The sequence below is a fragment of the Amphibalanus amphitrite genome, unplaced genomic scaffold (genome assembly GCF_019059575.1).
Source record: "Amphibalanus amphitrite isolate SeventyFive unplaced genomic scaffold, NRLGWU_Aamphi_draft 000065F_arrow, whole genome shotgun sequence".
NCBI classification, from domain to species: Eukaryota; Metazoa; Arthropoda; class Thecostraca; order Balanomorpha; family Balanidae; genus Amphibalanus; species Amphibalanus amphitrite.
In genome coordinates this window covers 954555-1091531 of record NW_024881561.1, presented here as the reverse complement: position 1 = coordinate 1091531, position 136977 = coordinate 954555, and the positions used below count along the sequence as shown (strand labels likewise).

At 52.2% G+C, this 136977-nt stretch overlaps 5 protein-coding genes and 1 long non-coding RNA gene across 19 annotated transcripts; 5 read left to right on the top strand and 1 right to left on the bottom strand.

The window, feature by feature from the left end:
- The first annotated feature begins 3239 nt into the window (after positions 1-3239).
- On the top strand, positions 3240-11401 carry LOC122378785 (sulfite oxidase-like). Its single transcript, XM_043360271.1, has 9 exons — positions 3240-3438; positions 5029-5372; positions 5731-5841; positions 6248-6407; positions 6674-6837; positions 7519-7676; positions 8225-8417; positions 8873-9073; positions 9386-11401. The coding sequence occupies exons 1-9, from the start codon at positions 3389-3391 to the stop codon at positions 9688-9690; spliced, it is 1686 nt and encodes a 561-aa protein (XP_043216206.1). The 5' UTR covers positions 3240-3388; the 3' UTR covers positions 9691-11401.
- A 9227-nt stretch (positions 11402-20628) lies between these two features.
- On the top strand, positions 20629-29878 carry LOC122378783 (uracil phosphoribosyltransferase homolog). Of its 4 annotated transcripts, XM_043360269.1 has the most exons (4): positions 20632-20785; positions 21629-21773; positions 28329-28444; positions 28697-29878. In XM_043360269.1, exon 4 carries the CDS (start codon positions 28900-28902, stop codon positions 29605-29607), a length of 708 nt encoding a protein of 235 aa, XP_043216204.1. In that variant the 5' UTR covers positions 20632-20785; positions 21629-21773; positions 28329-28444; positions 28697-28899; the 3' UTR covers positions 29608-29878. The 4 variants fall into 4 exon arrangements, with proteins under 4 accessions (XP_043216202.1, XP_043216204.1, XP_043216205.1 ...); XM_043360267.1 differs by lacking the exon at positions 21629-21773 and having other exon boundaries at positions 20629-20785; XM_043360270.1 differs by lacking the exons at positions 20632-20785; positions 21629-21773 and adding an exon at positions 22945-23236.
- A 139-nt stretch (positions 29879-30017) lies between these two features.
- On the bottom strand, positions 30018-67951 carry LOC122378782 (eukaryotic translation initiation factor 4B-like). Of its 6 annotated transcripts, none has more exons than XM_043360260.1 (14): positions 67867-67951; positions 57544-57687; positions 56918-57087; positions 41004-41114; positions 40259-40529; positions 39811-39834; positions 35312-35398; positions 34812-34943; positions 34198-34290; positions 33844-33900; positions 33513-33525; positions 32553-33099; positions 32081-32142; positions 30018-31829 (listed from the first exon to the last, which is right to left on the bottom strand). In XM_043360260.1, the coding sequence occupies exons 1-14, from the start codon at positions 67874-67876 to the stop codon at positions 31727-31729; spliced, it is 1824 nt and encodes a 607-aa protein (XP_043216195.1). In that variant the 5' UTR covers positions 67877-67951; the 3' UTR covers positions 30018-31726. The 6 variants fall into 6 exon arrangements, with proteins under 6 accessions (XP_043216195.1, XP_043216197.1, XP_043216198.1 ...); XM_043360262.1 differs by having other exon boundaries at positions 32081-32139; XM_043360263.1 differs by lacking the exon at positions 34198-34290.
- A 402-nt stretch (positions 67952-68353) lies between these two features.
- LOC122378781 (peptidylprolyl isomerase domain and WD repeat-containing protein 1-like) lies at positions 68354-102387 on the top strand. Of its 6 annotated transcripts, none has more exons than XM_043360258.1 (14): positions 68354-68417; positions 69810-70087; positions 70337-70439; positions 70779-70975; positions 71260-71347; positions 72458-72563; positions 73084-73302; positions 75880-75998; positions 76908-77100; positions 78376-78515; positions 80027-80124; positions 81307-81495; positions 97508-97659; positions 101277-102387. In XM_043360258.1, exons 2-14 carry the CDS (start codon positions 69817-69819, stop codon positions 101418-101420), a joined length of 2019 nt encoding a protein of 672 aa, XP_043216193.1. In that variant the 5' UTR covers positions 68354-68417; positions 69810-69816; the 3' UTR covers positions 101421-102387. The 6 variants fall into 6 exon arrangements, with proteins under 6 accessions (XP_043216193.1, XP_043216191.1, XP_043216190.1 ...); XM_043360256.1 differs by lacking the exon at positions 68354-68417 and adding an exon at positions 68883-68916; XM_043360255.1 differs by lacking the exon at positions 68354-68417 and adding an exon at positions 68886-69073.
- An 8001-nt stretch (positions 102388-110388) lies between these two features.
- Positions 110389-112408, top strand: LOC122378777. Its single transcript, XR_006256074.1, has 3 exons — positions 110389-110771; positions 111011-111146; positions 111823-112408. It is a non-coding gene; the product is annotated as an uncharacterized LOC122378777 (long non-coding RNA).
- Positions 112409-117304: 4896 nt separating this feature from the next.
- Positions 117305-124082, top strand: LOC122378769. The gene is made up of 2 exons (XM_043360235.1): positions 117305-118480; positions 123042-124082. Exons 1-2 carry the CDS (start codon positions 117305-117307, stop codon positions 124080-124082), a joined length of 2217 nt encoding a protein of 738 aa, XP_043216170.1.
- Positions 124083-136977: the final 12895 nt, after the last annotated feature.

Genomic DNA, 136977 nt, shown 5'->3' with positions numbered 1-136977 from the left:
GAACTGAGGGGGTAAGCAGTCCATGGGCCCTGTTAGATAGGCCCACGAATAGCTTCATAGAGTCGCCAGTCGGTTTTGAGGGCGGTCTGAGGGCCCGTAGGTCGGATGAGGGTTCTTCAGACCGTCACAGGCCCCTACAGCGCATGAGAGCCTCGTAAGCCGTCTGAGGGTCATATAAGCCGCCTAAGGGCCACTAAGACCGACAAAAGCCCTCTTTGCACTTGCAGAGGCCCAGTCATGCCGACGGAGGGCTCTCTCAGACAAACTAAGGACCCGTTCAGGGCATTTGAGGGCTTCCTCAAACCGATAGGGGCCCCTCAGATCGACAGTGGATCCGATCCGAGCTCCCTCAAACCGATATAGGGTCAGACCAACAGTCGGAACGCATTGATTCTGTTTACACACCGTTGGACCCAAGTTGGACCCATCTCATCCAACTGGACCCCCTGGTTTCAATAGGGCCCCAAGGCTCTAAAATTGGGGCTCTCTTGGCCAAAGTATAACTACTCAGCTGTGTCAAAGGATCTGCCGAAGGGGCCTTTGCGTCGCCAAGGGCCCACTGTGTCAGCCAGGGGCCCCTATAGAATAAGGACCCCTGGCTTACAGGGGGGGGGGCATGGTCACTTTGGCCCCCTCCTTGGCTATGCCACTGCAGGTGACAAGCGTTCTTCCGGGCGACCAGGGAGCAGGGGCCAGGCGACCAGGCCCCCAGGCGACCAGGGGCCCCCATGCGACTAGCCTCCAAGCGACCGGGGCCCTCTAGGCGACCAGGGGCCCCAGGAAACCGGGGGTCATCGGATGAGTGCAGGGGCCCATTGGGTCATCAGAGGGACACAGAAATGAAACCTCGATATCAATTTTCTTCCGAGTAAAAGACGTTTTATCCAGTGTTTGAAAAAATATCCCGGGGCCTGAGGGGCTCCCCCATGGCGCGTTTTGCGCTCAAGGGAGGGGGCCATTGCCCCCGTGGCCCCTCCTCCTTGGCTACGCCCCTGCCGATATTGTTATTCATGGACAAAGCCAGCTAAATCTCTAAATACGGCTGAGCTAAACAAATAAGCAAGAATCATTACCGGTTCGGGTAGCCTTTACTACAATGTATTATGTTAGTTAGCCCTCGCCCGGTGAGGGGGTTGATGCACCCCCCTAAGGTTTTTCACAAATAACGTAAAAACGGCGGCGCTCAAATTTGGCATACCCTCTGGGGCAACCTTTTGGCACTTGTCCTGAAAATTTCAGATCTCTAGTCTTTTCAGGTCAGGTCACCAGGTCACAAACCCCGTACAAGGTCAGGGGAAAATTGGACTAGTTTAGCGGCAACCGAATGCCAGAGTTTTTCGTTGATAGCGTGAGTTCTATAGCACGTAGCGCTACCAAATTTAAGACACGACTTGGAGCATCTGTTTGTCACTTGGCCTTGGAGTTTTAGGTTCCAGTGACCTGAGGCCAGGTCACAAGTCACAAAAACTGGTATATTGTCAAAATAGCAAGAATACCGAATAAGAATACCTACCACGCAGTTTGCGGAGGGCTGTACATGTAACTCTGGAACGAATCGCTCGAGCATCGCTAACCATAAAACATACGACAAACGTTAACTTTGCAAACTATCATCTTATTTCCAATAACGGCACTGCTTATTTCGCCTCACCCCCGCCCCCCCCCCCCCGGTAACAGGTTTTGAAATTGGTTGAACCCCAAAACAGTGGCTGGATTCGCCCTTGGGCAGGGAAGTGGCGAAAATTCTGCCCACCCAGTGAAAAATCCTTAGAGGAGGCCCTGTTGAGGTTGGGAAATTATGTGCATGTGCTGAATGAACTTGCTTAAGCAGCTTGAACTATACTTATCTAATTGTTTTATGGTGTGCATGAAATATGAATTCAATTTGTTAGATTGAGATATGCTGCTCTCAAAGTAAAATATCATAATCAATCGCTGGTTCACACTTCATTTCGACCCAGTATGCTTTTGAAGCATAAAGAAAATTGCATGCTGTGACAACCAATTTAAAATATTTCAACAATTTGGTAGGTACTTACTATTAGAGCAAACAGCCACGCAGTGCTTGGGTGCTTCGTCATCACGTTTATTTACTTAAGTACCTACCTACATACAAAGTACGGAATTTGGATAGTCCAGACTCCAGAGGCCCTAAAAAACTTTCTAGTTGAGCTCCTCGTGCATCTGACTATTCATCTTCATGAGGGAATGTGCAAGGTTTGCCCAGTGAGCATCAGACCAGTTTTTTTAATTTGAATTGGTTTGGACTTTGGAGTGTTGGAGGCAATGACTGCTGGCTGTAGACTGTTCCAGTCATTGATGACACATGGTGGTAAAATGTTATCGGCCAACAAAATAGCAGCCTGAATAGGCCCATCTGAGTTGGAAACAGGGCTGCAGATTTTATGGATTTTCTTCTGATTCCAACTTTCATAAATTGACTGCCTCTGCTTTTCTTGCTGAAAAGGAGCATGGCCGAAGCTTTGACAATATCTGCCTTGGAATTATCAATGAGCATAGCCATAATCCATCCAAGCAAACAGGTGTAGCGCATAGCTAAGGCTCAGTATTCACTATTCAGTGATCAGTTTAAGTTATGTGATGTTGACTCCAACTCTTAAATCTGAGCCAGTAAAATTTTGGTGAACAAATTGTGACTCCAGGTAGAACTTCCAGCCTGATAACAAGCCCTGTTTCAAAATCTATCCCATTTCTGCGTATTATGTGGCTTTGAGGATTGAGAGGAACAAACACGACTAAGTTGGGTAAGACGGTGTTAGACAAGTCAAAGTAGGGTTGGTGAGGCGCCAAACTGCAATTTGGACTGGCTAGGCTGCATTAGATGATGACTGGGGGCAGCTCCAGATCGTGATTGGGTCCCGGCTGGCCTGGTGGGATGGCGCTTGACTGCGACTGGGACAGGTGCTGGCCGGTGGGCGGCCCCCATACAACGGATGGGACAGTCCGTGCCAGACCGTGAGGGGACGGGTGGGCGGCGCCAGGCCAGGTCTGACTGTCGGTAGGCGGCGCCAAACGTGACCCTCTGCTGTGTGTGTTTGTGGGTTTGGTGGTGGTCGGTGGCAGTGTCACTCAGTGACGGCGTGGCGCGGCGGCGGTCGGTGGCAGTGTGACGCGGACTGTGTGGCGCGCGGCGGTCGGTGACAGTGTGACGCGGACTGTGTGGCGCGGCGGCGGTCGGTGACAGTGTGACGCGGACTGTGTGGCGCGGCGGCGGTCGGTGACAGTGTGACTGGTCTCCCGGCAGGTGCTGCTGCGGGTGGTACCGGTCTCCCCGCGACCCGCCGCTCAGTGTGTCCCAGTCGCGGGTGGTACTGGTCTCCCCCGGACCCGCCGTTCAGTGACTCTCAGTCGGTCGGTCCGCTCAGCCATGCTGACCTCTCTACTGGCGACCGGTGGCTCCGTGCGCCACCTAACCAGGTCAGTGACCCAGCCGATTGCTGAACGCCACCTCCCGTCAGGCCGTAACCGGTAAACGTTCTGCCCCTGCTTGCTATGATATGTAAACTGCACAAGTGTGTATATACATACAGTCCCAAAACAATAGTAGATGTTAACTGTCCCCTCGACATTCATATAATCTCGAAAGTCTCCTAAAAGCGCTGTGTCATCGTCCCGACCGGCGCCGGTCCGAACCGAACGCTGATGCAACGTTCGACCCTCACTTCCCGACTGCACGCTATCAAAAACTGCTGAATCATGGTGCTGAGCAGAAGGGATACCGGCTGCACGGCTCATGCCCGAGCCCGGAAAGCTGGACCGGTTACAGATCGGCAGTTATCCGAGCTCGGTCCTCGCCCCGGGGCTCGGACGCTATTGATCACATATCATTGTCAGCGAATCGTCCTACGGCATTCTGGGCTCGGGACGTTGAGTGCTATCGATATCGTATTATCAGCTGTGAAGTGGCGCTCGTCGCTGACACTGGCTGGCATTAGATCAATGTTTACATGCACGATCTTAATTCACGTGTGCCCGAATAGGAAGATCTGTAGGAATCCCACATTTATTTTCTCGAGCACTGGCGGATCCAGGGAGCTTTGGGGCAAATGCCTTGCATGCATTCCCCACGTCGCTCGAATTTCACGAAAACTTATGTCTTTTTCGAGGGTAAAAGAAACTTGAACATCTTTATCAGGAAATGTTTATTTTAAACTGCACAAATGCACAGCAGTGTGTGAGAAATCGAAATCTGGTGAGTTTCTACTTTCTAGAAGTAGGAGAAACTGTTTTCGTGTAAGCCCCCGCATCGTTCAAGACCGCGTTTTTGGATTCGTCATTGTTCTCGGATCCAAGGGCTCATGTCTGCAGATGGCCCGCCAATGCTGCGGTTACAGTGCAGTCTCGGAACGTCTCAATAATGTGTAATTGTTTTCCAAATCCTGGGCGTTTCTAATATTATTTCATCGTAACGATTCGTACACATAAAACAGGTAAAACGAAAGTAGAATAATGAGCAATGAGAAGTTCAAAGATACCGTTCTTTTAGGACAATATAAATTGTCGAGGTACAACATAAAAACCGTGGTCTTTTCATGAATCTCTTAGAACTTAATTGAAATTGCTCTGTCTTATCAGTTCACTGATAAACGTTCACTGATAAATAAACGTTCACCCACTACCGATTCGCCACTTTATAGAATTGTGCACCGACCGTGTGCTACTTCCATCTGACTGCTAGCCATGATTCACTACTGGTGTAGTTTGTATTACTCTACAAAGGCATCCAAGTGATGAGCGAGTGATTCAACGTACAAAACCACAAGGTCGGGCAACGAATGAAGCCGACAAATGTCGACTCTTTTACGTCAACCTTGCGATCTTGGCTACCACATGTGATGCCGCCTGTTTTGCCAGCTGTTGTGTGAAATAGCTACACACTGAGTGTTTTGGTTCACCATCAGTGAGTGTGTCCGCGGGAGCAGCTGTGGCTGCGCCGGACAGCCCCCGGCCGCGCTGGGCCGGTTCCCAGTATCCCCGTCTGACAGTGTAGTGACCTGGTGCCGCCAGTGCCGCGCGCGCCGCGCCCTGCCTGGTGCGCCACCTGAGCTCCGGCTCCGGGCCCGGAGGTCCGGAGCCGGAGGACGGCCGCGGCCGGCGCGCCGCCCGGCTGGCCGCGCTGGCCGCCGGCGCCGCGCTGGCCGGCTCGGCGCTGTGGCTGGCGCAACAGCGGCGCGGCCGTCTGACGGCAGCTTCCAGCGCCGCCAGCAGCGGCCAGTACGGCCAGCGGCGCGCCGACCTGCCCACCTTCTCGATGGAGGAGGTGTCGCGGCACGCCGACGTCAAGGAGCGCGTCTGGATGACCTACCACGAGGGCGTGTATGACGTCACCGACTTTGTGCGCCAGCACCCCGGTACGCCGCCTCTCCCTTCCCCTCCGGTTCTCAATGACTCAACGCGAGCTGTTCTATGTAAAACACGGGCAGGATAACCAGCTGTGACAACTGAAATAGTGTCAAACACCATTATTTTGTATCGTCACCAGTAGCTTGTTATTGTTATCGAGAGAACGAAATGACGTTATGTATCAGTATTTTCCACCAACTCGTTTGTATTTACGGCAGCATGCCGAGTAATTAGCCATTATGAGTACTTAACCATCGCTCCCCTGCTGCCTCCGTCCGTAGCTGAAGTTTCATCTATTCTACGTCTGTTCTGCGCCTGATCAGCAGTCTGAGTATGACAACTGACGGCTGTCCCGGGTGCCCTCAGGCGGCGCGGCGATCATGATGGGCGCCGGCGGCTCTGCCGACCCGTTCTGGGACCTCTACGCCGTCCACAAGGAGGAGCATGTGCTCAAACTGCTCGAGCGCTACCGAATCGGTGAGTGGCGCGTCCCCTGCTGCTGAAGGAATCGGGCCTTAGCGGGAACGGAAATCCAAAGCGCCCCAAAAGAGCACTGGGACCCTTTGAAGCTAAATATTCTTTATTTTTAGCTGTTTAGCTAAAAGTTTAATTTCTATTGTTTTATTTAAACTTTGCTGTACCAGTGAGAGAACGGTTACTATGGATGGCGCCGATGGAGGGTTTTCGCGATGTTGATCAATTTCCAGTCTTTGAATTCCTCTTATAATACCACAACATTTAGCTGTCGCCAATTGAGTCGAATTATCGTGATTGCTGACGTGCCAGCTTTACATAAGGCGTTACCGGCATTCGGCAATGACTGTCTGGCACCATCAGCTGACGTCAGGCTACTCCGTCAGCTGACGTCAGCCGTCGCCGTCAGGTAACGTTCGTGAGGACGAGGTGGGCAGCCACCGGGATGGCACCGACGACCCGTGGGCGGCCGAGCCGCGCCGCCACCCGGCGCTCAAGCCCAGCTCCAAGACGCCGTTCAACGCCGAGCCGCCGCCAGCGCTGCTCGCCGACAACTTCCTCACGCCCAAGTACGAGCAGCGAGCCCGCGGCTGTACCATCTGTGGCACAGCTGTGTTATAATTGGCAAATGTCAACGACGCATACCAAGTTCATGGCTCTCGCTGACATGGACCTGACTGGTATTGTCGATATTGGTGCTTTTCTTTGTTTATTCATGTTAAGACGCTTTGGAGTCAGTCAGGAGGCTGCATATGTATTCCATTCAGTGTTCCTCACCGTCTGTCTATCCCCGACCCCTGCGGTTGACCCCGACCGTCCTCCGGTGCGCCGGCAGTGACCTGTTTTACGTGCGTAACCACCTGCCGGTGCCGGTGGTTGACCCGTCCGAGTACGAGTTGGAGGTGGACGGCGTGGGGGTGGACGGCCTCACGCTGAGCCTGGAGCAGCTGAAGAACGACTTTCCGGCCGTCACCGTCACCGCCACCGTCATGTGCGCAGGTCAGCCCGCTGCCGGTCAGCCCCGTGTGCGCAGGTCCGTCCCTCAGCTGCCGCCGGTCAGTCGGCGTGGGCAGGCCAGCCCTGTTCGACCGGTCAGTCACCCCCGGCCTGGCTGCGTGGGCTCGGCCCGGTGTATGTTTGTAGAACGGGCGTTTGTGTATGTTAATCGGCCAGGCCCCTGTTTCCAAGGTCTGCCGCTATATTGGGTCTCGTCGAAATTGATCTGTTTTAGTTTCATTTTTCTACGTGGGGACTGGGGAGGCCATTGACAGATTTGAAGATATGTGAGCAAGTAAATGCTCATTACAAACATGTTAATGCACATTTATTGCGTATTAACTGCAAAGTAGTTTGCAGCGCGCACGCATTAACTTTGTCTATAACTTTGTTTATCGCAGGTCATCTGAGATGTCATGGTATGCGTCGTTTGATTATGTCGGGAAAGTAACGTAAATATAACAAAGATCAGGTAGCTTAGCAGCATAGCAGCATAGCACAGATAGCGAGTATCAGCCGGGAACTTAGATGAAAGTGTCGGGCAGAGTGGAGGGATGTATGCTGTAACTGAGATATGCTAGGTACCTTGGTGACAAGTGTCAGGTAGCTGACAAGTACTGGGTAGCTAGTCAGTTGCCAGCTACCCGGTCTAGTCAGCTGACGCGCTGTCGCGCCGCCCGCCAGGTAACCGCCGCAGCGAGATGACCCAGGTGAAGCCGGTGCGGGGTCTGTTCTGGGGCGCCGCCGCCGTCGGTAACGCCACTTGGACTGGCGCCCGGCTGACCGACGTGCTGAAGGCAGCCGGCTACGACGTCAACAGCGGGCCCGGAAAACACGTCTGTGTGAGTGTTGGAGGGGGACTGTCAGTGGAGAGTGGCACTACGTGAGCGGAGAGCGGGACTGTGTGGGTAGGAGAACGGGCCTGTATCGGGAGCGGGATTGAGTGGAGAGTGGGACTGTGTGTGTGTGGGGAGCGGGACTGAGAAATGGGAACAGGATAAGGAACAGAACTCTGGGATTCCGTGTGAGTGGGGTAGAGCTACAGCTTGTTGACTTATTATTTTTCCAAAGATTTACTGGATCTAAACCAGCATTACGACAGACCGTTAGGGATTTTGCTGTATTTGTATCGTCATCGTCTGTGATAGAAAAAACAATGTTAAACGCTTCGAAGGAACTGAACTGCTTCATTTAGAATTATTGAGCACCATGCGCGTCCGGCCAGCACTCCTAACTGACCCTCCCGCCCCCCCCCCCCCCCTCCTCTCTGTGCAGTTTGAAGGTCTGTATACGGACCCGTCCAGCACCCCGTACTGACCCCCTTCCCCCCCCCCACCACCACCACCATTACCAGCACTCCGAACTGACCCCCCCCCCCCCGTCTCTGCAGTTTGAGGGCCTGGATACGGACCCGTCCAGCACGCCGTACGGCGCCTCGATCCCGCTGGAGACGGCCGTCGACCCGCGCCGCGACGTCATCCTGGCGTACGAGATGAACGGCCAGCCCCTGAGCCGGGACCACGGCGCGCCCGTCAGGGTCATCGTGCCGGGCGTGGTCGGCGCCAGGAACGTCAAATGGCTCGGTACGTGGCGGTGGTGTGTGTGTGGCAGGGACGGACACGTAAAGCGAAACTGGGAGGGGCACTGGGTGGAACTCGTGGGGAGCATGCGGCGGGACTCGGGAGGAGCACGCGATGTGAAGGCTGGAGATATTTGGAACACGCACATAGGATGTGTATGGTGGGCAGGCGGGAGAGCCACATTGCAAGCGTCTGAGATAGTATGGTCTAGATTGAAGAACGATCTTGAGTTTAGAATGAAGAAACCCGCTGCAGCTCTTATAAATGCATTTCAGTTCTCGTTCAGTATGCTTTGAGGATGAATGGCTGGGATGCTGTTCAATAATGGGAAGAACGAATTAGAATTGAAGTTAACACTGCAGTCACCCAATCACCCAACTATAAAGGTTTCCCTTATTGCCGGTGATATGTATAACCAAGTTGAGTGTAACCTGACCTGACCGCCGCGCGCCCGGCAGGTCGGATCACGGTCTCGGACACCGAGTCCGACTCGCACTGGCAGCACAGCGACTACAAGGGCTTCAACCCGTCCGTCGATTGGGACACGGTCGATTTCAGCAAGTCGCCCGCCATCCAGGAGCTGCCCGTCAACTCGGCCATCTGCTGGCCCGCGCCCGGACACGCCGTCAAGGTTAAGGACGGACACGTGCACGTCAAGGGTGAGTCCCGGCTGACATATTGGCAGACTGCCGGGAGTGGGAACGCAGGCATGGCATGTGAGTGTTTGTGTGTCAGTTGAACTAAACGGTATGCAGCATGCTTCTTTTGTGAAAGAAGATAACGGAGGTGTAACCTAATTACAACAAAGGCTCCTTACCAACCCAATGTTTAAGCGTGCGTACTTACATATTTTATTGTCGCCGGCGGTTTTATTATTCGTCTAAACGCCGGAACAAAAAGTTGAATTATTTGGACTCTGGTGGAATGCGTCGTCCTCGTCCCAGCGCTGACCCCTCCCCCCGTCCGGTCAGGCTACGCGTGGAGCGGCGGCGGCCAGCGGATCGTGCGCGTCGACGTGACGGCCGACGGCGGCGCCACGTGGCACGACATGGCGCTGACGGTGGAGGAGGCGGCGCCGGCCGGACGCTGCTGGTCCTGGTGTCTGTGGCAGGGCCGGGTGCCCGTGCCGGCCGGCGCCACATCAGCCCAGCTCTGGGTGAAAGCCACCGACGCCAGCTACAACACCCAGCCGGAGACGTTCAAAAACATCTGGAACCTGCGCGGCGTGCTCAGCAACGCCTACCACCGGGTCGACGTCAACCTGAAGAGGGTGTAGGACGCCCAACGCCTACCACCGGGTCGACTTCCACCTGAAGAGGGTGTAGGCCGCGCCGGGGCCGGAACGCGATGGAGAGAGCGCGGGAGACGCACAGGAGAGAGCACAGGAGCAGCGCGACGGAAAGAGGCCGCGGGTGAAGTAAAGGAGTGGCTTCGTCGGGACAGATCAGAGGACAGATCGCTGCAGCCGATGGTCAGTGTATAGGCCCGCGTGCAGTAACAGCTAAGGAGTAAGGGCTTATGTCGTCCGGGATAGTTGATACGATATCGGTTTCAACCATGACTTGAGTTTAATAGTTCTGTTCACAAGCCATGAAATTAGCTGATTGCGTGTAAGGTGATACATGCAGAAAGGAATCACTGAGTCCACACGGCTGGCTTAACAAGTAAGGTTTTCTCATGGTGTTAAAAAGGCTCTCCCACACTAGTCTCGATATAGACGGACCTCAAAGTTAGCGTCTTTAGTTGTTAAGGACGACCACTTGCCATTATTGTTCATGTAGAGTATCGCTCTAGAATGTGGCACTGCCAGAACCCACTTGGGCGGTGATTTAATGATTAAGGTAAATCGCTATTTTACTAATGTGAGTGCGGACGTCATAGGGATTCGCGATCATGTCATGACATATATTTCAGCGCGTTTGCATATAAAATAACGGAGCTGTGATTTGGGAACTTGGCGGGTGTGAAAGTCTCGCATATCAATGGGTCTAACCCGGAGCTGCTTGTTTTGCAAGAATCTGAGCCATCAAGAACTGAGAACTTAATATGAACACGTGTTGATATTTATGGAGACGCCAGAGTGGAGTTGCGCAGGGTCGGGTTTTCACTGTCGCTCCTGCTTTGCTTGCCGTAATGTCGGCGTTGGGCGCGGGGCAGTGCGGGCGGTGCGTTGGGTGTTAGGTCACCAGAGGATATAAGCTGTGTTATGTGTGCTGTATTGCCTGCTGCCCTACAGTCGCCGAGCTGTGCCGACTGGGGCGCAGCCAGTGGCGTACGCACATACAGGACATTCCGTGCATGCCCTGTCCCTTTGGCTCATCGTCCCCGGCGCCCTCAGTGACTGGCGCCCCTCTGTCCAGTGTTGGCGCTCCTCCAGTCGATAGCGGCGCGCTTCTAGTTGATGGCGAAGCCCCTCTGTCCAGTATTGGCGCTCCTCTGGTGACAGTGGCGCCCTCCTAGACGATATGGTGGGCCGGTGGCGCCCCTTTGTCCAGTATTGGCGCCCCTCCAATCGATAGCGTCGCGCTCCTAGATGATGGTGGGTGGCGCCCCTCTGTCCAGTATGTCAGTTATGTTCGTTCCGCACGTGTACGAACATAACTGACACATTCAAGTTTCAGATATGTGGCGCCCTCCTTGTTGTTGGCGCCCTCCTTGATTGGCGCCCTCTCGTCCAATGCCCTGGTCCTTCGCAAATTCCTGGGTACGCCACTGGGCGCAGCTGCGTTCGTGTCATTGCTGTTACTTGTCACTCCACTTGCCCATGGTGCGAGTTGTGCTCTGTGAAAGGTAGGTAGGGGGTTTGCTCCTGTTCCGCTGATACCTATTTCGAATTCGGCGTTGGATGTGTACGCGATGCATTCTAAATGTTGCTAAGTTATATTCCAATAATTGTCAGACTGACTTCATTGGCGAATCTACCTTTATGATGGATGTTCTCCGCTGTCTGCCGACGGTCTAAAATATATTTGTTTGTTCCGTGATTATGTATCGTTTAGGAAAAAGGTGTCAACTTGTAGGCTAGGGCAAGATTCCTGGAGGGCCAGGGCGCTGTGGTAAACAACAGAGAAAAAAGCTTCAGAAGCTTACGTGCCTTTCGTATACCGGACGGCCACTATATGGCCTTGGGACGGCCTGCCCGTGAACTGCGATTGCAGGTGAGCAGAGTTCAATAGCCAGGAGGCCTCCCACAAAAGGATCATAGGTTACGTAGGTGGGTTTCAGCCCCAGGCTCTGGTCTCGTGCCCAACTTCGTTTTACCAAGGGTCGCTCACAATGGTCATGTCACCGTGATGGATATGCATGGTGACGCAGCTATAAACATAATAACTCCATAACCAAGGCCCATAACCAAACGATAACCTCAACAGTCAACTGGGTTAGGGATAAGCGTTCTAGAAGGTACGCGTTCTTGTAAATCACTGATTCCAAACGATGGCAGTAAATTAACGCTGATGCTTTCTTCTGCTACAGTAATGGCGCACATAATACATTTCTTTCTTTGTAGCTTTCTGTGTGCAGCAAGACGTAGTTCAGTCCCACGCACAAGGGGGAAAACAAGGCCATATAACCAGGTATGGTCATCAGGCTTTTTTTTACCGTCCCCCTACCGGGCCCGAATGACGTCACTGGGATGGTAACTCGCCGGCCGCCGTCCGTAGCCATTATGGAGGACGGACGTTTAAATACGTTTTCAGCGGATTTTAGTGCAGTTTTGATGTCCGATGCAAGGCAGAACGGTGTGATGTTTCCTCAGTGAAGCAAATCAGGACCAGCTGTTACTCGAACCAAAGATTTGGCGACATTATTGGGATCGGACCGAGCCAACGTACGCCCCGCCGGTGATCTGGCCAGCACATCGGCGGCCCTCTCGCAGATGAAAATCGCCATAGTTTTGCGCGAGTCTTCGGAGTCAATGGATTTCTGGTGACTCTGACTCCAACCGCGACTTCCAAAAACCAACTCCGACTCCGACTCCGGGCTGGGTAATCAACTCCTACCGACTCTAACTCCGACTCCGCAGCCCTGCCAGATCTGCGGAGCGGCCAGGACTGCGGAGTCGGAGTCGGAGTCGATTTTAGAAACCCGAGCCGGAGTCGGAGTCGGAGTCACCGAAAATATGTCGACTCCGCAGCCCTGCTAGGTCTGCGGAGTCGGAGTCGGGAGTTGGAGTCGGTCGGAGTCGACAATTCTGCCCGGAGTCGGAGTCGGAGCTGGTTTTTTAAAGCCGGAGTCGGAGTCGGAGTCGGAGTCGCCGAAATCCATCGACTCCGCAGCCCTGGCGGAGCCGATGGATTTTCGGTGACCCCGACTCTGACTCGGTTTCCAAAATCGACTCCGAGTCCGGTCAGAACTGTCGACCCTGACTCCGACTCCGCAGCCCTGGTTTTGCGTCTATTTCGCCCCATAATCAAGAGAGGTTGTGTGAACTGCACAAACCGAAATTGTACCGTAACACAAGTATATGTACACATTCCAAACTTCTGACTGGAACGAACCAAATGCGTACACAATATACCGGTTTATGTCATACCATAAATCGTAGTTATAAAAAACCATATTGGACAGATTGGTAGAGGACAAATAAGGCACAAGCCTAATCTCTTGCGACTTGAGTAGGTACAATACAATGCTCCGAACTGTCGGAAAGTTGTACAAGATGTCGCCTCTCCAAACACAATGTGCCGATTGACTCCGCGACAGCCAGGAACCGGGCAACATAACACGTGAAACAGAGCGGTGGCACCTCAGCACAGGCTCCCCAAGCTCGTCAAGGCGGCGAGAAAGGTCCGGCAAGTCGGTAACAGGTTCACCACGGCAGCGACAGGTCAGGCAGGTCGGCAGCAGATTCACCAGGGCGGTGGCAAGTGCGATAGGTCGGCAGCAGGTTTACCAGGGCGGCGACAGGTCCGGCAGGGCGACGACGGACCTGTTTCACCAGGGCGGCAGCGTAGACGCGGCGGCAGGCCCGCTGGGGTGGCAGCAGGTCCCAGGGCGGTCGCAGGCTCACCAGGGCGGCGACAGGTCCGGCAGGGCGACGGCAGTTTCACCAGGGCGGAAGCGTAGACGTGGCGGCAGGTCCGCCGGGGTGGCAGCAGGTCCAGGGCGGCCGCAGGCTCACCAGGGCGGCGACAGGTCCGGCAGGGCGACGGCAGTTTCACCAGGGCGGAAGCGTAGACGCGGCGGCAGGTCCGCCGGGGTGGCAGCAGGTCCCAGGGCGGCCGCAGGCTCACCAGGGCGGCGACAGGTTCGGCAGGGCGACAGCAGTTTCACCAGGGCAGCAGCGTAGACGCGGCGGCAGGTCCCAGGGCGGCTCAGGCTCACCAGGGCGGCGACAGGTCCGGCAGGGCGACGGCAGTTTCACCAGGGCGGAAGCGTAGACGTGGCGGCAGGTCCGCTGGGGTGGCAGCAGGTCCCAGGGCGGTCGCAGGCTCACCAGGGCGGCGACAGGTCCGGCAGGGCGACGGCAGTTTCACCAGGGCGGAAGCGTAGACGTGGCGGCAGGTCCGCCGGGGTGGCAGCAGGTCCAGGGCGGCCGCAGGCTCACCAGGGCGGCGACAGGTCCGGCAGGGCGACGGCAGTTTCACCAGGGCGGAAGCGTAGACGTGGCGGCAGGTCCGCCGGGGTGGCAGCAGGTCCAGGGCGGCCGCAGGCTCACCAGGGCGGCGACAGGTCCGGCAGGGCGACGGCAGTTTCACCAGGGCGGAAGCGTAGACGCGGCGGCAGGTCCGCCGGGGTGGCAGCAGGTCCCAGGGCGGCCGCAGGCTCACCAGGGCGGCGACAGGTTCGGCAGGGCGACAGCAGTTTCACCAGGGCAGCAGCGTAGACGCGGCGGCAGGTCCCAGGGCGGCTCAGGCTCACCAGGGCGGCGACAGGTCCGGCGGGTCGGCCTCAGCAGCAGGCAGTCAGCACTAGCAGATTCTCGGGGCAGCCCTGGTTGAGGTGGGATGTCATCAGAAACTGCACGTCTGGGTGCCGGTGTCGGATGTCGTACAGACCACGCAGCGAGGCTTTACTGCGCGGCACGCCCTGCTGGCAGCGCAGGAGTGTCGGCAGCCCAGCGGGTGCTTTTGGGTCGCCTTCCTCAACTTCCTTTCGGAAACTGGCGCTCGCCACTCAGGGACTCGGGAGTCGGGCGACGTCTCCAAAGCTGGGAGACAGATGCTGAAGTCGATATGATGTGATTTTATACCCTCAGCTCGGTGCCAGTCATTGTGTTGTTATGTGCAGGTAGCCACTCCTCGCCGTCCTGCACGCCAGAGGACCAGCCCAGGACCTGCAAAACACATTACCAAGTTTATTAACACAATGCAACATGAAAAAATTGACTAGGCGATGGCAAGCAAAAATAATCAATGCCCAAAGGTGCCTTTTCTTTGATTGCCTTTTCTATGTGCTGATATGAAGCCTCAAAACATGTACCTATTTCATATTTATGTATTTGTGGTGGTGTGCATCCCCAGTCTGTACCTGGGGTTTGCATCTCTACGACCGTGTGTGCCCTCGGGGCACGGTCCGGCGGCGGCTCCCGGCCGGACCGTGCGGGGCCGCGGCAGTCTCTGCTGGGTCCGCGCCACGCTCGCTCGCTGTGAACAATACACCTGCACCGGTTCAGAGGCGTCTTCACATGGCGCAGCCGGCAGGGTCGTGAACGTGCGATTACCAGTGCAAGTGTGACAGGGCGACGTGCATAATTATTGTGCATTTTCGACCCAGCAATGGGGGACTCTGACGCCGACAGCGTAGCGGATGCGTCTCGGGAGCCGGATGCGTCTCGGGAGCCGGCCGCTTCCGTCGCGGTTCGGGCTGCCGCGCTGCGGCAGCGGGCCGGCCGCGGTCGTGCGTCCCGCAGCGCGCCGGCCCCGTGGGCGGGCCGAGTACGAGCACCGGACAGCCTGGACCTCTCCACGGACCGGGGTGAGTCTTTCCTGGTGTGGAGAGAAAGCTGGGAGGACTACGTGCTCCTGACCGGCTTGATAGACGCTGAACCTGACATTCAGCTGGCTGCCCTGAAAAATGTCATGACCCCGGAGAGTCGCCGCGTCCTGAGGAACCTGGAGCTGACCGAGGTCCAGCGTGCCGATCCCGAGGTTGTACTGGACGCGCTGGAGCGTTTCGCAGTGGGCCAAGTAAACGAGGTTATCGAAAGGAAGAGGTTTAACGAAAGGTTTCAGGCTGAAGGGGAGGTCTTTGATGATTTTCTAACCTCCCTGCGTGAATTGTCTCGTGCTTGCAAATTTTGTGACGCGTGTAATGATTCGCTAATCAGGGATAGAATTGTGATGGGTCTGAGATCAGCGGAGACCGTCAAACGTCTCTGCGCCGTCCAAAACCTCTCGCTGTCGCATGCCATCGCTGTTTGCAGGGCTGACGAGGCGGCCGCCAGAGACGCCGTGGAGCTGCGGGCAGGCGGACTCGCCCGGGCCGCCGCCCACCGAGTGGACGCCGCCGAGCGCCACCGAGCGCCGCCGAGCGCTGGACCGAGGCGGCGCGACGGCGGCTGGTGCGCTGCGTGCGGCCGGCGGCGTCACCGGATGGGAGACGCGTGTCCGGCCCGGGGTCAGCGCTGTCGCAGCTGCCGCCAGCTGGACCACTTCGCGGCAGTTTGCCCCGACGCATCCGGCGACTACGATGACCGCCGACCGACCACGTCGTACGAGCGCCGCCGGCTGGCCCCGTCTCGGCCGCGGAGCTCGCCACCTGGGCGGAGCTACAGGCCCGACCCGTACCGCTCGTCGTCGAGATCGCCGTCCCCGTCGCTGGACACACGGCGATCGCAACGGCGCCAGCCGTGGCGCGGCAACCGGGTCCGCTTCCAGTCGTCGGAGGGCAGCAGTGACCGGAGCCCGGACGGTGCGGCGCGGCGACCGGCCGCGTCGGCCATCATCGCGGTCGCTTCGGTGCAGAGCGCCCCCCGCGTGCGCCTGGATGTCACGGCGCAGCGCCGCGCCTCGGTACTCGCGCTGCCTGACACCGGGGCTGACATCTGCGTTGGAGGACTCGACTTCCTGAAGGAGATGGACGAGTACCCGGAGAACCTGCTCCCCCCGGAGCAGCATCCTCGGACAGCCAACGGCGAGACGGTCAAGTCGCTGGGAGTCCTGCCGGTCTCGCTGAATCTCGGCCGCGTCTCGGTGCAGGAGTCGGTGCACATCCTGGAGGGCGTCAGCGGCCTGCTGCTCTCCTGGAAGGCCGTGAAGGGACTTCACATCATTCCAGCCGGTTATCCGCAGCAGATAACCGCCGATCTACCGGAACCCGCATCTGGCTCTCGCACCAGGGACGCACCAGACCGCCCTCGGCCGGGGCCAGCGCGGCATCGGCACCGGTCTCGCGCCGCGCTGCCCGACGGTGGTACGTCATCGGACTGCGTGGCGGCGGTGTCGCGCGACGGCGCTGCTGGAGAGGCGACCGCGGCGACACCTGTCGAGCGGCCTGACAGCAGCCTTCCGACCGGTGCACCTGCATCTGAAGACGGGTCAGCAGAGCCGCCTGTGGACCAGGGAGGCTCCTTCCCGGACATCACGTCCGAGTTCCCCACCGTGTTCGACGGCCACATCAGAGTCATGCCGGGGGAGCAGTTCAAGATTAATAAGCTGCGCCACGTCTGTCGACAAAATCTGGTGCCAACTCAAGGTCACACGGAAAATGTGGTCACGTGACCAATGTCCGGCAGCTGGGAATAACGATCTAAGTCTAACCCTTTCCGGACTCACCGTGCATTGAAACTGAACTCAGTCCCACGCACAAGGGGGAAAAGCTCAAATTATTGAGCGCTCAAAATATTGAGCGTGTGACGTCAGAGGCTCCCATAGGCGTAATGCTGAGGGCTCAAAAAATTGAGCCGTTTCAGGAACACGTTTTGCAAAAGCAACTCGCAACACCTAGGGAGAAATGGCAACACCCTAGGAGAATCACTAATGATGCAAAACATATTTGGCTTTCATATTTTTCACTGCTCAATCTTCAATGATTGGGGGAACACCAATTTATAGGTCGAAATCTTACGGCATACCAGGATGACTTAAAAACAGGCCAATATTTATGTCGAAATAAAAGTTATTTTTTGTCCATCCACGTTTTTTACTAGGGTTCTGTTGGAAAGAGCATTTTTCATACTACCCAAAATGATTGCGACTCAATTTCACATTACTCATATCGGAGAATATTTTTCATTTGGCGGCGCCGTTTGTTTATTTCGTCGCGACGTCTCCGGTCGAGTGGTTGTTGTCGTCCTCGTGTTGAAGGTAAGTTTTTATCGTTTTAGTTATATTTAGATGTTAAAAGGTACACTGAAAAGTTTGAATATGCTGTGATTTTAAATTTGGAAACACGTAAACGTCAATCAATTCACGTTTTCCTCGATTTGCGTGCAGATAAGTAACTGTCGACGAAAGTGGCGCCATCCGATATGATGTTTTGAAGGAAGGAGACACAACATATTTACGTGAAAATTTTTGTTTTTTAGTGGTCTAAGTGCCTCAAAGAGGCTGTGAATGTTTTCTTCACACAATTTTTCATTAGGTATGATGAGGTAAAAGGTAGTTTCAGTCTTAACGTTCATATAATTGACATTAAAACATATGATAGTCCACTCCTATCAGTGATTGAGTACCTTGATATTTGGCATTTCTTATTAATTTGAATGTATTCTCTATCCATATGTCCTGATAGTAAGTGACAATACTCTGCCAATATGTTTCCATAGTTTTCACATTCATTTTCCAGTCCTTTACATAACATCACAATTTAAAATCAACAAAACTCAACTCCTTCGTTACTTCACAACACTGACAGCATGAGAGACTGACAGTCAACTATTGTGTGTGTGAATGCTGAAACAGGATAGCCACTTTGCTGACTGGCTCATATGAAATAAGATAAAAATGATCCTTTATATCATTTCCATCTGGGGGATCGGAGTCAATGGAAAAGGAAGGCCACTTTCAAGCCTCAAGGTCTAGGCCGCCAGTCGACAGTCACCACCAAATTTATAATAGATTAATTTATTATTATACTTTGAGACCCTTAGGTCACTGGATTGGCATCACATTTTCAGTTTCAATACAGTAAAGGTTTTTATTTGTATGATGTGAAATATTTCCCTGAATCAGAATTTAATTATCCCTAGGTACCTGGTAGAGGTTTCGGATTTAATGCTCATTGTTGGTGTGCAGTCAGGATTTTTTGACAGGTCCAGATAAGGAATCCTGAGCAATTTTATAGTAGAGTGGTCTCCTTATAATCACCACACATTTTATCAAAAGCATTTGCAGAATTCATTCAATGAAGAATTTTATCAATGTTGCACCCATTTCTTAGACGACCTATGCTGCATCTTTTTTTAGTTCCTGTTGTATGACATATTTTCAATTTTGTTCCACTGCATAAAGAAAAAATCGTTTGAGATCACCAAACAGCTTTTCTTTTTCTGGCAGGTCTGCACAACCAAGCGGTTGCTGGCGAGGACGTCGGCTGTCCCTGTGGGTAAGGTCATCTGCTCAGCCTTTGTGGAGATCAGCAACACGTCACCAAGATGAAGACTTCGCTGGAGCAGAAGCCGCTGACCCGTGTCCGATCGGGCAGGTCATGCTCAACGGCACAAGCCACAACTTGAATGACTCGGTGACATCAACAACATGGTGGAGCAGGTGAATGAGTTTGGCGACGTGTTGTGCGACTGCAAGAAGGGTTGTCTGCGTGTTCTGGCCGGCGGAGCGGCGACGCTACGCAGTCTGTGCTGGCGGTGAGCAGCTGGCCGTGGTGACCGCGCGCGCCCATATGCGCCGACAACCTGTGCGGCTTCGACGGCCCCGGGACAGCCCTATGCCGACCACTATGCGACGCCGACCGCGCACTGTCCGCACGGCCACATGGAGATGGAGGTGTGCCCGCGCCTTTTGCCCGCACGCCGCTACCTCGCAGCTGGTCTGCAACCACGCCGTCGCCGCCTGTAGCCCGATAACAAAACGGCTGTCTGATAATGCCGCGTGTTCTTTGTGATGTTGCTACTGTGATGGTTGCTACTGCTGGTCTGAGACTCGATGTTTCCATTCGTCCTTTACATGTTGAGGATTTGATAATGATTAGCTTAGTCCGAGCTTAGGTCGTTTATATCATTTGTTATATGGCATATTTTGGATCAAAGCAGTACGACACTGCCTCCTGCTTTTTGGATGTATGCTGGCAAGACGCAGGTTCCGGTCGCAGGTCACCCGGTTCCAATGTGGTCGGGCTGGCATGCGATAATGTGATGTTGTTTTGCTCGTCTCTGTGTTCCACACTTGATGATGTTTGTGAATCTAACCCACATTGTATAGTATTGTTGTTTGTTTGCGGCCGATGGCCTTGTAAGTTGTAACCGTGGCAATACAGTTTTTCCTGCTATAATTCTCCAATATTCAAGCGTGGGTGGATATCTTTCTGTATTCACGTATTCTCTTCTCCCAGTACAGTCAGAGAATATCAATACAGTATTCATACGGATTATTCAAGCCCTGTATAATTATTTGAGGTGTGCCGAATCCGAAAGGCGACCGATAAAACTACTAGCGGAAAATGTGACATGATGCCATGGGTTTGTGAAAAGTTTAGGTACCACGTAGCATTCAACTTCCTGCATTTCTGTTTCAACTCAGTTTAACGTATTTCAACGAACATAACATCAAAAATGGCAGCCAGTACCGGCTTCACCTGTCACGGAGAACGCTCAAAAAATTGAGTGTAGATGCTGGCCGGCACTCAATTTTTTTAGCGCCAGCTGACTGTCGTCTGTCGTGGCGCTCAATTTATTGAGTATCGCGGTCCCGAACGACAAGTGGCGCTCAAAAAGTTGAGCGTCTTTAGGGCATTTTCTTTCCAAAAACACCGATATAAATTATCACGGCGAGTGTTCGAGAAGAAACCTTGTTGCTCTCTCTTGCCATTGATACCTTATTTGGATACGATATTTGCCGTAGTGTGACGCTAAAGGCATTTTAAAATACCATCGTTTCGCCTATTCCTTCATAATGGGGCCCGCTCAATTTTTTGAGCGCTCAATTTTTTGAGCTTTTCCCCCAGGGGGGGTCCGTCCCTTTACCGGGCCATAGGAGGAAAATTGCTACCAAATGCTGCCAATGTGACGTCACTGGGATGGTCGAAAGCTGATTGGTCGCTGAGATTCAGGCGATGCTGTCAATTCTGGCGCACCGGCGCAGTGTTTTCCAGCCGTTGCGTGTATTGTTATACGGAGTTTGAATATTGTTTATTTGATAATAATATCACTTTTTATGTGTTTGAAGATCGGAAAAGCATGCACATAAGTGGCATTCACACACTTGTCGTCTCAGAGATCATGAAGAATGACCAGCTTCAGCAGTTCAGCTCAGGTATTCAATTTATTCAGCTGTATAAGCATGAGCATCATAGGCAGATCAGCCCCGTTTCAGTTCAACCCGGTTTAACCTTTTTTGTCATTTTTGGCTTTCAAAGGGAGCATGATAAACTCATATTAAGTTGTAAAATGCCTTAGCATTGTTGAAAACATAATGAGAAGGAGAATGGAGATGGATCATGGAATAGTTGTAAATTGTTTCGGAAGTGGCTAGCTTCTATAAATATTAATGCTTTGTGAAAATAACAACTTATTTGTCAAATTAAATAGTGTCAAATAACAAATCAATCTATGCTTACCTCCCAGACTGGAAAAAAATCACACACTGTCAGATGCGTCAGGGCCCAGGGGCTTTCGGGTCTCAAAATTCAGCGCAAGTGATTTCTCACTAAAATTTTGGCACATCTTTTGTGCAAAGTTGAAGCTCATTGTTACTTCTTTTCAATATTAGTTGTTGCCAGATTTTATAATTTGTATCTAAACTTTCAAATTTTGGATGCAAATTTTGAATTTAAAAGGATTTCTGACATGCTTATTGCTGAAAATCCCATTCTTGTTTATGTAAATGTTATGTAATTGACATTTGCTAACTAAACAAGTTCATCCTTGTCTAATGTCTATATATTGGTTTCTATTTATACCACCTGTGCTACTACTAATTTCTATTTGTTGAGACTATTTACCTAATGCATTTGCTTCATATGATTTTATACGCAGACGCACCTGTGCATGGAACAGTAATGCCAGACCCAAATTCAAAATATTAATGAAAAATTGTGTTATTTGCTTGTTTCACCTGAATTCTGAGTCAGGCCTGCAATCAACTTATTTGTTGCAGGCCTGACTCAGAACTCACTCCGCACGCCGCTGAAGGACGAGTTGCAAAAGCTGGTGTCCGAGGACATCATCGTGCCCGTCACGGAGCCGACTGAGTGGTGTGCACCGATCGTCGTTGAACCGAAGAAGGAGGGAGGAATCAGGCTGTGCGTGGACCTGTCTCGCCTGAACAAGTTCGTCCGCACCGAGCAGTACCAGGCACCCACCCCGCTGGAGGAAGTTGCCTCTATAGCGAGCTCTGAGGCGAAGTGGTTCACCGTCTTCGACGCGGCAAAGGGCTACCACCAGTGCCCTCTTCATCAGGCAAAGGGCTACCAAATTTATTATATTATAAATTTGGTGGTGACTGTCGACTGGCGGCCTAGACCTTGAGGCTTGAAAGTGGCCTTCCTTTTCCATTGACTCCGATCCCCCAGATGGAAATGATATAAAGGATCATTTTTATCTTATTTCATATGAGCCAGTCAGCAAAGTGGCTATCCTGTTTCAGCATTCACACACACAATAGTTGACTGTCAGTCTCTCATGCTGTCAGTGTTGTGAAGTAACGAAGGAGTTGAGTTTTGTTGATTTTAAATTGTGATGTTATGTAAAGGACTGGAAAATGAATGTGAAAACTATGGAAACATATTGGCAGAGTATTGTCACTTACTATCAGGACATATGGATAGAGAATACATTCAAATTAATAAGAAATGCCAAATATCAAGGTACTCAATCACTGATAGGAGTGGACTATCATATGTTTTAATGTCAATTATATGAACGTTAAGACTGAAACTACCTTTTACCTCATCATACCTAATGAAAAATTGTGTGAAGAAAACATTCACAGCCTCTTTGAGGCACTTAGACCACTAAAAAACAAAAATTTTCACGTAAATATGTTGTGTCTCCTTCCTTCAAAACATCATATCGGATGGCGCCACTTTCGTCGACAGTTACTTATCTGCACGCAAATCGAGGAAAACGTGAATTGATTGACGTTTACGTGTTTCCAAATTTAAAATCACAGCATATTCAAACTTTTCAGTGTACCTTTTAACATCTAAATATAACTAAAACGATAAAAACTTACCTTCAACACGAGGACGACAACAACCACTCGACCGGAGACGTCGCGACGAAATAAACAAACGGCGCCGCCAAATGAAAAATATTCTCCGATATGAGTAATGTGAAATTGAGTCGCAATCATTTTGGGTAGTATGAAAAATGCTCTTTCCAACAGAACCCTAGTAAAAAACGTGGATGGACAAAAAATAACTTTTATTTCGACATAAATATTGGCCTGTTTTTAAGTCATCCTGGTATGCCGTAAGATTTCGACCTATAAATTGGTGTTCCCCCAATCATTGAAGATTGAGCAGTGAAAAATATGAAAGCCAAATATGTTTTGCATCATTAGTGATTCTCCTAGGGTGTTGCCATTTCTCCCTAGGTGTTGCGAGTTGCTTTTGCAAAACGTGTTCCTGAAACGGCTCAATTTTTTGAGCCCTCAGCATTACGCCTATGGGAGCCTCTGACGTCACACGCTCAATATTTTGAGCGCTCAATAATTTGAGCTTTTCCCCCTTGTGCGTGGGACTGAGTTCAGTTTCAATGCACGGTGAGTCCGGAAAGGGTTAGACTTAGATCGTTATTCCCAGCTGCCGGACATTGGTCACGTGACCACATTTTCCGTGTGACCTTGAGTTGGCACCAGATTTTGTCGACAGACGTGGCGCAGCTTATTTTACTGCATTATTTTAGATACTAAATATTAAGACGCATGGTGGTAAATGATACCGTGCAAATAATATTGAATCATCGGTGACATAGTTACCATTGATACTTGAATAGCATCAATAAAATGCAATTAATCTATTATTACTCTTCCGTTGATTTTATTGTGTTTGCAGGCATAGTAGAAACTGAAGAGCTGAGCCTGCAGCTTACAGTTGTTCTATACAGTAGCGGCGGAACACCTTCAATAGGGGGGGGGGGGGGGCACTGCCGACTTTCGGTCCGATTCTTTCCATGCAGCGCCCATAGGGCTAATGTTTAAATGCCAAAATTATAGGGGGCACGGTGCCCCGGTGCCCTCCCCGTTCCGCCGCCTATGGTTTTATAACTCTTAATGCATAAATCAATGCTACTGAGGGCTGCAAATTTGTTTCATTTATCTTTAATAACTGATGCCCTACCCTCATCTACCATTATCTGTAAGAATCTTGCATCAATCATCACCACACTTCTTAGTTTTTTTTTTACATACCTACGCCCCCGCCGTGAGAGTGGGCGGGTACGACTCCCTCGCCCTAATTGAGCTAGCCTCGCGGGAAAAACAAGCATGTGTGCCGTTACGGGACCGGGGACGCAGCGATTGATGCACGGTTAAAAAGTCTCAGGTCAACTGGTGGCCTCTGAGGGTCAGGTCAAGTGCCCCGAGGGCCAAAATACGATTTTGGGTTTTGAAAAATAACTTTGCCGAAAAAAACGGCGCAGAGTCGCGATTTTAGTACCATCATGTTTGTCATGCTCCAGTGCGTCAAAATGGTACACTTTTGTTTGGGTGGGGTCAACATAAGGTGCTCACTGCTCACATCGGGTCAAAGCCAGGTCAGAGGCACTCAGGTCACGAACTTGGTCGGAGGAGGTCATATCGTATATCATTCGATTCGGTATGTCTTCCCGAGTCTATTGGCGACTTTTCCGACTTTGCCAGTTCAATTTTGTCAGGAGTTATTGACGAAAAAACTTGTGACCTTTGTGACGTCATGAATGACGTCACGCTAGGTTAAAGATGCAAAAGTGAAGCATTGGACATTGCAAGAATTGCATGAAATTGCGATTCCATGTGCTTGAGCTAGGTTTAGATCATTCTCGGCGTCAAAATTACAGTTTCCATATTTTCCCCATTGACTTGTAATGGTGACGTCACGCGATCGGCCTGACCTCATGTGACCTCTAGGAGAAATCCGAGATATACAAGTTTTGAGACTCCTAGAGGATACTAGGTCCTGTAAGTTTCATCTCGCTGTGACAGCTCCTCTGGCACCGAGGGCGTTGCGAAGTTTCGGTATTTTGGAACTATTGCAGAGGTTCACGTGTGACGTCATAAGTCAGTGATCTGACCTGAGACGGAAATGCAATTGGTTTCCAAAGATGCGTATGGAAGCAAAGATAAGGTGTGCCAAATAGCAGCCCTCTAGCTGTAGGGTGTTTTGAGCTATCGCCAAAAGTCGTGAGTGGAGCGCTACTGACTCTCCGGTCGGCCGCCGGGGGTTAGGAGGCGTGCAGGGTATCGGAAAACCAGCTGGTACTTTGCGAATTTTGCCGATAAAAATATGTTTCTTATGCCGACTTATAGCCAAAAGACTACTGAATCTCAAACCAGTCGCATCCTTGCACTAAATGGCTTGGTTTAGACACGATAGGTCTGAAAAGAAAAGGTCCCATGTATTCTCTATGGGCGCCGCGAGGCCGTTGGCACCAGAGTTTCGGGAAGTGCCCTCGCCACAACCGCACGTGCAGATTTGGTCACGTGATCAAGCGCATTTGCCGCCACTGTATTTATATACACCAGGGGGGCGACACGGCTATTCGCGCAATGTATTAATTTATGGGCCGCGCGGGGCCTCGCGATGACGCGGCTGGAGGCAACTGCTCAGCGCGCTAGGATACTTCTGGCGGGGCGGGGCGCTGAACGGTGTGCAATGAATGGGTTATGGTCGGGCCGACAGAGATGAGGTATTGAATTTGAATTGACATCAGCAATCGGGTGGGGAAGGAGAACGTTCCTAATCGAGCTTGGGTTGGGGAAAGCCGAAAATATCGCGATCGGCTCATAGCTCAGACAGGGCCGGGTGCCGTACCATGTGTTGTATACATATTTAGGCGGGCAGACAGAGATGAGTTATTGGATTTAAATTCACCTTACCATCGGTTTCTGGTGGGGTTTGAAAATGGTTTTAGTCAAGCTCGGAGTGGGGCAACCCACTGGCGGATCCAGGGGAAGGCATTTGGGGCAAATGTCTTCCCCCACATTGGCAGCGCCCGAAATCGCTTTTCGAGAATCAAAGAAAACTTCACAACTTTTCTGAGGAAATGTTGGTTAATCACACTGCACAGCAGTGCGCAAGGAATCGAAATCAGAGTTTTTTTTAATTAATTCCGAGAAATCTTTTTGGGGTAAGCCCCCGCAGTGTCCAAGACCGCTTCCTGGATCCGCCAGTTGTGAATAAGTCACGGTCGATACCGAGCTTCGGCGGGACCAGGCGCTGTATACGTTGTTCTTTCAATGAAGAGGTGGACAGACACCTAGCCCCACATCCTACTGCTATGCCCGTGCTTCTGTGGGTGAAGCACTAAAGCAGTGGTCGGCAGGTCCTCCGGGGTCGTGCCCCCTTTTTTGGCGCCAGGCAGCGCCATTACCCCCACCTGCCAGACCCCATTGGTGATATAACCATGGTTACTAAAATTCCATACTTTTCCGCGACTCTTTGGGTACCTACCATATCTGCGAGAAACCACAGGCTCCCCCCCCCTGCGGTTTCTCGCAAATATCTTAAAAAAAAAGTTGAGCGCCACCATTTTGTCACATTTTGTCATGTATTTTGTCTGCACATGTTGTGAAAATTTCAGATCAAAGTCGCTCAAAGTCAGGTCACCAGATCACGTCAAGTGATCCCTCACCTCAGTTATGACTGTAACGCCTGTTGTAGCTACACAGAGTAACAGATCTCTTTCAAACTTTCAGGAATTGACAAAGGCAACAAAACATGTAGGTACAAAATTTGTATCTCGGATATTTGATGTAGGTGACCAAAGGTCAGCTCACTTTCACGCCCTCTCTCGTTATCAATGGGAGAGGTCGCAAAATCAATGGTAGAAATTGAAAGACGCCTCTTTTGGATGAGTGTCATTCCTAGCACTGTGAAGCACTGAATCACAAGTAAACATGACCACTGAGCCAGAAAACTGCACCCGTAACCCCGCTGTATGTCCCTGAGGTCATTTCAGGTCGTGAACGGTATCTAATAGTTTTTCGCCAATAACTTTTGATAAAGGCATGCCAGAGCGATGAAAATACCTTAGATGTGTTTAGCTCGACGACACGGATCACCTGATGTGCAACAAGACCTCCGATGCTTCTCGAAGGGGGGAGCACGATGCTGATAAAAGTGAGCTCTTGCAAGTCCTGAGTGAAACGCTACTGAAGAAAAACTATCAGCAAACAATGTACATTTTATCAGCAAAGAACGTACATTTTAGCCATTTTTTCTCCGCAGGCTAAATCGTTATTCTTAGGTTAAATCTGAGGGCGTCATCAGAAAAAAAAACGTTAAGAGAGCTATCGAATGCGTTTTTCCGCAGCTCTGTAGCTCTATCCTTTCATGAGCTATAGGCCAGTTTGTCGAAAATTGTCAAAGGTTGACCTGGAAATTGGCGAAATTTTACGTTCGATGACCTCTGGTGAGCTGACCTTTGACTTGACCTAAAAAGTGGCCATAGTTTTCCTTAATCATGTCTTACTCTCTTTCGAACGCCGACTACGGCGTTTCGCTAGTGACCCAGGAGCCAAATTAGTAGGGGGGAGGGGGTTTAACTTCCACCTCCAGCAGGGCGTGGATACCCAGGAGCCCCATCAGGGCGCGGGTTAACCCCCATACGAATAGGGGTAGCGTGTATTTTTCGGGAATAGATCACGTTAAAATGGTCGGATCATAAAAACTGTACCCTCGAGCCGATCATTTTTATCTGTCCTGAAAATGGCATGACCTTAACCCGAATAACCGTTGATTTGTGAGATCTTTCTTGAGATCATGGCAGTCCACAAAATCTCACTTCAGGAAGTTACAGCAAGAGCCGATTTACTCGGGACTTGTCATTGACCTCTGGAAGGTCACCAAATGACCAAGGACCTTTAAATTGGGTAGCAGCGGCTGCCTATCTTCACGGGCAGCACGCTCAATTTTTCTGCAAAGCTCCAGCTCAGAGGCCGAGATGCACGGGTCAGGGTGCAATGGACAACTCCTCTCCCTTGCTTTAGTGACTGTGAAAACGCCAACAGGCGAGCGCCGGCTAATACATGACAGTTACTTTCCACGGCTGTACGGAATGGTGAGCAGCTATGTACATGAAAATTGGCATACGCCAGCTGATCAGTTCATGCTTTGTGCGTTTGCCCTCGACTAATTTTTGAATCCTGGGGCACAACAGTTGCGATGTCTGTCCCATGAAGCGAGCCATTAATTCTAAAAAAAAGATGAGGCTTTCTCAGAGGCCCTCATTACCCCCCGCCGAAGGGCGCCATTACCCCCAAAGGGGGCATGCCCCACCATTTGCCGACCCCTGTGTTAGAGCCATTAGCAAGGTTTTGCAGAATTAAGCTTCATTAAAATAATTATTTTATGGTATATCAGTGTAGGTCACCAGATGATATAAGCTGTGTTATGTGCGCTGTATTGCCTGCTGTATTGCCTGCTGTATTGCCTGTCTTGTCATCAGTCATTAGCTGCGAGGATCATTGACCAATGACCCGCTTCACCTTTGAGCTTTGCAGCTCAATCATGCTGCTAAATATATTAAAGCAGTAACATTGTTCATGTTGAAAACACATTAAGTTTAAATATTCTGGTGTATCATTTAATTTCCTAGAAGCTTGAACATGTTGATTTTGCTATAGGAATTGACACAGGTTTCTGTCTGTCTTGCAGAAGTAATGCAAATGATGGAATGCTATGTCCTTGGCATCTAAAATATTTCTAGCCGCATCGTGTGGAGTGTCTGCTGGCATCATTGGATACGTCCATATCAAACAGAATATTGACAGGTAATGATAAGCAAGTCTTCTTTTAGCAAGCCAATGTACCGTATTGTGCAGTTTTGAATGGCATTTGAAGGGAGCAATGTGCTGTCAGGGGTTCCTTATGATATATCGTTTGGTATAGGTGCTAGCTGGCTGACAATAAGACTGACTAGCCTTCAGTTAATTTCCCATTGTGACAACTAATGCTGTTTACATGACTGTGCCACGTCAGAGTGATGACTAAGGTACAACTTTAACTGTGTGGTGTGCCACCAGGGAGCGTCTGCACGAGGGTGTGATCAAGGACGTGGAGCGGCAGCAGCGGCGCAAGGTGGAGAACCTCGCCCTGCTCGGCAAGCAGCACGACCTCGAGAAGCTGCTGAAGCGGCAGCGGGACGCGGACGGCGCCGCCGTCCCCGCCGGCACGGAGCACGACTGAGCGGCCGCCGCCAGCCGCCGGGGTGTCCGCCGCTGCCGACATGACGCGGACGGACGGCGAGGATGGTAAGCCGGCGGCGGCGGCCACACCGCCGCGGCCGCCGCCGCCGGCGCCGCCGCTACCCGCGCCGCCCATCAGCGAGAACCTGACGGTGATCCCGCCCAAGAAGCACGTGCGCGAGCTGCAGACCATCATCCGCGACCGGAACACCACCCGCAGCGACTTCAAGTTTTACGCGGACCGTCTGATCCGGCTGGTGGTGGAGGAGGGCCTGAACCTGCTGCCGTACACGCCGGCCACCGTCACCACGCCCACCGGCCACCAGTACCCGGGCCTGCGCTACCAGCGCGGCAACTGCGGCGTCAGCATCGTGCGCAGCGGCGAGGCCATGGAGCAGGGCCTGCGCGACTGCTGCCGCTCCATCCGCATCGGAAAGATCCTGGTCTCGTCCGACCTGGACACGCACGAGGCGCGCGTCGTGTACGCCAAGTTCCCAGAGGACGTGGCCGAGCGCAAGGTGCTGCTCATGTACCCCATCATGAACACGGGCAACACGATCGTACGCGCGCTGCACGTGATGCGCGAGCACGGCATCCAGGAGCAGAACGTGATTCTGCTGACGCTGTTCTGCACGCCGGTGGCGGCGCGGCTGGTCACCAGCTCCTTCCCGCGCCTGCGCATCCTCACCTCGGAGATGAACGAGGTGACGCCCAACCACTTCGGCCAGCGCTACTTCGGCACAGACTGAGGGAGGGCCGGCGCGGCGGCGGCCGGGCTGTCATTCGGGCCGCGTGTCGGGACCGACCCCGTGCAATGACGCCCAGCTGCACCTGCTTAGTTATCTCGCTGGCTATGTGTGGTACCCCAAAGGCTTTCCTAGTTTTATACGCGCTTGGCGGCTTACTCCTATGCCGTGTTGTAGTGGCTCCTCGTATTGGCTCAAGGTCCAATCTAGCAACCGGCCCGCTTCAATGCAGTGAATGGTAATTGTTATGAAATAAACCGACGTGTGCATGGTAGCTCGCGTTTTGAAGATTCCACTGCTTAGCATTAACCATTGGACACTGACATCCCACACACCTAGGAACGACTCGTTCTTTCCGTCTTCACCCGAAGGGTTTCAAGAGCGAATTTAACACCTCCAAATAACACAAGTGCCACACGGTTGTTACATATATTTGCCAAATGACATAAGAATACAAAAGTACCCTTTATCCGACTACCAATTTGGATAATGATTGCGGCCCGGCGCCCGTGCGCCGGCGCACGGTCTTGCCGAATACCAGATTAGCGCGAATTTAATCAAAAACCCGACTTTCGATAAACTGTTATTTATACCTATCAGTGGGTAGGAAATTGTCTGAAGTTATCGGATAGAACCTTATTTTTAAGCCACTTTACCATTTGAGGACTTATATCCCTGCCGAAAGTAGACCCACGCTCCGGTTCCTAAAATCGGGCTATGGTACTGATAAATATGTCCAGTTTTCTACGTAAATTTTACGGAAGTTTCGAGAAGATATATGAGAAAATAGCATATCACCGGATAGCGCAGTTCATGATGAAGCTGTTTCTGCTATCATGGTAGCTTTTCAATGAATGGTTTTTGAGTTTAATGAGTTAGAACAAGAGCCCTGCATGTGTATCGTTCTCACGATAGTATTTAATAAAGAAGTTGAAAAATGTCAAAATGGATAAAAATGGATATGACGAATAGGGCATGGCTGAACTCTCCGCACCTTTCTGAACATAAGCGAGCAAGTTTCAGCTGCCAGTTTTTGCCTATTTGCCGTCAACTCAGCTTTGAACATGTCTAGTCGGCCGCCCTATGTGACCTGACCAAGGTAGGGGGCGGCGCGGCCGGACAGGCTCCAGCCTAATAAACTATCTCAAGCACACGAAATCGTGATTTCATGCACTCCTTGCAAGGTCCGATGCTTCACTTATGCATTGTTGGTCTTACGTGACGTCATTTATGACGTCACTAGGGTAATAAGAGTTTTTCGTCAATAACTCCCGATTAAATTGAGCTAGCGAGTCGAGAAAGCCACCAATGGACTCAGGAAGAATTTCCGAATCCAATGATATGCAACATGACCTCCTTCAACCAACTTCGTGATCTGGAGGACTCTGACCTGACCTTGACCCACGGTCAACACCTTAAGTTAACGTCAGCCGAACAAAAAGTATACCATTCGACGCGCCTGAGTGAGGCGAACATGATGATACCAAAATTACGGCTCTGCCGCATTTTTTCGCGAAGTTATTAATAAAAAATGAATCCGCGCCTGGGTCACTTGACCTGACCTCAGAGGTCACAGGTTGGCCTGAGACCTTAAAATCGGATACCAGTCGCTGCGTCTCGTAACGGCGCACACGCTCGTTTTTTTCCGCGGGGCTCTAGCTCCATCAGGGGCGAAACAGCGACGGGGGTCGTACCAACCCCCCCCCCCCTTCGGCCGGCGCGTATTTTGAAAACCAATAAGTCCGGCGAGGGGTAAGTGTCAGTTTTGGAACCAGAGAACCATTTTCAGTGGATCCGAGCGGCGCTGGGATTAAATTCGCGCTAAACTGGTGTTCGGCCACACTGTGCGGCGGTTTGTCGAGCCGCCGGCACTGGGCGGGCCCGGTCCTTCTCCCGCCGCTCCCTCCTTCGTCCCCTAGTGTTGCGTCGTCTTCCCGGCCGCCGCGCGCGGCTGCTCGGGCCGCCGCCGGGTGGCCCGGGGCCGGCTGTGGCCGCCGGGACCGGAATGGGCCGCCGTCCGGCTCCGTGTCGGGCTGGGCGGCCTGCCGCGGCCCGCCGGCCGGTCGTGTCGTGCGCGTACTGTGGCGCTCTGCTGGGGCGGCTATATGTGGTGCCGCCGCGTCTAAGCCTCCTCGTCCTCTGCCAGCGCGCTGAACCGGCTCTGCTCGACGAACACGGCCGGCTTATCCTCCACCGTCTTGGGAGGCCGCGGCGCCCGCTCCTTCCTGTGATGAACAGGGGCTGAGTGAGTGGGGCGGCATCACACGGGGAACGGGGCACGGCTGACTAGCGGGATAACATATGTTCTGTACCCGAATGTGCAAGGCACATTTGAGCTAACACAGGGACGCCATATGGCTTCAACAAAAACAGACGCGCGGTTGCGCAAAACAGTTGCTCATATGAGCTTTGAATGAAAACACACTGAATAATGTTCGTAAACGAAAAGCACGTCGTGACTGTATTCGGTACGTACTTTTCTGCGCCGTCGGCCGCCTTTCCATTTGTCTCCCTCGAGCCAGCACCGTCCGCCGGCTTCTGAAACAAAGATCAGATCACGTCAACTGTACGGGCACGGGACACGCGTGTACAGGACAGTCGGTCACAGGATACTCTCCCTTACAAGGGGGCCAGTCGCGTCGACAAGCTTCCATTCACAAGCAGAAATTTTACAGAACAAACATAACCCAATGCCGTTAACTAAACAATCAGTACTTCCAGCCCATCCACCCCAGCTCCGAGCCTGTCTGCCGCAAACGGCGTTACCCGGCTGCCCCTGCCGCAAACGGCGTTACCCGGCTGCCCCTGCCGCGGACGGCGTTACCTGGCTGTCCTTGCCGCAAACGGCGTTACCCGGCTGCCCCTGCCGCAAACGGCGTTACCCGGCTGCCCCTGCCGCGGGCGGCGTTACCCGGCTGTTACCCGTTTGTCTACCGCGGTGACGTTACCTGACTGTCCTTGCCGCGCGCCGGCTCGCTGAGCCGGATGTCTCGCGAGGCCTCGGCGCGCCGCTGGGAGCCCGAGGCCGGCTCCGACGGCCGCGCCGGACGGTCGTCGATCCGGGTCGCCTTGAGGCGCTCCTCGACCTCGCGCTCGCGCGCCGTCGTGTCCACCGGCTTGGCGCCGCCGAAGATGCTGCTGGAGGCGGCCGGCTTGCCGATGTCGTCCGAGGGCACCGAGCGCGGCTTCAGGTTCAGCTTCGGCCGCTCGGCCGGCGGCCGGTCAGACTCGGCCGGCGGCCGGTCGTCGTAACGCGGACCGTCCCGGGGGCCGTCTCTGGGGCCGTCCCGCGAGTCGTAGCGCGGTCCGTCCCGGGGACCATCGCGTGAGTCGTAACGTGGTCCATCCCTCGAGTCGTAACGCGGACCGTCTCGAGGTCCATCCCTCGAGTCGTAGCGCGGACCGTCTCGTGGTCCATCCCGCGAGTCGTAGCGCGGCCCGTCTCGTGAGTCGTAACGGGGACCGTCTCGTGAACCGAAGCGCGATCCGCCGTACCTAAAAGCAGGCAGGACGTATGTCAGAGAGCCTGACGCGGTACGCGAGACTCGGCGGACAACTGCGCAACGGTAGACACTGTGAAAGGCCTCTTATAAACAAAGATCAACCCCGCCGTACTAAGCTCCGGTAATATTCTAAACAGCTCGATACGAAATTAAAGCCAACATAAATTAGAGAAGTAAATTGTCTCATATTCAGCGAATTTTCAATGAATGAATCCCTGATACACGAAAGGCCAGCAAAAAAGGAAAGCACAGTATTTATTACAAACTAACACAAATTATAGGGTCTGTAAAAGACGGTTTGACGGCCTACTACGCATTGAAATGTAATGAATTATCAACTGCAAAAAGGTAAGGTACTGGCGACAAGTTCTTTTCTACCAGATGCAGCGAGGAATGTGAACTTACCTGTCGTCACGACCTGAAACGCAGAGAAAACAGATATCAGCCACGGCTCACAGGAACCCAACATCCACAACATTTTGCAGACCACCTCTGTATTTGACAAGAACGAAAACGGATTTAAGTCGCTGGCAACGATAACAAACAAAACAGATTTTTGCTCCTTTGTTTACGGGAGCCTCGGCAGTACGGTTTTCAAACGTCTGGAACGTAATATAAATTGCACCGAGAGAAAGGCGTGACCCCAAAGACAGAAATAACGAGTGAAATCACTATCAGTACCCCAGCCGGTAAGTGCCAGCGGTGTGACTCGCACTGCTCGGGTTGCCGTGCTCACCTCTGTCGCCGTACCGGTCGTCCCGCCTGTCGAATCCGCCGCCGCCTCCGCCACGGTCTGAGGCGACACAGAACACAGAACACAGGTCAGACACAGAACACAGGCGGGAGGTCAGACATACAGCAGACGACCACAAGTGCAGGCCAGCCGCGGCTGCAGCGGCCGCTAACCCGGACACGGTCAGAAACAGTTGAACGGCGCTGACTACTGAGCACCAACTCACTGACGAACTGCAACACAGCCGCCGGGGCCGTCTGATGTGACAGAGAGGCCACCGGCCGGACGGCCGCTGCTCTATCAGTACACAGCGGCGGCCACAGACCGCCTGTGGCTGTTCGGACTACCCGTGCATACCTCTGTCGCCATACCCACGGTCGTACCGGGAGTCATACCCCCGCTCGTCGCCGCGCCTGTCATACCCATAACCACCACCGCCATAGCCGCGACCTGCGCAACAGATTACGTTAAGCACCAGTCAGTGGCAAGACACGCCGGGCAGCCTCAGAGGTCGGCGCGCACTTACACCCGGCGCGCTGTCGGCCGCACGAGCGCTCACAATGATTCGCAGTGAATCGAGCGAATCTCCGATGAGGGAAGAACTGAAATGTGGACACAATCAACTACTGCTGACAAGGAGGGTATATCGTGCTGCCGATAGCGACACAAGGTAGCCGAAAATGGCACAGTGACTCGTGAAAGAGAATAGGTACGCTAACTAGGGCAATTATGTCGATTACAAAATGATGCGGTCTCCAAAAAAGTATAACCACCATTTGCAAGCAACTCGATGAGATTTGAAAGTATTTTCCATAACTTTAGGGGACTCTGCAGTCTGCGCCTACCCAACACAAGGATAATGTATTTCTGGGAAACTCTACGGCAGAGCCAATCACCGATAGCCGGCACCAATGGCCCCTTACACCAGTGATAACATGTATAGAGCACGTCACATCTGCTTATACACATACCTCTATCACCATACCGGTCGTCACGGCCGCCAAACCGATCGTCACGACCGCCGTACCGATCGTCACGGCCGCCGAACCGGTCGTCCCGGCCGCCGTACCGGTCGTCGCTTCTTCGGTCGGAGCCGTAGCCGCCTGGACAGGGAATGGAAGAGGATTGGCTAATTTTGCTCGGAAATACTTTACTCTAAGCGCAATGCATAATGCAATAATGCAACGCACTCTAAGCATGATCCAAAGTTATCGGCCGAAAATGTTGTATCGCAACCATAGAGAGGTAACAGAGATCCTACCAATAATACAGGAAGAAACGCTTCAAATATGCTATAATAGCCTTTGCGATCAGTCCTCAAACCTGACCAAAACTATCCTTTTCGATCACAAAGAATCCCAAGTAGAATCACTACGCAGCTTACAAATCAGCTACGTGGCTTACTCCGCCCGGTCAGTCCCCCAGCGACGTTTGTCGCCCATTGGCTCTCACACGGCAGCGTCTAACTCACCTCCGCCGCCCCGGTAGTCGTTGAAGGACGGCACCGCCTCGTACTTGCTGCCCGGCTTGCTGGCCATCGTCGGCTCACGCTCACGGTCTGGGGACGCCGAGCAGGGGTTAGACGGCGGGCGAACACGGCACGCGGGTGGCAGCCGAACACGGCACGCGGGTGGCAGTTTACAGCTTCACCAACGGCCAGCAAGGGTTAGACGACGGGCGAACACGCGTCGGCACGCGGGTGGCAGTTTACAGCTCCGCCCACGGCCAGTAGGGGTGAGACGGCGGGCGAACACGGCACGCGGGTAGCCAGCCCACAGCTTCACACAATGGTAGGCTGATGGTGAACAGCGTGAGACGCGCCAAGATGTGCAGTGAATGGCGTGTCCCACAGCGCTCAGACAAACTACAGCCGTACCTTGCATGTGTACGTGTAAGCATGAGAAAATGTCGAAACTGGGGCAGCTTCCTAGTCTCTCCAGGTGGTTTTTGCAGCTGGATTACCAAACATGAATTTCCATTGCAGCCATACTGCCGTCGGGAGGAAAAAAGCCGTAAGTCGCATTTTTATCGATTTTTCGTTTTTGATATCGTTGGAAAGCTCTTTTCATGATGCGTTTAATGGTACTGCTCAAACGTGTGTACACTCAAAAATGAAAATATTACATATAATATAAAAATTCAAAAACGGATTTGTTACATCAGGGATAGCAAAACACGCAGGAAAAAAGCCGTATCCTTAAATTCGGCAGATACGGCATTTATACAAAATTTCAAACAAAGAATGTGGAACTGATAAGTCAGGAAGAAAGCCGTATCTTGTAGATACGGCTTTTATTTGATGGTGGCCTGTGAAATATGAGCCGAATCGTTGGTCCAGGCAGTTTGGAAGAAAGCCGTATCTACTCATTTAGCATGGCTTCGGCATATCCTGGACGGAACAGTTGAACATTTACACAAACGACCATTTATAGGGGAATTTTAATTGAAATAAAATAGGGAGTGAACTTGAGAAGTTTGAAGCCAACAGAACTTTGCCAGCTCGGTGGTATCAGCAGGGTGCCGGGCATTCAGTAAATTTTGATGTGCTAACCAGCCGGCCGGAGCGCCAGTATAATCCGACCGTTCTTTTCCCAGCTTCGTTTAAAATTCCAATAAAAAATACCCGACCTAGCCTCCCCCATGATTAATTTGGCCTCCCTGTCCCCACCCCACCCCACAACCAAAATAGCATCACGTTAAGTTCGACCCGGTAATCATCATAGACAATAGACATGCAGCTCGTACTCGTAGCCGGCACGCTTAGTACGACGTCCTACAATCTTTGTCGTAAAACCGTTGAAGATATAGTTGAATACCGTGAAAGGTCGATTGCTATTGCCAACCTCGTCACATTCATTGTGATAACTGTGACCACGCCCATGTATCTTTGGGACCGTCATCCCCTGTCACTTCCATTCCTGGTCAATGACTTTACCGTCTTCTTTCCGGCTCCCTCATACCCATGATGCTCAATCATATTGGAAATTTAGGCTACCTTGTAGCACCCATACAAGCCCCTTGTAGCACCCACACATTGTCATATTCTACGGGCAGCTGCCCAGAGCCTACCAGCACAGCTGTGGCCGGTGGAGGATGCAGCAAGGCGTACTGAATAGCCCTCTGCTCTGTTGCAGTAGGCGCTATAATCAGAGCCCTGTGAATACGAGTGCACATTGGGGGGCCTTTTGAGGGTGCGCCCTCTAAAGGGCGTTCCCGCAGACGTGTGGAGCTCTCAGCACTCTAGCGATATCCGACAATGAGGCGGCATTTGCTTACACCCTCAGCCGCGGCACAGTGCTGTCGCCCTAGATGTTTCGCACAGGCTTTGTAGATGCAGTTTCTTTACGGGAATTCCTGAAGTTCTTACACCATCCTCTATTTTGGTTCAGGAGCCGGGCGGTTCCGTGCTTGTAGCCGCGCACCACGTGACTTAACAGCGTCCCTTTTCCGGGAACCTTGTGTCCAGCTAATCAGCAACATTCCCACTAATCGTCTCTTGCCCCCTTGAAGTGCTTTTAGGTCTGCAGATCGACGATGGGAGACTACACTATCTCGGTTCTCTCGACATTGTCGCCGTGGCTCCGGCGCAGCGGCAGACCGGCACACTCATCTCTCCGAATATATCGGTGGCTCAGAATTAACCCTCGCCGGACCTATTGGTTTTCTACATACGCGCCGGCCGAGGGGGGGGGGGCGGGTACGACCCCCCCTCGCCGTTTCGCCCCTGGTGGAGCTAGCGCGTCGCGGAAAAAACGAGCGTGTGCGCCGTTACGAGACGCAGAGATTGGTACCCGATTTTAAGGTCCTAGGTCAACCGGTGACCTCTGAGGTCAGGTCAAGTGCCCCAAGGTACGGTTCAGTTTTTGGTGAATAACTTCGCAAAAAACGGCCGCAGAGCGCCGATTTTGGCAGCATCGTGTTCGTCTCGCTCAGGCGCGTCGAATGATATACTTTTTGTCCGGGTCAGGTCAACTTGGGGTGTTGACCTCAGGTCAAGGTCAGGTCAGCACCCCCAGGTCACGAAGTTGGTCGAAAGAGGTCATGTCGCATATCATTCGATTCGCCAGGTCTTCCTGAGTCCATTGGTGGCTTTCCCGACTCGCTAGCTCAATTTGATCAAGAGTTATTGACGAAAAACTAATATGACCTTGATGACGTCATAAATGACGTCACGCAAGGTCAACATTGCAAAAGTGACGCATCTAACCTTGCAAGGAGTGCATCAAATCACGATTCTGTGTGCTTGAGATAGTTGGAGATCGTTCCCGGCGCCAGAATAACAGTTTTCATTTTTCCCCATTGACTTATAATGGTGAGGTCACGAAAATGACCTGACCTCATATGACCTTTAGGAAAAATCCGAGATATACAAGTTGTGGGACTCATAATGGATACTAGATCCTGCAAGTTTCATTTCCCTGTGACATCTCCTCTGGCAGTGACGGCGTTGCGAAGTTGCGACATCTGAAGACCGTGCAGAGGTTCACTTATGACGTCATAGGTCAGTGACCTGACCTGACCCAAAAATGCGGTTGGTGTCAAAAGATGCGGCTTGGATCAAAGGTCAGGTATGCCAAGTTTCAGCTCTCTATCGCCACCGTGCTCGGAGCTATCGCGAAAAAACCCTATGGGGGGGGGCGGCACCCGCCCCCCCCCCCTCGGCCGGCGAGGGTTAACTCTGGAGTCCAGTGTAATCGAAAATTGAAGCACCGTACAAAGACAGCATTCGTGATTCCCCTTGTCGGTTGCAGGCACGTAGCCAGGATTTTGCTCAGGGAGGGGCCACAGGTCGCGGCCTAGTGTCGTGCCCCTCCAGAAAAGGAAAACTCCTCGGATTTGGCCCACTATCTTTTGGGGTGTCCGGTGTGGTGCAGCTGTGGTTATTTTTTTGTTTTATTTTATTTTTCGCCTTTCGAGGGGGGGGCATGGCCCGTGCCCCCCCCCCCCTTGGCTACGTCCCTGGTCGGTTGGTCAAGCTGTCTTTTGATGACACCCTGCGCAAGCAGAATCCAAGAGCCTAAAGTTACGACAATAATGCGATTATGCATGGATGATTTAGTTTAAAATGGGTATCATGTTTGTTTTTGTATTGAACGTTCAATTAAATATCCATACTTGAGAGCTGAAGCAGTGGGATGGAACCAGCAGCGGAACTGCTTTAGTACTTTTATGAACCAATATGCAGTGTCAATACCATGCACCGATGATACTGCTTTTTGACGACAATATGATTAAACAAAAATGGCGATACGGCTTTATTCCCGATCGGTTAACCAATGTATCAGACATACGGCTTTTTTCATGACAGTATTGTTCAGGTGTCTCGTACGATGCGGCTTTCTTCCACGATACGGCTTTTTTCGTGAAAGAAAGATTCCGCAAACTTGGGGTTGAATTGGAAGCAAAAAAGTTTTTCGCCTTTTGCTTTTAGGTTAAAATAATTTCCCTTTTATAACCACTTTCATTGGATGTAAAATTTCTTTCCGATCACTGCAGTATGTTTTGTTTCGTTATTGAGCAAAGTTAACGAATTTTATAACAAAAAACGCGTTTTTGCCTCTCCTGAACAATTTTCAATTCGAAAAAGTGCCCCAGATACGGCTTTTTTCCTCCCGACGGCAGCATAGTACGTATACGTGATCAGGGTTCAAGACTGCAAAACTTTATCCTGCATTTCCATCAGACACGAGAACTTTATCAGAGCAAGAAAAAGAATGCATAATGCACTGAACAGTATGCAGATGCGTTAACATTGATACTAAGGTAGCTAGTTTGGGTGCAGAGCACGTATCATACGGACTGCACACATCCTGACACTAGCCGGGAGCCGCTCGCCTCACTACAAAAACATCCCTGTCCAGTGCCCAGTCTCCCGACCAGAGTCGGGTCAAAGTCCGGCCGTACCACGGTCCCAGGGCGGAACCACTGCCCCTCCCCTCACCCTCTCCCTTTGCAGAGCTCGGTACTCACCACGCCCGTAACCGCCGCCAAAGTCTGCAGAAGGAACGGAAGAAATACGGGTTAGATGGGACTACTCGCACAGCGTGCTTTCATACACAAATGTAAGCGCTATCACACAGACGGCTCGACAGGCAGCTGAATAATGGCCTGGGCACGTTGCTAAAGCCAAGGACACGGTCTAACTAGTGGTATGAACAAAAAATGAATGCATAGCTACTAGAAAGTGACCATACATTCTCAGGCTTGGCCAGCTGGGTAAATGAACTGGCGCGCTAACTGAACTCAAAATAAGACCAACCGTATCCCGAATGTTCTCTACCATTTATGCGTCTTAAATTACTAATGTCATATTCATTTTTTTTTTTTGCCACCTTTCCCGTCTCTCTTCAGCCAGCGCTACCTCCCCCCCCCCCCCACACACACACACTCCCGTGCCGCCCCTGTCCGCCGCACTGACCGGAGCCGCCGCCGCCGCCGCGCGGTCCTCCGCGCCAGTCGCTGTCGCCGCCGCTGCGGTCGGGCCGGTCGCCGCCGCCGGGCGGACCGGAGCGCCAGTCACTGTTGGTGCGCGCCGGCGCGGCGCGCGGTCCCGCCCGCCAGTCGCCGTCGTCCTCGGCGCGGTCGCGGTCCTCGTCGCGGCCGAACGACGAGTAGCCGCGCGACTGCTGCTGCTGGTCGCGCTCGCTGGGCGTCTTCAGGTCGATACGCAGCTTCCTGCCGGCCACCTCCTGCCAGCCGCGGCACAGCGGGCGCACAGGGACGTCAGTCGCACGGAGTAGACAGCATTCATGCTTGGAATGAAGGACTGGCCTGTCCATAGAAGGCTAAATGCCCAGTCGATTGGGGATCTAGCAGAGCTCCTCATATTAGCTTAAAATAGCGACGCATCTATCCGCAAGGTGAAACAAAACAATATGAGTGTCTTGAAAATAGAAAGCTCAAACAAGCCCTAACAGAACATTCAACAGATTACACTACCAAGCCAAGCATCGTCCTACGGATTAGCCGAATCTACAAATATCTTGTGTGATATATGTAAACTGAGGCTGGCCAATTCTTCAAAACCATTCCTGGTTATACTTCTGGAATGAGGCTCTGCTCCAGCATTCAAAGCTTGCGGCCTCTCCTATAATTACCCTCCATTACACTGACAGATGACCCCACAGCCCGCCCGTTTCCCACCCCGCTCTGGCGGCACGCACCAGGTCGTCCATGTGCAGCGCCTCGATCAGATCGTCACGGTTGCCGAACTCGACGTAGCCGAACCCCCTGAATCGGCCGCTGTCGTCGCACGGCAGACTCACGTTCCGCACCTGAAGACATGGCACGGGGAGGGTCAGAGAGCCGTGCAGGGACGGGGAGAGGGGTCAGAGAGCCGCGCAGGGACGGGGAGAGAGGTCAGAGAGCCGCGCGGGGACGGGGAGAGGGGTCAGGACCGCGCAGGGACGGGGAGAGGGTCAGAGGACCGCGCGGGGACGGGGAGAGGGGTCAGAGAGCCGTGCAGGGGACGGGGAGAGGGTCAGAGGACCGCGCGGGGACGGGGAGAGGGGTCAGAGAGCCGTGCAGGGGACGGGGAGAGGGTCAGAGGACCGGAGATGGGGAGAGGGTCAGAGGACCGCGCAGGGACGGGGAGAGCGGTCAGAGAGCCGAGGACGGGGAGAAGGGTCAGAGAGCCGTGCAGGGACGGGGAAAGGGGGTCAGAATATCCGCGCCGGAACGGGGAGAGGGGTCAGTTGGGCAAACTAGACTTTTGGAATCAAAATATGGAGGCATCAATAATTTGATTCTGGTGGGAGGAGCCATGACCAAATATGGGCATGGAATCATTTTTTATTTAAATATCCATTTGAGTAGGATTGCGGGTTTTTTGAAACGCTCAGTTTTTGCAGCGAGCTTTTTCTCTTAGGGCCTGCGAGATACCCGCGGAAACACATATCTCTTCAGCATTGCGCGCCACACAGGAATGCGGCTGATTCACGTGCTTTTGTGAGCGAGGTGCTTCCCTCCGGGAGAAATTCGCCGTCCCCATATGCTTAACACGGAGCCGAGCGGCGGCTGACAGGTGGCCGGCTCTCGGGAGATCGGCAGCCGACACTCGAAAAATCGACAAGCCGCCGCTGAATGCGCGTGCGAAGATGAGCGGGGTGCCGCCGTTCCGGAGAGACGGCTGGAAAATTCCACCGGCCGGCCCGGCGGCAGTGTGTTGGGCGGCGGGCGGCGGGGCGGGGTTTCCCCGTCCAGCGGCCGGCAGCGCTGAGCCGAGTCGTTCCCACGGTCTGGCGGCCAGCTGGGTGGGGGCGGGGTGGGGAGTGGGGCGGCCGATTGCCAGCCGCTTCTCCACGGGTAGGTGCTGCCACCTGCGCAGTAGTTCCACTGGCGGCCGCCAGGCCCGTGTGCGGGCCGTGCGCGGTAGTTCCGCCAGCGGCCGCCAGAGGTCACGCGCGTCGTGTCTAACCTGACGAAGCTACAAAAAGTTAGATAACTTTGATAAGAGGGACGGTAAAGCCACAATTCCAACGCTGAATGTTGGGCAAAAGCAAAGGGATCCAACACAGCCATCTGTATTTACTGTATTTACCCTTTTCTGTCAGCGATAAGCCCCAGCAATCGCACCGCTGTAAAACTCGCAAGCTGTTCACCGTGCAGGGTATTGCATTATAACCACCCACCGGCACTCTCTACGTATGTGTAATCGCTTAATAGGTAGGACGCTAAAACAAGTTAGAAATGATAGGTAGGTGAAACAAAATACAAATTGGGAACAAGTATAATTCAAATTACAAATAATTCATTGGAACAAATCAAAATTATCTGAGACCAAGGCAAATTCGCAAAGTCTTTGATCGACTAAAGACGTCTGATTTAAACGTCGGAAAGGAACAAGTTCTTTGCGGTATTTAGGCAAGTAAATACCAAGTACTTTGGCAGGTTTTCAGTACATTAGCAAGTTTTCAGTACATTACCAAGTAGCAGGTGATACAGCAAGCTGGCAGGTACTTTGGCAGGTTCAACAAGTTTTTCGTGAATATCTAAGCTTCTAGACGTCCGATTAACACGGGACGAACACCAATCGATCCCAAATTTTCTCCCTCATACTTTGATTGCCAAAGCGACGCGGAGCGAGCCAAGATATCTTGTTTAATTATTCATTTGAGTAGGATTTCGGGTTTTTTGAAACGCTCAGTTTTTGCAGCGAGCTTTTTCTCTTAGGGCTTGCGAGATATCTGCGTGCACACATATCTCTTCAACATTGCGCGCCTCACAGGAATGCGGCTGAATCACGTGCGATTGTGAGTGAGGTACCCCCAGTTGGAAGATTCGGCTGTAGAATTGTAGTTTTAAATACGTAGTTTGACGTAGATCTCGGAAAAGTGAGATACGGCCAGAAATGAGTGTGGGTATGTACCTCCGTCCTGAAGATTATGATCGGCGCCGATTGAAATAAGTCGCCGTGCATATCTCGGCTTATTGACGACCGATTGACACGGGACAAACACCGATCGATACCAAATGGCTCTGGGGGGGGGGGATAGAGTGGCAAGTTTTTCTACCCGACGAACCCGGAATTATCCCGAGGGTGTAGGGGTGGGAGTAGAGTCGGGGGAACAAGGGGGGGGGGCGAGTACAAGTACCAAGCAAGTACCAAGTACTTTCGCAAGTACCAAGTACTTTTACAAGTACCAAGCAAGTACCAAGTACTTATGCAAATACCAAGCAAGTACCAAGTACTTTGGCAAATACCGAGTACTTATGCAAATACCAAGCAAGTACCAAGTACTTTGGCAAGTACCGAGTACTTTGGCAAGTACCAAGTACTTTTGCAAGTTCAGCAAGTTTTTCGCCAATATCGAAGCTTCTAGACGTCCGATCGTCACCGGAAAAACACCATTCGATCCCAAATTTTCTCCCGAATCTTTTTATGGTCAAAGCGACGCGGAGCGAGCCAAGATATCTTGTTTAAATATTCATTTGAGTAGGATTTCGGGTTTTTTGAAGTGCTCAGTTTTTGCAGCGAGCTTTTTCTCTTAGGGCTTGCGAGATAGCTGCGTGCACACATATCTCTTCAACATTGCGCGCCTCACAGGAATGCGGCTGATTCACGTGACTTAGTCGATCGCTGTTCCTCCGTCGCGAAGATCTCGCCGGCCAGCGGCAGGCCGACGGCTGGGAAAAATATAACGGCCGGCGGCAGCGTGTGCTATGGGCATGCTCATGTGATATGCGTAATACATTGAATAAATAATGAAATCGTCTCTTTGTTCTCAATACACGCTGCCGCCGAGATGCACGAGTGTTTTAAGCCGATCCCATCCCGTCTGCACCTTCCGTGACGGCCCGTCTGCTCTCGCCGCCGGCCGGCGTCTGCCCGTACTGGATCGGCCGGTTTTCGTCACCGGGCGAGCCCGGAGTCGCCAAAAATCCAGGTTAGTTGGGGCCGACAGAGGGTGGCATTGAACAAGAGACGCATGACAAACACGCTACAAGTAAAAGGTCCAACGATATTAAAGTAGGACGCGAAGATCTTCAATCAAACGCATACGGTGGCGACCGGGTTCGACAAATGTTCACTTCATCTGCGCCTGAGCCGTCAATCACAGCCGGCCGCGTCGATTGGCAATATTTCAGGACCGGGCGAACCCGGGCCCGCCAGCAATACAGGTTTGCTGGGGCCGACAGAGTGTGGAATTAATCGAGGTACGATAAAAAACAAAAACAAATAATAGGTAAAACGTTTGGCAAGTAGGACACGAAAATCTCTAATCGCAAGATTTCGGTCACAACCGGGCTCGACAAATGTTTGCTCCCGCTGCCGAGAGCATACCGTCGTCACTATAGTTCAAGTTACGCACCACAATACGAAAGAGGGATTGGAAGTAAGACAGAGTTTGGCTCTAAAAAAGTAGAAAAATATGGTTAGTGTTTCTGTTTAAACAAAGTACTTATAAACTTCAAATATTTTTTTACAATGCACCTAATATTCAACACTAAATCGGCCGTTGTGTTTGACGCGGGTGAGCTGGATGGCGGATGCGCCATAGTGATTTAGATAGACATTTTGAATTTGAAGGGTGTTACGGATTACCTATGATCGCTGATTGACATTGAGAACTGCTGTTAATTACTGGGATGATTCTGGAAGGTGGTTTTGGTGCGTAAATGCTTATTTACTACGGAATGGAAATGGCGCGGCTTTCGTGGCGCACCCATGCTGCTTTTCATGGAATTGATGTATCGTAATATGTTGCCTCCATCAATGCAAAGGACAAGTTAAGTTTTGGCGTGTATTTATTCTGCAATTCATTTTGTTAAAAAAGCTGATAAAATACGGTGAAAATTGTGGAACTTGGAAAGCCGGTGGAAGTTGCCTTCTAAACCCCGGGCTCTGAATCTGTTCGAAAACAGCAAAGTAAAAAGTTTCACAAATTTGTAATAATAATGATAAATGGATTTCAATCTTGCAATTTATTTTCTTAGAACAGCTGATAAAATATGGTGAAACATGCGGAATTTAGAAAGCCGGTGAAATTCGCCTTCTGATCCTGTGGCCCTAAATCTGTTCCAAAACAGCAAACATTCACACATTTGTTAACATAATAATAATTATCAAGGGAATAAAACAAACAACAGATGTGCTGTCAGCAGACATGCAAAAACTGAACCCTTCTCTCCTAACATGATCAATAGCTTTCCCGTGGTACCTACCTAACCTAGCCCGTCGGGCCCAGCGGGTGGTCGGGTGAAAGTCATAAATGTTTTGTGTAAAAAGTATGGTAAGTATCAATGTGTGATGTCATTTTTCAAGCTTAGAAGGATGTGTTTTTCTTTCATGTTTAATTATGTGAAGTTCATCAGTTTCTGCTTTGTAGATGGTGGAAAAGGCAGTTACAGCCGCAGAGGCCAGCTGATTGTATGATTTTCATCGAAGAGCTAAGTTAGGGCTACCTGTTCCTGATTGTATGATTTTCCTCGAGGAGCTAAGTTAAGGGATGTGTTTTTCTTTCATGTTTAATTATGTGAAGTTCATCAGTTTCTGCTTTGTAGATGGTGGAAAAGGCAGTTACAGCCGCATAGGCCAGCTGATTGTATGATTTTCATCGAAGAGCTAAGTTAGGGCTACCTGTTCCTGATTGTATGATTTTCCTCGAGGAGCTAAGTTAAGGCTATCATTTATCCTGATTGTATGATTTTCCTCGAGGAGCTAAGTTTAGGCTATCTGTTCTCTTTTTTTTGCACAATTTATTCCATTTTTTTCTATTAGATGATAGACATTTTGGTTCTACTACCTTTTCCATTTGGAAACAGTGTTGATACGTTGAGGTTAACTGTCAGCTGATTGCAGAATTTTCTTCAGAGCGCTAAGTTACGGCTACCTTTTTTCTGCAAAAGTTTTCTGTTAGATGATAGACATTTTGTTTCTCTCCAGCCAGTCATCAGTTGATATAGAACCTGGACCTAATTTAAATTTGCAGAACCCAACCTGCTCTGACCAAATCCTACCAAACGTAGCCCAACCTTACCTCACTCAGAGGTTGTCAGGTTGGTATAGGAAATTTGTGCGTAAAATGTATTGTAAGTTTTGATGTGTGGTTTCACTTTTGAAGCTTAGAATGACTTCTTTTTTGTGTTTTAAATTTCTGATTTTTTCAGTGATTGGAGTGTGCGTAGGGCAGTTAATGCAGAAAAGACATTCGACACTACCTGTTTTTTTTATGCAAAAGTTTCACTGCTAGATGATGGACATTTTGATTCTCTCCAGCCGACCGACCGACCGACCGACCGACCGACCGACCGACCGACCGACCGACCGACCGACCGACCGACCGACCGACCGACCGACCGACCGACCGACCGACCGACCGACCGACCGACCGACCGACCCGACCCGACCCGACCCGACCCGACCCGACCCGACCCGACCCGACCCGACCCGACCCGACCCGACCCGACCCGACCCGACCCGACCCGACCCGACCCGACCCGACCCGACCCGACCCGACCCGACCCGACCCGACCCGACCCGACCCGACCCGACCCGACCCGACCCGACCCGACCCGACCCGACCCGACCCGACCCGACCCGACCCGACCCGACCCGACCCGACCCGACCCGACCCGACCCGACCCGACCCGACCCGACCCGACCCGACCCGACCCGACCCGACCCGACCCGACCCGACCCGACCCGACCCGACCCGACCCGACCCGACCCGACCCGACCCGACCCGACCCGACCCGACCCGACCCGACCCGACCCGACCCGACCCGACCCGACCCGACCCGACCCGACCCGACCCGACCCGACCCGACCCGACCCGACCCGACCCGACCCGACCCGACCCGACCCGACCCGACCCGACCCGACCCGACCCGACCCGACCCGACCCGACCCGACCCGACCCGACCCGACCCGACCCGACCCGACCCGACCCGACCCGACCCGACCCGACCCGACCCGACCCGACCCGACCCGACCCGACCCGACCCGACCCGACCCGACCCGACCCGACCCGACCCGACCCGACCCGACCCGACCCGACCCGACCCGACCCGACCCGACCCGACCCGACCCGACCCGACCCGACCCGACCCGACCCGACCCGACCCGACCCGACCCGACCCGACCCGACCCGACCCGACCCGACCCGACCCGACCCGACCCGACCCGACCCGACCCGATGAATAGTGTGTGAGGGGAGGGAGAGTGGTTTATCAGTGCAAAAGTGGATGATATGATGCTAAATTATCACCTGAATTTCAATTTCATCTCTTTGTTTAAACTCAGGCTAGACTGTTATGACCCGACCAGCCCGACCTTCATAGCATTGTCATGAATAAAGTGTGTGAGGGGAGGGAGAGTGGTTTATCAGTGCAAAAGTGGCTGATATGATGCTAAATTGTCACCTGAATTTCAATTTCATCTCTTTGTTTAAACTCAGGCTAGACTGTTATAATTAAATACTTTTATCTGTAATTAAAACTGCAAAATTATTATAATCTAACATGTAGAACTGACCCTGGCAGATGGATTGTGTTTGGTGTTTGTCTACTGATAAGACAGTATTACCCATTTGCCTCCTCCTAGCAGATTCCGATTGTAATCCCGTTCCTTTGTTCCATTTCCAGAATTGCTCGCAATGCCAGGTCAAACACCTCCGCCAACGTCGCCGAGTCGCCCGACCGCCGCCGACCCTCCGGGGCCAGCGCCGGAGACGGTGGCACGGCGCGCTGACGGTCTGATGGTCGATGGCGATGCAGCTGAACGCGCAAACGGTCAACGTAACGGTCAGTCCGTAGATCCGCCGGTAGACGCCGCGGCCGCGAGACGTGCGCGTGATCGCGAGCGTCGTCGCCTCGCCCGAGAGCGAGAAACTGAGGCTGAGCGACTTCTTCGCCTGCAACGTAAACGTGAACGTCAGGCTCTGGCTCGCGCCAGAAAAAGAGATCAGACAGGTGGCGCGGGCCCTTCCCATCAGGCGGTAGTCGAGGCAGTGCCGGTTCCCGGTCCATCGGGGGCCCAGCCGCCGGTCATCCTTGCCGCGGATGTCGCTGCCGCGCGACGCGAGCGTGAGCGGGAGCGTCATCGACTTAGGAGGGAGCGTGAATCGGAGGCTGAGCTCGCCGAGCGTCGGCGACGCAATCGTGAGAGAATGGCTACGGCTCGCACTGAGGTCAGGACAGGGAGAGACGGCGCAGGTCTTGAGCCACCTGTTGCTGCTGGCGTGGCGGATCAGCCGATCGCACCACTGACTGCGTTTCAACCGCCGGTGGTGGGCGGCGTCGCGCCCGACGCCGCAGCGGCGCGCCGGCCCGCGGCCGATGCGCCCGACGCGGAGGCAGTGGGCGGCGCTGTGGGAGAGGCGGCACCGCACTCGCCCGATGGTGCTGTAGACGCTGTCGAGGCGGCAGCAGTCGATGCGCCGGACGGCGCAGCGGCGCGCCGGCCCGCGGCCGGCGCGCCCGACGTGGAGGCAGTGGGCGGCGCAGTAGGAGAGGCGGCAACGCACTCACCCGATGGTGCTGTAGACGCCGTGGAGGCGGCAGCGGCCGATGCGCCAGACGGCGGAGCGGCCCGCCAGCCCGCGGCCGATGCGCACGAAGCGGAGGCGCGCCGGCCCGCGGCCGATGCGCCCGACGTGGAGGCAGTGGGCGGCGCAGTAGGAGAGGCGGCACCGCACTCACCCGATGGTGCTGTAGACGCCGTGGAGGCGGCAGCGGCCAATGCGCCAGACGGCGCAGCGGCCCGCCAGCCCGCGGCCGATGCGCACGACGCGGAGGCAGTGGGGGGCGCTGATGGTCAGGCTCCGGTGGACGCGCCCGCCCGTCGTCGAGGTGACCAGCACCTGCTGGCTCGCAATTATGTTCCCGCCGAGTTCGAGCCGCCGGCTGGCATGCAGCTGGGCCGAATGGACACCGTCTGTGCCCATTGTGGAGCGCTGCGCTGGCGTGCCGAGGCCGTAGGCGCCTGTTGCCATCAGGGCAAGGTGCAGCTTGACTTCCATCCCCCGCCGCCGGACGAGCTGGTGGAGCTGATGACCCCCGGCACGGCGTTCTATGACGAGTTTCGGGGCAAAATTCGCGCTTACAACACGGCCTTCCAGCTGGCCAGTATGGGGTGCAACGTTGTCCGACACGACGGGGCTTATCACGCGGCCTTCACCGTTCAGGGTAGCGTGTGTCATCGCATGGGATCTCTGCTGCCCGCTCGCGACGGCGAGGAGCAGTTCATGCAGGTGTATTTCCTCGACGCAGACGAGGCCACCGCGCGACGTGCCACCATGTGTGGCGGCCTCGACAGAGCCGTTCTCAACATCCTTTTGGGCATGCTGCACGAGCACAACAACTACGTGCGTGCGCTCCAGCCGGCTCTGCTGATGGCGCGCGGTGTGCCGAACTGTCGGATCGTGCTGTCGGCCGAACACCGGCCGCTGTCGGAGCACGAGCGCCGGTTCAATCTACCGATCGGTCGCGAAGTGGCGGTCCTGATGCCCAATGAGATGGGGGGCCGGCGCGACATCGTCGTTCGCGAGCGCGGCGGACAACTGTTCCGCATCGACGAGCTGAGCCGGCAGTACGACCCGCTGCTCTATGTGCTGCTGCACCCGCGCGGCACAGACGGGTGGTCACTCCAGTTGAAAGCCGAGCGCGGGGTCACGATGCGTCAGTACGCGGCGTTCCACATGCGCTACCGACCGGGCCATTTCAATCTTATTCCGCGAGGCGGCCGGCTGTTTCAACAGTACCTGGTGGACACTGAGGCGAAAGTCGAGTCCAGTCGGCTGTCGTATGTGCGCGCGAACCAGGACGGCTTCAACGGCTTCCGCGCCGAGACAATCCGCGGCGTGCAAGACGCGCTCGCTGACGGCGAGGAGCACGGCGGAGCCGTCGGCCGGCGCGTGGTGCTGCCGGCATCCGTAACGAGCAGTCCGCGCTACATGATGGCCAAACTGCAGGACGCACTCTGCTACGTTCGGGACTTTGGCGCGGCCGACTTCTTCATCACCGTGACGTGCAACCCGGCCTGGCCAGAGATTGAGCAAACTCTGCGCACCCTCTACCCGGGGGAGAGGCCGGGCGACCACGATCGGCCGTGCGACCACCCTGACATTGTGAGTCAGGTGTTTGGACTGAAGCTGCAGGCGCTGCTCAAGCAGCTGCGAGGCGGCATCCTGGGTCGGCAGCGGGCCATTCTGCACACGATTGAGTGGCAGAAGCGTGGCCTGCCGCACGCTCACCTTCTGCTGTGGGTCGTGCCCGCCGACAAACCTCGCGCGCAAGACGTGGACGAGTGCGTGTGCGCTGAGCTGCCAGATCCAGAGACTGATCCGGAACTGCACGCGATCGTCTGCACCAAGATGGTTCACGGTCCGTGTGGTGCGCTGAACCCGCAGGCGGTCTGTATGAAGGACGGCCGCTGTAGCGTCGGCTTTCCGCGCCGGTATCTAGAGGTCACAGAGCTGCCCGAGCGCAGCTATCCAAAGTACAGGCGGCGCGCGCCGGAGGACGGCGGTCAGCGTGCTCGGACGCCCGGACGGCGCGGTGTGGAGATCGACAATCGATGGATCGTTCCATACAATCCTCACATCCTTCGCGCGCTAGACTCGCACGTCAACGTCGAGCTGATCACGCACGCGATGGGGGCGATCCGCTATTGCATCAAGTATGTCACCAAGGGCTCGGACAGGATCATGTTCGCCGTACAGCCCGACGGCGTGGTTGACGAGGTGACCCAGTACCAGAACAGCCGGTACCTGGGATCCATGGAGGCAGCGTGGCGGCTGCTGGACCGACCAGTCCACGTCCATCATCCACCGGTCCAGCGGCTGCAGCTGCATCTCGGTGCGGACGAGAGACGCGTCGTGTTCCGCGGCGATGACAATCTGGAAGCGGTTCTCGCGGGCGAGCAGGCTAATCCATCCATGCTCACAGCCTTCTTTGAGCTGTGTCAGCGTGACGCGTTCGCGGCGACACTGCTCTACCCAGAGGTGCCGCGATACTACACGTGGCAGGTGCGACGCGGCCGGGGCGCAGACGCCCGTCCGGCCCACTGGAAACGCCGCGTCCGTGGCCAGCCTCACCCCGAGGTGCCGGGCGTGTTTGTCACTGACACACTGTCGCGCGTGTACAACACGACGCCGCGCGCGGGTGAAGTTTTCTATCTTCGCCTGCTCCTCCACAGCGTTCGAGGTCCGCGCTCTTACGAGCACCTCCGCACGGTCGATGGCCGCGTGTGTGCCACCATGCGTGAGGCGTGCTCCGCACTGGGGCTGCTCGAGGACGGAGCGCACTGGGCGCGCGCACTGGAGGAGGCGAGTGTAACGCGCTTTGCAGGTGGTTTGCGTTTCCTCTTCGCTCTGATTCTGATCGAGGGAGAGGCTACGTGCGATCCCATGGCGCTGTGGATGAGGTTCGCCGACACCATGTCCGAGGACATCGCTCGCCGTCAGCACACCGCTCGCGCGGCTGGCAGACGCGGTCTCACCGAGGACGAAGTGCGCCAGCAGGCGCTGCGGAAGATCGCTGGCATTCTCCGCCGGCTGCGCGGCAGATCTCTGGCGGAGTACGGACTGCCGGTGCCGCCGGTGCCGGACGCCGCCGCCACCGCCGATGGCGACGACGACGAGCCGCCCGGCGGTCCCGAGTACGACCCGGCCGCTCTGGCCGATCGCGTTGAGCGCGACGAGCCGCGTCTGACGGATGACCAGCGCGCCGTCTATGACGAGGTGCTGCGACGGCTGCACAATGACGAATCGGGTGTCATTTTCCTGCAGGCTCCGGGCGGCTGCGGCAAGACATACCTGGAGAACCTGCTGCTGGCCAAGGTGCGCAGCCGGGGACACGTGGCAGTTGCAGTGGCCACATCCGGCATCGCAGCCAGCCTGTTGGAGGGCGGCACGACTGCCCATCATCGGTTCAAGATTCCTCTGCAGCTGCATCGTGACAACGAGAACGTCTGCGGCATTGATCGCCGCTCTCCCGAGGCCGACTACCTTCGCCGCTGTCGCCTCATTGTATGGGACGAAGCGGCCATGACGAACCGGCGCGCCACTGAGGCGGTCGACCGGGCTCTCCAAGACGTCCGCGACAGCCAAGAGCTGTTTGGCGGCGTTCTGACGCTGCTCTCTGGCGACTGGAGACAGATTCTGCCAGTGGTGAAGCGCGGCGGGCGGGCAGAGGTTGTTGACGCCTGCCTCAAGTCATCGCCCATGTGGCCTCGGATCGACACCATGGAGCTCGCGACCAACATGCGGGCATTGAACGGCGACGACCAGGCCGGTGAGTTCGCCAACTTCCTGCTGCGCGTCGGCGACGGCCGGCTGCCCGTCGTGGCACAGCCGGACACGGTGCAGGTGCCCGAGTTGGTGGTCAGTCCGGCGCGCAGTCTCGCCGCCCTGGTCGAGCGCATTTTCCCTGACATGGCCGACCGACACCGTGATGAGGAGTGGCTGCATGAGCGCGCCATCCTCTCGCCGCTAAATGCGACCGTTGACCGGGCGAACGAGGCCGCGCTGGCCCTTCTGCCCGGCGAAACAGTCACCTACGCTAGCGTCGACACCATCAGTGACGACGACAACGAGGATCACGGGCCTCCGGTGCCCACCGAGGTGCTCAATGCCATCGACGTGTCGGGCATGCCGTCGCATCGACTTCAGGTCAAGGTCGGCGCCCCGGTCGTGTTGATGCGCAACCTCGATGCTCCGCGCGTCGTGAACGGCACGCTGTGCACGGTGCTGCGCGCCGCGCCCAACGTGCTCGAGCTGCGAATCGCCAGTGGAGTCGCGCGTGGCGAGACGCTGTTTTTGCCGCGCCTCCCTCTGGTAGTGAGCGCTGTCGATTCCGGCATCGGCCGACCATTCCGCCGCTGTCAGTTCCCCGTCAAGCTGTCATTCGCCATGACCATCAATCGCTGCCAAGGGCAGACTAAGCGACGCGTGGGCATCTATCTGCCATCCCCGGCCTTCACTCATGGCCAGTTCTACGTGGCTCTCTCGCGCGTAGGCAGCTTTGATTCAGTCGAGGTGCTTTCCACGCACAACCATCGCACGCGGAATGTCGTATACAGAGAGGTTCTTTGAGGTGCGCGCGCCAGGATCGGGCGTCATACGGGTGCGTCATGGGGCGTTATCTTAGTTCGGTTGTCGAGCGACGATCGGATGTACCCCGCGTTGTGCCGTCCTTCACCTAATTGCTATGACGTTGAGCCCGGAGTGGCCGGAGGAAGCCCTTGCTCCTTGAGTGGGAGGGCCACTCTGTCTGTCCGGGTGGTCAATGTCGACGGCCAACTGTGGGCTGCGGCCAATCGTATTGGGCGTTAGGAAGCGGGTGCGTCATCGGGCGTAATCTTCAACGTTATCGGAAGTATAGTCAGGCGGCGGCGTCCAAGAGCGGTCAGATACCCCTGTGGTCAGTCGTGTGGTACGGCTGGTGGTCCGTGTGCTGGGATTTTTTAGTCTGGAAATGTTAGCGCGTCGCTGTTGGTTGTGAGACCCCCTTTCAGACGTGTGAACGTCTGAAGTCCGTGTCGTGTGATCGATTGGACACTTCACCCCTTGATAGGGGGAGTCTAAACCACTGCGGGGCGAGTCTTACGTCTGAGCGTGTCAGTGAGTGAGTCCGTGTGCGAATGTGTGCGTGACTGTAACTGTGTCAACTGTCAGGTGTGACGGTTGTTAGGCGCGTCGCTGTCGGTTGTGAGACCCCCTTTCAGACGTGTGAACGTCTGAAGTCCGTGTCGTGTGATCGATCGGACACTTCACCCCTTGATAGGGGGAGTCTAAACCGCTGCGGGGCGAGTCTTACGTCTGAGCGTGTCAGTGAGTGAGTCCGTGTGCGAATGTGTGCGTGACTGTAACTGTGTCAACTGTCAGGTGTGACGGTTGTTAGGCGCGTCGCTGTCGGTTGTGAGACCCCCTTTCAGACGTGTGAACGTCTGAAGTCCGTGTCGTGTGATCGATCGGACACTTCACCCCTTGATAGGGGGAGTCTAAACCGCTGCGGGGCGAGTCTTACGTCTGGGAGTGCCAGTGAGTGAGTGCGTGGCTGCATCTGCATCCTGTGCTTAACCCTTTCGGTGCTGTAGGTATTTGGAGTGGCGAATGATGGCGCGTGAGTGTGTGTGTGTGTGTGTGTGTGTGTGTGTGTGTGTGTGTGTGTGTGTGTGTGTGTGTGTGTGTGTGTGTGTGTGTGTGTGTGTGTGTGTGTGTGTGCCGGTACGCGCTGACGTAACGGGCCCTTAACCGTTATACTAAAAGTTTGACATCGTTAACGTAAGTTCATCAGGAGGCTGACATTGACATTTCAGTGTGCTTAACTCATTTCATTGTGCTTAAATCATATTTCAAAGTTACTTTAAAAACGTGTTAAGGGCGGGGTGCGCGCTCGGAGCACTTCCACGACAGTGCACCCTGGTAACAGGCTGTGTTCAGTGTGCGGAGCCGACCTTGATGTTCCCTATAAAACCCACAATCTATCCATCACCTCGGCACGGCGACCCTGAACTATGCCTGGCTAAGACTCCGAGCCTTTTGACTTCCTTATGCCGTCCCTGACTACATTTCTCGCCACCATGCAGTTAACCAGCAGGGCCGCCAGTCATCGACACCGGCTGCCGCCAGCAACAGCAGCTGACGCCAACAAACCCCGGATCCGATAAGCTCTGCCAGGCAATCGGACCAGACCAGTCCAGCTAATCCCAGCAAGTCATTCTGACTGTGTCTAATCCGGTCAGTGTGTCGCCTAATGCCGCTTTGACACTTTGCTTACTTCTGTTTCCTAATCGGCCTTCCTATTGTGTATCGCCATAGCAGCCCGCTACGTTTACACTACTTCTACTTCACTGCTCTTTTTCTCCTACTGAGCATGCTGCCTACACAGGGCTGTTTTGTAGCGTAGCTTGCACGCCAGCATTACCACTGTCAACCTTCTGAATTCATGTCAGAATGATTCGCCATGTCAACTACTGTGACCTGTCCCCTGGCCCAGTTAGGTGAATCGCTGCTGCTAGATTTCACATAAACATTCACTACTCGAATTGGCTAATCCCGTCGTTTGGCTGCTGCAAATCTCCTGTGGCCCAATCATGCGCCGCGGAGCAAGCAAGTCACCTAGCTGTTTTTACTTCCTATACCTTCAACATAGCTTCTAGACTAGACGACTTATCAAACACCAATCGATCCCAAATTTTATGGCTACACGTGATTTTATGGCTACACGTGAGCGACAGCGAACACAAGTCACCTAGTTTTTTGATTCATTTGGGTACACTTTTGACTTCAAATGAATCGTTACGGTTGAAAAAAGGCCCATGACGGTGATATTTTTCTTTTAAAAGGTAGAAAAATGTGGTAGGTTTGCAAAAAGTGTTACCTCAAAGCTAAGAAATTGTCCCTTTGGCCTTGTGAATGGGAAAAAGACAGAGCCACTGCCCATCACGTAAAAGCTGTTTTGAGGAAATCACACTGTATGTTATTTTTGTATCATGAATCACATAGGTACTAACCAATCAGTATTTGTGTAAAATGGCAAAATGAAATTTTTAAACCCCTAATTATCATTGTTGTAGTGCTTTTATATTATTTATATGGTTTTTACCTGTTGCTTCAGTTTTTGTATTCTTGACATTTAAAAATTGTGAATTGTTATCAAATGTAGTGAAGGTAAAGTACAACAATGCTATAGGTATCAGTTGTGGTGCTGAGGATACCACTAAATGAGAATAATAGCAAGATAAATGCTGTATTCTTGCAAGTCATAGTTGCCTATCTGTTAACATTACCTATGAATCAAAATAATGATTAGCCAGCTGATGGGGAATCAATATTATGATTATCTGTTTAAAGTGAATCAATTCCTTGATTGCCTTTGACTACCTATAGAATTCAAATTGTTATGATAGGAGCAATATTATTTTGCTTAGGAGATAGTTCAAGCATTTCTGTTCAAGATCAGGCATGCTCCTTCTTGAAACACTCTCTTATTTTTAAGTGATTAGTAAGTTAGAAATGGTCTGCATTTATGCCCAAAAGTAATCAATCTTTTGATGCCTCCATATTTTGATTCCAAAGGTCTAGTTTGCCCAACTGGGGTCAGACTAGAGCCGACAGACATAGGGGAAGAGGAGACGGAGAGCCGAGGACCGGGAGAGGGGTCAGAGACACGGGCAGAGCCCGAGGTCAGAGAGCCGTGCTGGAACGGATGGAGGGGTCAGAGCTTCGCGTTGGGCCCGACGGTGACATACGCTGCACGCCACCTATTTAAAACTACCGAGATCAACTGGGCAGAATCAGGGGAAACTACAACATACGAGACTCAGCAATTCAACGAGAAGTATCCAGATTAAATGAGCAAGCCGGCACCGGATGTACCACGAGATGTATCGATGATAAGTGTTCTAGCGACCAGTAGTTTAGAATATGCTGAAAACACCCTCCACCTCCCTCCCTATCCCACCCCACACGAGTGGGTGCACTATGCCTGAGAATGACAGCTGACATTACTGGGGGCATCCAGGTCGCACCCAAAGAAACCACTGATTACTGGAACCCTCATCTTGAGACCGCTAGTGCCGCGCACCAGCCACCCGGTGCGGGCAGAGTATGCCCTCCCGCCCGTTACGTACGTCCAGACCCTGGAACATGCTGGCCACCATCTCCTCGTTGGCGTCATAGGACACGTTGGCGATGAACAGCTTGAACGGCCCCGTCATCGGCACGCGGTCGAGGTCGACGTTCAGACCGCAGCGCACGCTCGAGGGCGCCGTCGGCAGCACCACCGTCTTCTCCTCGGCCTCTGCACACACCACACACACGCTCCGCGTCAGAAATCACACCGCACACACGGTCAGGGAGCTCCGCGCCAGAAATGGTGGGCGATTATAGGGTAATGTCGGAATTGTTGTTGATCAATAGCAAGCACCTATAAGGAATGCATTTGAAGAAAAAAAAGAGATGCATTGTGGCTTTGTTAGCTTGACATTTAAGAAACGTTTGGTCCTTTCGGTTAAGGCAATATTGTGAGTTTTTTGACAAACGAAATATTTAAAATTTCGAAACATGATGCAGCTGTAAGACAGCTGTAAGCTGTAAGCACCGTGAAACGTTGATTTAACACGATTGTTGAGTGGTTCACTGATCTGAAGAGAGTCAGCCATCATGATTAAATTCATAAAAGGATTGACCAAAAATGGTGTAATGTGAAGCGTAAATTAAGCTTTAGTGAGGCAGTAGCGGCACATGGCGGCCATACCGAAGTCCATCTGGTCGGCCCAGCTGTTGCCGGTCTTGGTGATGGTGATGGCCTTGCCATCTGGTGTTCCCTTGGTGTTACTAAGAAAGACATTGAGATCGATGGGCACTCCCTTCTTCCTCCCCTTCTTCTTTCCAGACGGAGCTGCAACAAACAGAATGGCGAGTGAACTAGCACCTTTGTATATTACATAACTACAAAACACGGCACAGCCTTTGTCTCACTGACCGTTCCTTATTCGACAAAACTGAGAATAACTCTTAGACTATGTTATCGGTCACTCGTAAAGCAGAACGCAGAAGCGCGGGACTCCGCCCCCTATATTGGGCCCATACGCATATACAATTTCCACCCAGCATGGCAGCAATATGCAAAAGTTTGCACCTGCCCCCAACCTAAAAAAGACTTTTGTCTTTTTGCTGTCAAATTAGATGTAAAAACTTGTTAAATGATAGACTCAATCGAAATAGTACAGCATCGCGCGTCTCTTTGTTATGAGTTTCGATCGACTGAAGACACAGCCTCAGCCATCCGAGCCATCCGAATTCCGATGTCTCGGATTTGTCGAAAAAAAAGAATGTTTACCACTCGGTGAGACGAGGGCTGTATATGAAGAACTGTAAAGCATGATAATTAGCCATCGCCAATATTGGCGTTTTGCCAGCCGCTAGCGTACAGGAAGGGAAGGAGTCCGTTGGATCCCTCCCCCTCCTTCTTCAGCCGTTCGGCCCCTGATCGAGATAGAGCTTCGCGCAAAAAAAAAAAATGAGCGTGTTGCCCGTCACAAGAGGAAGCCGATGATATCAATATCAATATATCAATATCAGTGTATTTAAACCTTCCACAAGGTGGCTTTTACGGTTTAGCGTCAGTACAATGGGTATACAAAGATAAGCGGCGAGTAATAGACAAGTAAAAGCATACAATGTAAATTAAGAACGAATTAAAACTGACATATACATCAGAGCACACTCGATAAAATACATCAGGCACTTCTAATGATAGCTTTAAAAGCTGCCATCGACGTCGCGGTTCGCGCTGCTGGTGCGAGCCGGTTCCATGCCGCCGCCGCTCGGTATGAAAAGTGTTTCTGTGCCACCGTCAATCTGCGTCGCGGTAGCTGCAGGCTACACTCCACAGACCCTCGGGTTTCTCGACTAGACACGGTTTCGCGCGTGACAAACATATTTCGTACATCGGTTGGCACTCCCTCCGAATTTAACGCATTATATGTTTTTACTGCGTCGCGGTAGGCCACCATGGACTCTATCTTAGGCCATCCCAGTGACAGAAGTGCAGGCGTTACATGCTGACGTTTCTTGCAGCCTGTTACAATGCGAGCAGCGAAATTTAACACTTTTTGAATGCGATGAAGTAGGCTCCCGGTCGCCCCACCCCAGACGCACAGACAGTAGTTTAGATGAGGGAACACGTATGCCTGAATGATGGTTTTGAGAGCAGTCTGAGTGAAATAGTGGCGGAACCTATACAGAGAAACAAGAATCCTGTTGCACTTTTTGATAACACTACAGATGTGAGCGCTCCATGTAAGACCAGGGTCGATTGTGACACCGAGCAATTTTATGTGACTGGACTGTTTTACTAACGAATTACTGACTTCGATACAAATTCCTGAAGATTTGGTCAAGTTATGTTTTGTTCCAACAATCATAAAATCAGTTTTCTTTTCATTCATCTTAAGCAAATTGTTTCTGAACCACGACTGAAGCTCAGACATGGTCAGGGTGAGTCTTGTTTTCAGGTCGGTTAGACCCGGTCCATCAGGGCGCGCTCCATCAATGTGTACCGTATCATCGGCGTATGATATGAGTCGGCCATGGGTCACATGCGAATAGATGTCATTTGTAAAAAGTATAAACAAAATTGGACCCAAAATAGAACCCTGCGGCACACCGCACGTCACAGGTAGGGTAAGTTTCCCGCCTCGCACCACTTGCTTTCGGTTACTTAAATAGCTTTGAAACCAGTCCACATCAATGATACCATAGGTACCATGACAGTTTGGCGAGGAGAAGTCTATGATCAACGCAATCAAACGCTTTTGACAGATCGATCGTCGTCAGCGACGACACATGTCCCTCATCGATGGCATCAGTCACGCGTTCGATCGCGACGAGAACGGAAAATATCCCATATATCCCATTTATATATCCCATTTAACCCGGCAGGCGGTGGGTCTCCCGGCCACCTTCCGCGCGGTGGAGTGGGGGCATTTTTTGTACACTCAGAAAGGCCTGTAAAAGGGCTATCGAATGCGCTTTTCCGCGGCGCCGTAGCTCTATTGGTTTCCGAGTTAGCCGTTGGCAGTTTCCAAAATTGTTGAAATGGACTAACTCTGACCTTCGATGACCTCTGGTGACCTGACCTTTGACCTGATCCAAAAAATGACCGAAGTGTTTCGTCATTATTTTTATACGCTCTTTCGAATGCCGCTTACCGCGTGTCTCTATGTGGCCCACCTTCCGAGTTAGACAGGGGTGTTCACTGAAATGTTCAGACACCTACCCCCCCCCCTCCCCACCTGGCCCGGCGCGGAAGTCGCGGAGCACCGGCCCGGCGCGGGTCAATACGCAGTGCTGCTGCATTAACCCCTGCCCGTATTGGTATTTTGCCAGCCGCGAACGTATAGGGGAAAGGGGTCCGTTGGAACCCCTTGCCGTTTGGCCCCTGATGAAGCTAGAGCGACGCCGGAAAAAAAATATGAGCGTGCTGCCCGTGACGGGAGGAAGCCGATGATACCAAATTTTAAGTACTAGGGCATTGGTTGACCTTCCAGGTCAGTTCAATGACCCGAAATTCGGGAAATTCGGGAACTGTCAGAATTGATTGATTGTTGAGTAGGTGCTTCGGTCCGCGTGGACCATTTCGCACCATAATAAGTTACCTATTTAAGATGGGAACGTGAAGATAGTTATTTCTAGAGGCTGTCGAGGAGGTCTATTGTGGAGAGAAAAGAGAAAAGAAGCTTGAGCAAAGCGGAATGTTCGTCTCCTAAAATAACAGACATTGTCATTGGCACGCCTTGTGCCCGACAGTAGTCTTCCATTGGTTTCCTTTTTCTAGTGTGATTTAAACAGTGTAAGACAATGTGTTCGATGGTGAGTGTTGTCCTGCATCGTAAGCATACAGGTCTTGGTCGTCGAGAAAAAATGAATGCATGAGTGAGATATGTATGACCTATGCGCAACCTTGTCAAGACCTTTTCTTCTCTTCGGGACGGACGAGTTGATGATTCCCAGTGAGCTATAAGTGGTTTAATGCGATGAAGGTGTGTACCTGGACCATCCGTGTCCCAGATGCGCTGCCAAAGTTGATGACAATGACGTTTTATTGAAGACTGAATACTACTAATATCAATGGAAGTTTCAGTTACGATAGGGAGATCCAGAGATTGCTTAGCATATCTATCTGCTTCCTCATTTCCGTGGATACCACAGTGGCCTGGTACCCATAAGAAATGTAGTTGTACCCCTTTTTTCCTTAATGCTTCATGAAGGTTTAGAATGTTGATTTTGATGTGCTGGGTCAATTCTGGATTTTTCAAGTATTGAATGACAGATTTTGAATCGGTGCAAATGCATGCATGCTGAATACTGTTTTGCTCAATGAGTTTAAGTGCATGCAAAACCGCATGCATTTCCGCCGCAAATACTGATGACTCATCAGGTAGCCTCAGCTTTGCATGTGGGAGGCCTGGAGAATAAATGCCAAAGCCTACCTTATTGTTTTGTTTCGATCCATCCGTATACAGAAAATGGAAGCGAGTGTGTTCTGCTCGGAATTTCGTAAACGTTTGCTGTATTTCAGTCGGAGAGTATGAGTCCTTTTTCTCGGTGATCAAAAACGAAATAACTAATGGTTGCATCATCCATGGCGCCACTCCCAAGGGCGGTAGTGGAGTAACTTCAGGTAAGTTATATTCTATATCTTGCTGGTATTTTGTAACTCTGGAAGCGATTGTGAGGCCAGTTCTTCGTTCACATCTCCCAATGTAGCTAAAGTGTAACCGAGGAAGAATCGATATTGCTTGGTAAGCTGCGTGAGATGGGAACTGTTTTATTTTTGTATAATATCGTAAGTTCAAGTTTATTCGTCTAATATGCAGGGGAGGTATATTCGCCTCCACCTGTAGGGACAGTATTGGCGATGTCCTCATGGCACCCAAAGCTAGACGAATAAAGTTGTTTTGTATGACCTCTAGCTTCTGTAAGGAGCAACGGCTTCCTCCAGAATACATAACTGATCCATATTCTATTACTGGTAAAACTATGCTTCGGTATAAACGGAGTAAAGTTGAACGATCAGCACCAGCTGGAGTACTTGTGAGGCATCGGAAAAGGTTCAGTCTTCTTTTACATTTTGTTTGTACATGTTTGATGTGCCTATTCATTGTTAACTGGGAGTCCAAAACGACCCCCAGAAACTTGAAACTTGAAACCCGTGGAATATCGGAACCATGTAATTCTGGAAGCTTCAAGGGTGAAATCCTGGTGTTTCTGGAAAAAATCATAAGTGCCGATTTCGCTGCCGAAAATTCTAAACCGTATGTTTCTGACCACCTTTCTACTTTATGGAGAGCGAATTGCAAGCGTTGAATACCATAATCATAATCAGAGTCGGTACACCAAAGTGCGCTGTCATCCGCAAACAAAGAGAAGGAAATGCCGTCTGGGATGTTGCTGAACAAATCATTAATCATAATATTGAATAGAATTGGAGAGAGGCAGCTACCCTGAGGAAGGCCATTCTGTGTCTCGTGAACATTTGAAAAAATAGAGCGAATCTTCAAGCGGAAACGTCTGGTTCCAGACAGAAAGTTGTAGAGATAGAATGCCATATGTCCTCTGATGCCAAGTTGTGCTATTTTGTGTATTAATGCAGGCTTATGGACCATATCAAAAGCGTTTTTGATGTCCAAAAAAATTGCTAAAGTGTGATGTTTCTTTTTGTATCCTTTCCTTATGTCACTTTCAAGGCGAACTATGTGGTCAATCGCAGAATGATTGTTTCGGAAACCACATTGAAACTTGGAAAGCATATCCTGTTGTTGACTTATAAATGAAAGACGTGATGCAACCATCCTTTCAAGCAGTTTTCCTAAACAACTTGACATTGCGATAGGTCGATAACTTTTCGGGTCGTATCGGGCTTTACCAGGTTTCAATAATGCTACTACTATGCTTTCTTTCCAATCTTCAGGAAAAAGATGTCCGCTGAAGAGCTCGTTGAATGTTTGTAGAATTAAGTGCTTGGAGTGATCTGAAATATGGCGAAAGAAGGAATAATGCAGTTTGTCTGGTCCTGTTGATGTGTTACCAGAAGAGTTTATGGCCTTGTTAAATTCTTGCATCGTGAAAGGAACGTTGTAGTCTTCACTGTTATCAGAGAGAAAAACATTGTGATCGAAAACAAATTGCTGACGGGCAGTGTCGATAAACCCGGGACGATATCTTGCGTTTGAGCTTGTGTGGGAGATTGTCTCAGCCAGACAGTTCGCGACGTCGTTCGGCTCGCTCACTGTTTCCCCAGTTCCTGGGAGCTTCAGAATAGGGAAGGTTGCGCTCACACGTTTCCCTGACAACCGTCGAACTAAATCCCAAATCTTAGAAAGTGGTGTTGAAGAAGTGAAAGATGATAAGAAATGTTGCCAGGATTGACGCTTAGCCGTTCTTATAGTACGTTGTGCATTTGCACGTTCTCTATTTCGGATGATTAATGCGTCATCTGTACGGTGTCGTAAATATGCTCGAAAAGCTCGCTTTCTCTTTGCCACAGCTTGTCGGACAGCAGGAGTCCACCATGGTACCGGGTTGGCTTTCCGGCATGGCTTGGTTAATGGGATACAGCGGTTTGCCACTGAGATAATTGTTTCAGTAATGTAAGAAATATTGTCTACTGGATGATCTAGGTGTTCATTGAGCTCAAGTTCACACAACTCAGTAAACTTGACCCAATCCGCCTTATTTAGATTCCACCTAGGTGAAAAAGAAGAGACCCCGGCGACTGGAAAATTAAAACGAAGAGAAATCGGATAATGGTCGCTGTCGTGGATGTCGCCGTCTACCGACCACTGGAACCAAGTGGCTAAGCATGGAGAAGAAATAGATAAGTCGATGGAAGACTCAGTATTATGTGACAAATTGAAATGTGTGGGATGGTTAAGGTTAAGTGTCACCAGCCTATGAATGTCAAGAAAGTCTTCGATTATTTTGCCTCTACCATCCAACAGTTGTTCATCCCACCAAGCTGGACTGTGGGCGTTAAAGTCACCGAGAAGAAGAAATGGATGTTCGAATTGCTGAACAAGATGGTTGAGCTGCCGAAGGAGTTCGGAGTTATCGAAATCCGGAGGAATGTAAATACTGCATACGTCTACGTCCCTGCCATTCATATACATCGTACATGCGACGGCTTGTAATTCTGTTTGGATATCAAGTAAACTATGTGTGTAATCATTTTGTATGTAAAGCGCCACACCACCGTGTCGGCGCTCTCCGTAGAGCTCATCGTGTCTGTATAATGTGTAATTAGAAAGTTGAAAATTATACTGGTCGGTTGGTAAAAACCAAGTTTCTTGGAGAGCAATCAGTACCGGAGTAAGTACCGAGAAGAAGTTTTTTATTTCGGCCCACTTAGAAAGCAGGCCACGACAATTCCATTGCAGCATGGTGTGCGGATTCATGATTGTGGACGCGAAGATCTTCCACGGCTGGGCGAGGCCCAGCTCGACGCGCGGTTACGCCCCATCGCCACCCGAATCGGTGGTCGTGGCTGGCGATCTTTGGACTGTTCATCCGTGTGATGGGAGGGTTTTGGTCGAGCGCCACTCGACCTCTGGACTTTTATCCAGCCAGTGGAGCGGCTTGCTCCAACAGACTTGGGCTTCTGCGCAATCTCGGGAGAGACAGCTGGCTGGGAGTCAGGAGGGGACGGCATCTGTTCATCAGGGACTTCAGACGTCTGAGTCGTGCTCGTGGTGGCAATCGGTTCGGGGCTCAGAGGCCGCAGCAGCTCCAGAGGAGGTAGCGCGGCGATCGGCTCAGTCTGTGTGCTGGAAGAGGTTGTCTGGGTGCTGGCAGCCTTAGCGTAAGTCCTACCGGGTGTTGGTGTTTTGGTTTGGGCTTCCACGCGACGGCGGGCCTCGGGGTAAGAGATGTCAGCTTTGGCTTTGAGTTCACAGATGCTTTTTTCTTTTTTCCAGGTCGGGCACTGAGAGGATGAGACTGTGTGGTCTGGGCTTCCGCAGTTGAGGCACGAGACAGGGGAAGTGCAGGGAGAACCCTCGTGGGGAGCCTCACCACACTTGGGGCAGCGAGCAGTCTGCCGGCAGGAGGAGCTACCGTGTCCAAAGCGTTGACATTTGTAGCAGCGAAGCGGGTTCGGAACAAAGACTCTGACATCCTTCTTTAACCAGCCAATCACGATGCTTTCCGGCAGAGTGGTGAAGTCGAAAGTGAGGACTAACAGACTCGTGTCGCGTCGTTGGCCATCACGGAACGTGGTCAGACGTCGGATGTGGGTCACCCCGTCCCCTCTGAGTTCGGACAGGATCTCGTCTTCGGTCATGTGGCGGAGTTCGGGAGCGAAAATAGTTCCTTTGCAAGAGTTCCGAGCGTGGTGGAGCGAAATGGTGACCTTCTTGCCGCAGAAAGAAGTTGTCTTCAGGAGCGCCTTGGTGTGTTTGCGTGAGTTCGTTTTAATGATCAGAGTACCGTTCGCCGGTGCCTCGATGTCTACATCGCATGGACCGCATATGGCGTCTACCTGCTTTTGTGGCCAGAACACGTTGATCTTCCGGAAGGAAACTTCACTATCGCAAGGCTTAACGACCAGGTAAGAACCGTTCGAAGCTAAGTAAGGCTCGTCAGAAGAGCGATCAGCGGTGGCACAGGCAGGTGCGTAATCAAAATTCGTGCGCGGGTCAGAGCTCCGGGAGTGGTCGTTGGACGGGCGAGGGTCAGAGATCCGGGCGTGGTCGGCAGACAAGCGAGGGTCGGAGTCCAGGGCGGGGTCAGAGGTCGAGCAAAGGTCAGAGGTCCGGGCGTGGTCGGAGGACGAGCGAGGGTCAGTACCGGGTAGGGCAGCCGAGGGGTGGGTGGAGGAGGGAGGGGTAACGGTTGGGCGGGAGTCGGTTTCCATGGAGGCAGGAGCAGGGTCAGGAGAGGGATTCGAGACGGGAGGAGAGTCGGTGTCAGAGTCGGAGCAGGAATCAGAAAGCGGGCGCTGACGGCGCCGCTTCCCCATGATGGGGCAAATGGAAGTTGGGTGTAGGCAGTGAAGGGTCAAGAATGGGGACAGTTGGTATCAACGGGGAAGATGGGAGTGCGTGCGCGAGGAAAGAGCTCAAACAGTACCCGTGAAATGCCAGCAATAGCAATATGCTAACGATCACCTTAGCCTGTGACTGTCAGAACTTCGTGAAGTGAGGCTGTTAAAGGGACACTCCCACCTTAACATTAGTTTTGAGTTGAGATAGCCAAATTGGTGGCCATGGCCTGCAAATACCGGTTTGGGCACTCACAACATCGAAAAATGCTTTAATTCGAAGATATGGAATTTCAAACTTGCAGTTTTCGGATTGTAAGGGGCTAATGCATTGGAATGCCCCCTTAGAATTTGTGACGTCAGCGGAGATCTAACGATTTTTAAATCTTAGACTAAAACCATCGTTAACACGTGGTGGTATACGCTGCTTTGCGCGCAACGTCTGCCGCACTTTAAGGCTGCCAAATTATTGCTTCCAAATAAAGTCGCTAGTAACAGGGGAGATCCCAAAAAGTAAACAAAAGTAAAAGCCTAATATCTTGAAAACCAGTGAATATTTTTCGGTGAAATTTGGTAGATATTCGTTTTCGCTCTTTCTGAACCAAGGGACATCACTTTCATGCCAATTCATTAACTTTTTTGAAGGTGGGAGGGTCCCTTTAACGGGTTCTCGGGGCGCTGATCACGAAATCATGTTGGTTTTGATCACAGATGATGTCCTCGTGCATTTAGGACAGGTCAGGTCGGGCCGGGTCAGGTCATGTCAACCAGTAGGCGTCATGCCGGGTTTTCAATACACCTTTTTTGCGTTGTTTGACGGCCAATCGGCAAAACCCATTCGTCTGATCTGCGTATAGGTGGCGACAGTCAGAGGCATTCCGGCAAAACCTTCAGCATACCTATGGGAAAAATGGATCGCTGATCCCACTTCACAGTTCGTCAGTTGGTATAACATTCGCTATTCGACATTCGCATAATTCACATAACATTGAGTTCCGGCAAGACCTTTGACGATTTACATCAATGCTTCGTCATTCAGTAATATTCCATCGTCGTTCGTCAAAACATCCCCATGCATATTTCGGCATTCCTCACAAGTCACAACATTTCGTCAAAGATAAAAACAGATACGCTGCTTTATGGAGAAGGACAACTATACCTGAGTTTCAACATAACAGTGGGAGGCATCGGTGGCGAAACTCAAATGTCATTTATATACCTAAATATCTGTTTATTCTAGGTCATGGACTTAACTGACATGTTATCGGTTCATTGAACAACGAATATTGGGCAGGCTACAGAGCGTTTGATAAGTCAACCCCGCCTCGAACACCAACCAAGGTGTCCAACCAGCCGGGCCCAACTCGCCAACTGTCAGCCATTCGCCCATGAATCCGACCACCTTGGCCTGAGGGTGGCCTGAGGGTGAGGCGTTGTCGCATGACAGCGCTGGGGCAACAACACAATAATGAGCCCCAGAGTTGTGGGGGCAGGCTGTGCTGCCCCTGTTGCCCCTCCCCCCAGTTCCAGTGCCTATGGCAGTGTCCACTGTCCACACCTCAATCCCAGTCATCCAAGGGGTGAGGGCTCTCACATACCACAGTATAAGCGGCCTTGGCTGTCACAAAGTCACAAAGGAGGCTCAGTCCTGTGGCCTAGGAATTCGGATGCACATTACGTGTCTACCTACCTATACAGCCTAATGATTCAAATTTAGTGCTGCACGTGACATAAGCTAAGGTCAATAATAATAAGGTGCAATTGATGTTATAGGCTAGATCTGGGTAAAAAAGGCATGCAGAAATGAAAAATCGCCAGTGTCTTATTACGCAACCAAATTACGACACATGGCGAGTCAATTACGGCGCACCAGGAACTACGGGATCACCACCTAAACCAGTGACAAATAAAAGGCAGAACAAACTCCAGCATGCTAGAAGAAGAAAGCGAAGGGTAAAGCACAATTCAATAGCGAAGAAACACTCCTAGCTTCAAGAAAACAGGGCGAAAATCTTCAATTTTAGCCCATTCACCCACCTGACGCCATGTTTGCGGCAAAAGGGACAGATTGGATTACTCTAAAATACTGCACTCAAGTCGCTGAACTCATGTTTGGTTCAGCAGAAATCAAAAGAATTATTACTGGTTGTTTGCATTCCAAAACATTTCAAGTCACCAGTGGAATGATTTCAGGACATTTTAACTTTTGTTTTTAAAAAATTAAGCTTCATTCGGCCATGATTCGGCCTATTCAAGGCTTGTGAACGAGCTACCATTAGCTGCACGAATTTAGAACATTTTTTCAGCAAAACCCTATGGATGAAATTAAATAATGCTTGAGATATCTATAAAACATTATTTTCAAATATTCTACAAATAAAACTCCAATAGTTTCAATTAATTCAAATGAGCTAGTGAATAAAGCGAAGAAGTTTCCCTATTTCACTTATAGCAGTGTTTTAATGGCTGTGTAATTGGCGTGCTTGTTACTTTCCTAGCGCAATAAGAAGCGACTGGAGGCTACTAAAACAAAAATTGCAAGGTCAGTAAGGTCAGTCATATATTGGTCATATAGTGCAATCAAAAAGGTAAGATACTTGCCTCTAGATTCGGCCATCCGGGTTCGATTCCCGGGCAATGCACGTGGCATTGCCGCTACCTGACCGCTTGGAACAGCGTGAGAGTTCCGGTTAGCACCTTGGTCCACTGGATGTGGTGCTTAAAGGGACCCTCCCACCTTCAAAAAAGTTAATGAATTGGCATGACAGTGATGTCGCTCGGTTCAGAAAGAGCAAAAACGAATATCTACCAAATTTCATCGAAAAATATTCACCGGTTTTCAAGATATTAGACTTTTACTTTTGTTTACTTTTTAGGATCTCCGCTGTTCCTAGCGACTTTATTTGAAAGTGCGGCATTTGTTGCGCGCAAAGCAGCATATACCACCGCGTGCTACAAAACGTTTTAGTCAAACATTTAACGGACGTTCGAAAGCCTGATGACGTCATCAGATTTCCGTAATGGTTAAGAGATAGGGACCACGCTGGTCCCACCCTGCAAGTAAAAGGAAGAAATTTCTTGAACACCGTAAAGCTGCGGGGGTTGCGACCAGGATAAATGGTGGTTTCTGAGCCTGGCCGCAAACTTGGCTATCTCAACTCAAAACTAATGTTAAGGTGGGAGGGTCCCTTTAACCCAAACCAACCAACCAGCAATCAAAATGAACAGATAACTTTCAGAAGAAGTAAGGGCTACTGGTACCATTTTTCTTTTCTTGGTAACTGTTGTACCAAGCATTGACAGTTTTGAAAGAAATTAAGCGGGTTTTGATAATTGGAGCTAGTCAGGATCTCTCACTCCATCTTTTTCTTTGAAGTTCAAGTTCAAGTTTATATAAACCCAAGATTCTTACAGATATATAAACCAAGGCACCTTATTTTGCCACAAGGCTCTAGTAGAAAGCTGCGGTGGGTGTTCCATATTACAAATTATGCTTCTTTGTCATCGATCTTGAAATAGAACTTGATTAAAGATTGTTTTTAGAACGTCACTTTAAGTTGTTGCTTGCTACGGGGTGCCTGGCATCTTAATTTAAAACTACTTAAAGTTTGAACTAACACTATTGTTAACTCAATTTAAACTTGTGTTGCATAGTTCAAATATTTGCCTAGGCTTGTGCCTGAATGCTATATAAGTGTGGTGTGGCTCATCAATGGATGTGAAAGCACAGTTTTGAGTTTATAGTTCCAACCAAGTTCCAACTTCCAAGTACCTAGGCATCTACTGCACAGGCGTTGATTTTAGGTGCGCTTTACTGGTAACTGATAATTCATAGCATGAGCAAGCAAAAAGCTGAAATTAATTGATTTAAAAACTTCCAAATTCTCTCCAGCTCCAGGGCTTTCAGTTGTTTGAACATGCATCAGCATTCCAGTGATTAACCTTACTTCCTTGAACCTACATCTGTCTCAACGTTTCAGTCCAGAGATGTCAGATTCTGATTCAAAGTCAAATAGCAGTGGTGGAGAATCAGATGAGGAGAAGCAGAAATGCAGACCACAGCAGCACGGTGATGGTGACAGCAGTGGCGCAACTCCCAAGAAGAGTGGTAGTGAAGAAAAGGGCCAAACAGAAGATTCGAGGAAGTCTGAGGCCCCCAAGAGAAGTCACGATGAGGCAGAGGCAGATGCTGGGGAGGACGATGATGGATGGATCGGGCCCATGCCTTCAGAGGCAGCACCTGTCAAAAAACAAAAAGGTCCGTCTTCTTAGGACTCCATGGCAACAAAGAACAATTTCATATGCCAGAATGACCAGATCTATAGTCCCTAATGTGCTCCAGTTCTAAAGCTTTTAATTTTTCAAACATACATAATACATCTCAATGAATTGAAAGCTTGGTTCTTGCAACCCTTGATTCTTGTAAACTCTTCTCACATGTGATCATGCTGTTAATGTTGGGCAATATTCATCACACTGGTTGTCATGCATTGTGCCTTGTTTTCAGTGTTGGAGTTTGAAGAGGTGTACCTGGAGAACCTCCCATCCACAGACTGCTATGAGAAGAGCTTCATGCACCGTGATGTGGTCACCCACCTGGTCTGCACCAAGTGAGTCAGACAATCACCTGGCACTGGCTAGTGATCCCACCTGGTCTGCACCAAGTGAGTCAGACAATCATCTGGCACTGGCTAGTGATCCCATTTGGTGTGCACCATGTCAGTCAGACAATCACCACCCAGCACTGGCTAGTGGCTAGAACTGGTCATTTTTTGTTAATTTTGCATTCACTGGTCTGTCTCCTCATTGCTGGGAATGTTTAACTAAACTGTATCCATTTATAAGTCAGTCGTTTAGTATTACTTTCTGGAGTTTCTGGAGAATGATAAGCTCTCCTGACTCCTGTCCAGAGATCAGCCTGTGTGCTGACCTGTTCTGCTCTGACGCAGGACGGACTTCATCGTCACAGCCAGCAGCGACGGCCACGTCAAGTTCTGGCGTAAGGAGGAGGTGGGCATCGAGTTCGTGAAGCACTTCCGCGCTCACCTGGGCGCCGTGCAGGACATGGCCGCCAGCGGCACCGGCGCACTCCTCTGCACCATCTCGGCCGACAAGAGCGTCAAAATATTCGACGTCATCAACTTCGGTGAGATCAATTAGCTAGCTAGCATCTTATTAAATGTCATTTGCAAAGGGATTGAACCCAATATGCCTGTGAAAGCGTAATGTTGTGGACAGTGGAGAATTACAACGTTGCTACTCGCTGCTGGGACCGGTCCCTGGGTGTACCGAAGGCATTGTATTGTATTGTATTGAACAATCATGAGCGATCCACATTCTCAAAGTGCGTGGCGATTACTGCTCAGAATTACCATGTACCGCTGCTGCCCCGGCCCGCCTGTGACGCCGCCCGGCCCGCCTCTCCTCCAGACATGATCAACATGATGAAGCTGCCGTACGTGCCACGCTGCTGCCAGTGGGTGCACGCCGCCGGCGACGCACTCGCCGCCCTCGCCATGTAGGTACCGCAGCACCGTGAGATGTCCCCAGTGGAGCACTGGATCGGTCACCGAGCAGAGTGTAATTATCGTAAAGGGATGGGCGCTACCGTCTGTGGTCTGACTGAGATTGGCCGTGACTACTGGCTTTTATTTACATAGATCTGCCTACTCTCAGCCCTCAGGCTCCTTTAAAGGGACCCTCCCACCTTCAAAACAGTTTATGAATTGGCACGAAAATGATGTCGCTCGGTTCGGAAAGAGCGAAAACGAATATCTACCAAATTTCACCGAAAAATATTCACCGGTTTTCAAGATATTAGACTTTTACTTTTGTTTACTTTTTGGGATCTCCGCTGTTCCTAGCGACTTTATTTGGAAGCAATAGTTTGGCAGCTGAAAGTGCGGCGCTTGTTGCGCGCAAAGCAGCATATACCACCGCGTGCTACAAAACGTTTTAGACAAACATTTAAAAATCGTTAGATATCTGCGCTGACGTCACACATTCAGAGGAGTATTCCTATGCATTAGCCCCTCTGAATCAAAATGCTGCAATTTTGAAATTCAATATTTCCGATTTAAGGCTCGATGTTGTGAGTGCCGAAACCGGTAATTGTGAGCCAGGGACCCCATTTTGGCTATCTCAACTCAAATCTAATGTTAAGGTGGGAGGGTCCCTTTAACCTTACCTCCGCGATGCATCCTCAGATAGGCCTAACGTACCAGTTCCCACCCGCTTTAGATCACCTGTCGCTCCACGCCCCACCATCAGACCAACAGCAGCTGATGGGACCACAGCTTGAACTGTCCTCTGATCCAGCCAACGTCCTGTCGGCTGTCGTACTGTTATAGTATCGGTTACAAAGTTTGTAAAAGTAGCGGTGGCCATGTTTTTCGTGTAGGTATTCATCCCCGACCCCGTGCGGGGGACCCGTAGCTCGACCCCTCACTGACGCCAGATGTTGGACCCGGAGCTCGACCCCTCACTGACGCCAGATGTTGGACCCGGGGCTCGACCTCTCACTGACGCTAGGTGTTGGACCCGGGGCTCGACCCCTCACTGACGCTAGGTGTTGGACCCGGAGGCCGGAGCTCGACCCTTCACTGACGCTAGGTGTCGCTGTCGGCAGCTCGGAGGCGGACTCGCCGCAGATCCACGTGTACGACGGCCGAGCGGGCAGTGAGCCGCTGCACACCTTCGCCAAGCTGCACACCAAGCCGGTGGTGCTGATCCAGGTACGGCGCTCCGTCCGCTGTCTGTCGGCCTCAGTCGGTACCACAGAGTAGCCACTCTGACCGTACCGAGGTCTATGATGTCTATATGTCACCCACGTCCAGCCCTACCCACCCCAAGCGACAGTGCCGGAGCATCGGCCGCTTTCAGCACATCGCTGTTTTGTAGGACATCATACTGGAAGAAGCACACAAAATAGCACATCAAACGATCTATGTTTGGGCTTCTCAGTGACCTGCACGCTTACTTCCCGAATTATGAATAGAGACTGGCGTAAGTGCTGGCAGAGCGAGCGTATGTTCACAGGGCGAGCTAACTATTCATATTTCACCGGCTCCAAGCTAATTGTTTGCTGTTTTTCCTGCATTTAAGTCGGTTCATTCAAGACATTTTGCTCAATAGTTTGCAGTTTGCATCGGTAACATGAGTTAATATTCACCCCGTGTGTAAGACTGATAATATGTTCGCTCCTCGTCCATCGACACAGTGACAAGCTCACCCTCCCGCTGCCCTCGATCACAGTACAACGTGCCGTTCCACGCTGCCGTCTCGGCGGACGAGGCCGGCATGATCGAGTACTGGACGGGGCCCAAGCACGACTACCAGTACCCGCGCAACGTGCGCTTCGAGTCCAAACTGGACACGGACCTGTTTGAGTTCGCGCGCCGCAAGACGGTGCCGCGCGCGCTCAGCTTTTCACCGGATGGACGACTGTTCGCCACAATCGCCGCCGATCGAAAGGTGAGAATGTATTTGGTGTGCCTGCCTGGTAACCGAAATTAAGCACCTCAATACTCATTGAACAGAAATACAGACAAGAATGAGAGCATTTGAGGGCGACACTAGTCTTTTCCATGAAATTCCTCAATATAGTATTCATCTTATAGTTCCTCTAATAACGCTTTGGGAGGATAACAGAAAGTGACATAAAAGTTAAAAGACCAAACATATGGAGGCAAAGACAATTTGTCATTGCAGGCTTAATCACGTCTCCCTCTCGCTAGAATCCATCGTGCAGCCGTCTCCGGTCTTTTCTGAGTGAGCCCCGGTGATTTCCTCCCTTCTGGTCATCTCCCGCCATTCGTTACCGATCTCCGACGGTCCGTAACGGACCCCAGCGATCAGCACTGCTCAGCCGTGTGGGGAGCCGTATGATACCCAACGACCCTCCTCGGTCGCTGTCCTCCCCACCACTGTGTGTGGACTGTGGATGTGTGTGGACGGGGTCGCTGTCCTGTCCACCTCTGTGTGTGGAATGTGGATGTGTGTGGACAGGGTCGCTGTCCTGTCCACCTCCGTGTGTGGGCTGTGGATGTGTGTGGACCGGGTCGCTGTCCTGTCGACCACTGCGTGTGGACTGTGGATGTGTGTGGACGGGGTCGCTGTCCTCCCCACCACTGTGTGTGGACTGTGGATGTGTGTGGACACTGGACAGGGTCGCTGCCCTGTCCGACCACACTGCGTGGACTGTGGATGTGTGTGGACAGGGTCGCTGTCCTGTCCGACCACTGCGCGTGGACTGTGGATGTGTGTGGACAGGGTCGCTGTCCTGTCCACCTCTGCGCGTGGAATGTGGATGTGTGTGGACAGGGTCGCTGTCCTGTCCACCTCCGTGTGTGGGCTGTGGATGTGTGTGGACCGGGTCGCTGTCCTGTCGACCACTGCGTGTGGACTGTGGATGTGTGTGGACGGGGTCGCTGTCCTCCCCACCACTGTGTGTGGACTGTGGATGTGTGTGGACACTGGACAGGGTCGCTGCCCTGTCCGACCACACTGCGTGGACTGTGGATGTGTGTGGACAGGGTCGCTGTCCTGTCCGACCACTGCGCGTGGACTGTGGATGTGTGTGGACAGGGTCGCTGCCCTGTCCACCTCCGTGTGTGGACTGTGGATGTGTGTGGACAGGGTCTCTGTCCTGTCCGACCACTGCGCGTGAACTGTGGACTGTGGATGTGTGTGGACAGCCGGCAGGGTCGCTGTCCTGTCGACCACTGCGCGTGGACTGTGGATGTGTGTGGACAGGGTCTCTGTCCTGTCGACCACTGTGCGTGGACTGTGGATGTGTGTGGACAGGGTCTCTGTCCTGTCCGACCACTGCGCGTGAACTGTGGACTGTGGATGTGTGTGGACAGGGTCGCTGATCTGTCCACCTCTGTGTGTGAACTATGGATGTGTGTGGAGGTGGACCGGGTCGCTGTCCTGCCCACCTCTGTGTGTGGACTGTGGATGTGTGTGGACAGGGTCGCTGATCTGTCCACCTCTGTGTGTGAACTGTGGATGTGTGTGGACAGGGTCTCTGTCCTGTCCGACCACTGCGCGTGAACTGTGGACTGTGGATGTGTGTGGACGGGGTCGCTGATCTGTCCACCTCTGCGCGTGGACTGTGGATGCGTGTGGACGGGGTCGCTGCACCGTCCGACTGGCCAGTTCGGGGAAATGTCTAGTGGCGCCCGAACTCCTTCCGGGAAGTGCCGTCGGCCATTGTCCCCGCCGTGTTATCCTGTGTTTGTGTGCGTGTGTGCCGCTCTGTGTGTGCTGAGTTTGTGTACGTCGGGACGGTTCCTGGAGGTCGGTGCTGAGCTGCCACTGCCGGCGATGTTATACCCGGCTGTGGAACAGAGCTCGGCGGATAGAATCGATCGCCGGTGCCGCTCTTTGTGACCGGCCGGTTCGTCGACTGAGCCCGGCGCGATCGCTTCCTTCCGGGACATTGCCACTGCTGGGAGTCGCTCCCCTGTATCGGCCCAGTTCCCAGAAACTGCGCCCGTCGCTCGGACCGCGTGCCCGGCCAATCGATCACCGGAACGGGGAACCACGTGTTTGTCCAGCGGCAGCGAACATCGCCCTGCGCCGAAGTCGTGACATTCGGGCTCAATAAAATACCGGCAGTGTTTTCAAATGCACAGGGCAAGCGCTCCTTTTGTGTAATGGATGAATGGCGTCAGTGGTGTTTCCGTAATGTTACATAATGCGGTGCGGTTGACCGACAGCACTGTGCATTCGTTGTGGTATGCGAGTGGGGGCAACTGGCATTCCATAAATTGACTTCCTGTTGGAGTGCCGCATGATTGTGTTGATTAATTGGGCTGTCATGTAAGTTGATTGGCTATTGGAATGCAGCGCAGCAAACTTTTCGTTTGAAAGTTGCTATTATATCCTTGGCCCTGGCTCAGCGTTTTGTACTTCATTCGACTGTTACAATGCACTCACTCGGGTCCGTTCACTATATTTTAGACTGGACTTATGAACTCTATGTCGACCCAAAGCCCCGTCACCCTGCCGTGTTTTCACCGGAGCCCTGTCCGCCCGCTCCGTCAGATACGCGTGTTCCGCTTCCTGACGGGTAAGCTGACCCGCGTGCTGGACGAGTCGATCGCGCACTACACGGAGCTCCAGCAGGCCAAGCAGCAGGTGCCCAGCATGGAGTTCGGAAAACGGTGAGCCGCGCGGCGCGCCACAGGCTGTGACGAGGCTGCGTTCGTGGGGTGGTGCGTGGGGAAGGGGGAGGGTATGCATAGACTGTACCAACCTGTTTCTAGTGCAAACTGAGCGGCTAGAGTGTATCTGGCTAAACACTGTGCAGCTCTAGCTTTTTCGGGTCTTGATTTTCGTTTTGTGTGTGGCCTGTTCGTATGATGACACTGGTCGGACTTTAACCGTTCTTTGGACCTGTCTTGCCAGCCATTTTCGTACGTTGTCCGCCATTAAACGATAAATTCAGTGACTCCATTTTTCGGTGTCATCCGTCATAGTTTGGCTGATTTGTGCATCACGGCGCCGCTGCTCTCTGAATAGTTGACCTGGTTTGTGTGGCCATCAGTTTCAACTGAGGCCAGGCGAGACTGGGTTTGGCATGCTCCGCGGGGCATGAGATTATGATTATGCATGGGTGAAGCGGAGGGGACTGGGGTTGCTGCTAAATGTCCTTTGTCTACTCTCAGCGTTAAATATTTGCACATTTATTTCGTTTCGTTTTTATGCCATGCTAAATGCCTGACACCTTACAATAACTTTTTCACTAAGCCGGTGTTTTTAATCGGGTTTGAATGTCCCCCTGCCTGATATTGGTGTTTTCTGCTGTGTGTCCGTGTTTACCAACGGTGTCGGTATTTGTTTTCTGGTATCAGTTTTTGTTGTCAGATATTTGTATTTTTGTCTGTCGGTGTTTGTCCGATTTGTCGGTGATTCTTGCCAATTGTCGGTGCTGGTCTTCATGTATCGATATTTGTCACTATTTTTATGCGTCGTCACCAAATAGTTACCTGAATCTCCCAATGTTCCTTTATCTGTGTGTCGCAGTATGGCGGTGGAGCGTCTCCCAATGTTCCTTTATCTGTCTGTCGCAGTATGGCGGTGGAGCGGGAGCTGGAAAAGTCGTCGGCGCTGAACCTGAGCACCGTGCTGTTTGACGAGAGTGGCCACTTCCTGATGTACGCCACCATGCTGGGCGTCAAGCTCATCAACCTGCACACTAACCGGCTGGTGAAGCTTATCGGGAAGCCGGAGAACGTGCGCTTCCTGCAGCTGGCCCTCTTCCAGGTGCGTGTCACGTCTCTCCAGATGATGATTAATGGGGCTCGGTGATGCATAGGCTGTGTGTCTTGAGCTATGATGGTAGTAAAGTACGTCTTCAGTTCAAGTAGGTATAGAACATTCTCACTTGTCCCTGTACATACAGTGAAGTCGTTCGTGTAAGTTACTTTTCGCTGTTCTCAAAATACCCTATATCGGATGCTCTTGGATGCCTCGTATTTCTCGAACCAACCCGGCATAGTTGTGGTCCATTTTACGTGGCAGCTCATAGGTAGGGCACAGATGTGGTCACATTTTTGTCGTGCCTTTAGTACCACTTGTGAACACTTTGCTGTCTGACGGATGGCGATGCTGAATCCCAATCAAAACAAAGCTCCGGCCAGCTTTCTTTAATCAAACATTTTGATCCGTGGGGATGAGTTTCCTTCCTTCTTCTTTGTTTTGTGTTTGCCGCTTTTTTCATTTGATGGACTGTTTCAGTCATGGCTGAAGTGGTTTTAAATGGCGATAGCTCCGTCATTGCTGGAACGATGGTGTATGATTTATTGGACTATCGGCGTGTTTTACGGCTCTAATGTCTGCCGATTTCTCTGGCAAACAAGCACATCATTCACCTTGGCGTCTTTTTTTGTGATTGGCGCGGCGTGAAAGGGAGTGTGTCCACTGCGAGTTGCAGCTCTGAACGAACTCACTTCGGCGAACTGAACACTTTCGCGTGCCGTTTGCAGTTGTCGGCTGCATATGGATGAACTTGTAAAATGTCGGTGAAAGGCGAGTAATATTTACACTCGAGGTACTGGTAACGAACGAATGACATTGGCTTGCATGGCAACTGCGGCTAGTATAGGAGGTTGTGGGCACACATGCTGAATGGCAGTGAATTATCATATCAGTCGTGAGCCGATGCCATTCGTCCGTGGTTCGCATTGTTGCTGCTGCCAGTACCTAACTGACTGGTGACTGGTGCTAGCAGCTCAGCTATATCTGGCTTCGACTATTTTATCTCTTCGCTGTGCGCGCTACCTAACTCAGAGTAGGATACCAATGTGCGTATTCAGCAGATGTCTAATGATCTAATCCTGGACAAGCTGACTGAGTTATTTTCGGACGTCAGGGCCGTTATATTTTTGCCACCCTGTGTAAAAACTGCAATAATTTCGAAAATTTAACTACATTTCTAAAGCGATTTTGTCCTTGCCATGATCCCTAGAACGACTCCCACGGACCGACCGCCGCCGTCCCGTCTGACTGCCCCGTGACGTGGCGCTCCGCCTGCCGCAGGGAAAGCCGAAGAAGCTGGTACAGTCGTCGGTGACCATGGAGATGGAGGCGTCCGATAACCCGACGCTGGAGGCCACGGCGCCGGACCCCACCCTCTTCTGCACCGGCTTCAAGAAGAACCGCTTCTACCTGTTCTCACGGTGGGTGCCGGGGCTCGTCCCTCCCGTCCCGTCCGCCGCCCCCGGGCCTCGTCCCGTCCCATCCGCCGCCCCCGGGGCTCGCCGGGGCTTGTCCCTCCCGTCCGTCCGCCGCCCCCGGGACTCGCCGGGGCTCGTCCCTTCCGTCCGCCGCCCCCGGGGCCCGGTCGGGGCTCGTCCCTCCCGTCCGCCCCCGGGGCTCGTCCCTTCCCTCCCGTCCGCCGCCCCCGGGGCTCGTCCCTCCCCTCCCGTCCGCCGCCCCCGGGGCTCGCCCCTCCTGTCCGCCGCCCCCGGGGCCCGGTCGGGGCTCGCTGGAGACGATACTCGGAGCGGAACAACAGAGCTGGCCCGGTGCCGGGGCGCCCGCCGCCGCGCCCCGGCCGACCTGTTAGTGTTGGCGCCGCGCGTGTTTTCACAGTTTCTTGGGGTGGTGATCTAACCTACTGGCTTCACTGGCGCCGGCGTCTGCGGGGATCATATTATCAGTCACCGCTGTCTGGCCGGGATGTGCGCGTGGTTTACTTTACCGTCGGAAGATGGATCATAACGGCTGCGGTTTCAGAGGAAGCAGTATTTTCTATTCAGGGGCGTTTGACCTGAAATCTAACTTCCCGCTTCGGCACTATATTTTCGTTAGGACAGTCTCACGTATAATACATGTAGCTCGATGTGCAGATCATATGACGTCATCTAACGCTTCAGTTATATGTTTACCTAATGTTTCACTTGTGATCTTTTACTTATCATGAAAGATATTTGATTTTATAGTTTTGTTGCGCTATTACGGCATGTGCATCTCCAGCTATTGAACCATACCTTCTGTTCAAACCTTTGTTTACCCAGACTATATTATGTGCCACGTCTACATTTACCGTCTCCTCACGCTATAACTACTCTGTTTGATACCCGCCAGCCGGGAGCCGGCCGAGACCCGCGGTGTGGATGTGGACCGTGACGTCCTGAACGAACCCCCCTCTCCCCCCCCCCCCACCTGACCTTCTCTGTCTGTTACCCACCAGCCGAGAGTCGGCCGAGACACGAGGAGTGGATGTGGACCATGACGTCCTGAACGAAACCCACAACCTTACCCCCCCCCCCCGTTACCCACCAGCCGAGAGCCGGCCGAGACGCGCGGTATGGACGACCCCACCTAACCCCCCACCCCCACCCCCACCCCCCTGTTACCCACCAGCCGGGAACCGGCCGAGACACGAGGTGTGGATGTGGACCGTGACCCCCCCCCCCCCCTGTTACCCACCAGCCGGGAGCCGGCCGAGAGCCGCGGTGTGGAGCTGTCGTGACCTCCCCCCCCCCCCCCCCCCCTGACCACCTCTGTTTGATACCCACCAGCCGGGAGCCGGCCGAGACGCGCGGTGAGGATGTGGACCGTGACGTCCTGAACGAACCCCCAACCTGACCCCCCTCCCCCTGTTACCCACCAGCCGGGAGCCGGCCGAGACCCGCGGTGTGAAGCTGTCCTGACCTCCCCCCCCCCCCCCCCTGTTACCCACCAGTCGAGAGCCGGCCGAGACCCGAGGAGTGGACGTGGACCGTGACGTCCTGAACGAGAAGCCCACCAAGGAGGACATGATCGCCGCCACAGAGAGCTCCGGTCAGTTGCGGGACGGGTCTGTCAGCGCTCACCAGCTGGTTTCGGTGATATGTGTTTTTGTTTTTTTAACCCTCGCCGGCACAGGGGGGTTGATGCAACCCCCCTAAGGTTTTTCGCGAATAACTCGCGTAAAAAGCGACCGATCGCGACGAAACTTTCAGTACCCTCGCATTGATCAATTTTACACCTACCCTGAAAATTTCATGACCCTGACCCCAATGACCTTTGACCTGTGACCTACTTTTCGAGACCATGTTTGGCCGAAATCGCGGTTCGGCGCATGTCGGCTCGCATTAGCCGCGCGTTTGCAAGCTTTTCGTGGTTTCAAACGTTCAAACATGTGATTTGATGTTGCTCTCATGCATTAGGGTGGGTGTCAAGGTCACCTGAGGGTCAGGTCAGGTCATTGACCTTTGGTGACCTTGGGTGACCTCGGTTCACTTTTTCGAGTTTTACATGTTTCTAGGCTAGTTTTTGGAGCTGAATTCGAATTTAGCAACCATTTGAACATTTACGAAATAGTTTTGGTGCCTTCGTAACATGTTACGAAGCTGTCCGAGGCGGTTGACACGTATTACGAATACCCGTCACAACCCCTACCGGTTGACCTGATCTGACCTGACCCGACCTGGTCTAAATGCTTAAAGACATCATCTCTGATCAAAACTAACACGATATTCGTGATCAGCACCCCGGAAAACCACATAGCAGCCACAATTTACGACTTTCTAACAGGTCCCGATTTTCCCGGTTTTCGGGTCATTGACCTGACCTGGAAGGTCACCCGATGACCTAGGACCTTAAAATTGGGTATCATCGGCTTCGTCTCGTGACGGGCAGCACGCTCGTTTTTTTCCGCGAAGCTCTAGCTCGATCAGGGGCCAAACGCGAGGGGGGGTCGTACCAATCCCCCCCCCCCCTTGTGCCGTCGAAGGACTCAAAATGGCCTGTGCCGGCGAGAGTTAAAGTAATTTACGAGTTCGCCTAGGCTTCGTTTCGATTACACAGAGTAATCATTTGTAGAGTGTGTCGATTGTAGAGGCCGTAGAGATAGTGTGTTACGATGAATTTGTCTCACTTTTGACGCCTTCCTGCCGTTTTTACAATCCCATGAGCGTATGAATCACGCTTTTCTTATCAATCTTCAACTACATTAACGTCCGGTCTCCGCCTTCACCACAGCCTCGTCGAAGCTGTACGAGAACGCGGTGATCCACACGTCCCTGGGCGACATCCACCTGAAGCTGTTCCCCAACGAGTGCCCCAAGACGGTGGAGAACTTCTGCGTCCACGCCCGGAACGGCTACTACAACGGACACATCTTCCATCGCGTCATCAAGGCGTTCATGATCCAGACGGGTGACCCGCTCGGTGAGTACTGAGTACTGAGCACCCTCCCCCAGGGGCAGGGGGATGGGAGACAGCATGCGGCGGGGTGGTGACGGTTCCATGTGCTTCGTTTACTTGTCTGCTTGTCTTTCTTTCGTTTTGCGAAGATCGTCGACGGAATGTCCCATTGGGAGATTATTTTAAAAGGAAGTGAAAGTTGTGTGTTGAAGTTGGACCCATGGACCTCTGGTCCATGCTGGTTGGAGATGTAGGTACAACGGTCGATGGCGAATCTATGCGGATTCGCAATTCAGGGGCTGCAATGCCATCCAGGGACTGCTGGAGACGGTAGATAGACCTGTCCCTCGCTTCTTGCGCTCTGCAGCAGCAAGTCGGCCTTGAATGCGAGTTTACGAGGTGGCTGACCGGGCCGGTCCATCATAAACTTTTCCGCCCGTCAAATCTGCAATGCACCGTTGGTCGGCGTCCGAAAAATCGCTCCGTTCGGCGGCCGTTCGAGTGACAGTCTTGATTAGGAGGGACCGCTAGCTAGGCGAGACGCAACGGGTCGGCCGGTTCGGCGAATCGCCGCCCGAAATGTGGCGGACTCGGGCCCGGGGCTTATGAAGTGGGACGAGCCACAAACATCAGTGTAACTAGCAGATGAAGGGACATAGACGGTTCCAGAATAGAACTAGCGTGACGACTTTGGACGGCCCAGATTAGCCTGCGATTTCGTCGCTATCTGATGAAGCTCCGACTGTGAATGCCTGTTCGGCGCCAAACAGCTTACCTCTTCGGACCAGTTCTCTTTCCTGGTGTGACGTCAAAGGGTCCGCCACGCCGGTGCTGACGTCATAGATGAAAGAAAATAAAAACTTTGAGCTGTTAGCCTTGCATGTAACTAGTTTTAAGCTAAGCCTTGGCCTACCATGAGCTATGGGACGTTGGGTCATGCGATTTTGTCGTGTGCTTTTGCTTGTGCGCGGCTGATTCTGAGGGGTCCGCCACATGCAACTGCCGCGGCTTAGCTCCAGTAATCAATCTCCACTTAGTTCAGTCGAGTTTCAGTATTGGTGGCGTATTTATGAATGCCGGCGAGGAAATGGACCCTGAGACTGGTTGACGGTGCACGCCACACTGTCCTGCTGTTGAGTCTTTTTTTGCCATTGGTACGCGGAAATCTGTTTTACAACCATTTATATCAACGGTCCCATGTGAGGTGGCTGAAGAACAAACCTATAAAAATGCAGCAATCTGTAAAACCCTGTAGTCTAACTAGGCGTTCTCTGAAGAGTGCTGGCCCATTGTGATAGTGGTCAACTGTAGGTATGTGTTTCGTGATCGGTCAAACTGTTGTGGTCCCGACTTCTATGTGAACCCCGCATTTTTATCGCGCCTTTCGCGGCTGATTGTCCGTGACGTCATCAATCGCCGCGCGACGGTCGTCGAACAGACTCCGATAGCCGTACAAGGAAACAGGGGACGGCGCGCGGCCGTATCGCCCCATCTATAGATCAGATAGCTGAGGTGGGCCCGTATCGGCTCAGACACTCGGCGCAGCACAGCGATGGTCTGAGGACACTGACGACACACGGCCGGCTATTTTGGGATGGCCATTACGTAGGACTGACGTTGGAATGGCAGGAACCTCACTGCGATTACGATAAAATACTCAAATCCTATTAGAGCTTTTTACATGCGGTGCAGAGCTGCCGTCCATTGTTATTTCGGTCAGTCGGGTATGTCGCCTCTTATATCATCATCGATGACGTGTATAATTGGCCCACATCATCCGTGACGTGTGCGACACGCAATGATGCGAGTGTCACGGCGATTTGCCGTCCCCCGGCCGGTGTGAACCGTGTGCTGGTGGCCGTGTCTGACCGTGACGCCCGGCCGGGCGGTGAGGAGGGATTTGACGCCGCCCGGCAGTGATTGACTCGGTGTGGCGCAACACGTCAAACGGCGCCGCCCGGTACAGCCGGAGAGGTGCCAACAAACGGCCGTGCTTTCTGTGGTGGTCGGGAGATGGGGATTGGAGACGGTCGCACCATCATCAGCTAAGGCAAGACCGGAGTTCTTACTGGGATGGCTAATTGAAATGATTAGTGAGATGGCTGTTTGAAATGATTAGTGACTGGAATTCACATTTGGCCCCCGGTAGATAGTGCCTAAAATGCACCTTCTATCTTGCTCATATCAAAGTCGTCAGAGCTAACTGTCGGTGCTTTTTCACTCGGCGGAACATGAAGCTTTGTATTCCCTGCTCACGTGAAGGACGGCGAGTGTGGCCTTCGTTTGAAAAAGAGGCGAGCAATAGGAAGACGGGTCGCTGATGACCTTCATTTGAAAAACGTGCCGTAGGGAAAGGCCACTCTCTTGTTAAACATTGTAAAAGATTCTCCATGAACGTCAGCACTTCATAAAGAATACGCTAAGCTGGTCTCAAAGACGTGGTCAGTTGCTTTCGAATGAGGTCGCTCCCATATTTCCTTATTTCACAACGCTCTGGGTACTTTCTGAATTTGTAGTTTTCTGTACAGATAACTAGTGATGCATACCTAAATGTGCACAGACGGTGAGCATCCTTCACCGTATTATATATGCTAGCTTAGTTATATGATTGAATGTGACAGCAAAGGGATCATTTTCCGGAAGGTGCAATTTCAAATGGAGCCAATATCAGCCTTTTTCTCAAACTTCAAACCATCACACACTAAAAGAAGGACCCTATGAAGGGTTGTATCCCCGTCCGCCTCCTTAGGGCCTGCTGAGCTCTGTAACCGCCCTGTACGGGCACCACCGGCGGATCCTGTAAACAATGATGGGTGACGCCGGAACTATGGTCTGGATGCCTTTCCACTCCAGCCATCTGTGGGTGGCCGGCGAGCGCCGCGCTAGGCATTGCATCGTACACGCCCTAGAGTGGTATGGGATAGTGGGCACCCAATGGGTGATATGGCGTGGAAAGCCTCAACGGAGCCGTCTTCGCGCTCAGTGCTCACCCTTGCCCGAAGAGGGGATGTCGTGGGAACGTTGAACCTAGTCTGTTCCCTGCCACTTGTGAGCTGGGCTGCCCATGCCGCCGTACGAGTTGAGTTCGGTGCACCTGTGAGTTAACCCTCGCATGTGTGCGGCGTTTGCCAGCTTCTAATGTGTAGGGGGGGTCGGTTGGACCCCCCCCCCTTGCCGTTTGGCCCCTGATCGAGCTAGAGCTTCGCGGAAAAAACGAGCGTGTTGCCCGTGACGAGAGGAAGCCGAGGATACCCAATTTTAAGGTCCTAGGTCATTGGTTGACCTTCCAGGTCAGGTCAATGACCCAAAGTCGGGAAAATCGGGACCTGTTAGAAAGTCGTAAAGTGTGGCTGCTAAGGGGTTTTTCGGGGTGCTGATCACGAATATCGTGTTAGTTTTGATCACAGATGATGTCTTTAAGCATTTAGACCAGGTCGGGTCAGGTCAGGTCAGGTCAACCAGTAGGCGTCGTGACGGGTATTCGTAGTACGTGTCAACCGCCTCTGACAGCTTCGTAACATGTTACGAAGGCACCAAAACTACTTCGTAAATCTTCAAATGGTTGCTAGATTCGAATTCAGCTCCAAAAACTAGCCTAGAAACATGTACAGCTCGAAAAAGTGAACCGATGTCACCCGAGGTCACCAAAGGCCAATGACCTGACCTGACCTTCAGGTGACCTTGACACCCACCCTAATGCATGGAAGCAACATCAAATCACATGTTTGAACGTTTGAAACCACGAATAGCTTCCAAACGCGCGGCTAATGCGAGCCGACATACGCAGAATCGCGATTCCGGCCAAACATGGTCTCGGAAAAGAGGTCACAGGTCAAAGGTCATTTGGGTCAGGGTCATGAAATTTTCAGGGTAGGTGTAAAATTGATCAATGTGAGGGTACTGAAAGTTTCGTCGCGATCGGCCGCTTTTTACGCGAGTTATTCGCGAAAAACCATGGGGGGGTCCATCCGACCCCCCCCCCCCCTACACATGCGAGGGTTAAGCTGGCCTGCCCTTTGAGAGTTGAGCTGGCCTGTCCCTTGTGAATTGAGCTCGCCTGCCAGCAGTAAGCTGCTCGAGTCCGCCTGCCGTGCGTGCGTGTTGCACGCTAGGCCGTGACGAGCCGCGCGGCGCGGCGCCGGCCGGTGTGTGTCGGTGGCGCCCGTCCGACCCCACACGAGGAGACGGTGGCTCGGCGCCGACAGACCGGCGTCCCCCGTCAGAACCACAGACGTCTGGATCGGCGACGGGTGACCGGCGACCGCCGGCGGCGCCCCGCCGGCACGTGCCGTCGTCTGGGCGGCGCTGCCGAGTGCCGGCACCGCAGACTGGCCTTGGTCGGCGCCGCCCCCGCCGCCGCCAGCACCGCCCCCGCCCCTGCAGCCCTGTCGCCGCCCCCGCCCCGCTGGCGCCGTTTACTACTGGGACGGCTAGCGTGGCACGGTGCCGCGTCGGCGGGGCCTGGGCGGGGGCGTCGTGCAGGACCCCAGGTCAGGTGCGGCGCCAGCGGCGTCTGCCGTCCGCTGAGTCAGCCGCCCCCGCCCCCGCCCCCGCCCGGCGACTCGGTGCCGGCCTTGCCGCTGTGTCACCACTGAGGAACGCGGCGTGTCGGCAGACCGGTGCTCCACAGCTGAGTACACACTGAGAGGCGCGCCGAGATACGGACACATCCGGAGCGGCTCCCGCCCCGCCCGGGAGCGGCAGGGCCACTGACGACACGGGGTCGAGCCCGCCCGCTCAGCCGGCCACCTGGGGGGCTAGGGGAGGGGCGAGGGTGTCGGACACTGGTCCGGATCGGATTCGGAAGCTGCCGATACCCGGCGGAAAGGTATCCTGTCCACGAGTGTTTTGGCAGCGTTTAACCTCCAGAGAAGACTGCTCGACACTCGTATCAACCGTCAGCCTGCTGCGAGGTAGCGTGAAGGTGCCGCCAGCTCCAGTGATGCGCCGGGGCAGACACTCGACTGATGAGGCTGTGTGTTACACGTCTGTTTACCGGCGATAGCGCCCGGCGGCCCGCCGAAGGACCAACGCTTCCGGGCGCGGCGCGACTTCTCAGCCCCCCCCCCCCGTCACCTGACGCCGCTGTGACGCAGGCGATACGTCAGGCGCTCAGGTGTCAGGTGGGACCACCTCTTCAGAAGGGATTAGCAGCACCTGTGATGGCAGCCGGTACGGAAGTGGCACGGAAAACCGAGCGTTTTCCTTCCGCGGCGCGCCCGGCCCTTGTTCGCCCCTTGTTCGCACTGCATTGTGAACAGCGCATTTGTTTTGCCGTGAAGTATGCCGGTCTTATCCTTGTAAACACTGCGAATGTGATCTTTATGTGACTCCTTTTTTGGCACGAATGGGTGTTAATTAACCCGCGCCCCGCTGGGGGGGGGCAGAATCTGCCCCCCCTCCCGTTTTTCGCCAATAACTTCTAAACGCGTTACGCCAGCGACGTCAAACTTTCAGTACCTTATCATACATCAATTTGACACGTTCCCTGAAAATTTAAGCGAAATCCGTCGGAAAATTTTTGAGAAATTGACGTTTTAGTGACGTCATGCTCGCCATTTTCGCCTAAAAAACGGCAAAATTTCAAACGCCGCTAACTTCTTCATTTTTAAAGGAATCAAGACGTAACAAAAAGGTTATACGTGATTCTACTTTGTCTATCAAATGGCTATCTCGGTTTTTTGAAAATTTTGGATTTTGGCCAAAAATTTTCCAAAAAACTGACTTTTTTGGGAAAATATTTATAAAATCCAAAATTTTGAGTTTATCGAAAAAACCGGAATATATGTCAAAGAAGTGGTCTATGTGCACCTACATACCAATTTTGAGAAGAATCGGTTCAAAAATGTGGGAGTTATTCAAAATTTTATGACGTCACGACACACAAAAATTTTGAAAAATGATTTTTTTTTGAAGTTCTAGACCTCGTACGGAAATAAAAATAGCACCATTCGATTCGCCGTGAAAAACTGCATCGGATAGACACCTTTTTAGGCCTTAACAACCAACTTCAAAATTTGACCTCACTTGACCTGACCTTGACCTGACCTCGACCTGAAATTCATCCAGAGGTGGTCCATATCACTTATTGAGTGTGCCTATTGAATTCCATGAGTAAAATGACCCATAAAACATGTGTCGCACATGCCCTTTTCTATATTTTGTTTTTGGTGACCTGACCTGACCTGACCTGACCTTGACCTTGACCTTTGAATGACATTGTGTGCAACGAATATTGTCTTGGTAGTCTAAGAACACGTTTTGGGCAATCAGTCTCAGTCCATTCTTCGTCAACTACGGTGCAAGGTCGATACTGTAGAAACTTGCATTTTGTACCCTTGACATGACCTTGACCTGACCTCTGACCTACTTAAGCAAAAAAAATTGGGCTCTTAAGATCCGCCTTGTTGAGAGCTTTCGATTGCCGTTTTCCCCGTCTTTCTACGACCATCGGTTCGGAAGTTAGACAGGGGGGGCAGAATCTGCCCCCCCCCCCCAGCAGGGCGCGTATGGCTGAATAGCCCAGCGGGGCGCGGGTTAAAATTGCGTGCCGTCACGGAGGTCATGCCAATCAAGCGGGGAAAGAAGGGACAAGTCCCGTTGCCGACGTGGCTCTGCTACTTGAGCTTCGGTAGTCTATCAGAACTCTCTAGTCTCATGAAAGAGCAGTTAAAAATCACGATATCCCCCCCCCCCGTTTATGCTCATGAATTTATGCTCATGAATGCCCAATTGTTTTTTCTTCTGTGTATTTTCATATGCTCGTTAGCCGGATTAATTGCCGCCTTAATTTGGATATACTTGTTGAAGACTACTTTCCCGCGCCGAGTGCACTTCACCCTATTACCCGGTATAGCAGCGGGGAATGCTGCCGCTCCGGTGTAAAGCCCCCGTTGGGTTTCTCCCGGCCTCTGGAAGGTCGCGGCGGCGCGGTCGGCGGACAGATCTGTGTGCTGCAGGACAGCACCTCCTCCCACTGTGGTCAAGGTGGCGGTCGCCGCCCCGACCGCACACCACCACCCTGTGTGCACTGTCCGTCCCTGGGCCCACGCACCCGGCAAAACGTATGTAATGCCGGGTGAAGGCACGTTATTTCCGAACTAACGAGTCGACGCCGAGGACCGCTGAGTTCGCGCTATGACGTATAGCGGTTGGGATTTACTAAGCAGGTGTACTTTTCGTTTTTTTTTTTCTGCAGTTGAACGGGATTACCATACGGTATCGTGACTATTGGTTTTATGCATTGTATATGGCTTCTGTCAAGCTGGCGTGCAGAAGTATGGAGCGTCCTCATTTGAATTTTTATTTCTCCACAGGAAATAGCAGCCAGTGCCCCCACTGGCGTGAGTTATTATTTCACTGGCCTGCGGTCACCCGTGACAGTGAACCGCTAGCCCATTTGGTATAACTGATGCGCTTTCACCGGTGCCTTTGTCAAATCTGAAGGATGCTCTGTGTCCTATACCCGGGCCGTTCTTTGTAGTTTGCTATAGAGGGCCTCGCTGTGTTTTTGAATGCATAAGAAGCTTCATTTTTAGTGCTTTTGTCCTTTATTCTGCTGAAATTCGTGCGACAGCGTTGCAGCATTTACCGTTTCTGTTGCGACGTAAAGGTCGTTTCATATCACCTTCCACAAGAATGTTTTGCTCATCCACGTTTCTGTTCAAAGAAGGCCTTGGCTGGACTTTGAGCATTTGATCACGTTATGTTTATGCAAGGTCGCTGGGTATGCTGATGGTCAGCATCTGCAAAAGAATCCGCTCCTTCTTTGTGCATTGTGAGGCACGTCTGTCTGACTTGCGGTCACTGAAGGCTTACAGTCTGTCCTTTGTGTGGCATTGGACCCGCGCCTGTACCAGTTTACTCTCCAGTCGTGTTTGTGGCATTGGACCCGCGCCGGTACCAGTTAACTCTCCAGTCGTGTTTGTGGTTTGGTTGGAACTTGAAGTGGCGCTGCAGCCGGCAGTTCGGTGTCCGTGGGACGTGGCATTTGGCACGTCTGGCTAGATCCGTCCCTTCAACCGAAACCGTTATCAGCAGCGACCATTATTAAATAGGCAGCAAAATACGTGTTTCGTTATGTGCCATGAATGTGTTCATCCTGTGGTGACCAATGCTGAAATGAAGTTACGGTCGTGCGGTTTTGTGGCCACACATACAAGTACCTGCCATACAGCAGTTTTGCATTATTTGTAGACGCAGGTGGCAGTTCAGTTTGCGCGAGGAACTCGTTGGAGCTCTACAGAAATGATATTCACGGAGCGATTGCTTTCACCCTGGTATAACATATTTGGTTTTTTATACCATCCACATTCCACATTCACGCGGAAAGCAGGGAGCCAAGCAACGCTGGTATTCTCACTAAATTGCCATCTTTCGGAATAAATAACTTACCCCCCGAGAGAATCCCTATCGGGACACCAGGTAACCTTTGAAAGGACAGCATAGTTCTGGACCTACATTACCTACTGTGTGTCTGTGTGGACATTCAATGTTCATTTCTGTCGCGGCCGGTCGCCAGTGGCCCTGGGATGTCAGTATCGGAGCCCCATCGGTCCGAGATGCTCCGGCGCCCGACCCTCCCACAGCCGAGAGCTGCCGTTGCGCAAGGTAGCTCGCCGTCTGATCGTGCCCGGCACAGTGCAGCGGAGGAAATTTCCCGGTCAGCTCGGCTGCCCCCCCCCCCCACCCCCACCCCGAGCCGCTCTGCTCCGAGCGGCGGAAATTCCACCTCACCTGGGGGTGCCCCGGGCCCCGCCCCCGCCTGCTGGCCCCGTCACACCGCGGCTCCGCCTCCTCCCTTCACTCGCCCCGCCCCCGCCTCCTCTCTATCCCTTCCCCAGTCCCCACCTGGCCCCACCCCCACCACGTCCCCACAGCCCGTCCCGTCCCCCGACACCCACCTCAGACCGCACACCGCCCCCGCCGTCACCCGCCGCCCCGTGCGTGTCTCGCGGCCCCTCACTGACAGCTGAATTTGCAGGATAATCGTTTAACTCCTTGTGGGTTGATTGCCTCAAGGCGCCAATCATGCGATGTCAGGCTTACTTACGTTTCAAAAAGACCTTGAAGAAATGATGTTGAAATGTATTCAACTAATATCTGCGCAGTCACGCATAAGAGCGAAGGACTTTCTGGCTGGACTTTCTATTGCCCATGTCAAGGTCAGCTGGATTGGCTCTCAGGCTAACGTTCGCCGATTAGTTATAACCTTCCTGTCGTCACGACTTTCTTCGGCTCCCGGGTTTTCAACCAGACCTCTAATTTGTAGCACACCAGATAGCATTACACCTGTCTATCCGCTAACGGACACCGAAATTAGCCAGCCCCGCAGAGTTCTATGCAGGAAACCGTTCACAATCACGGGGGAAACTGATTGCGGGTTTCGGCCCGATTGACAACGGCCTCTGTCCCGGGGTCATGGCGGGGTGGGGGTGGGGAGTGGGGAGTGGGGCGGCCTCTTTGTGAGCCGCCCCCGCCCCCGCCCCCGCCCCCGCCCCCGCCCCCGGCCGGCCAGGTGCCAGGCAGTGCCGCCGCGCCGCCACAGGGCCGCAGTCGGTGACGCGCAAAAAGGCCGCGCTACGCAGCAGCGCGCGCTGCGCCGTCACAGTGGGTCACAGACTGGTCGGGATGTTTGGCAGGTGTGCCGGGACACACAGACTCTGTGTGACAGACTGGTCTGGATGGTTCGGGACACACAGACTCGCTGTCTGTGGGACAGACTGGTCGGGATGGTTCGGGACACACAGACTGTGAGACAGACTGGTCGGGATGGTTCGGCAGGTGTGCCGGGGCACACAGACTGTGAGACAGACTGGTCTGGATGGGTCGGGACACACAGACTCTGTGGGACAGGCTGGTCGGGATGGTTCGGGACACACAGACTCGATGTCTGTGGGGGTCTGGTCTGGATGGTTCGGCAGGTGTGCCGGGACACACAGACTCGCTGTCTGTGCGTTTCTGGCGCTTCGAAATGCCAAACGATGGGCACACTTGGGACCAATACTGTGGTCAGGTTTTAATTTTATGTCGCGGCGTGTGAACGTTCCCCCACAGACTGACTCCCGCGTCTGAACCCAGTTTGATCAGTCAGGTCGGATGATTTATTACGAAATAGGAAATGTGAAACGGATCGGCTGGGTTTCATGAAGTGACCTTCAGTCTTCTGTTACTTCTACTACTGGATCGAACATTCTGGGATCAGCTGGTCAGTCAGCAGGATTGATGATCGGTCGTGCGCCCCGCAGACATAGTCCGGTAACAACCCGCCTTCATCGACATCTAGCCTAATGCGACCACTCAAAGCCCTATGCGACCATGCTTATGACTACAGGAAGACGATTCCCGTCAGGCACAAATGCAGTCGTGGAAGACATTGCTGGCTGCCGTAGCCATACAACGCTTTCGAAACTTAGGTTTTAGTTGACGAATTCTCATCAAATGAGAACTATATTTGCCCTGGTTTTCTAATTTCTTCCGAACATTTATAATATGACGATTGACGAAGACCTTGATCAGATGGCTCGCCGGCGGATCTATGTCGCAGTGTCCCAGTGGCTGACTTTGGACACGAATGGACCGAATTGTCCATGACTTGCATTACCGTGGTGGACATATCGACTGTGTACCGTTTCTGACATCGGTGCCCCTGCCGGCTCGATCACGTCCGACTCTGTCGCCAGCGTGACCTTGCAGGACGGCCGATGGACCCCACGGCACGTGTCGGTGCCTGCTCAGACACGTCCGGGGCCGATCGGCAGCCCCGTATGTCGCAATGGCACGCGGTCGTGAGGCCCGCGCCACTGTGACCCCAGTGAGGCGAGACTGCAGGCTCCGACAGAGGGAGATCCCCCACTGCGGCGAACCGGGTGATAACCAGCGTCAAGGCCCTGTATACCACCAGCGTGTCGCATTCCTTCCCAGCGTCATGTTTGTGCTGGGATAACTTGTGTTTATCTAGAGTAAAAAATGTCCTGCGTAGTTTAGGTGGGATAAAGGGAGGCTGGTGTGTTTTGGGAGGAAACACAGCCCAGATGTCAGAGCGGTGAGAGACATATATTTTATATTATTACCTATGGCATGTTACCTATCGCTTCGAAACCGCAGTCCGCCTTCCAGTCAGTCGTCAGATTCCGTACAACTTTAATTTAATTTGCCATTTTGGTTGGCTTGATAGTTGATTATACCATTGGAGAATGATGCAGCTACTAGCAAGTTTAAGAGCTGATGTATTTGTAGTGAAATGTAGTGGCGCAGCGGAGCGGGCGCTGGCTGGCCGGACCTGGCCGCTGGCCGCTGCCCTGGGTACGGGCGGCCGTCACGCGCCCGCCGACGGTGAACCTGACACCGCAGGGGAATGGGGTCGGTGAACTGACGCCGCAGGGGAGGGGGCGGAGGGCACGCCCGGCCATTGTTCGGGATTAAGAGGCTGAGTCAGTCGGGAGTCAGGGCTGAGACTGGAAGGTGTTGTTGAGCGTGCTGTGGTGTGGCCGAGATGGTGCAGAAGACCGTGCTTTGTCTGACTTTGTAAGCTTGGAATACTCACTTTTTTCTTGAGACCTTTGAATTTGCCGTGTGGACGAACTGTGGTGATCAGAGACAACTCTTACAAGCTATTTCGGCACCTAATATCATGGCCAGTTTTGATGTCAAATTAATTCCGGAATTCGACGGCTCCGGTGACGTGCTCGACTGGCTGGAGAAGGTCGAGCTAGTGTGCGGGCTGCAGGAGCCGCCAGTGAGGCAGACACTGGTGATACCTCTGCGGCTGACAGGAGGAGCATCTGCTGTGTATCGGCAGCTGGTGGAGGCTGACAGGAAGGACGTGGTGAAGCTCAAGGATGCGCTGAAGCGTGCGTTTGCGGTGGATAAATATGCTGCGTATGAGCAGTTCAGCACCCGCCGTCTCCGCCCCGGGGAAACAGTTGATGTTTTCTTGGCGGAGCTGCAGCAGCTTGCGACGCTGTTCGGAGGAATGTCGGACGAGGGCCTGGGGTGTGCCTTTGTGGCAGGTCTGCCGGACTCTACCAGGCAGATACTGCGAGCCGGAGCGCGCATGGAGTCGTTAAAGCTCTCGGAGGTGGTGGACAGGGCTCGCGCCATCTTGCGAGAGGAGAACGGCGCATCGGAGGTGGCAGCCGCGCTGGTCAAAGAGTCACCAGGCGGTCGGGATCGCGGCCGAACCGTTAGTAGCGGCAGGAGAGAGCGCGGACCTTGCTTTACGTGCGGCCGCCTGGGGCATCTCGCCCGTGAATGTTCGGCCCGCACTGGCCCCCGCGAAATCCGGTGTTTCCGGTGCGACAAGATTGGTCACATCGCAGCTCGGTGTCCGGAAAACGCGGAGAGAGAGGAGGATCGTGTGCCGGCCTCCTCTCGGGATTAAGATGGAGCGGCGCACTACCAACGAGACACCTGAATGTGAACGGGGTGTTGTGTGAGGTGTTGATCGACACGGGATGTACCAGAACGGTGGTTCATTCATCGCTCTGCGCCGAGTGGAAGAGGCGTTCTGTGTCCATGGTGACAGTTAGTGGTCAGAGACTAGACTGTGCGGGCACGGCTGAAACCGATGTTGGGGTACCTGGGGGTGATGCTGTGGTGCTTGATGCGTTGGTTGTAGCGGTGAAGCCGCTGGGTTTCGGTGCAATTTTAGGAATGGATGGTGTGAAAGCTCTTGGGGGTGTGACCGTGCGTTCTTCTACTGATGTGCGATTTGCAGGCGAGGGAGACGTGTGCGCCGGAGCAGGAGGCTCCGTGGATCTAGCGGTGGAAAAGGAGGACTTTCGAGTCGTGTTCGATGCGAGGGAAAGGCGCTGGACTGTCGAGTGGAAGTGGTCGGGAAAGAAACCGCCAGATCAACTGAAAAACGGAGTGAGCGAGTACCATGTGACGGATGAAGCGAGAGAGGACTATGAGAGAGAGCTGGAGACGTGGATCGAGAACGGGTGGCTGCTGGAGTACGACGAAGAAAAGCATGGCTCTCCCAAAGGGTTGATACCGTTAATGGCGGTGGTTCAAGAGAACAAGGCGAAAGTGCGGCCGGTCCTTGACTTCCGGGAAATGAACACTCACGTCGACACGTTCACGGCGGACGTTGACGTGTGCAGTGAGAAACTTCGTGAATGGCGCCGGACGGGTGAGAAAGTGGCACTCCTGGATCTGAAGAAGGCGTACCTTCAGATACATGTGGAGGAGTCACTGTGGCCCTATCAGACAATCGAGTTCAAAAACAAAAGGTACTGTCTGACGAGACTTGGGTATGGTCTTAATGTGGCACCCCGAGTCATGAAGACAGTTCTGGAGACAGTGGCGAAGCAGGACAAGAATGTGGAGAAGGCAGTATCGTCGTATGTCGATGACGTTCTGGTCAACGAGGAGGTAATGTCGGCTGAGAAGGTGGCCGAGCACCTTCAAGCCTTCGGTCTCGAGTGTAAGGACCCCGCTCGCGCACAGGAAGGCGCTCGGATTCTCGGCCTCCGAGTCTGGGGGGAGCAAGGCGCACTCATGTGGAAGAGAGACAACGATGTCCGAGAAGCTGCCGGACCGGTGACAAAGCGGAAAGTGTTCTCCCTCTGCGGGCAGCTGACGGGGCACCTTCCGGTGTGCGGCTGGCTACGGCCGGCGACCTCGCTCCTCAAACGACGTGCGAACAGAGCAGCAAGTGGCTGGGACGACGAGATTGACGACCCGGACGTGGAGCGTCTAATGGACGAAATTGTGAAGCGGGTCAGAGCAGAGGATCCTGCCAGGGGACGGTGGGATGTGAAGGGCGACAGAATCACAGTGTGGACGGATGCCAGTGCTCTGGCCATGGGAGTAGTTGTTGAAGTGGGTGACGAAGTAGTGGAAGACGGGAGCTGGCTTCGCCCCGACAATGGAGTACAACACATCAACATGGCAGAGCTAGACGCGGCCCTGAAAGGCGTGAACATGGCCATCCTGTGGGGCGCGGAAAAAGTCCGGTTGATGACTGACTCACGGACGGTGTACCACTGGATGACCGACCTCCTCAGTGGCAGGGCCCGACTGAAGACGAAAGCTGCCTCTGAAATGTTGATAAGAAGAAGGCTAAGCACCCTCAGGATGCTCGTGGACGAGTACGAGCTGGACGTGAATGTTCAGTGTGTCTCGTCGGCTGAGAACAAAGCGGACGCACTGACGAGAGTGCCGGACGCCTGGCAACGGGTGCTTATGTGCAAAGAGGAGGCTGCAGCATGCGCTGTGGGAGACGGTGACGACCCCGACAGGCTGGTGAAAGAGGTGACCCAAATTCACCACGCTTCTGGTCATCCTGGTGTCCGGAGGACGCTGTACTTCGCTAGGAGGGCGAACAAGCTCGCTACGAGACGACTTGCGCAGGCCGTGGTGTCGGCCTGCCAGACGTGCAGGTCTGTTGACCCCGCTCCTGAAAAGTGGCGCGAAGGCCGCCTGGAGGTCGACACCACGTGGGACAGAGTCGCCGTCGACGTGACTCACCATCATGGGTGTCTGTACCTAACGGTGGTGGATTGCGGCCCATCCAGGTTTGCGATCTGGCGTCTCCTGCGGTACGAGACCGCCGCATGCGTCATTGCGGAGCTGGCGGCGATATTCTGCGAGCGGGGACCGCCGGCAGAAATGTTGCTGGACAATGCCACCACCTTCCACAGCAGAGCGTTTAGAGCTTTCGCCAACGACTGGAACGTCGCAGTACGGTACAGGGCGGCGCATGTGCCGTCAGGGAACGGAGTCGTCGAAAGGAACCATCGCTCCATAAAGGTGATTGCGACGAGAGCGAACTGTGGGGTGGCAGAGGCAGTATACAGGTACAATACAACGCCGAAGGACGATGTCACTGAAGCTACGACACCTGCTGGTATGGTGTATCGGTACGACGTCCGAGTGAAAGACGTCGACCCCGTTCCGACAGTGAGGAACGATGGACAGCGGGACAGCCGCTACCACGTCGGAGATGCTGTCTGGGTGAAATCACCGAGAGCACGCTGTGACGAGCAGTATGGCAGGGGAGTGGTGACTGGTGTGGTGTCACCGCAAACTGTCGAAGTTGACGGTGTACCAAGGCATGTCCGTCATCTGCGTCCGCGTGCAGACGAGGCAGAGCAACCAGCTTCCGCAGAGGCAGAGCAACCAGTTTCTGGGGATGAGGAGCCCTGCTTTGTACGGTGTCCCATCGACCGGCATGACCGAGACGACCAGCAAGACCAACAGGAGGAAGCTGCGAGTGACACAGAGGCTGGGCCGAGGCGAGGTACGCGGGCTCGGCCTGTCACGCAGTTGTACGGAGACCCCGTGCCGAGCGATGTCTTAGATACCTACGTGTGAGCGTTGTTAGCGTGTGATGTGAGCACTAGCGTCTGTTGGTTGCGATCAGGATCGGGGGGGAGTGTAGTGAAATGTAGTGGCGCAGCGGAGCGGGCGCTGGCTGGCCGGACCTGGCCGCTGGCCGCTGCCCTGGGTACGGGCGGCCGTCACGCGCCCGCCGACGGTGAACCTGACACCGCAGGGGAATGGGGTCGGTGAACTGACGCCGCAGGGGAGGGGGCGGAGGGCACGCCCGGCCATTGTTCGGGATTAAGAGGCTGAGTCAGTCGGGAGTCAGGGCTGAGACTGGAAGGTGTTGTTGAGCGTGCTGTGGTGTGGCCGAGATGGTGCAGAAGACCGTGCTTTGTCTGACTTTGTAAGCTTGGAATACTCACTTTTTTCTTGAGACCTTTGAATTTGCCGTGTGGACGAACTGTGGTGATCAGAGACAACTCTTACAGTATTCGACAAATCTCTGCTACCGGACTGTTGGTCTTCGGTCTTGAAACAGGTAATTCACAGTGCAAAGTGACCATACCAACGAAGCTCCAGATGCAGCTAAGTGATAGATAACCATGGTCGACTAAGGTGGATGCCGTTTCCGACTTTCCAGCCCATTCCATTATTATGTAATATGTCGTGTGACTCGTGTGCGAGCAAAGTTGCTGGCTTGCACAGTGCACACCCCATCCCACCATCCCAATATACTGACGCCGTTCTTTCTGCTGCGTTTCAGGCACGGGGACGGGCGGCGAGAGCATCTGGGGCGGCGAGTTTCAGGACGAGTTCCACCCCTCTCTGCGACACGACCGGCCGTACACGCTGAGCATGGCCAACGCCGGGCCCAACACCAACGGCTCCCAGTTCTTCATCACACTCATACCGACGGTAGGTGATGTGTGTATACTATATTATACATACAGGGGACGCCGGGCCCAACACCAACGGCTCACAGTTCTTCATCACACTCATACCGACGGTAGGTGATGTGTGTATACTATATTATACATACAGGGGACGTGGGGCCCAACACCAACGGCTCCCAGTTCTTCATCACACTCATACCGACGGTAGGTGACGTGTGTGTACAGCACATACAGGGGACGCCGGGCCCAACACCAACGGCTCTCAGTTCTTCATCACACTCATACCGACGGTAGGTGGTGTGTAATGTATATCATACAGGGGACGCCGGGCCCAACACCAACGGCTCTGCATCACACTCTACCGACGGTAGTTTGATAAGTGTCCCAAAAATGTAGATCGATATGTATCGTTTAGGTCGATGTGTGTCGAGCGTCTCTGAAGACGCCGGGCATCCCCAGCTGCCCGTCGCCAGTCCCCCAGAGTCTCAGGACTCGTCCTTCGCAAACATTTCGCCGAGCGGTGGAAGTCCCTGCCACCGGCTGCTCTAAATATCGGGCTGAAGGACTTCACCGCGCCACTGGGCAGGTACTCCCCGGCTCCGGCCTCTCAATGTGACGCGGCCGCGGCACTCCGGCTCGACCTCCCCGAGTGCAGATTGGCGGTGTGGGGGGTCACCTTCGCCGGCTGCAGCGCCGCCCCCGCCCCCGCCCCCGCCCCCGCCCCCGCCCCCGCCCCCGCCGCCGCCCCCGCCGGGCGGTATGCGGCGCATTTCCGGCCGGCCGCGGGCGGCGGGCGCCGAGCTTTCGACACGGCAGTGATTCGTGTGGGAGGAGGCCGCCATTTAGGGAGGCAGAAAGAAAGCAAACGAATCGCGGCTGAATGCCTGATAGCTCGGGAATAGGCTCTGATTTACACGGCGTATGTTGCACTAAGGCGTATTGTATTTAGCTGGGTATTTGTGATCCGGTGCTGTTTTCTGACGGTGCAGCCAAGGACGGGACACGAGTGGACGGTAGTAGCTAACTACCGCCGGCCACATCCCAACATTATGCCAAATCACGCCTACAGTGCAAACATTCAGCTAGGACTCACCCCGTGGCCCGTAGGCCTCTGGATCGTCGTAGTTTACATGAATTTATATCAAGCATTCATGAGTTGCCTTTTTCACAGCATACAGGGTGTCCGGAAATTGATTGCACACTGTCGATATGCCCGTATCTCGCACAGGCTCCCGCCAAACCGGTTAGGGAGGGTCGCGACCCCGCCCCCGGGCACCCCAACGTGTCAGTTGATCGCGTGACCCAGCAGGTGACCCGAGCCGCAGTGAGCGGCCACAGGTCATTTTCCGAGAGGCAGTCTTCGCGCGCGGGCCCCATATCGGGAATGGTGAGGGAGCACACTTTGACGACGCGCCACGGCGCGGTTGGGATGGTTCAAGCCGGGATGACGGTAGGCGATGTTGCCCGACAAGTGGGCGTATCTCGCCGGACATTTCATTACTGGCTGGCTCTCGACCGCAGCGGTGCATCACTGGAGAATCGCAAGGGTCGTGGGAGAAAGACTGTGCTGAGCAGAGTGGCCAAAATCGTACTCGCCAAGGCCGTGCTGAAACGACGCCAATCGACGCGGAAACTGGCCAAAAAGCTGACTGAGAAGGGTCACCCGGTGTCGAAGACCACTGTTCACAACTACATGACCAAGTGATTGGGTCTCAAGCCGCTAAAACTGCGCCGCCAGCCAAAACTGGCCGAAGCCAAGAAGCGGAAAAGGCTGGCATTTGCCCGGGAGCGGAAGAACTGGACCATCCAGGACTGACGGCGCGTCTTATTCAGCGATGAGTCGGTGTTCGAGCTCATGCACCCACTGAATCGCCAGAATGAGCGCGTCTGGGCGCACAGCAGCGCTGAAGTGCCTGCCATCGACACGGTGAAGCAGCCGCTGAAAGTCATGGTCTGGGCCATGATGAGTCATCAGGGCCTGTCGGAGCTCCACTTCGTCCCCCGCGGCCAGACCGTGACGGCCCAGTACTACGTGGAGGAGGTCCTGAAGAAGTCGGCAGCGTCGGCGATGAAGCGGAAGAGGAAGACGGGGCCGCCAACACAGGTCGAGCTGCTCCCGAAGATGTCCGAGGCGATCTTCCAGCAAGACGGCGCTCCGGCTCATCACGCCACCAGCACTCAACAGTGGTGCCGGGACAACCTCCCAGGGTTTTGGGAGAAGGGCGTATGGCCGGGCAACAGTCCTGACCTGTCGCCCATCGAGAACGTGTGGGCTATCGTGCAGAGCGAGCTCGACATGATGGAGCCGGCTACCACCGAGAAGGCGCTAATCAGGAACCTCCAGCGAGCGTGGCTCAGCATCAGTGCAGAGACACTAGATAACCTAATGTGCGGCATGCCCGACCGTATGAGGGAGTGTGTGCGACTGGGTGGAGGGTATATCGGCAAATAAACCATAAAACATGCTCGTTTTGTTTCCTTGTCAAATGTACTAAAAGAGTGTGCAATCAATTTCCGGACACCCTGTATAAATAAGTAAGTTAGATAAGGTAGACCAGACAGATAGCAGATTGCATACACTTACATAAATCGTGGTGTATTTATAGGTTATCTATTGTTCAAATGCTCTGAAGCATGGTGTCTATTGACTATTTATCACATTCACAGAAACCCAATTCGCTGGGACTGAGAACTGATTAATTAATTAATTGAAGGGCTCAGGGCTGCGGAGTTGGAGTCGGAGTCGGTCGGAGTCGACAGTTCTGCCCGAAATCGGAGTCGGAGTTGTTTTTTGTAATCCGGAGTCGGAGTCGGAGCCACCAAAAATCCATTGACTCCGCAGCCCCGGTTAAGGCTATCGGAATAATTTTCCTTGAGGTTGCTAGGGGTTTGCTATCATATTAGCACACAAAAACAACTTAGTAATTAAGTACTTTGTTGGCGTAATCAAGTTGATTTTGATCATATTTTAGTTTTAGGCTTAGAAGATCGCCATTTTGTAACACCGAAGCAATGAAGCGATCAACTAGCCTCGCTACAAAGTAGCCGGCGTTAATTCTAAGCCCTTCCGTTGACTTTTTGTGATGCGAAATGTATATCACAGGATAACAACAATAAATGTTACAGTTAAGTTCCGTCGATTAATCCTTGCTTGAGGTTAGGTACTGAGGACATGTGAATAAACGGATTGGCGCGGCATGAATGTCGGACCATTTTGAACTTTTTGTGGAAGTGTATTGTTACGAACTGGTTTGGAATCGCTTTGTTCAAATGCGCTGCCCTTATTAAATTACCTATGCTTTACCTGAACATATACCGGGCAAACAGTAAAACTGTTCAGTGTTCATGCTATGAAACGTCTTCTGTTTTGTTAAATACCTGCACGCGGTGGTGTTCACTTTTGTTTTTGTTTTAAGTGTCTTTGTATACCTCCGAAACTGCTAGAACAATGTGTCCCATTTACCCGGCTTTGCATGTGTTTGCATGTGTACTTACTGTCTTGGTAGGAATCCGTTTTGGCCATGGCCTGTTGTCGCCTAACCGCTGTGTCTCGCGCCTCTGAGACTGTCCGTCTGGATGGTGTCGGTCAGTCAGTGGTGGTATTGGTGTCCCTCCTCTGACCGCGCCGTCCCGCCGCAGCCCTGGCTGGACAACAAGCACACCGTGTTCGGACGCTGCACGCGCGGCATGGAGGTGTGCCAAAACATCGGACTCGTCAAGACCAACCCCAAGACGGACAAACCGTACGACGACGTCACCATCATCAACATCTCCGTCAAGTGAGACGCGTCACGCCGCGCTCACGTCACGTCACATCTCTCATGTCTCATCATGTCACGCCGCTGGCAACGGCAGACCTCGTCACCAGATGTGCCCCGACTGGGTTCCCACGGTCTGCCAGCCCGGTGGGCGGAGCCTGAGACGGGCTCCCCTCCCAGGGTACAAACAAAATGGCGGCCGGAACGGGCTGGGGGCGAGGACGGCGGGGTCTGCCATTTATCGGTGCCAGTGGACTGTTTCCGTTTCGTTCTGTTTGCAGTGGCAATAGCTGATGATTCAGGGCATTCTGGATACATCATAAGCGTAAAAAACGAATTGGATGTTGTATTTCAGGGGATTGTTTCTGTACTGTAGCAGGTTTTCATTATCTGAACTGTGGATATCCCTGTGCATAAGCCAGTGTCCCCTCTCATCGGGTCTTGCTTTGGTTTCACCCAAGTAACCTCGTCGTCTTCACCCGCTCCCAATGACCACACCGGCGTCACGTCACGTCCTGTGTCGTCACGGGCCGCTCGCGTCACACATTGCGTGACCCTGTGATACGGGCGGAGCTGGGCGCCGGCCGCCGGCCCGTTTGATGGCGACTGAAGCACCGCGGCCGCCGCGGGGTCAGGCGGTGTTGTTATAGAGGACGGCCGCGAGTGATGTGCGCCGACGGGAGGGGGACAGGGGGCCCGGTGTCGGCGGCTGTTGGCGCCGCTATCGGTCATCCACAGCCGCGGGGCCGTATCGGTCTCAGCTGATACGCTATGTGGAGTGGCTCTGCGGGTGTTACACTGTGAAGTACCGGACGTTGGTACCCAAACAAGGGGAACCGAGTCTGACTTTCGACGCCACAACTGTGGAAGACGCTTGTTTCACGGGACGGGACTGTCCTACCCAGTGGGGATGTAGGGGCATGTGCTCTGTGAGCCCGAAACGGGAGCTGTGATGAGATGACATAATGACAATACAAACGTGTGTTTGTAAACCTGTTTTGGTGAGGATGGTAATATGCCACGTTTGAAATTAAGACCGATATGTGCGTGGACTGCAGATTAGTTGGAGAATTCTGAGACAGCTTTGAAGATCCGAAATACAGTGCCGCATGCGGTCCCTGGACTGTCCCCGAGACAATCGCTTCTCGCCAGGTTCAATGTCAGATCCGACGCGGTTTTTTGACCGGTTTGACCTCAGAAAGTCCGGGTAAGTTGGACCAACGAGATTCGCCTTATCACGAGTCATACCCCGCTGCGCTCAATAATCGTTACTCGGTATGCGTAGAGGCGTGGAGGCGGTGAGCGTAGAGGCGTGGGGCTTCCATCGAAGTCGTTCCGGTGTCCACCAATAAGCGCTCTTGGCAAGGTGTCGAGTAAATACGTAGATCGTTGAAATCCCTTCCTTCCTGTCGTTGTACTAGGTACGAGTTCAACTTAAATCCTCACAAAAATAATGTGAATCACTAAACGTCACAGGGTACGGTGACCACTTGATCATAGTGGCCCCACTTCCTCCGCCAAACCCAGGAAATACCGTCTATTTTTGTGTCCTTCTACCGCAGAAACTACGACGCTCATACAAAGTTCCCTCTATTTCCTGTGTGTGTGACCGCGTGACGTGATTTGCTCAACGCATAATCGGCTTAGAGCCCGGGATATCCGAGCTCCTAAGGCGCGGTGGACGGCCTCCAGTCGTGTGCTGTGAAAGTGCACTGCAGTGACGCCGGGCTGACCGACGTACACTACATCCCATGCCGCCGCGGTGCTATGGTTCCACCGCCGCGCCGGCGCCTTCCTGACCCCGCCGCCTTATCGGCACATCGGCGGCGGTATTTTATAGCGCGGCGGTTTAGCCGCCGCCCGCGGCACTACACCGCCGCATTCTCCGCGACGACCGCGCGGCAGCGCTCAGCCGAACGGTGACGTCATTTCGCCGAAGTGTGACGTCACAGCGGCGTTCTTGGAAGGAGCGACGTCGCGCTGCGGTGGCGCGGCGGCCCACATTGGAGCGTGCATGGCTGCCCGCGCCGCCGGCGGGACCGGTTGGGCCGCCGAGGCCGCCGGCGCGGGATGGTAATGGAAACTCACCAGTCTGAGGAGTCTGGACTCTTTGTGAAAGAAAACTCCAGACACTGGACAGTGAGCGAAAACAGATGGCTAGAGAGGAGGCGTGTGTTTCCACTTTCAACTTTCAATATGACGCCCGCACAGATCTCATTTTTGCACAAGAAACATCACTAGTACCTACAGAGTATTCAGAGATATAGGTATATGCGCATTAGTTTCCAAAAAGGTAGTTGCCCGACAGTAGCCGTTGGCTCTAGATAAGAGCCTCGCGGCTGCGAACATCAGTCATTGCTGGCTGATTGCATTTCATATCTTCATGAACCATTTCACACGCACAGCGTATCCGTTGCGACCACGTCTCATGTTTGATCACTTCTTCTGTCGTCGAACTTTCTTGATTTCTGCGTTGTCGTGGCCACCAGCTTTTTCATAAATCTACCTCGAATATTTAAATGGATGCGGATAAGCAGAGCTTGTTGCGTAAACCCCGACCCCTACCGTCCGACCGAAGGTTGATCTAACGCAGGCCTACGAGACATTAACCACGGCTTATCAATAACTCATTTTGATCTGATTTTAAACAGAGGAAAATAGTATTGTTTGTTTCTTCCCACTGAACCCCGCGACCCCCGTGCATGTCTACACCTCTTTTCATCGTCCTGCCCATCGCCACTCCATCCCCTTCCCCACTCGTCGGTCGGTCCTTTGTGATTTACCTACATCTAAGGCACCGCCGTTGCACCCGTTGACCCCCCCCCCCCGCCCCGGGAACCGGCCGCCGTGGGTGGTCCGGCTGCCGGGCCGGCCGGCGCGGGGGCGGACGGTGACCTCATGTGCCCGGTCATCGCTGGCAGCCGGTGTGATATGGAAGCGCCGCGGCGGCACCGTGTTGATGTTGTCACTCACCAGATGGCCTTGGTCGCCCCAAAGTGATGGCCCGTGTCCGACTCCGGTGATTCAAAAGATAAATGTTGTTGTTACCTACTGTGCGTTATATCCTGGTTTGGCTGCCATGAGTGCCAACCGTCGGGATATACATAAACATATTTATTTGAGGGTGACGAAGCAACCACTTGTCTTCCTCTTCAGTGTCAATAGTCCTGTGGGCCCGAAGCCAATGCTGGATCCGTAGTAATCAGTACGCTATGTGTCCCGAAGGTCTGACTATTCGAGTAAATGGAAGAAAACTGTTTCCGCTGTAGACGTTCGTGATTACGGAGCGAGCGAAGCGAGCGTAGTCTTTCCTTAGATTAACGGAAATTTCTGAGTATGAGCGGCCAGCCGGCCGTGGTCACGCTTTTGCGAGGCTTATATCTCAGCAACCACTTGACCGATTTACACGCGGTAATTTTTGTAGGGTAGCTTCATTCCTTCTACCAAGTATTGGACTATTCCCGATGCATGTGGGTGACCCCTTATGCACGTGCCACGTGCAAAACGAAGAGGTGTCAGTTTTGTAATTGTTGCAATATCTCGGTAACTACTTGGCCGATTGCGCTGAAAGTTGGCATGTAGGTAGGCACCCACTAGGCACTGCATATACATGTGCCAGAGTTGGGGTGCTGCTGCACGTGCGCACGTGCAGGGGTCGTTTCCAGATCTCGGGAACGGCTGGACCGATTGCGCTCAAATTTGGTACACGGTTAGGGACCGGTTAGTAGGGTGCCGTGCACAAGTCAGTTGGGACCCATTTTGCACGTGCGCACGTGCAGGGTGCCGCTTCCAGATCTCGAGAACGGCTGGGCCGATTGTGCCCAAATTTGGCACATCGCTAGAGACCAGTTAGTAGGGTGCCGTGCACAAGTCAGTTGGAGGTACCCCCTCGCAATTTCGCACGTGCAAGGCCCACCCTCTCGCTCGCTCCGTTAGTCGCCCCAAAAGGCGTTATACTGGTATAACGTATTTTGATTGAGCTTTTAAGGCTCCCATTATCTCTTTATTTGCTTTACATATGCATATTCTCAAATTTAAACGTTAAGTTTTTTCATGGCCACTGGGGACTACTATAGGTGTACGAGTAGTTCCTAAAGCAATTCCTATTACCTATCATCCAATTTATATCAATTTTGAAATAAATTGTGGTTATTCTACATTCTAAAGAGTAAACTGTCTGTAATGTCTGAAAGTTGTGCGTCCTCTTACCGTCGGCGGCAGAATGGGACGCTCTCCTCGTGTGACGTATGGGCGAAGAGTCCCTGGTTATCAGTTCACGGCTGTACTCACTGACCCCGGAGGTCGCTTGCCCGGAACGCGGGCACATGCGGGGAACTGGGAAGAGGCAGGACAGACGGGTTTGGAGCGAACCGGGACTGCGCCGCGGTAGCGAAAGGTCAGAGCAACCGGACATGGGCAGAACTGGTACCTACATAAATGCACAATCCGTGTCTGAATCGTGCAAGGCGAAAGAATGCTGACCATTATACAGGGTGGGGCAGCATAATCGGGAATAAATATCAAACGGGATTATTTGGTCATGAATCTAAAAATATAGCTCCAAGCACTATTTTAGCAACATCCTATCAATCGGTCACCTTTTACCTATCCCTCATCCTATTTGACCGCCCTCGGCGTCGATGACCTTCTCAAGGCGGGTCCAAAAGCACGCGCATGCACGTGCAACCTCCTGCTTGTCCATGATCGCCCATCAGCTTCGTACCTTGCACTGAAGACTGTTTTTACTGATGATAAGTTGTTCATTAAACTTCTACCAAAAAACGCTCCATGTAAAGAATTTGGTCGGATTTAAATCGGCGGAGTTGAAGGACCAGAAGTTTTTGGTTCATCTCAGGTGGAGGTGCCCTACACAATAACATGTCGTCCTCACTGCAGTACCAGCACGGACAGAGTCCTCGTAAGACGTGATTTGGACCGTCAGTGATCCTCTCTTCCGACGGCTCCACGTGAGTCTGCCAGAGTGCGGTTGTATTTACCAGAGGTGCTCATTTTATCCGGGCTCGATGAAGTAGGGTGCACCACGTGCACCTCCCTTGAAGACCACCCATAGGTCCATCACCCCAACAGGATGTTTACTTTGCATGACCGCTGGAATATTCTCGATACAATCCCCTATATGGCATGCCATTCTTTTTTATCGTATTCCAGTCGGTGATAAGATTTTTTGTCGCTGAAGTTTTGAACATTGTTTCTTTTTAATATGCTCAAGTGCTTCTTCCTTATATTCAAGTGAGTCATCTTGTATGTCCTCTGCTAAGAGTTATTTTACGACGATTACGTTAACCTGTTGTCCTAAGTATCCCCACACAATCCTTATCGTCCGTGATAACACGTTGACCTGCCCAGCAACCTTTACGTGGAATTGCAGGGTTTTAAACAAAATGTTCTTGTTTTACTTGTTTAACATTAGTGTCTATGGGCGCGCGCAAAGCACTTGGAGCACCGTCGAACTATTTTGCTGCTCTTTTCCAGGAAGTTGCATGCTCATGGATGTAGTCATGTCAGATGATGCACAACTTTTGGGCGTTTCATTGCCATAATATAATTTATAAAAATAATGCCATGCCTACTCATGATCAGAGCCCAAAAAGCATTCCCGATTATGCTGCCCCACCCTGTACAATGTATGCTCGGCATAGGCGGCGGAACGGGGGGCACCGGGGCACCGTGCCCCCCTTGAATTCTGCAAGGGGGCACCAATAGCAAGGTGCCCCCCCTTAAATTTGATGTATTAGTACCAGGAGCAGATTCGGGAAAACTCCAAGGGAAGGGTCATGAATCGAAGTGGTGCCCCTACCTATACCCAAAATGAAAACCTCAACGGATTTCGGCCACTTAATTTTGGTGGTGCCCTATTTTCAGTTTTCTATTTTCTTTATTTTTGGTTAGTCGTGTGATGACTGGTGCCTCTGCTAGGCCGCTGGTGCCCCTGGAAAGATTGTGGTACCTACCTACCCTGCCCCCTGACAAGCCCACGGTGGGCCCTGGGTGCCATGGGTCCTAACAGGCCCGTGGTGCCCCTGACAGGCCTGTGGTGTCCTTGCTAGGCCTGTGGTGTCCCTGGGCCTTGGCAGGTCTGTGGTGCCCCTGGCGAGCCTGTGGTGCCCCTGTTAGAACGCAGGTGCCCTTAACAGGTTTGTGGTGCCCCTGACAATCCTAAAGTGCCAACGACAGGCTTGTGGTGCCCTTGACAGGCCCATGGTGCCCTTGCGAGGCTGGTGGTTCCCCTGCGAAGCCGATAGTACCCCTGGCAGGCCTCTGGTGCCCCTGGCAGGTCTGTAGTGCCCCTGGAAGACCTGTAGTGCTTTTGCTAGGCCGATGGCGCTCCTGACAGGCCTGTGGTGCCACTGACAGGCCCGTGGTGCCCCTGCTAGGCCTGTGGTACCCCTGGCGGGCCTGTGGTGCCCCTGTCGGCTGTCAGGCCTGTGGTGCTCCTGGCAGGCATGTGGTGACCCCAGGCCCAAAGTCATGACCCATGTGACCTCCCCCCTGGGATTCGCCACTGATAAGTACTGCAATGGCTTCTTGGTAATTTGATACATGTAGGATTAACCCTCGCCAGGCGAGGGCCTTTTCCATAACACGGACGGCGAGGGGGAGGGTTGGTACGACCCCCCTCGCGATTGGCTCCTATGGCACTTAGAAACGACAAATTTACAGGGTAGGTGGGTCCATGGGAGATCTCGCCCCTAGGAAAGTTTGGTGACTCTAAGTCAATATTTAGGGGGTTTTGGGGGTATGAATGCAAAAATTTTGCTTAAACATGTTAAAAAATTTTCGCTTATAACTTTTTACCTAGCAAAGATAGAGCAAAAATAAAAGCACCAGTGAACTCAGGACGTCAGTGCGCATCGAATGGTATACTTTGTTACCAATTTTAGTGAACTTTGGAATTCAGTTGCCGCTAAGCTAGTCCAATTTTCCCCTGACCTTGTACCGGTTTTTGTGACCTGGTGACCTGACCTGAAATGACTGGGACTTCAAATTTTCAGGAAAGGTGCGAAAATGTTGCCCCAGAAGGTATGCCAAATTTGGCGGCGCTACGCGCCGCCGTTTTTACGTTATTTGCGAAAAACTTTGGGGGGGGGTTGCATCAACCCCCCTCGTCGGGCGAGGGTTAATGGAATTTATCAAACGAGAATAAGAAAGAGACAAACACATAGGTACTTGAGGATCAGCTTCAAGTTAACCACACATACGGGAGTGTTCTGCCATTTTCGTTTAGTAAAAAAAAAAAAAATAGAAAAAAAAATCATCGTGTCAGGGCTGTGACGAAAAATAAGTGGCCTAAATCCGATGAGAAAACAGGATTTGGGGGTACCCCTGTAAAAAAAGTTTAGCATTTGGGGTACTAACGGCTGCTATTCGTAGCACCTTTTAGCGTCAAAAGAACCCTACGACGTATTTACGAAGAAGCATGGTGCTAATACTGTGCTAATGATAGCTAACATTCCCATCAAATATTATAAGTTTAGATCACCTATTCTTCTACTGAGCTTAACGTCTACTTCTGCTAGTACCCAGTCCATCAGTGAGTGCTCTTTCAAGCTGGATTTCTAATTAGAACCTTTTTAAGTGTTTTAGAAGTTGGTAATGCTGAATATGGTGCTTACGTTAGTATCACAACAGAACCGGACATGCTTACAGAGGAAACAAATTTGAAATTGGCGCCAAAGAAAGTAGCTAAGCCCTGCTTTACAAATCTCTGGGAGTCTTATCACCAGCCCTTTAGCACGTTTTGACGGCGCAGAGCGATATGCGCATGCGCGTGCCAGCTGTTTCCGGCCACGTGTTGCGCCATTTTAGTGGAGTCCGTTGGTCGTGGTGGGAGTGTGTGCACGCCCAGCCAGCAATTCGGTTGGGGAAAGTGCGGGGACAGTGTTGGGGAAAGCTTGGGGAGAACGTACAATTCCCCTATCGGATCGGGGAACGGTCCGTGTTCCCCATCCCTTCCCCGACTGTATTGGTAATATGTTCAAAAGACATGGGGAAATTACACCGATCCCCGTACGGGGAAAGAGCAGCATTCCCCAATCAAACCCCACTGTTGGGGTTCGGTCGGGTAAAAGATCAGATTCCCCGAACGGGGAAGGGTGCGTTATCCCCGACCCATTTTCAAGAACAGTTTGATTGGGGAAAAGTAGGGGAACTGTTGAAATTCCCCGCTCGGGATTTTACACTTAATCCCCAGACGAATCCCAACCGCCAGTAGGACGTCTTGAGATCGACTTCCAGCATGTAATGCCACAAGTATTCAATAAAGAAAAATGCATCTTGGGAATGCTAAAAGCAGTTTAGGAGCAGTTCTAGAGCTATAGGTTCATGCATCGATTGAAGGGAGATTAATAAAAAAAAAATTAGCGATATAACGATTTTATAACGATATAACGATAAAACGATACCTATAACGATATAATTTTCTTATAATCGTTTTCATGACAGGTGATCTGGCGAATGCATCAAACCTGACCAAATTTGCACCAAATTTCTTTTTCATATCTTTATATCATATACCTATTTATTTCAGTGTTTTAATCGAAAATAATGTCTGATATAATTGATCAAATCGGCACCGCATCTGGACCAAATGCCTACCAATTGTGTACCAGTTACCTATCATGAAAACGGTTATTCGCAGACATTTGATTGAGGCATTTGATGTATGTAATTTTCGACCTAAAAGAGAGGTAAAGCCGTCTTGGTTTACGGGGCCTGCTAAGCCGTGAGGATGAGGACACGCACACGTCATTATTTTGAACGAACGTTGGTGCCCTTATTTCATGAGGTAAAAACAACTTTGACAACTTTCAGGATCTTTGTTTCTTCTCGCACTGCTGTGGCATAAACATTACGTTTTCTTTCTTCTGTCATCACTCATCGCATTGAAATTACAAAAGCATCAAAATTTCAACAACACACTGCCTACGACATACATGTGTCGCCTCAACGCAGCGAGGGGAGGGAAGGGAGGGGTAGCAACGACCGGCCGCCGTCGGTTCCGTCCGCACATCTGGTTGAGGGGCGTCTCCTGTCGCCATCTGTCATCGTGAATGGGGCCGTGCCGACGTGTCAGACGGGACGAACGGGGGAAGTCGGTCCAGAGTCACTGCGCCGCGCGGTTGTGTGAGCAAGCCGTGGGCTAGGTACCGCTCCAGGTCAGACCATGGTTGGCACTGAAGAGTGCGGCGACACTAAAGAGCTGTGAACGAAGACGGTGAACGGCGAGATGTGGTGACCGCTTGACTGACCTGTGCTCAAAGTCGTGATCTACCGTTGGCCGCTGGGGTCAGTGCGTGAGAAGCTGGACTCGGCAACAACGGAGGACGCAGCTCGACGAGGAAGCTATGCTGTGTTGGTAAGGAACTAAAGCACTTAATTGTAACGAATCCATGACAGATATAAAATGACGATACTAACTCAAGTTTATTGTAAAAGACAAAGCTTTCGATACACACAATATCTTGATAACTGTCTAGGATATGCAGAATATGACGTAAAAATGACTAAGGTCATCAACCTCCGTCTGAGATTATCCTTAAATTGCCCGGACAATATAATGTCATCAGCCTAATGCTTCATCTGCTTCTGTTCTAGAGGGACGTCTGCCGGTTACGACCGGAAGGTTTCCGACGGGACTTGGCAGAACCCACAACAGCAGTATGAACCCGGCGTGGAGTTAATGCGTAATTGCTCGCATGAGCAACCGAAGAGCGACTTCCAGGCGAAGATGGTAAGCAGTTTATGGGGGTGGGGGCTAGCTTAGAGCTGTTGAACAACCTGTCCTTCACCCAAGTCTAAAGGCTGAGACACACTCTTTCTGCAGAAAATTTCATGCGAGAGCCCATTAATTAAACACATGAAATCACGATCGCATCAACCACTTACAGGGATGTGCGAACAATTGACGCGATTGTAATAAATAACATGCATTTGAATAGGCTCTCGCATTCCATTTTCTGTCTTCGGGAAGAGCCTGTTTCAGCGGCTCTACTAGACAGCTCTGGAAAGGGATTGTTATCTTGAAAAACTATATAGCAACCGATTTTAATTGTCAAACGGCGTTCATTTATCTGTCAAGTGCTTTCGCGAGGAACTTCGTAAGGCGTAATATAGACGTAAAACATTTATTACCTAATGACTTTTCCTGGAATGAGAAATGTTTAGAAGTACAAATCTAATTATTGAATTTTATTTCCTGATTTAATTAATTATTCTAAGTATATCACATTCAATTTTTAAGCACTTTTCGTGGAAAAAAGTTATAAATAAGTGTAATTTTATAAAATGGCATTCAACATGTTTCAGCGTAAGCTGACGTTTCCATATAAGGACATTTCATGTAGTAGCTAGCTGTAAAACCTGATTGATATACCTACAAGTGCACATATTTTTGTTTTTGTCCACAGCCGCAGAATTCCTGGAGATGCGCTGGGACATGGATCATAGCAAGGTGGCTCTCAGCGGCAGCTGACCGCTGAGATGTGTCTGAAACAGCCAGAAGGAAGACTCGAGTTGTGGATCCAGGGCACTACTGATCGGAAGGCGGGACCAGCTGTAGGGAGACTACAGCAAAGCCGTCGTACTCAATCTGCTGAACAGACTCCTACTGCAGAGGAAAAACTGGAGTTCGACGTGTTAGAACTGGGGTTAGACCGGTTACCAGTGCTCGTGTTCGTCACCTGTTGTTTGTCACTGCTGTGCTGCTGCTGTATGTCATGTTTGCCACCTGCTAAGCGTTCACAATGTATTTTAAGTGAATAATAACCTTTTTAGGGTTTTGCCGAAACGTCATTATTCTTTTCCTCAGGTTAATAAATATCTAAAAAGTTAATTGTTTTTAAAAACGGGCTTCGCTGAGGAAAACTAAATATTATAACCAAATACATATTTCGGCTTTATTGATCAGCCTTGTTCACTGGTTTGAAATACATTTTTCTCAAAAACATGACCTAAAAATTCAAATATTCATATCGTGCCGTCAGTGATGACGATCTTCTAGCTTACGAAAAACCGAACAAATGAATCGTGGTGAAACACATTTCAAGACACACTGTAACAGGCAAACGCACACATGTTCCTATCTCAACGCAATGTCTCAAATAGGGCTGATGGTGACCTTTCCTTTGATGTTGACCTTTCATTGAACAGGGGGTCGGAAAGGTCACCATCAGCCCTATTTGGGACATTGCGTTGAGATAGGAACATGTGTGCGTTTGCCTGTTACAGTGTGTCTTGAAATGTGTTCCACCACGATTCATTTGTTCGGTTTTTCGTAAGCTAGAAGATCGTCATCACTGACGGCACTATATGAATATTTGAATTTTTAGGTCATGTTTTTGAGAAAAATGTATTTCAAACCAGTGAACAAGGCTGATCAATAAACCCGAAATATTTGGTTATAATATTTAGTTTTCCTCAGCGAAGCCCGTTTTTAAAGACAATTAACTTTTTAGATTTTTAGGGTTTGTCTTGATTTGTAACGAGTATATCAAGTACCTATGTTAACCTTTCATCAAATGAAGGACTCCACATAAAAATAGTATAGGCTGTGGTGGTACATACCATGCTTGGCCGACTGTTGTGTAGTGATCTAGTCGCTGAAGCGTCCTGAAAGTCTGGAAATAAACAGGCATAGCCAAATGGATTGGTTCTAATTATTTTCCTGTGTGGTTTTATCATTTCCCTATTGCGGGGAAACAAGTGGACAATTTTGTTTGTATTTATACAAGTATGTGTATACAAATATTTGTATGTTTACGGACAAAATAAATAGTCATTGTCAATTTTAATGGGACCCGGATCTGTTTCCCAGTGCGGTTTTTACTGGCTTCTCCGTACGGGGAAAAAAGCAGACAAGGCAGTGGGGCCATTGCCAAGTCGGGGAACGGCCGGGGTTCGCGCGGGGGAAAGGTCTTGGAACGTTAGGGGAAAATCACGGTTTCCCCGATCGGGGAAGGTCTCCAGTAAGCATAAACCCGTATAGCCGGGTGGGGGAATGTGCGGGGCTCGCACAGGATCTTCTTGGGGAAAATGTTCGAAAGCCCCGTACGGGGAACCGACCTTAACAACGGGTTTTAACCATAGTCGGCGCGGGGGTAGCTTGGGGGACGTTTGGGGAACGCTTGGGCAGTTATACCGTTTCCCCGTACGAATCCCGCATAAAGTTCCCCGTACAAAGTGTCTCAAATCCCAAGCGAACGCTCCGTTTTCCCCAGGAGAACGGTTGGGGTTTCCCCGAGCCTGCCCCAAGCTCGCCACAGGCCTTCCCCGTACGGGGAAAGCTCCGATTTGCTGGCTGGGCGTGCTCCGGTATATGAAGTGAAATGAAGTGAAGTGAAGTGCTCCGGGCACATGCCACCGAGTGATAGCTCTGGAATGATAGCTTAAATCAGCTATTATCGGTGAAATCCGTCGTGCGTGGCATGGGAGTGCGTGCCCCTGCTCCGGGAGGCAGTGAGGTGGAGGGAAGTGCAGTGCAGCAGTGCAGTGAAGTGAAGTGAAGTGAAGTGCTCCGGGGCCGGGTGGTACATGAGCATTTGCCACCGACACATGCCACCGACACCGACGTTGATCCGACATAGGTGAGTCTGACACATTATATCTTTTGACATTATCTTATATTGTTTAAGTGCTTCATATTCTGGCTTTGGCAAATGGCGCTTCTTTGGTCTGAAAGGAAAGCTGTGTTGTTTGCAAAAATAACTAGAGAAATATATTGGAACTGATCCAGTTTTTTTTTTGCTCCAGACATGGAGCCTGGTCAGTTCTTCCGTCGGCTATCACTTATCGATGGAGGACAACTACGACAACAATACGGGGTCTCCGGGACCGTCTATCACTAAACGCCGTCTGGTCGTGGATGGGGTGGAACTCATGGCCATGAAAGGAACGTCGGTTCAGCGACCCTCCCCCCCCCCCTCCCACCTCCCCCAGTCGATCTCGCGTTAATCGTCGGTCACTCATACTGCGAGTGAGCAGGTATAGCGACCTTTTGTTCTTTCCCGTGCGTTTGTTTGTGTATATATTTGCACTTGTTTTTCATGCAGATGATATGAAGTGTTAATAAATGTTCTATTATTATTTTTCTGTTTTAAAATGTTTTGGATGCTTGAAAGATGCACTTACAAGGGAATATTGCAGAATGCAAAAAAAAACAATTATTGAGACTCTAGTTATCACTGACCTAGGATAACCTTTTTTTGCACGCCTTTTCGGCTTTACACAATTCCTTTTTGGTAATTGATGAGTCCTTTTTGCAGTAACTAGTGAAAGCATATGCTGCTAAAGAAAGCAGTTTTTGCGACCTTTTCATGCAGCAGCTTTAACTAGTAAAGATATTCTACTTTCAGCCCCATTGCTTTCGTTAGCATTATTCTACTTGTCGTGGGGTATCAACAGCGCTAAAACGGTTCATATGTGAGTACGGAAGGTACTAACTGCATGCTATTCTTAGCACCTTTTAAAGTTTAGCACCGCTAGGGTACTGAAAATTGGTCTAGCAGGCGTAGGGTACTACATTTAGTACACGGGTGCTAAACAAATATGGGTACTTATATTAGCACATTGACACTAAACTAGATCTCAGTTAAGTACGAATAAAATGCTTAGCTTAGCACCGCTAGGGTACTGAAAATTAGTCAATTGAAAAGTACCTCTATGGTGCTAAACTTTTTTTACAGTGGGTTTGGCTCCTTGAGCTGGTGCCCCCCCCCCTTGTCTCAAATCGTTCCGCCGCCTATGATGCTCGGTATAATGGACATTGTGTTTAATTTACCAATTGAAAGCTGCAGGCGACTATACTTAGTTAGGCGCTCAAACAAAGCTTTTTCACTACTCATATTTTGCGCAACGACCCGCTTAGTGCTGTTGTTCCCATGCGCATCCGTTCGTTTTCAGCTCCCAGACGCGAAAACACTTGTTTATGGGTTATCCGAATTCGTCACAGCTTTCGTACATTTTCACAGCAACCCGGCACATAAGCATGTCCAGTCTGTAAAACGTTTCCTGCTGATTGAGCTAGATTTTTTATCCGCTCCAAGAGGCATGCCCGGACCATCACCAGCTGGCTTCGGCAGTCGGGCTGTGCGTGCCGTCTGTATCACTGGTAAACTCGTGGTAATGGTACAGGTGTTCCACCAGCTCTCTGCGACGCGTGCTCTTATCGGCTTTGGTAATTTTACGCATACAAAATCGACCTGGCTGTCTAAGTTGGATATTATTTTCTGGCTTTTTTTCTTTTTACAGACAGAAGTATCATCTAGCAATCAAATATGTTGTCAGTTATTTCCAATAGCATTGCTCCGCAGGGATTCAATCACAGGTATTGAAACAAGTAACTCGGGCTATAGGGGACAAGGATGCTGTAGAGATACAGCATTCCCTATCCTTGTCATTTGGCTCGCTTTTCACGGGTTTCTTAAAGAAGCTGTTCACAAATACACAACTCGACTGATGTCGTCCAGACGGCCGTGCCGTGGGCGGCGGGCGGCCCTCCCGACCGGGTCGCCCCGGGTCCGGTCGGGTAGCTCTGCAGTCGGCTCCCGGGCCCGCTCCCCGGCCGTGATGCACCGTTTATTTACTCGCGTCTGCTGTGCGCGATGCGGCCACTCGGGTTTCCTGTATCTGCTGCGGCCGCATCCGGTCGGGATTCCGTTCTGTCTCAGCGGCTCCGTCCGGCCGCCGGCTGCACTGAACTGGCTTCACTCACTCCCACGCAGGCAGGGGTGACTCAATGTGGCGTCTTAGCCGTCCCCGCCCCCGCCCCCGCCCCCGTCCCCGCCCCGTGCCGTCTCCTCCGCCACCCCCGGGGGACCGCCCGGGGAATCATGCATGCTTTTCAGTTCCCTTGGTAGGGGCAGCATCACTGCAGGGCTTACACCCCTCCCTCAGTCAGCATGTTCGAACAGACCCTGTTGACGAGCTCCTGTCAAGAAACATCCCAGACAGGGTGGTGGCTGTTGAGATCTCCCGTGATGATAGTGGCATCATTGCTCGGGAATGCATCCAGGCTGAAGAAGTCGACCCGCTCGTCCTGGGCGGATGTTCGGATGGGCGGGCGGTACACATTGTAGATGTCGAGGTGTCTGGAGTGTTGTCTTGCTGTGCTCAAGATGACACGGATGGCACAGCACTCGGTGGTGTCGTCTTGAGGCTGAAGGGGGGAGCTCCTGATGGTGGTGAAGTTCAGACCGTTCCTGACCAGGATTGCAACGTCCCCGCCGCGGACCGGTCCACCGTCCCTCCTGCCTCGGGCCCTTCTTGAGACTGCAGCCGTCTGATACCCCGGGACCGTGAGGGCCTTGCCAGCCAACTGAGCCTCCTGGATCGCCGCCACGTCCACCTTCGTGTCCGACAGCCAACGGCTGAGCTCCCCGATCTTCCCGAGGACCCCCTCCGCGTTCCAGCTGATCACCAGCAGTCGGCTTCGAACTTGGCAGTTGTGACGGTACCTCCGATTCTTGACTCTCCGGCTGTGGCCTCCCCTGGGCACCCATGGGCCGCAGTCCCTCCTGCCCCCGCCGTCGGGCCTCACGGCGGGGGGCGCGTCGCTCACTTAGCTACGCGGGCCCGGGCTGCCGTCGTACGGCGCCCAGGCCCGCGGAGCTCCGGCGGAGATGGTGAGAAGTGTCGGTATGCAGCCTCGGGGCGGCGGGGCCGCAGGGCGTCGACCCCACGGCGTCCGCACTGTCGGGAGCATCTGGGTTCCATTTGGTGCAGCGCGCGTGGTCTTCGCACCGCGCGCGCCTGGGCCCTCGGATCGCCACCGTAGCAGCAGTCGTCGGACCCCCGCCGTCCACCGCGGGGAGGCGGAACCCGTTGGCCGGGAAGGACCCTCAAGAGGTCACTAGCTACCGTCCGATATCGCTCACCAGCCACGTCGCCAAGCTGATGGAGCGGATGGTGGCAGCTAGGCTCACGCACCTACTGGAGCGAGACAACATTATCCCCGCAGAGCAGGTCGGTTTTCGCCGCGGCCGCTCTGCAGAGGAGAACCTGGGACGACTCATACAAGAAGTCCAGGACGGGTGGAACCGGCCGCCACCGAAGGGACGCCCGTCTGACGGCAAGACCGCCGCCAGGTTCGTGTTGACGGCCTATGACTTCTCCCGCGCCTACGATGTAATCGACCATCAAATGCTGCGACTGAAGATGTCCCATCACCTTCCACGGTGCCTTGTCACGTGGATTCACCACTTCCTCCGAGACCGACGCGCCTGCGCGGAGGTCAATGGGTCACGGAGCCGGAACCGCCCATTCCAAGCTGGCCTGCCGCAGGGGTCCGTCCTCGCACCGACCCTGTTCACGCTGTGGTCGGCGGACCTCGTGGCGGCGCTGAAGCGGATCCCGGGCACCTCTGTCTTCCTGTACGCCGATGACACCGCAACACTGTGTTCCGGCGGTACGATAGCGGAAGCCAGGGACCGGGCTCAACAAGCGGCGGATGCCATAGCGAAATGGGCCCGCGACTGGAAGATGCGGCTGGCAGGAAGCAAGACGCAAGTTTTAGCCCTGTCGCAGCACTACGTCGACGCCCGGGACCTGTACATCCACGTAGACGGGGCACGAGTGGACGCTGGGAGACACCTTCACCTTCTCGGTGTAACCCTGGACCGGCAACTTCACATGGGCGAGCACTGCGCGCGCGTCCGGAAGAAGACCAAGCCGAGGATCGCACAGCTCCGTAAGATGACCGGGCGTTCCTGGGGTCTGCGGGAGCCACAGCTGCGAGTAGTAGCCAACGGCTACATCCGCGGTGCCCTGGAATACGCGGCGGCTGCATGGCTCCCTGCAGCGTCCGAGTCCCACGTAGAGCTACTGGAGATTGAGATGCGCGCCGCAGCCCGCGTTATCACCGGGTGCCCCGTGAGCACGCCGAGGGACCCGCTCCTCGCGGAAGCCGGTCTGGTTCCCGTGAGAGCACGCCGGGACCTGCTCGCTGCCAGACTGAGCTGTCTGGCAGCCTCACAAAGAAGCGGCGACCCACTGCGCGCGGTGGCCGAAGCAACGGCCCCACGGCGGCTCCGCACCACCACCGGCTGGCGCGACACGGGAGCGCGCGCCCTGGTGAGCGCGGGCGTGCGAGATGTACGGCTCTCCAGTAAAAGTCTTGTTGGTTTTGCTTTTTCGGACATATCTGGTCCTATATAATGTTCAAATGCATAAGTATCAACCCGAATTATGTGTATGCACATTTACCACGAGACTGTGAAATTGCATCGTTGTATGCCAAATACTTTCCGAGATATTCACCAAAAACCTCATTTTCTGCCGTTTGGGGTATTCTGGCCGCAATCTTCCTGGGATCGCCTATGACATTAGTAGAGCCATCTAACGAGAGGAGCACGGAAACACAGAATCATGAATGAATCGAGCGCGTAGTAAACGGTGTATGAAAGGGAGACTCGGCAGAGGCTATCCGGGTGGCCGGCGCGCGGCGCGCCCTTAGGCATTGGCCGACCCTTCGGACCGCGTGGGGTCAGAGGTCGCGCTCGGGAAGTCTGGGCTCTGGGTTTTAGCGCTGTGCAGTCAGGAAGGGAGGATAGGATAGCGCTAGCCCGACTGACTACTGTGAATAGTATCTCGGCTGATTCGTGTGGGGTGGAAGGGAGCACAGAACGGGATGGTGGCTAGTGGTGGATGATGGGATGGTGGTTAGGTTAGTGCGTACTGCGTAGAACGTAGCTGAACATGCATTGTTTTTTCATGGCAAACAACATGCAGCATAATGTGCGGGATTATGCCAGAACTCATACAAAAAGGAAATAATATTTCGGACGAGGAAGTGGATGAGTGCCGTGACAAAGCATGACGATGCTGCCAAAATCGGGATGCTTTTTTGCCCCCACCCCCATTTTTTTACCCCTAACATGCAGCGCTTGATCCGAACTTAAAGGTCCCCGACTGACCTTAGACCTTAAAATCGCACCCGTTCGGTGCGCCACCTTTTCTTCAGGGGCGCTCTTCTTGGTTGTATCTGTTCTTACCAATAACTAAAGCAAATCGAATGTATAATAAAAAAGGCATACCTCAAACACAGTTTTATTCACACCCGCTCGTGTGCATACTTGTTTTGACCTATACCTTCTCGAATCATAATATATCACTTCAGTGCTTAACCCTCAACGGAATTTTGGGTTTCCTGCATATACCCAGGCCGAGGGGGGGGGGGCGATTACGACCCCTCTCCGTCTTTTTTGCCCCATAATTGAGCTAGCGCCTTGCGGATAAAACTGAGCGCGTGCGTCGTATGAGATGCAGCAACTGGTACCCGAGTTGAATGTCTCAGGTCAACCGATAAACTCTGAGGTCAGTACAAGTGCTCCAAGTCGCGGGATCGTTTTTTGGTAAACAACTTCACCATAAGTGGTTACAGAGCCAAGATCATGGCACCATCGAGTTGTGCATGCTCAAGCGTCGAATAGTATACGCTTTGTTTTTGTTGAGGTCAATTTAATGTGTTCACATCAGGTCATGGTCAGGGCAGAGCCACTCAGGCCACGAAGCTGGCCCAAGGAGGTCATATCGCTTCTTCGATTCGGTAGGTCCTCACAAGTCCACTGGTGGCTTCCCGACTCGCTAGCTCAATTTGATCGGGACTTTTTGGTGAAAACTCCTGCAACAGGGTGTCCGGAAAGTCCTGGCGCTTTTCAACATTTTTGAAATAAATGCCTTTGGTCCATATACACTCAGCAATAGAACAAAACAATGACCAGGAGCACCAAGCCACATGCTTGTGCTAAGTGCCCATTCATTGAAACCACCGTCTGTGCCGACGACGGTCTCGACGCAAGGGCGGAAACGCCTGCGGCTTTTGACGATGCAGGACATTTCCTGTCCTCCCATGCTGTCATGATGCGAGTCTTCAGCGACTCCAGGCTGAGATGAGAGGTGGCCGAGAGCTTATTCTGCAAAACGCGTAGCATGCCTTAGTTGAGCGGGTTAAGGCTGGGATAATAAGGTGGCCTTATCTCATTTCACCACGGTGATCTGGTCTGCCGAGCTCCTCTGTCAGTTTGGTTTGGACGGCAGCGGCGTTGTTGGAGGGCGCTCCGTGCTGTTGAAGTGCGAAATGACCCTTTCGTCGACAATCAAGGCGACGACCCTTAGGGCACGTCGCCTTGATTGTCGTGTCCACTGTCCAGGAACCCCTCGTGGACCAGCCTGTCAGCCATTTATTTAACCTTGACGAAGATGATGGAACATTTGTGCCCATCAGACCCCAGATTTTCTTCGATTGCCGCTGAAATGCTGCTTCAGTCTCAGCAGCTTTGGCATACCGTGGTCGTAAATGAGTGATAATATTTTCTAAGAAATTTCCGAGCCGGAATGCACCTTTGCCTGCTCAACCGTTCGCCGGGAAACGCCGCATCGCGCTGCAAATCGCGCCTTGTTCAAGCCGCACCGGGCTCTCAGAGACAAGGCGCATCTTCGCCCATATACCTAGCACTGAAAACGATTCAACGTCATATTTACGCGACCCTTAGCTGAGCGGTGAACGAGGGTTCATATCTGCGGTGATTGGTTGAAAGTCCAACAATCACAGTGCGCGTTAGACGACGTCCAAAAGAGGCGCCAGAACTTTCCGGACACCCTGTTCGCGCACCGGGAGATCGTTCCGGTTTCGTTCATGCGGTCACCATTTCTCCCAAGTCTAGCGACCAGCTTGAAAACCCGCCGAGAAGCACGAGTGTGGCCGTATCATGACCACGGGCATCGCCATCATGTCGGTCTGTGTTTGTGTTAGGCACTTTTCGGAGCGATAAAAGAAGAAAGTAAATATACAGACTGAATAGTAGAAGTTATAACGCAAATACAAAATGTTTGCCTACTAAATTATGACATAAATTGAAATTTGTAAGATGCAATGTTAGCTTTTCAGAACAAAACAAGATGTGGGAAAAAATACCTTGTTTGTGATCACCAGAAGCGAATTTTGCCGTTGGGAAACTAGTTAAAAACAGCTGAAAAGTGATAGCACGGATTGACTTCAGTTAACTTTCCGGAGTCGGAGTCGAGGCAGCTGGACCGACTCCGACTCCGACTCTGACTCCTGGCTGCTTGCCACGACTCCGGGCGACTCCGACTCCGACTTCGACTCTGACTTCGACTCCGACTCCGAAACCCTGCCTCCTACCCTCAGTTTTTCGCAAATAACTCGCGCAAAAAGCGGCTGATTGCGACGAAACTTTCAATGCCCTCGAGTTAATCAATATTACGCCTACCCTATAATTTGTATGACCCTGACTCAAAAGACCTTTGACTTGTGACCTGTTTTCCAAGACCATGTTTGGCCGGAATCGCGAATCGCGTTTTGGCGTATTTCGAGTAGAGCGCGTTTTATTGTCTTTTTGTGGCTTTAAGCGATCAAACATGTGAAAGGATGGTGATCCCATGGATTCCAGTGGGTATCAAGGTTACGTGAAGGTCAGTCAGGTCACTGGCCTTTGATGACCTTTGTTCACTCTTTCGAGTTCTACATGTTTCTAAGGTAGATTTTGGAGTTGATTTCGCATTTAGAAACCGTTTGAACATTTAAGAAGTAGTTTTGGTTCCCTCGTAACATGTGACCTGACCTGACCTGACCCGACCTGGCCTAAATGCACGAAAACATCATCTGTGATAAAAAGCAACTTGAAATTCGTGATCAGCACCCCGCAAAACCCTATAACAGCTTCACTTTCACGAAGTGAAGCTGTTACTTCACGAAGCTCTAACAGGTCCTGATTCTCCCGTTTTTTTGAGTTATATTGACCTGTCAACCAATGACCTAGGACCTTAAAATTGGATATCATCGGCCTCCTCTCGTCACGGGCGACACGCTCTTTTTCCGAGAAGCTCTAGCTCGATCAGGGGCTGAACGGCAAAGGGGTCCAACGGACCCTCCTCCCCCCCTTTACGATAGACGCTGGGAAAACACCAATATGGGCGAGGGTGAAAATACAGCTGCTGTCATAAAAATTCAGCTTGAATCAAAGGTCACGCTTGCCAAATTTCAGCTCTCGCAGCTATCAACAGTCAACACAAATAAACATGTGGACTGTGGAGGCGGCGCCCCCCCCCCCTCTCCTCTCGGCCACTGCCAGCGAGGTTTTAAGCGTATCATACACGTTACAAAGCATCATATCAAGATGACACACCCCAGCAGCCATATGCACTGAACGAAAACTTATTACCCACGCTAGTCTATCGGCACCATAGCATATGGTCAAGACTAGTCGTCAGCCATGCCGGACGCGCACTCGACCAACCCTCCGAGCCCGTTGACTGAGGGTGACCTTGACATGTCAAGCCTGATCGGCGGCCGGCCGCTGTCGTGCGGTCGTTACACGCGGAGGGGAGGGAGACACAAAGCTCTACGTTATAGCTGACCTCTGACCTTTCCCTGCGCCCTGGTCACTGACCCCGCTCCATGTCGCTGGGCGGTGGCATGGCGGTGGAAACCGGTTCTAGCCTCTACACATGCCACCATTCTAACCCTCCCCTCCCCACGCTACTACGCGGCGTGGAGTACGCTCGTGCGTAACTGGGCGGAGCAAGGGGCCGCGCGATACAGGGGCGGAACTGGTTGCCCTCCCGCTCGCCGAGCGACCAACGACTAATACCCTGGAGAACCGTACCTGTGGAGGAGCGCCTGCACGTCACCATCCCACCGTGGATCGATGACACCAGGGTCCAGTTCAGACTTGACATCGGCAACCACATCAGCCGCACAGCACCACCCGACGTCCGGCGGGAGAGAGCGGAGGAGCATCTGGCCACCCTCCCAGACGACGCCGTATGGGTGTGGAGCGACGGCTCGGCGGAGGGAGGTGTCTCAGCCGGAGGGAGTGGAGCGCTGATAATCCTCCCCTCAGGCGAGGAACACGAGCTCCGAGCCCCTGCGGGCAGGATATGCAGCAGCACCCGCGCCGAATTGGTGGCGATCCGCGGGGCACTGGAGATGCTGCTGCGGCTGGAGGGCGGCCTGGCGGAGAGCCCGGTCATCGTCTGCGCCGACTCGCAGGCGGCGCTCGCCACACTGGCGAGTGGGGCTGGGAGCCAGGCGACAGCACTCGGCGCCGCCGTATGGCGACTGCTCCTGGCGCTCACGGACGGAGGACGCCGAGTCTTCATGCAGTGGATCCAAGCGCACTGCGGAATACCCGGCAACGAGAGAGCGGACGTGCTGGCTAAAGAGGCATCCAGCCTGTCGCAAGACGCCGTCCCAACGGACGTCCGCTCGATGGTGAAGGCAGTCGGCCGCTCCGCCACCAAGGCATGGCGTCGCAGCTGGCCAGACAGCTTCTTCAAAACCATCATGGGAGACCGGATGCCGATGCCGGTGCTCCTGGAGTCTCGCGACGAGGCGGTCAACGTCCACCAGCTGCGGGCGGGACACTGGAGCCGCTCGCAGAGCTACCTTCACAGAATCGGACGCCGCCCCGAGCGCGACTGCCCACAGTGCAGTGATCTGGCCTGCCCGGCGGCGCGCTGCCTGGTGTGTCGCGAGGGCCCAGACACGCCGGAGCACGTGCTGCTGAGGTGCCCGTGCTTGGCTGGCGCGAGGCTCCGCCTACTCGGCAATATCAGACCGGACCCTACGCAGCTTCGGGACGGCGGGGCCGTGGCGGCCTTGAGCCGCGGCTACCTCAGTCACCAAGAGCCGTTTGGCTACGGTCGGCCGTGAGCCGACCCGGGGAGACCAACAACAACAACAGCTCCTGTCAATAAGAAAGGCTTACATTGTTCCTTTATAGATACCGTGCTCCACTAAAATTTATCAATTCTTTAGTCCGGTGATCAAATTGTCCGCCAAGCAAACGGCTCGGCGGACACAGCCAGATAGAATATTTCAAATTTTAGATTGTAAATGTGTCACACATGTGTCCTTTTGCCTGTATTCTCGATGAGACGTCCGTTGAAGAGGCAAGGTGTCCATCGTTGTCGGTGAAGCTGCTCCAGGATGCAGCCATGAGTCAACCAAACACGGAGCTCTAACTCGGTTAACTACAAACCACTTATTTGGTGCAAACGGCCTGCAAGGGTCGCTGCACTGTGCAGTATGTACGGCTCTCCAGTAAAAGTCTTGTTGGTTTTGCTTTTTCGGTCATATCTGGTCCTATATAATGTTTAAATGCATAAGTATCAACCCGGATTATGTGTATGCACATTTACCACGAGACTGTGAAATTTCATCGTTGTATGCCAAATACTTTCCGAGATATCCACCAAAAACCTCATTTTCTGCCGTTTGGGGTATTCTGGCCGCAATCTTCCTGGGATCGCCTATGACATCCATGGTGCCACCTAGCGAGAGGGACGCGGAAACACAGAATCATGAATGAATCGAGCGCGTAGTAAACGGTGTATGGAAGGGAGACTCGGCAGAGGCTATCCGGGTGGCCGGCGCGCGGCGCGCCCTTAGGCATCGGCCGACCCTTCGGACCGCGTGGGGTCAGAGGTCGCGCTCGGGAAGTCTCGGCTCTGGGTTTTAGCGCTGTGCAGTCAAGAAGGGAGGGGAGGATAGCGCTAGCCCGACTGACTAGTATCTCGGCTGATTAGTGTGGGGTGGAACGGATCACAGAACGGGATGACAAGTGATGGCTAGTGGTGGATGATGGGATGGTGGTTAGGTTAGTGCGTACTGCGTAGAACGTAGCTGAACATGCTTTTTCATGGCAAACAACATGCAGCATAATGTGCGGGATTATGCCAGAACTCATACAAAAAGGAACTAATATTTCGGCCGAGGGAGTGGATGAGTGCCGTGACAAAGCATGACGATGCTGCCAAAATCGGGATGCTTGTTTGCTCCCATTTTTTTTTTTTATTAAGTTTTAACCCTAACATGCAGCGCTTGATCTGAACTTAGAGGTCCCCGACTGACCTTGGACCTTAAAATCGCACCCGTCCGGTGCGCCACCTTTTCTTCAGGGGCGCTCTTCTTGGTTGTATATGTTCTTACCAATAACTAAAGCAAATCGAATGTATAATAAAAAAGGCATACCTCAAACACAGTTTAATTCACATCCGCTCGTGTGCATACTTGTTTTTACCTATACCTTCTCGCATCATAATATATCACTTCAGTGCTTAACCTTCAACGGAATTTTGGGTTTTCTGCATATACCCCGGCCGAGGGGGGGGGGGGCGATTACGACCCCTCTCCGTCTTTTTGCCCCTAATTGAGCTAGCGCCTTGCGGATAAAACTGAGCGCGTGCGCCGTATGAGATGCAGCAACTGGTACCCGAGTTGAATGTCTCAGGTCCACCGATAAACTCTGAGGTCAGTATAAGTGCTCCAAGTCGCGGGATCGGTTTTTGGTAAACAACTTCACCTTAAGTGGTTACAAAGCCAAGAGTTTTGCATGCTCAAACGCGTCGAATAGTTTACGCTTTGTTTTTGTTGAGGTCAATTTAAGGTGTTTACCTCAGGTCATGTCAGGGCAGAGCCACTCAGGCCACGAGGCTGACTCAAGGACGTCATATCGCTTCTTCGATGCGGTAGGTCCTTACAAGTCCACTGGTGGCTTCCCGACTCGCTAGCTCAATTTGATCGGGACTTTTTGGTGAAATCTCCTGTGACCTTAGTGACGTCATAAATGAAGTCGCCTAACTTTAAGAATGGAAAAGTGAATGCTGGGCTTGCAAAAATTGCATAAAATCACGAATTCATGCGCTTGAGACAGCTTTAGATGGCTCCCGGCGCCAAAATAACAGTTTTCATATTTCCCAATTGATTAATAATCGTGAGGTTGCGTGACCGTCGACCGACCTGACTTCAGGTGACTCTTAAGAAAAATACGAGATAGCTACATACAAGTTGTGAGGCCTCTGGGAGATAGTACTAGATCATATAAGCTTCATTCCCCGTTGAAAAGTCCCTTGGCACGAAGGGTGCTGCGACGTCGCGACATTTTGGGGCCTTACAGAGGTTCACTTTTGACGCCATTGGTCAACGGCCTGACCTTAACCTTCGCACTTGTAGGAGGGTGTCGAACAGACCTCCTACCCTCAGTTTTTCGCAAATAACTCGCGCAAAAGGCGGCTGATTGCGGCGAAACTTTCAGTACCCTCGAGTTATTCAATATTACGCCTACCCTATAATTTGCATGACCCTGACTCAAAAGACCTTTGACTTGTGACCTGTTTTCCGAGACCATGTTTGGCCGGAATCGCGTTTTGGCGTATTTCGAGCAGAACGCGTTTTATTGTCTTTTTGTGGCTTTAAGCGATCAAACATGTGAAAGGATGTTGATCGCATGGATTCTAGTGGGTATCAAGGTCACGTGAAGATCAGTCAGGTCACTGAACTTTGATGACCTTTGTTCACTCTTTCGAGTGCTACATGTTTCTAGGGTAGATTTTGGAGTTGATTTCGCATTTAGAAACCGTTTAAACATTTAAGAAGTAGTTTTGGTTCACTCGTAACATGTGACCTGACCTGACCTGACCCGACCTGGCCTAAATGCACGAAAACATCATTTGTGATCAAAACTAACTTGAATTTCGTGATCAGCACCCCGCAAAACGCTATAACAGCTTCACTTTACGAAGCTTAACAGGTCCCGATTCCCCGACTTTTGAGTTATATTGACCTGTCAACCAATGACCTAGGACCTTAACCCTCGCCGGCACAGGCCATTTTGCGTCCTTCGACGGCACAAGGGGGGTTGGTACGACCCCCCCCCCCCCTCGCGTTTGGCCCCTGATCGAGCTAGAGCTTCGCGGAAAAAACGAGCGTGTTGCCCGTCACGAGAGGAAGCCGATGATACCCAATTTTAAGGTCCTAGGTCATCGGGTGACCTTCCAGGTCAGGTCAATGACCCAAAAACCGGGAAAATCGGGACCTGTTAGAAAATCGTAAAGTGTGGCTGCTATGTGGTTTTCCGGGGTGCTGATCACGAATATCGTATTAGTTTTGATCAGAGATGATGTCTTTAAGCATTTAAACCAGGCCGGATCAGGTCAGGTCAGGTCAACCGGTAGGGGTTGTGACGGGTATTCGTAATACGTGTCAACCGCCTCTGACAGCTTCGTAACATGTTACGAAGGCACCAGAACTACTTCGTAAATGTTCAAATGGCTGCTAAATTCGAATTCAGCTCCAACAACTAGCCTAGAAGCATGTAAAACTCGAAAAAGTGAACCGAGGTCACCCGAGGTCACCAAAGGTCAATGACCTGACCTGACCTTCAGGTGACCTTGACACCCACCCTAATGCATGGGAGCAACATCAAATCACATGTTTGAACGTTTGAAACCACGAAAAGCTTGCAAACGCGCGGCTAATGCGAGCCGACATACGCCGAATCGCGATTCCGGCCAAACATGGTCTCGGAAAAGAGGTCACAGGTCAAAGGTCATTTGGGTCAGGGTCAAAAAATTTTCAGGGTAGGTGTAAAATTGATCAATGCGAGGGTACTGAAAGTTTCGTTGCGATCGGCCGCTTTTTACGCAAGTTATTCGCGAAAAACCTTAGGGGGGGTTGCATCAACCCCCCCCCCTGTGCCGGCGAGGGTTAAAATTGGGTATCATCGGCCTCCTCTCGTCACGGGCAACACGCTCTTTTTCCGCGAAGCTCCAGCTCGATTAGGGGCTGAACGGCAAAGGGGTCCAACGGACCCTCCTCCCCCTCTGTACGATAGACGCTGGCAAAACACCAATATGGGCGAGGGTGAAAATACAGCTGCTGTCATAAAAATTCAGCTTGAACCAAAGGTCAGGCTTGCCAAATTTCAGCTCTCGCAGCTATCAACAAAAATAAACATGTGGAGGCGGCACCCGCCTCCCCCCCCCCCTCCTCTCGGCCACTGCCAGCGAGGTTGCGTATCATACATGTTACAAAGCATCATATCAAGATGACACACCCCAGCAGCCTGAACAAAAACTTATTACCCACGCGAGTCTATCGGCACCATAGCACATGGTCGAGACTGTCGTCAGCCACGGACGCGCACTCGACCAACCCTCTGAGCCTGTTGACTGCGGGTGACCTTGACATGTCTAGCCTGATCGGCGGCCGGCCGCTGTCGTGCGGTCGTTACACGCGGAGGGGAGAGAGACACAAAGGTCTACGTTATAGCTGACCTCTGACCTTTCCCTGCGCCCTGGTCACCGACCCCGCTCCATGTCGCTGGGCGGTGGCATGGCGGTGGAAACCGGTTCTAGCCTCTACACATGCCACCATTCTAACCCTCCCCTCCCCACGCTACTACGCGGCGTGGAGTACGCTCGTGCGTAACTGGGCGGAGCAAGGGGTCACGCGATACAGGGGGGGCATTCCACGATAGATCGTACCAGGCCCGTCACCCTCATCTCTCAGAGTTTAATGAAAATCGGTCCTAGGGGTAATCATAGGCCCCAAAGACGCCTGGCAAAATATCAGACTTCCCAGATCAAAACTTTTTGAGTTATATTGAATTACATTTTTTAACTTCGGTATGTAACGGTGAGTTTGATGGCCTGTAACTCCAAAACGGGTTACGCAACCAACAAAAAGTAAACAACACTAAGCTTGCGATGAATCAAAAATTAATATTACTATTTAAAAATTCCAAAGAAAAATTTCATTGTCGAGCAAAAACTTTAATCTTTTTTCATTTGCCTCTAATGACTTTTGGGACCAAAATTTTTCACATTTTTATTTTTTCAAAATAATCTTCATGTCATTGCAAATCGACATGCAAAAAATTAGAAAGGTGTTCTTTCTATAAGTTCCTCATTTTCCCGCAAACAAAATGGGTTTCGGAGGGGTTGATACGACCCCAGCACGCCGTTTCGCTTCTAATGGAGCTAGAGCCTCGCGGAAAAAAGGAGCGTGTGTGCCGTTACAAGTCGCAGCGATTGGTACCCGATTTTAAGGTCTCAGGTTAACCGGTAGCGTCTGAGGTCAGGTCACGTGACTGAAGTTACGGGTTCGGTTTTTAGTAAATAACTTCGCAAAAAATGGCCGCAGAGCCGCGATTTTGGCATCGTTGTGTTCGCCTAGCTCAGGTGCATCGAATGGTATACTTTTTGCTAGGGTGAGGTCAACTTAAGTAGTTGACCTCGGGTAAGGTCAGGTCAGAGCCCCTCAGGTCACGAAGCTGGGCAAAGGGTATCATATGGTATATCATTCGATTCGGAAGGTCTTCCCGAGTCCATTGGTGGCTTTCTCGACTCTCTAGCTCCATTTGATCGGGAGTTATTGACGAAAAACTCGTACGACCCTAGTGACGTCATAAATGACGTCACGCAAGGTTAACAATGCAAAAGTAAAGCATTGGACTTTGCAAGGAGTGCATGAAATCACGATACCATGTACGTGGGATAGTTTTAGATCATTCTCGGTGCCAAAATAACAGTTTTTATATTTCCCCATTGATTTATAACAGTGATGTCACGTGACCGACCTGACCTCATGTAACCTTGAAAAATTCCCAGATATACAAGTTGTGAGACCTCTGGAGGACACCATGTATGCGTCCTGTAACTTTCATCTCGGACAGCTATGGTCATTGGCGTCCAAAACAATGTCAGAACCAAGCAGCCTTTTTCACCCTCGCGCTTATAGGAAAGAGGGTTGAATGAACCCTCTTTTCACTTTTTTTCAGATGACTCAGACTTGAATTGAAATTTCAGTAACCCGTGATGTCACTAGGCAGCTTTACCACGCCATTTGTAAGCTCCCCTCCCGAAATCACTATTCGAAACCGTTATCGTGACGTAAAATAAATACATTTATAGAAAGAACACCTTCCTAGTTTTTTGCATACTTCTTAACAATGAGCCAAATATTTTTTCAAAGAAATAAAAATTCAAAAAAATTTGGTCCCAAAGTCCAAAAAATACAAATGAAAGAAAACTCGATATGTCATATATCAAAAATAGCGTATTTTTCGAAATTTCAAAAATACATATAAATCTCTGTTTCATTGCAAGTTCAATTGTATATAACATTTGGCATTTGAATAATCCGTCTTAGAGTTACAGCCCGCCAAACTTAGCGCTGCAAAGCAAGATCCAAAAAATATTATACACCATAACTCAAAAAATACTTATCTGATAAGCCTGAAATTGTTACAGGTGGATTCAGAGCCCCTGATTACCCCTGAGACCAATTCTCGTCAAATTCCGAGAGATGAGGGTGTCAAATTGGAAAAAAGTGGTACGATCTATCGTGGAATGCCCCAGGGGCGGAACTGGTTGCCCTCCCGCTCGCCGAGCGACCAACGACTAATACCCTGGAGAACCGTACGCTGCACAGTGCGATACACCAACGCTGAGCAGATTCACGCTACAACATACCGGGCCATCAGCGGCTCTCAGCAGGGCCATCAGCGACTCTGAGCAGAACCATCAGCGCGGGGTGCGCCGGCCGCCCACCGGGAAGACATAAAATCCGACGGGCCATACCGCACTGCACCCTACCTGATGTCATCGACGGATTGGGAGGAGGTCGCCCCCGCAAGGCCGCGCGGCCAGAGCGGGCCGCCGACGAACGCAGTTGGGCGCTGCAGTGGCGCTCCTATGGCCTCCGAGCTGTTTCCAGTGGCTTAGCTTGCAGTTCTGCTAGTCCCGTGGTATTTCTGACGTTTTATGTTTTGAGCGCTTATCCGCGGCAGTGTGCGGTATAAAACCTCTTTGAGGTTAGGCTGTTGGATGCCTGTCTGATGCTCTGAGCAGTAACTCCGTGTTCCCGCACCGGCTGCCCTGCAGAGATCAAAAGAGAAGAGCAGGCGGCGCCAGCCTGGCTATGTGGTCGGTAAACATAGTTCACAGCCTGCACAGATGTTACGCCTGCACCTATTCCTTTTCCTATGAGAGGAACGGGGGAGTAAGTACTCGGAAAATGCCAGGGCGGACAGGATGAAGAGGTGCAGGTGTTAGGAAATCACTAGTGTGGTGTTAGGTGTAGGGAAATCGGTGCAAAAAGTCACCGATGGCAATGACAATAATTGCACGACAGTTTTCTGTGCCAACTGCCATAGATTGCATCCTCGATGTTTAAGAGTTTGGAGTTGGACTTATTTTTAAGAGTTATGCGTGGTTCACACCGGATCCGTAATGACCGTTACGTGCCGTAATTACGGAGCGAGCGAAGCGAGCGGAGTCTCATACTGAATTAAAGGTAGTGTGCCACCTTTGAAAGATTTCCCATTTTATTTTTCCTAGGATAAGAAGCTTCTGTTTTTACCTAATATCGCAAAAAAAAATCAAAAATGGGCCTGGAATAGTGCCTTTTTCGCCTAAAAGTTTTTCGGTTTTTAGATATGTATAACAATTGTAGTGGGCTCACCTGCAAACAGGCGTCGGGCAACAATCGCGAATGCGGCGCACTTGTGACAATAAGCAAAGGTCATTATTGTGTTACGACCATACGACGTACGGGAATGAGTTATCAGCTGTCTAATCGTATACAACACAATGTCGAGCCTTAAACTGTAAGCCCGTATTGGTATTGTTTCTTTTATTTGGCTGTCGAACATTATTTATGGTTTGAAATATGATTTTATGTAAAATAATTGATATGAAAAAGCCGTCTTATAAGTTATGACCCCATTTCACCACACGCAAGTGGCAGAAATGACAATGATCAGCTGACGCATTTTTCTTGGCCGAAGTCAGAGCGCGCGGCCCGACGCACCACGCGTATTTGGAAATTCCGACCTCGACGAGCATCAGAAGCCACCTAACAGGCGTGTTCGAAACCGCAGGAGATGATGATGAACGGGTTTATCGAAACTTGATTGGATGAGCATATCGGTAATAGCGATTTCAGTGTGTGCATTTATTGTTCATAGTGGTGTGAAATGTGGTTGGGGTACGACCGACAACCCGTCGGGGCGAATTTCGCACTGGGGTACTCAAAATTTGAAGAATTTAAGACGTTTCCATGAGTTTTGAAGGTATGGATAAGTTCTAAAAATCCGGTTCTCCTTATCTGGGCCATTAACTCCATACGGTCCAAGAAAGCTGGCACACTACCTTTAAGGGAAAATCCTGAGTATGAGCGGCCGGCCGGCCGGCCGGCCGTGGGGACGCTCTTCAAAAGCTAATATCTTAGGAACGGGACATCCGATTGACAAGCGGTCTTCTTTACTGAATGTCACTTGGACGTAAAAGTTCTGTGGTGTGATGGCCACCATGCGTTCATGCCAAACACCGCACGTGGCGCGTGGTAATGTTGGACATTTTTTAAGAACCCCCAAAATTGCAACCTCAATAACGGCACAACGGTTGGGCCGATTGAATTGAAACTCGGTACACAGTTAGGTCTCCATCAGATAATTCATCTGCATGTGTTAAGGTTGGGGTGCTACAGCACGTGCGCACGTGCAGGGGGCGCTCCCAGATCTCGAGAACGGCTGGGCCGATTGCGCTCAAATTTGGTACACGGTTGGGGACCAGTTAGTAGGGTGCCGTGCAAAAGTCAGTTTGAACCCCGCTTGCACGTGCGCACGTGCAGTGTGTCGCTTCCAGATCTCGAGAACGGCTAGGCCGATTGCGCTGAAATTAGGCACATCGCTAAAGACCGGTTAGTAGGGTGCAGTGCACAAGTTAGTTGGAGGTACCCCCTCGCAATTTCGCACGTGCAAGGCCCATCCTCTCGCTCGCTCCGTTGGTCGCCCAAAAGGCGTTTTACTGGTGAATACGTCGGCGATTAAATAATATCTTGAAAGTGGAGGGCACAATGCAACGCGCATGCGTAGTTCGATTTTTTGGCGACGTAACGCCGTATTCGTTACGGATTCGGTGTGCACCGGGAATCGCCATGTTGAGCGCCGTCCTTCGAATCAAGTGCGCCAAAACTATTTTGCTTATAAACAATCGAAAAATGGGCTAAAGCTAAGAGCTGTTTCTTAATATCGGTGCGTCAGAATTTTAATTGGTTTTGCTCTCTTCTTTTTAAATTTATTCCTGTCACTTTTGCATAGTGGTTTATAATGGTGTGGAGGCATATCATTGTTAATTAACTACAATTGTGGGCATGATACTATACAGAGAATCTTTTATCCTTTTTTGGCATAAACAAGAAAACATGCCTATGCTGGTCAACGCTGAAGTTCATTTTCTACACTCGTGAATCGCTGCTATCCATGGGCAAGATCAACGTACGCATCGTACAGTTTGCTCAATTGGCTTGCGAAGAGGCGGTGCAGTGTCCGTCCAAGCATCAGGTCTAGCAGGGGCAGCATGGGCAGCGAAGTTGACTCAGAACTGCATAAAAGACGTGGCACGAGAATCTATGTATTGGAATTTATTTTGTGGACTTTGAACTTGACCTGTAACATACCTACCTACATGATTAGGGCTAGGCTAGGCCTACGAAGGAAATGTTATCTTTAAATAAACGAGTGAAATGTAATTACGGAACATGAATTTTATGTACGTCACTCAAGAGATACAAAGTAGGTTGTGACCAAGGCCCTAAATACAAGGTTGCACGGACTAATTTCTACTAAACCTACCAGAATATAGTTTCACGGTTGGATATTTTAATAATGTTCAATCAAAACTTCTTTATTATTTTCTTGCTATCATTAATAAGCAATTTTATAAATTGACTTTCAATTTGCTAGCCTTTTACTGGCAAAATAACTTTGTAGTATTGGGTCAACATAGTTGTGTAGCAGTAGGAACCATATCTGGCAAAACCCCTATGCCTACATACAGCAGAAAAGCAGCCACCAGGTGTCGCCACAGTCGCCACACAGATGTCGCGCGCGTCGCCAATCGCCACACTACCGATTTCCAGAAGGACGCATATGTACGGATATGTATAGGAAAGTCACCCTTAAGGATTACGCTTACATCCATTGCTTATGAGGTCGATGGTTGGAAATTGGGAGGGGCTCAGCTATTTTCGACCACGGATATGGCTTTATCACATGATGAGGAACATTCTGATAAGCGTTTTATGTGTCATAACAGCACAAAAGTATTTTTAATCATTTTTCAAAAATAGCCGTTCTGCCGTATCTTTCAATGCAAGGTGCCATCGGTCATCCCCGACGTGACGTCACGCCGGGGATTGCCAGATTTTCCTACTAGACTTCGACGCCCCCTGGTTGTGACATACTGAAGGCATACCTACATGAAATAATGCCTAAAAATCAGTCGGCGAGTTGATACGATTTTTTTTCAAGTAGAAAGGTCCGCACTTGCACACGAGCAGACCGCTACCCGCTACCCAGACCAGCCCAATCAATCGCAACATGTGAGAAGGGGTGGGCACGTGCGCATGTGCCGACCAATACTCTCGCTGACCTTTGCAATCTGCATACTTTATATGCGTGGTGTCTTTCAGCATACCAAAGTCCAAATGTGAGCGCTATCGGCCCAGCCGATCCCGAGATATGAAAAAGGGGTGCGCACGTGCGCACGTGCAGATCAATACCTTTGCCGTCTTGTGAATTCTACATATAAGCATGTTATCATTCAGCATACTTGATATAAGCACTTTCGGACCAGCCGATCCCCAGATATGAAAAAGGGGTGCGCACGTGCGCACGTGCAGATCAATGCTTTTGCTGACCTGTGCAATCTGCAAATAATCTTGGTGTCATTCAGCATACTTAATATGAGCGCAATCGGCCCAGCCGATCCCAAGATGCCAAAAAGGGGTACGCACGCGCGCACGTGCAGACCAATGCTTTTGCCGATCTGTTCAATCTTCACATGTACATGGTGTCATTCAGCACACCAAATATGAACGCGATCGGCCCAGCCGATCCTCAGATATGAAAAAGGGGCACGCACGTGCGCACGTGCAGATCAATGCTTTTGTCAACCTGTGCAATTTGCATATAAACATGATGTCATTCAGCATACCAAATATGGGCGCGATTGGCACAGCCAATCCCGAGATGTGAAAAGGGGGTGCGCACGTGCGCACGCGCTGAGGCAATTCGAAATCGTCCTAAGGTCACGGGATGTGTAGTGTGCACCCAGCCAAAACAACAAACAAATATTGAACCGTTTCCATTCAGCCGTTCCCGAGTTATGGCATGACGGGGTGTTTTGGAACCTCTCTCGTCGCACGTGACACGTGCTGTAACAGGCACTCATGAGTGATATCAATAGCACAGTTCAGGGTAGAAAGGATGCAGCCCCTCCCCAAAGAAGACCGCTCATCAAACAGTCAAACCGTTTTGGAGATACATGTCGATAAAAGTCATTACGGCGGCCGGTCGAGCCGAAAAGTTCAATTTTCCCAACTTCTGTTACGTTCTTCTGTCTGATGATTCCAACTTCTGTCTGATCCGGTGTGAACCACGCATAAGCCGTCTAATGCGTGGTTCACACCGGATCCGTAATGACGCCGTAACCGTTACGGACGTAATGAGCTAGAGATTTCTCAAGATTCCCCAAGCATTGTGACTTTTGTAGACGAAGTTGAAATGTGGCAACCAGTCGCCGTAAACTGGCAGCGTCCACCGTACTCGTTACGGAGCGTGACAGAAGTTGGGAAAATTGAACTTTTCGGCTCGACCGGCCGCCGTAATGACTTTTATCGACATGTATCTCCAAAACGGTTTGACTGTTTGATGAGCGGTCTTCTTTGGGGAGGGGCTGCATCCTTTCTACCCTGAACTGTGCTATTGATATCACTAATGAGTGCCTGTTACAGCACGTGTCACGTGCGACGAGAGAGGTTCCAAAAGAGCCCGTCATACCATAACTCGGGAACGGCTGAATGGAAACGGTTCAATATTTGTTTGTTGTTTTGGCTGGGTGCACACTACACACCCCGTGACCTTAGGAAGATTTCGAATTGCCTCAGCGCGTGCGCACGTGCGCACCCCTTTTTCACATCTCGGGATTGGCTGTGCCAATCGCGCCCATATTTGGTATGCTGAATGACATCATGTTTATATGCAAATTGCACAGGTTGACAAAAGCATTGATCTGCACGTGCGCACGTGCGTGCCCCTTTTTCATATCTGTGGATCGGCTGGGCCGATCGCGTTCATATTTGGTGTGCTGAATGACACCAAGTTTATTTGCAGATTCCACAGGTCAGCAAAAGCATTGATCTGCACGTGCGCACGTGCGCACCCCTTTTTCATATCTGGGGATCGGCTGGGCCGAAAGTGCTTATATCAAGTATGCTGAATGATAACATGCTTATATGTAGAATTCACAAGTCGGCAAAGGTATTGATCGGCACGTGCGCACGTGCGCACCCCTTTTTCATATCTCGGGATCGGCTGGGCCGATAGCGCTCACATTTGGACTTTGGTATGCCGAATGACACCACGCATATAAAGTATGCAGATTGCAAAGGTCAGCGAGAGTATTGGTCGGCACATGCGCACGTGCCCACCCTTTCTCACATGTTGCGATTGATTGGGCTGGTCTGGGTCAAGATTACTTTACTACTCGGGTAGCGGTCTGCTCGTGCGCAAGTGCGGACCTTTCTACTTGAAAAAAATCGTATCAACTCGCCGACTGATTTTTAGGCATTATTTCATGTAGGTATGCCTTCAGTAGGTATGTCACAACCTGGCTTTGTATCTCTTGAGTGACGTACATAAAATTCATGTTCCGTAATTACATTTCACTCGTTTATTTAAAGATAACATTTCCTTCGTAGC

What these genes read in the sequence shown, in the direction of transcription:
- LOC122378785 (XM_043360271.1), top strand. Translation starts at nt 3,389, where the DNA reads ATGCTGACCTCTCTACTGGCGACCGGTGGCTCCGTGCGCCACCTAACC. An exon ending in GACAACTTCCTCACGCCCAA is followed by an intron (nt 6,408 to 6,673) that starts GTACGAGCAGCG and finishes GTGCGCCGGCAG; the next exon opens with TGACCTGTTTTACGTGCGTA. An exon ending in CGGACACGTGCACGTCAAGG is followed by an intron (nt 9,074 to 9,385) that starts GTGAGTCCCGGC and finishes CCGTCCGGTCAG; the next exon opens with GCTACGCGTGGAGCGGCGGC.
- LOC122378783 (XM_043360267.1), top strand. Translation starts at nt 28,900, where the DNA reads ATGACGCGGACGGACGGCGAGGATGGTAAGCCGGCGGCGGCGGCCACA.
- LOC122378769 (XM_043360235.1), top strand. Translation starts at nt 117,305, where the DNA reads ATGGAGCGGATGGTGGCAGCTAGGCTCACGCACCTACTGGAGCGAGAC. An exon ending in ACACGGGAGCGCGCGCCCTG is followed by an intron (nt 118,481 to 123,041) that starts GTGAGCGCGGGC and finishes GTACCTGTGGAG; the next exon opens with GAGCGCCTGCACGTCACCAT.
- LOC122378782 (XM_043360260.1), bottom strand. An exon ending in CCGTGGGTATGGCGACAGAG is followed by an intron (nt 33,901 to 34,197) that starts GTATGCACGGGT and finishes GTGTCGCCTCAG; the next exon opens with ACCGTGGCGGAGGCGGCGGC. An exon ending in GCGGCCGACGGCGCAGAAAA is followed by an intron (nt 31,830 to 32,080) that starts GTACGTACCGAA and finishes TGTTCATCACAG; the next exon opens with GAAGGAGCGGGCGCCGCGGC.
- LOC122378781 (XM_043360258.1), top strand. Translation starts at nt 69,817, where the DNA reads ATGTCAGATTCTGATTCAAAGTCAAATAGCAGTGGTGGAGAATCAGAT. An exon ending in ACCTGTCAAAAAACAAAAAG is followed by an intron (nt 70,088 to 70,336) that starts GTCCGTCTTCTT and finishes CCTTGTTTTCAG; the next exon opens with TGTTGGAGTTTGAAGAGGTG. An exon ending in CGCTTCTACCTGTTCTCACG is followed by an intron (nt 78,516 to 80,026) that starts GTGGGTGCCGGG and finishes GTTACCCACCAG; the next exon opens with TCGAGAGCCGGCCGAGACCC.